Source organism: Phallusia mammillata, chromosome 6 (genome assembly GCF_965637545.1).
Source record: "Phallusia mammillata chromosome 6, kaPhaMamm4.hap1.1, whole genome shotgun sequence".
Lineage (NCBI taxonomy): Eukaryota > Metazoa > Chordata > Ascidiacea > Phlebobranchia > Ascidiidae > Phallusia > Phallusia mammillata.
In genome coordinates, this window is record NC_137257.1 from 8273073 (window position 1) to 8402054 (window position 128982).

At 36.8% G+C, this 128982-nt stretch overlaps 9 protein-coding genes across 14 annotated transcripts; 5 read left to right on the forward strand and 4 right to left on the reverse strand.

Moving 5' to 3' along the window:
• Positions 1-437: 437 nt before the first annotated feature.
• Positions 438-17405, reverse strand: LOC145233513 (uncharacterized). Of its 3 annotated transcripts, none has more exons than XM_080098259.1 (24): positions 17370-17405; positions 14778-14831; positions 12584-12644; positions 12489-12521; positions 11578-11739; positions 11187-11309; positions 10581-10613; positions 9981-10139; positions 9573-9695; positions 8147-8179; positions 7112-7270; positions 6555-6677; positions 6409-6441; positions 5332-5496; positions 4682-4804; positions 3513-3545; positions 3101-3247; positions 2833-2970; positions 2736-2768; positions 2175-2327; positions 1671-1796; positions 1568-1600; positions 1177-1335; positions 438-795 (listed from the first exon to the last, which is right to left on the reverse strand). In XM_080098259.1, exons 1-24 carry the CDS (start codon positions 17403-17405, stop codon positions 671-673), a joined length of 2367 nt encoding a protein of 788 aa, XP_079954385.1. In that variant the 3' UTR covers positions 438-670. The 3 variants fall into 3 exon arrangements, with proteins under 3 accessions (XP_079954385.1, XP_079954384.1, XP_079954386.1); XM_080098258.1 differs by lacking the exon at positions 17370-17405 and adding an exon at positions 14894-16272; XM_080098260.1 differs by lacking the exons at positions 14778-14831; positions 17370-17405 and adding an exon at positions 13023-13883.
• Positions 16581-19305, forward strand: LOC145233521 (carbohydrate sulfotransferase 5-like). Its single transcript, XM_080098271.1, has 3 exons — positions 16581-17092; positions 17372-17707; positions 18595-19305. Exons 1-3 carry the CDS (start codon positions 16581-16583, stop codon positions 19043-19045), a joined length of 1299 nt encoding a protein of 432 aa, XP_079954397.1. The 3' UTR covers positions 19046-19305.
• Positions 19306-19705: 400 nt separating this feature from the next.
• LOC145233512 (dual 3',5'-cyclic-AMP and -GMP phosphodiesterase 11-like) lies at positions 19706-75646 on the reverse strand. Of its 3 annotated transcripts, none has more exons than XM_080098256.1 (21): positions 75579-75643; positions 47677-47920; positions 46308-46451; positions 45539-45930; positions 43164-43265; positions 42789-42908; positions 42348-42437; positions 40010-40162; positions 38631-38772; positions 38056-38198; positions 36893-36940; positions 35381-35456; positions 34716-34882; positions 33733-33783; positions 33521-33667; positions 32875-33092; positions 31822-31910; positions 23564-23744; positions 21685-21748; positions 20385-20543; positions 19706-19968 (listed from the first exon to the last, which is right to left on the reverse strand). In XM_080098256.1, the coding sequence occupies exons 2-21, from the start codon at positions 47699-47701 to the stop codon at positions 19858-19860; spliced, it is 2622 nt and encodes an 873-aa protein (XP_079954382.1). In that variant the 5' UTR covers positions 47702-47920; positions 75579-75643; the 3' UTR covers positions 19706-19857. The 3 variants fall into 3 exon arrangements, with proteins under 3 accessions (XP_079954382.1, XP_079954381.1, XP_079954383.1); XM_080098255.1 differs by lacking the exon at positions 21685-21748 and adding an exon at positions 23161-23224; XM_080098257.1 differs by lacking the exons at positions 21685-21748; positions 47677-47920 and adding an exon at positions 23161-23224 and having other exon boundaries at positions 75579-75646.
• On the forward strand, positions 24621-31850 carry LOC145233514 (alpha-1,6-mannosylglycoprotein 6-beta-N-acetylglucosaminyltransferase A-like). The gene is made up of 11 exons (XM_080098261.1): positions 24621-24851; positions 25122-25266; positions 25405-25589; positions 26029-26427; positions 26746-26875; positions 29181-29295; positions 29358-29484; positions 30032-30284; positions 30602-30732; positions 30797-30919; positions 31071-31850. Exons 1-11 carry the CDS (start codon positions 24726-24728, stop codon positions 31440-31442), a joined length of 2106 nt encoding a protein of 701 aa, XP_079954387.1. The 5' UTR covers positions 24621-24725; the 3' UTR covers positions 31443-31850.
• Positions 61531-86934, forward strand: LOC145233509 (cGMP-dependent protein kinase 1-like). 2 transcript variants are annotated; one of them, XM_080098248.1, is made up of 18 exons: positions 61531-61794; positions 62061-62215; positions 72976-73142; positions 74484-74597; positions 75596-75701; positions 76734-76797; positions 79041-79118; positions 79293-79387; positions 82434-82505; positions 82628-82699; positions 83365-83461; positions 83523-83662; positions 83731-83820; positions 84874-85015; positions 85196-85359; positions 85496-85618; positions 85839-85968; positions 86408-86934. In XM_080098248.1, exons 1-18 carry the CDS (start codon positions 61666-61668, stop codon positions 86504-86506), a joined length of 2037 nt encoding a protein of 678 aa, XP_079954374.1. In that variant the 5' UTR covers positions 61531-61665; the 3' UTR covers positions 86507-86934. The 2 variants fall into 2 exon arrangements, with proteins under 2 accessions (XP_079954374.1, XP_079954373.1); XM_080098247.1 differs by lacking the exon at positions 61531-61794 and adding an exon at positions 68613-69777 and having other exon boundaries at positions 62152-62215.
• Positions 86935-88685: 1751 nt separating this feature from the next.
• LOC145233524 (ras-related and estrogen-regulated growth inhibitor-like protein) lies at positions 88686-91202 on the reverse strand. The gene is made up of 5 exons (XM_080098274.1): positions 90949-91202; positions 90770-90870; positions 89850-89983; positions 89233-89496; positions 88686-89054 (listed from the first exon to the last, which is right to left on the reverse strand). Exons 1-5 carry the CDS (start codon positions 91134-91136, stop codon positions 88881-88883), a joined length of 861 nt encoding a protein of 286 aa, XP_079954400.1. The 5' UTR covers positions 91137-91202; the 3' UTR covers positions 88686-88880.
• A 7842-nt stretch (positions 91203-99044) lies between these two features.
• On the forward strand, positions 99045-104656 carry LOC145233517 (carboxylesterase 1C-like). Its single transcript, XM_080098264.1, has 9 exons — positions 99045-99258; positions 99613-99808; positions 100326-100522; positions 100819-100982; positions 101730-101869; positions 102021-102257; positions 102551-102707; positions 103188-103434; positions 103739-104656. The coding sequence occupies exons 1-9, from the start codon at positions 99101-99103 to the stop codon at positions 103896-103898; spliced, it is 1656 nt and encodes a 551-aa protein (XP_079954390.1). The 5' UTR covers positions 99045-99100; the 3' UTR covers positions 103899-104656.
• A 1413-nt stretch (positions 104657-106069) lies between these two features.
• On the forward strand, positions 106070-113543 carry LOC145233515 (fatty acyl-CoA hydrolase precursor, medium chain-like). The gene is made up of 9 exons (XM_080098262.1): positions 106070-106424; positions 107870-108065; positions 109059-109255; positions 109563-109726; positions 110073-110212; positions 110711-110947; positions 111685-111841; positions 112557-112803; positions 113161-113543. Exons 1-9 carry the CDS (start codon positions 106267-106269, stop codon positions 113333-113335), a joined length of 1671 nt encoding a protein of 556 aa, XP_079954388.1. The 5' UTR covers positions 106070-106266; the 3' UTR covers positions 113336-113543.
• Positions 113544-116025: 2482 nt separating this feature from the next.
• On the reverse strand, positions 116026-127723 carry LOC145233520 (carboxypeptidase E-like). The gene is made up of 10 exons (XM_080098270.1): positions 127526-127723; positions 127264-127356; positions 127007-127110; positions 126558-126653; positions 125579-125737; positions 124367-124505; positions 123199-123345; positions 121704-121843; positions 118961-119180; positions 116026-118490 (listed from the first exon to the last, which is right to left on the reverse strand). The coding sequence occupies exons 1-10, from the start codon at positions 127668-127670 to the stop codon at positions 118372-118374; spliced, it is 1362 nt and encodes a 453-aa protein (XP_079954396.1). The 5' UTR covers positions 127671-127723; the 3' UTR covers positions 116026-118371.
• Positions 127724-128982: the final 1259 nt, after the last annotated feature.

Consider the following 128982-nt stretch of genomic DNA (forward strand, 5'->3'; position numbering starts at 1 on the left):
AGTTCACAAAAGCAACTAATTGAGTCCAATTTAAATTTGCCCTCTGAGAATAAGAAAATTATAAGCTAAATTTAATAAAACATCACGTTCAAATCTCGACAAGCTAAATGTACACGCTACAAACTCAACAATCAGCACGGATTATTAGCCTTAGTGCAGGGATTGGCAACCCCGTGCCACGCGAGGTGATTTTTCATAGCCGCCAACATATATGGTAAATCAGTTTCACGTACTTTTAAAATAGTTTAAACTAATACATTGCTGGTTTTCAGTTTTTGTTTGTTTGGCAGCCGGTTACTGGTCCCTACCGAACCTCGAAACCAGTTGAGACTAGAATCTTTTTGAGCTGAATTTAAAAAATGAAAAAGTTTTTGAGATGAATTTAAAAAAATAAACAGCTGCAGCTTCTCTGATTGTTCAGGTTTGCAGACTCCAAAATTGTGGATAGTTTCAGATTTTTATTGGGTTTCACGAGTGTATTCCACTTTTATGTTTTGTTTGCGAATGGAACAAAGATCCCAATAAAGCGCTAAGCGATTTCAATACACAACCTAAAACCGAACAAACAGACAGATATATAAATAGTGTGTAAATAATTGCGGAAATCATACAGCAGCTGTTTGATCGTTTAAAACCACGAAAATTATGACAAACGAAGGATGATATGAATTCATTCAAATTCCAACGACATTTCTCCCGAGCCCTTGTAGCTCATTGAATAAATTCCGTTGCTGAAATTGCCGATGTAGAAGCGCTTTGGTTCGGACTTTTTTACTTTTACTGGACCACCCTGGTCTGTAGATACAAAAAGCAAGTTTTAAACAAAATAAATTAACCCGGTAACACCTTAATTATTTTTAATGCATCTATGTTTTCAAACGAGGTATGGTGTTTGGTTAAAATTGCCCTTTAGGTTAAACACCTGTTTAAGGTTTTTTTAGTTACCAATTGCGCCATACTTAGGCTGAGAAATGCTGTACTGAAGTTGACGAAAAATCAAACAACTAATTAAAACTAATTAAGAAGAACTAACATGGTTAAACAAATTACAAAAATAAATGCAGGTAATGATTTCGGCAAAGTTTGATCTGTTTTTATTTAGTTACCGAGTTACCCATCAAAAAGGTTAGGAAGCTTTATCAACTAAATGTTTGTTAATCCGTAAAACATTCGTACTTGAAATTTTTCCCGAGTGAATTGCAGCTGTACAAATATGAGAGAACTCGGAATACTCGGTGCTTCCCCAAATCATGTCCTGTGACGTTTGACACCCGGCTGGGCAGACGACAGAAAAGTATTCGCTATCGATATTGTTTCCCGTCACTTCACAAGTTACTGCACAACAAAATATATTAGTACAATATAATCCCCTTACAATTTTCTCAAGACCTATGTATTTTAGCTTCCCAATAGATTTGTTTCCCAACAATCAATTTTTTGTTTAATATTTTTACTGGTTGTTGCGATATTTTTTTATATATTATTTTTTTACGATCTTTACCAGCAAATCTGAATTTCCGTTTTTTAAGTTAGTTTCACAAAGTTGTATGATATAATTAATACTTACTTGTAAACACTGAGGCCTTGTGGGAAAGAATATCTAAAACAACAGATAAAATTGTCATTAATCAAGTCGCATTTTGTTAATACATTAGTACATTAAAACTTACTTTGAAAGATAAATGACGAAATCCAATTGCTATTTCGCGTCATGCTGATGACGTCACTGCTCTCGCTACCGACGTATGAATCCAATCCGGCCACTTTCCGAACGGTGACACTTCCACCTTGTGATTCTGCAATCATAAATTCAAGAACCTTGTATCGTTTTAAGATGATTCTTGGGAGTACGATTATCTACAGTTGTTTTACTGAAAACAATTTCAAGACATCTCTAGCTACATGGTCTGGTAAAATAAAATCGTAACGTCTTCTTGTAGGCTTTTTTTGTTCGTGCTTTATCAGTAGGATAGCGGTTTCTACTTTTTCAATTTATCTCGTTGAAGGCAGATTGCAAAGACACAAATTACCCTCAATATGACTTTGATGTTGCAAATATTTTTTAACGCTTCAGCGTCATTTATACCCTATTATTTATCTCATAGCAAAATATAGTATAGCTCCAGCATTAACAAATAGGATTACCAGTTATAATTTGTGTTAACTTCACTTACGTTCGATCCGCTCGTCGTGAACTGCAGCGCTACACAAGAACGAGTCATCCGCATATGTCCCGGTGCCCCAAACCATACTGCCATTGCATCCCGGAGGACAGATCGCCGTGAACACGGCACTGTTGACCTCACTAACTTTGACGTCACATCCCACTGTAATTATTAAAATATCGTGATGTGGAAATTGTTTTTGGTGTTATGGCCTTCATATTATACTGCCATAAAATATCGATTTGTGTGATCTTTCCATACACTTTTGTTCTGATTACGTATTCCAGCACAACTAAATGAAAATCATTAAGTATACAAGAGATTTTTTTGAAAAGGATTTACAGATTTAGTTAAAAAACACCTAAGTATGTCTAGCTTGCTGCAATGAAATAAAATTTTTGTTACGACGCAACCAAGTATGTAAATCTGGGACTAGTTTTTTTTGTGACAAAGCATTGCTTTCTAAATCTTGGGTATAAAGGTCATTAAAAATGTTAACAAAAAAAAAACAGCAACAAAAAAGAAACAAACAATGTGTTTTACAGATAATACAGAAAAAACTGGTCTAACCTGCAATCGCATTTCCTTCTCTGAATAAAGGCACTATAAAAAGAGAAATCCATTAATTGAGTCAGTAGAAAACAGGTAAAAATGGAAAATTATGTACGTTGGGTAGTAAAATGTCCCTGGCTTGACCATCTGACCATTCCGTCGTCGCTGTCCATATACTGGTCAAAAGTACCGACAAATTTAATTCCTTCTGAGGTTCTTCTAATTCCAATAGTCTTTCCAGCAAGATTAGGATCTAAGAAAGAAAAATACCACATAAACCACAAAAGTGCCACTAGAAACTGTTTTACTTTACCATTAGGATATTTTGTTCCGAAAAAAGTTGATTTTATTTGAAAATATTTTTATTCGCCATTACACCTTACCTGTTGAGCAAATACTCGTGGTGGCGGTAAAAAGTCCCTCTGAAGCAGTTTCGAAAAGCTCAACCGGTTGCTCTGTAGCGCAACCATGCGGACACACCACCGAAAATTCGGTTGAAATCACGTTGGAGGCCGAAAAGTCGCATGAAACTGTAAACGTTATAAAACTTGTCAAATCTTAGGAATCTTAGTGTATCTCATTTTTGAGTGTGCTGGAAAGCGTATCACATAGATATTTTCTTGTTGCTATTAAGGTATAAAACTATACGTTTCAATTTGACCAAAAATCTGATAAAAATGAAAATCAAAGTATGTGTTCGTTTACGATACCATAGGCTAACAGCATAAACCGGTTAAAAATTATCGATGACTTGATTGTGCTTTAAATAAATCGTCATGCCAATGGTCATAGTACCTGTCAAAGCCGTTTTGACGTCATCCAAATAACCTACAAAACAGGAGAAAGGTCAGTCATTGAGAATGGGCTTTTATGTTAAGCAATGACTCATCTAAGGTAAACACTCCGTTTGTACCAGACCTGCAGGCCTACCGTTAGGGTGTTGTGCGTGGGTTAGGCATTTAAACAATACATAATAAAACAGGGTTTAAGTGAGAGCTTTCAGGTGAACAAGCTTCACTAAACATTGATAGTAAAATCATTAAACCATTTGTTTATATTTTCCGAAAAATACGTCTGCGTAGTGTAGCGTTTTTGTAGAAAAATGTATCCTATCCAATGCCTTGCCATAAGTGGGAATGCTTGGTGACCGGCTGATCCGATAAAAAGTCTCAGGCCTGACCTAGTGTAATTTTTATATGAGTGTGCCGTGATCGCTGGTCCGCATAGACCAGGGGTTCCCAACCTGTGGTACGCGTACCACCAGTGGTACGCGAAGGTCTTTCAGGTGGTACGCGATTAGATTCCGTTCTTTTCACAAAAACTTTCGCAACTTCATATTTTGTTTATCTGGTTTTGTTTAAAAAAAATATTCCCCCAAGCCTATTCTTATTGTTACGTAACTACTTCTGTTGTGTCGTATCATTACGGTCTTCAAAATATCAAGAAACACAGTTGCTTTGAAAAACCGTACAACGCTGTGGCACAGCGGGCGTTAATCATGTCAAGCAGCGAAAATGCATGAAACAAAAATCTCATAAAATTTAGTTGTGGTGCTTTTGTGTTATTTTAGTAGGCCAAATTCTTCTCCATAAAATATGATTCGATCAAATTAGTTGTTTTGCAAGAAGTGGTACGCGTGGCAGTACAGAGCGTCCAAGTGGTATGAGGTCGTAAAAAGGTTGGGAACCCCTGCCATAGACGATTCAGGGCCGATCTCAGTAATGGAATTATGTTCATCTTAACTTGCAATTTGTATTTACGTTTTCATACAATTACTCACTGCCAAAATAAGCCTTAAAGATGTTTAGTATTTCACCATTTAATAAATTCTGCTTTTCCCTATGAACGTAACCGATCCAAGTGCATTAAGGTCACAATAAATGGTTTGGCGGCGAGACACATGTACGTATTGCGTGTTTCTCAACCTGTGTGAAAACAATCATATGCAACTTTCTTTCGAATACCTCCAAATGTGAAAGCGCTTTGTTCAGATATAGACGTCAAGCTTTGAATTCCGTTTTGCAGTGACGCAAGCCAGGATGATCGACTTCCCAACTTTCGCACAGTGACTGGACCTCCGTTTTCATCTGCATGCAAAAATTTATTTGGGTTACAAAACGCATACTATGTAGGCCATTCGAAAGCAATCAGGTAATACTGCTTTTCGTCATTAGATTTTTTAAGAACTATTTTATTTGAAAGGTTTCGTCGTCATAACTATGCCAGAGATTTCACTTAAAGATTGGTTATAAATGATTTTCTTCCCAACCCTTTTTTTGTTAATAATCCAGGTAGGTGAGGTAAGTCTTTTTTTTTGCGAAGAGAAACACAAAAAAATGCAAATTGCGTGCTAGCGACAATGTTTAGTGGAGTGTTGTTGTGAAAATACCATGGATATTTGGGACAAGCAATTTCAAATAAATTTAAGGCAAATTTAGTTACATGCCTGGCGTACTGAAATTTATATTACTTTGGTGTCATTGTCGTGGCGTGAATACACATATTTTACACAGGTTTATTTGTAACATGTAACAAGCAACGTTGCTCAAATGCCATTGTTTTACAGACCTTTGTAATGCAATAAGCTATTCGCAATAAATTTGTCCTCCATTACCTGTTATAAAGCCGGCATGAATAGCAGCAATACACAAGCGACTAGTTGTGGCATATGTTGTAGTTCCTGTGACCACTCCATCAGTTGGATGAAATAGACAACCGCGTGGACATTGGACAGCAAAGGTGTTCTCCAAAATGTGGTCAACCGTCGTTTCGCAAGATACTAATACAACATTGTAAAAAGGTTATTTTTGAACAGCTGGCCAACCTCTTACTGCATCTGAACCGGACATCTTCTTTCTTTCTTATTGATTTGTTACCTTAAGATTTGCTAATATAGCAGTTTTGTGCATGATAAGCCGACGTTTCTGTACAAAGAGTGGTAATGCCATATGTTTACAAACATGGAATCCGAATATACGTTTCCGAGTGCATAATATCTTTTTCATTTTGCTTTTCAGATCAATGTTTCAAAAATGTAAAGGTTAACTCACAAATCTAAATATGCAAATTGCATTTTGTAAAGACTTCCAGTTGTCAACCGAATAGGTCAAAACAAACGCATATGGGTTTCGGCTTGATTCGCTCAAAATGACGACAGTTCATTGTCAAAATGCCAAGCGGAGGTGGCATTTATGTCTAAGTGGTTCCAATGACCAAAATAGCCAACCTAGATTTGTGGTTCTGTTCATTCACTCCCAACTGACATTTATAGATGATCTGCGGTTTTTTAAGCCTAAATTGGAATTTATCTTCTGTCTGGGTAAAAGATTAAAATTTTAAAAGCGAGGAGAGTTTAAATTTAAAAAATTGCAGAACATAACAATCAAAATTTCCTTATTATATCGAACTTGTTTTTTTAAGGTGTTTCTCCAGCGGTTTCCCAAAATTTGGACTTGCAACTACAACTACAGTTTTTGGTATTTGAATGAAACACTTGCGGTCTCTTAAAACTACTTAGTGGTCACCCAAACCAAACCTTAAAAAAACCCTGCTAGCAACAATTAAATTCAAGAAAAGGCTGTTAAATTCAAAAAACAACCAGCGTGAAACTTAAAGTATTTGTATGTATATTTTTGGCACAAAAGGTCTTAAACTATAGTAAATACGAAGTACAAACTAAAACAGTTCTTACCCTTAAGCAAACTTGGCTTCTTTCGAATAGATCCTAGAAAATACAGCAACGTCATACGTTAATGCTTTTCCATCTTACGAGTCATGTAATAGGATTCCCAAACCCACGTCAACTTGAATTAAACCGTAAAATCTAAACCTGTTTACCTCCTAGCACGAATGATCTGCTTGGCACTGATCTGGATTTAGAGGTAACTCCGTTTTTTCGACTTCGAGTAAAAGACAGCAGCTTTGCTTGTTTGCGAACAGTCACAACGCCCCCAAGTGAACCTGGACGATAAAACAAAGACACTGTGTTAAGGGAACCCGACAATACTGGCAGTGAAGCATTTTTTTTGTTCAAAAAAAATTGTGGTTTGTGCATACTGAACAATAATATATCAGTTTGTACCACAAGAAATAATTGTTTATGTCTTCTAGCAGCGTCTATTCATTTCTTAATAGTTTAATAATATGGTTTGGAAGTTCCAAACTGGAAATTGTTCCAAATTGGAACAAAACAAATCGTCAAATAACTTAATTATCAACAAACATAGATCGAATGGTGCTTATCGCATTGTTAACAAGCAATGAAACAATCTACTTTTATGCAGCAATGTTTAAATAAATTTTGACAGGTCGATTAAAGGATATTTTTTTCAAATTCGCAACAAAACACCAAAAGTATTTTTGTTCAAACAAACTATTTTATTATGATAACACACCATCCAAATATCCGTTATGAACTGCGGATGCACAAACATGAGAGTCCACAGAATAAGGATCCGCTCCAACTACTTCACTGTTAGCCTCCCCACATCCAGGAGGACAATAGACTGTGAAAAACTCTTCCATGATCTGGTTTGCTCGAAAACTGCATCCAACTGCACAAACAACATCGGGTTGAACAACGGTAAAATTCATGATACTCACATGATTTGTACATGTTAAATCATTGTTGTGGATAAGAGTTTAGCGATTGGCTTTGGTAAGTCTCACAACAGTCGTTTAATAATTTTATGTATTACGCCCATGAGCTAAGGCAGTGGTTCTCAACTCATTTCAGGCCATGGACCACCGACCCAGTAAAAATAATATCGTGGACCATTTCTTTTTGAGCAAGATTGAAGTCTGCATACGAAACAACCATTTGGGCTTGAAACATAATTCTTTAAAACCGATTTTTAAGAAGTGATAAACCATTATTAACAGCTAACATTTTAATACTCTTTTAACATGAAATATGCAATCATCTCTAGTTTATCAACAAATTTAGGGGACATCCTGCGGACCACGCAAAAAGTCATTATGGACCACTAGTGGTCCATGGACCACCAGTTGAGAACCACTGAGCTAAGGTTTAACGAGCACGTAACGACGATGTTTTGTTTAAACTCTATTGAACAAAGTAGAACAAATATTAAAATTGCTTTTAAATCAACAAAAAAACGCAAATTGATGAATTGCCTAAATGGCTGGTAATAAATGGACCCTGAAAGAATACTGCAAGTGCAAAAAATTGCGGCATCCTTAAACTCATTTAATTCTGCAGCAACGTGAGCCGATCTTTTTGTTGAAACGTTGTGCAAAGTCGTGTCAAAAACAAATTACGCAAACCAAATACCGCCAGGAACCATTATGTGTCGCATTACATCATTTGCATTTTCTTAATATTGTTGAAAGGCTTTAATTTTCGCTAAATTGCAAACAACATTGCAATTTAATTTAATTTAAATACAAACTATGTAATTGTATCTCACCTTCTAGTACAGATGACAACTGCTGGGGACAAGCTGAAATTAAAAGAAGTCTTGTTTTAGCAGCTTAAAGATTAAAGCATTATTAACGTTAAATGAAGTAACCAAAAATGTAATAAAAAAATTAATTATTTGGCTACCAATAACTTTATTAAACAAAGAATCAATGTGGTTCCATTGGATAAAAGTTTACTCTACAATAAGTTACTGAAGAACATATTGATTAGGACAAAAACAAAAACATTTTACACTATAGAGTAAAAAATTTGTATCAACCGGTGTTTAAAATTATTCCCTTTCAAGATGAGCATTGGTCTGTTCTAATATCATAAAATGCTTTGTGAATGTTCAGTCACATAAAAAATATGTTTTTCTTCGTGATGTCATACAATAATACTAATGAATTTTTGCGGTTATATACAACATTTCTGTTTTTATAAGATCATTATGCACACTTCACTTATGATCCTATTTGGATTCTACAAGATTTAAAACAATTCGTTTTAATGCAAGTAGGCTGTTAATCAACCAAACGGACGAAAACACTCGCCCACCAATGGCTTGTGCGTCATCAAAGTTGATCTTTAAAAGTTGATGATTCAGCTAACGCAATAAACAAATCCTGTTTCGCCTTCGGTGGAAACGAGATTTTCGTGATAATTTCGTGTTCACCTGGTTAACTGTTTGTTTTGCATGTCGACAATGACTAGTTGGAAAAGTTAGAAAACTGAAGTATTGATTATTGAATTCATGCCAGCCTCTCCGAGAACTTTAAAATTTGAGAAATTTAATGTGGGACAAAAATTGACATTAAAAATTTAAATTTTTTCCACGGAAATGAACAATGACATTTCATTCGAATTCTTAAAGGGATTTTCTGATTTTGTAATTTGGACAGTAATTATTGCAAAAGATCACTAACATCAACCAACGTGAACGACATTTTGCAGTCGTGATATTCTTTTTTTAAAACGACGTCATTATTAATTTCCGTGATCAGATTTTGCACGCGTCTGTCATTAAATGTTGAACAAGACCGCTAAGATCTGGCCTGAAAAAAGAGTTTTGACAGTGGAAACTAACCCAGAATGTCAGTTTTGACAGTGGAAACTGAACCAGATAACTCAATGAAGTGTACGAGAAACTGTTGTTTGATGGTTTTTCGAATACCCTGTCCAACCGTTTCTTAAACATACGGCGATAAACACTGTATTAGATGCTGTTTGTTTAGCTTGAAAAAAGCTGACTTGTGCTTGTCAGCAAGTGAGACGTAACTCTATGCCAGGGTGGGTTTTCTTTGTGCACTGCTTCGTATTTGGCCAATACGATGGGTTGTAATAAAGAAACAAGTCAATATTTTTTTGTTTATCGTTTTGAAACCATTGTTTCATGCAGCACAGCATTCACTTGGTTGATTTTTTAATCTTACCGTGAACTGTAAAGGCAGTTGCAGATTGATCAAGTGACTGTGATTCAATGCCGTTTTGAGAAGTGCCATTCAAACTTTTCAATCCCGGCTTCTTTTTAATCACAACCCGTCCACCTTGGGAAGCTAAAACAAAGTAGTCAAAGTTTTGTAAAAAAGGAAAAGTGAAAAGCTGCGCAAAGTTATAACGTTATTGGCAGAAGCGAAATTGAAAAACACAATAGGTAGACAATTAGTAACGAGCTGCAGCTACACTGTCGGAACAAGGCGCCAGAAAAACAGGGTCTCACATTAGCGCAAATTTATATTGTAAGTGAAAACTGCTGATAAACAATGCGGTTGGACTAAACTAGACTACCACAAACACCCATTCAGATAGGAAAACTTTAGAAACACTATTACGGTGCCTACCAATAATCTGTCCGCTGTGAATAGCAGCAGCGCAAATGTACGAGTTGCCAGCATATACGTCAGTGCCCCAAAGTTGCTCAGACAGAGCATCGCAGCCGCTTGGGCAAATTGCCTGGTACGTTGCCTCACTGGTAAAATCGGCCTCCGCGAGACAAGAAACTGGAAAGTTACAACTTGTTAAAACTCAAAAATTTTGAAATTTATTGTTTTTAATTCACCGTTACATCAGCGGTGCTTTGAACGTATCTAAGTAAGCCTAAAAGCAAGTATACAAAATAAAATAAAATTTAAAATTTGGCTTGAGACATTATTAAAAAAGCTGTTTTAATCCTTTTTATAACACCAAAAAAAATTGCACCCGGTTGTATATGGTCGTATTTTTATCAAGGTGGTAGATCGAATAATTCGATTTTCTGTTTATGCCCAGGGGTGTTTTCGGTTCCATTCACGAATATGGCATATTGACACCCACAACAAACATATAAACAAAAATTCGTAAAGGACACTGGTGAACATTACCTAAAATTTTAATTTGGAAATAAACATTTATAAATGAACCAATAAATATTTTCATGAAACACCAAGGACAACAAAGTTTACCCGAGTACAGCTTTTCCTGGGCATCGGCGGCATCTGGAAAAGAAAGATCACTTGAGATGCTTGTAATCTAGGTCGACTATCGGGTTATTTGTCTACCAAGCAATGTAACAACAAGTTTTTGAGCCAGCAATTGCCGGCAGCAAGCACTTGTCATCTCACAAAAACCATCAAAGGCGTATTTTAATTACAACTTTAAGTGTGAAACGGCAGTGGTTGAAGTGGCAACTCATAAATTGCTATTAATGCATGACTGGCCTGGCCTTTGTTAAATCACCTGAAAATGAGATTACAATTACATGTGTTTGAACATAGTTGCAACAAGTTTTAAGCATTTAATCGAGTCATTACCCCTAAAATTTTATCACTTTTTATTTTTGATTGGCTGTAATAGGACTAAAGCTGTTTCACGTATAAATGTTAATTAAAGCTATAGCTGAAGTATTTCAAATATCTACTGTTAAGACAGACCTTGTTGCTATTTTCTGAATGCGTTTATATTGCAGACTCGGTGTTCTGTCTGAGATACGAGCATAGATAGACGCTAAACTGGGAAAACCGGTTTTGGTTTAGCCTTTGCGGTAATTCACTTCACATGCGTTAGTATACCTTGGAAAACAAACGACTCGTTTGTTTGTGAATGAGACTGACTTGTGACGTCATTCAGAGAGCTTCCTACGTAAGATGAGAGTCCCCCGATCTTGCGGATGGTCACCGTACCACCTTTGACGGCTGAAAAATATAATGAACTTTTTTATATCAAACCTTCAAAAAAATTACACCCTTTTTTATGCCAAACCTTTATTTAACAGTAAAATTCGACCTATTGAGCGATTGTTATCAACTTTTTACCCCGGTTTATCACATTTTACACTTATGATCTCTTTTGTGTGCAGTACGTTGTTAAGTGTGCCATTTCGGCTGACGACTTTAATAGTTGGATAATGTTACACAATAAGCAAGGTTAGTTAGGTTTGCTCATAACAACTTTTAATTAAACCTTCGATCCTTCCGTCATGAATCGCTGCAGCACACACGTGACTTTCAATTGTGTAACGTCCAGTTCCCCACAACAGGCTACCGGAAACAGCCTGACACCCAGCAGGACACGTCAAAGTTAGAACGGAACCCTCAATATCTTTGGCTGCCACAAAGCATGATACTAAACACAAAAAATTGAAAATGATGTTGAGTTAAGTACAGATCATGTCGCGCATTGAAAATGTATAGTTGTATTTTGAGGCATTTCGTTTAAAGGTCAACGTAGACATTTTTGGACCGCCTGGAAAACTGGTAATAATGAAATAGGAAGAATGTCCACAAAAGCCAGCAATATTTGATGTTTGTTTGACTCAGTTAAATCACATCTCCGTTTATTCTTTGTTGATGGTTCAAACAAAGATCAAAACTTGCTGATGGTGTAAGTTCTGTTTCAGAGGACATTAAGAAAACCGTCTTTTTATTTCGACACGGCTTTGTTGTATTTGTATACAACACGTTGCACATCAAGAGTACAATGAATCAGGTTTGAATTTTATCAGCAAGAAAAATCCGATTTCGATTTAAAACCGAAACGGGAATTTCCGGCAAAACCTTGGGCACCATGTTTAAATTATGACACTAACAAAGTATCTTATGTCTGCTGCTTCTTGTGTGATCTAGTTTTGCAATACTAGGTTCTATTACACCAAATAAAATTGGAATTTGCGCGGTAGCACAGGCAAAACCAAAATTTCTGTTGATATTCAATATGATTTAAGTTACTGTATGAAGAATACTGACAAAATACTACGATTACAAAGCCGTTGTTATGAAAATAATATTACGACCCCAGTTGAACACAAAACAGTTTTAAACAAATGTATGAAAGTATTAAGACAATAAAAGGAAAAAACGTAACACAAAACTCACCCGCAGTCGTTGTTACGATTTCGCTGACCACATCTGGAAATAAAACATAAGTATTAAAAATAGGATCCAATAATTAAAGTTTAATTTCCACTTACAAGGATTAAATTCGTCAACCGATGTTAGAAGTTTCAGATCATCGAGTTTAGATGCCGAAGCCTGTAACAAAACCGTATCATTTGAAAACAAATAAGTAGTTTTTTTGAATGTGGTTTTAGAGAGTTGAAATGTTTTTAATATGGTTTTATTTTAATGTTCAACTCAAGTCAAGAAGACATTTAAAATTTGACAGATTTTTAATTACTTCGTGACCCTTTTAAGTTAAATTATCACGTTCTCTTCGAAATGCAGCACCACTAAATAACTATAATACCATCTATTCAAATCGGTAAATAAACCAACCGTGATATATATATATTTTTTAAATAGTAGGTAGCATGAATAATATAAAAAAAAAAACTAATGTATCTTCGACAAGATTTAAAGCGACTACGTCTATTTAACCGCAAATAAATAAAAGTTTTGCTGTTAACTTACCGTTTGCAAAACCAACAGACAAAAAATAGAAACCGATAAATATAATACTGCCATTGCACCTGGTTTAAATAATTACACAAAAGAATGCAATAAGAAGATACCTAACCCCCAAACCACATACACTGCAAGAAAAAAATTCCAGAAAACGGTTTTCGTGACTAACTTTCTCCCACAAACGAGGATGAACTACGCCACATGCGCACGGCACAAATGTATTAGTGCATCACGCACAAATGCGGCGCTTCTTCTACGTCGGTTGTTCCTAATTGCCCTGCGGCCCACTGCCAATTTGAACGCTTTTGCCTTTAAGTAAAAAGTGCCAAATTTGAGACAAAATTTCGTGGAATATCGCGAAAAAATAAAACATAGATTACAATTATAACTTAACGTGCCTGTTGCAAATCGACAACTTTCAACGGAAGGTATAGGATAAATTAAAAAAAGTGCGCAAACTGTTAGTCAAACAACATTTTGAAACTCTTTTTTATGTTGCATTGAACTATTTGAATCTGAGAACTGTTTATGTTTTTAATCTCAGGGTAACTGGAGTCAAGTCGGTTGAAATTTTCCCCGCCACGTTGACCCTTGACATTTAAACAACACCTTCATATGAGCGATAATCGGTTAAACAGACGTTGACCTCTGTTAGCACGAACGATATAGAAGCCGTTTCATCCGGAGTCTTTTCACAGTATCGTTTTAAAATATAGTTTTTAACCATGTATTGTTTTCTTAGTATTAGGCGATGAGAAACTGTTGTTCAAATTGCCGGTTTTGAAGTTTAATCCCACCTAAAAGAGGGAAAAAATATTGCTGCATCAAGAGTTTATGGAAAACCCTAAAACGGTATAAAAATTTATAAGTTAGCATACAGAAAAGTTTCAAACAAGGCTAAAATACAATACCGATAACGCACTATTCTGGTATATGTATTTTCACGATTTTTATTAAACACCGAAAACTTCCTCAAAAAATCAACCAACAACAGTTTATTGGGCAAGACCATATTAAACCAATAAAGAAATGTGTGTGAACATTGGCAAATCTGGCATGGGCATGACGTAGACGTTTGTACAGCACTACGTCGCAATGACGCAAATTTGTATCAAATCCAGCACAGCATGCGTTGAACAAGTTCCTGTTGCAATTAGGTTACCGGTTTGTCACTAACGATTTAATATTCGTGCGCATGTTTCATTTCCCATCGCGTTTCAATAATTGGCAAATCTAATTACTGTCGAAATTTTAAACCAGTGGTAATGTCAATCCTAAACCTTATTTAATGCAGTAAAACAGTATATTTAGGAATATAAACCAAAATTATCGTATCGTAACTAAACCAAACTATCTGAAAGTAAGTTATTTGCACAACAGTTGTGTAACTCGATAAGAGAATAATTAACCTAAAGCAACACTTTAATTGTCCCTTACGAACATCACCAAGAAAAAAATCATGCAAACCGGGATAATGCCACCTCCAAAACGTATGTAAATCAGTAAAACAATAGGTATATTTAAACTCATGACAAAATATCAGATCACAGATGTAAAATAGTTACGAGCGCTAACATTTTGATGTTCCTTAGGAATATCAATGCGGCAATTTAGAACATGTTTAAGCCACAGATTGTGTGATGCAATTTTGTCAATGTCTTTACATTTCGGTAACTTTAATTAAGGACTTCATCACGTTTCTGGCAGCTAACAATTTCTTCTCACATACAAAAACTTTTAAATGGCGACAGAAAACATTACCTTTGACCAGAAAACATTCGCTTCATTCCAAGTAGAAGATTTCGCTTCTGCGATCTGAAAAAAACAGTCAACGATCAAAAAATAGAGTATTTAAACATTTAATTTGTGTTGTTTACCTGCAAATATGTTGCTAATAATAGCACTGGTTTCCACACGTGTAAAAATGTAGTCAACATTATGCTTATATGATTTTTTTAAATCGAAATAACTAAGACAAATTTAAGTTGTATACACCTGAGTAAGTTTTTTTTTTAAGGTGTTCAAATTTCTCCAGCGGTTTCCCAAAATTTGCAACTACAACTACAGTTTTTGGTATTTAAATGAAACACTTGCGGTCTCTTAAAACTACTTAGCGGTCACCCAAACCAAACCTTAAAAAAAACCTGCACCTGACGACACTGATAATAGAATAAGTTTTTGACAAATCACGTTAAAAGTAACATTTTCAGGTCTAAGACGTAACACTGCAAGAAGCAACGTGAAAACAACGCCTTTAGTTAATCGAAACGTTCTTCAACAGTTAAGTCTAGTGTAATCTCACAAAATCGTTATGATAACTTCAAAACCCTGCCGGCGCTTTTATATGCAAGGGGAATTTACGGAAAACGCGTGTTGATGACACACACACACACGGTTTTTGCGGTCAGTGCTAAAGTTTTTCCGCACAGAAACCACTAAAATTACGCAATAAGTATTAGGAAATTAATCATCCGTATGCCGCATGTGGCCGGCGTGATAACAGTAAAATGCAAATCCATGACTTCAATTGAAAGAGAACAAGGTTACTGCCGGACAATGATATGGCGACTCATCACAGTTTGGACAAACATTCGTTTACAACAAAAATTCTTGTCAATTTTTGTAATAACAAAATATCATAAACAGTGATTATATACACAGGCCATGAAAAGGCTGCATATGGTTTGGATCTCTAAAACTTAGGTCAATACTTCTCTAGGGAAAAACCATTAGCATTTGTCACAAACAGAAACAAAAATATTCGACTAGCTACAATAAAAATCGAAGCTAGCCACCAACGCCACCTACTGACAAAACTTTTGTTAAATCAATGCAAGGCATATGCACAAAAATGAACACAATGCAAAACACATATTATAATATTTTACAAGGGTATTTCTGTGTAAAAAAAAAAAAAAAGAATCGAAGCAAATGACTTCGGTGTTGGGTACAAAATGTGGCAATACATTAACCTGAAAATTAAACGCAATCATGTCTTTAACCTCTAGTAAAAAGGAAACTACACTTTTGTAGATCTAATTTACAGCAACAAATATTGTTTCAAACTTGCGTGATATCAAAAAAAAATACAATGAATAACTAAGTTTCGATCTTAGCAGCTGAATTAAAAACGAAAAAAACGCAGATCTATTAATCTACGTTAACTTGAATACGTAACAAAGCTAGTTAACGTTTTGGCCAATTTAACAACACAAAGAAGTACGCGGTTCTAATGGTCATCCATTAGTAGCCTTCAGTGTCAGAAAGGAAAAAGGTGATTATTGGAAGGACTCGTGTAGTAAAGCAAATAGGCCCGACACGTCATATATGTCAATTGGCACAAGGCAATTGCTTTTGTTGCAAGATATGGATGTTTTCTACTTCTGTCAGTTACAAATGTAAGTCGGTTAAGCACAGTGAGATTTTGCGATAGAAAAATTGTATGAAGCATTTCTCAAACGCAAAAGGCATTAAAAAAGCGGTTTAAATTTGCTAGCTTAGTTTTCTGCAACTTCAGTGTAATGTCTCAAAAGCATTATTTTTTAGACGTCAGGTCAGGTTAAAATGCAAACGTTTCTCGTCTGTAAAACACGCATTCTGGTGCTGGTGATTCTACTGTGCTTGTTGTACATTGCCTTGATGGTAAAGTTTGACTTTTCCATGTGGATGGCCGAAAAGGACAAAAATGCACTTCTGAAATTTGTGCATTTGAAGGAATCGAAAAGAGACCACATCACTTCAAAAACAACAAAGAATCATGTAATAACAAAACAATATAGTGGATTGAAAGACCCGAATGAACAGAAAGATTCAGTGGGACTGAATCGTCGAACTGATGCTGTAATATTGCTGTCGCAAATGAGATCAGGGTCCAGTGTTTTAGGCGAACTTTTCAACCAACGAGTCAATGTGAGTTTTTTCTACGAGCCTCTTTACCCTTTTGGTGATGAAACTTGCCCACAGATGGACAAAGAAAGAGTAGCAGTTTTGGAAAAGATGAGCAAATGTCAGTTTGACCTTCAGGGGCATTATAAGAAGGCTTACTTGGCAAGTCAACTGACGGATAGCTTTGCAACGTACGTATGTCTTGTATTGACACGGCAATTTGGTTTAGTCATAAACCGTGGTCTTTCTGTGTGCTATGATCAAGGTTTCTGCGTAGATCATAAGTTAAAAAACTTATGATAAGGAAATAGTATAATTTTCCCCCCAAAATTAAGCAAGCATCGTAGACAAGAAAGTTTGTTGCACCTAAACTATCTTAACACACCATATTAAACTCAAAGTGAATATATTTCACGTTTCATAAAGTTTGGTAAAGTGCAAAACAATAAAAATTAACTCGATACTTACAGATGCATGAAGACTAAAATCTGCTTCACTAAACATCCAAAGTGCAGTCGCTTTCTCAGCCGAGACACAAACATATGTAAAATAAACAAACAAGGTCAACAAATATGCCCAGAACCAATAAACACGGAGACATTATCAAGTTATTGCAACACTAGCTTGTTACGAGCAATGAAAGTGATCTACCTTTGCGAATTGGAATCTTTATTGCCCCTGCTGAAAGATCCTACGGTCAACGTGAAAGTACTGCATCTTGTGCGTGATCCCCGCGCCACCGTCAATTCACGAGTTAATGAGTTAAAGAGTTACAAATCGGGAGTGAACAATGTTCAAACTGTCAGGTAAATTGTAATGATTTTTTTCAGCTTTGCTTATAATGCTTTTCTCGCGGTCAAACGTCATTAACATGTGGCTCTTTCAAGACAATTGTGTGGCTCCAAATATTGAACAACATCCCTGTTATTAAGCAAAATATGTTGTTTTTAAGTCTTTTTAAAGTATGTTACAGCACAGCTGAAATATATTTAGAAAACTATGTGGTAATGGTGACAACCACAGTGATATATTTTTTTTCCCCAAACGACAATTATAAACAACCCATCCGACGTTTCGACGTCTCATTCGGGGCGTCTACTTTCGGGTTATGGCAGACTAGATATTTACTAGCAATGCAATGGTTTTATACAAAACAGGAGGAAACTGGCATAAATCGGTGTCAAAGCGCTAATAAAAATACTTTAGAGGTGTAAAAGCGACCAATAGCAAATCGGCTTTAGAACATCAGTTTCAACGTTCATCGTGTTAGGGCGCAAGTGGTTTTTGCACCATTACAAAAATCCATTTCCTTGTAATCAGTTTCTTTCGCAATCACAGCAGCAGCCGCAAAATCGACTATAATGTATGTCTATGATACCTTAAATAGATTGTTCAGCCTACTTTCAAAGTTTGATATAATGTATAGAAAGTCAGTTTTTTAACAAAACTTTTATTACAAACAACTTAGATTTCTAAGCCACGTAATGCACCCAGACATGTATCGGTGTCCCAACGCGCCTACCTCACCTTCTAAAGTGAGTCCCGCCTTCTAACACTTTGTATAGTAACGACTAATGTAGCGCACATGTTCATACTGCGTACTCTAAATGCAGGTACAAAGTAATAACTCTAATATACATGTTTTGTGTACCACATTGAACTAACACTTCCAAACTACTTTTTCACTGCGCAGAAAAATGGCGACATCAATCTGCAAACGCCTCTCAAATAGCGTCAATTTTGCTGACGTAATAGTGGATGACGTTGCGCTTCGACAAAAGTACATGCGCATCAGACACGAAGACTTTGCACTGGAGGCCATGGAAGCCACCCAAGCGATCTATAACTTTGTGGGCATCAACATGACTAATAAAATGCGAAAATGGATCATGGAAGCAACCTCGCCACAAAACAGCCAAGGTTTATCGGCAAAGGACACACAGAGCACCTCGAGGAATCCAAATTATGTGGTTTCGGCCTGGAGACAGAATCTGTCATTTTGGAAGGTTAAAATAATACAACAAGTGTGCAAAGGCGCACTATCTCGACTCAACTATTGGACTTTTAAAAACGAGAAAGAATTAAGAGACCTTAAAACCTACAACTCGTTTGCTCCGAAGGGGTTCCCTTACAAACCGTTGTAACCAGCCTGAAAGTTTTTCATCTTTGAACCTGTGCTTCACATTTACCTTGTTAGTTGTTTGCAGCATGCATGGTTACCAATTACAAAACTTTTCTATAAAATTGCAATAATACAGGGAAACGAAACTTAAGTCGAAAATGCCTTAAACGTGTCTCGATTTTGTACCTTAAATAGTTTAAATTGATTGCGACTTCTATATTTTTGTGTTCCTCGTGGACAATACCATTATACCGATTCAAAAAATATTGTGTTAAACTTTAAGTGCTGTTGTTTGTTTAGATTTTTATGTACTGTTTTTTGACACTGTGGCCTACAGAGTAATATGTTTTCAGTTTCCTCTAAATAATTGGCTCCGTTGTCCTTAAAATCGGAGGGAAATAGTTTAGCATGACCGGCAACTATGTTGCCAAAATGTGAAGCTTCTGTGCTTACATCCGATGACAGGTAATTTCGAGTACGTTAAGTTACAATTTTAGCAAAACATGTCTTTTAAAATGTGATTAAATAGGTTCTTCTCAGCGCCATGTACTGCTTCTCATTGGGATGTTAATTTTTACATTCCGTTGAATATCCTGCTCGGCAGGCATGTTCATAATTTCCGGTTGCAGTTAGCATTTTAGAAAGTTACTGCAAACCTTGTCTAAGAACACTTTCACTTCGGTACAATTAAATCTTTTATAATTGATTCGTATGAGGGAAAGGAGGATAAGGAACGCAACCGTCGAGCGAATAAAAACGACAAATATTATCGGGAACGGAATATAAAAAGCTTGAAGAAGAAACGTGAAGTGAAGTAAGCAGCTTGTAGACGTCTCACATGGACGTACCGGCCTCATTCTTTTGTGACATCTCTTTCCAGTGCCTTCGGTTGTCGAGGCAACCGTCCAGCATCGGTTTAAGCCCTTTTGAGGTTTTAGATAACGCCTAAGTAAAACAAGTAACGTTTAGTGTTTGTTACAGGAACTTTCCCGCCAATAGTAGACATCATATGTTGCCAATAGTAGACATCATCATTGAATAAACGTGTTTTTGTAAGAATAATTGTCGAAGCTTCATCAGTCAACAATATAGTGAAATGGAAAATACAAATAGAATCTATTTGAATAAGGACGACTGATGATGCCCACCTGTGCGAAATATATACTCGTTTACGAAGCACTGTTGGTTTATCAATTATTCTAAGCAAATAAATCAGTTTTAGCGGGCCTTGAACACATAAGCTTGTGGTAAGTTATAAAACATATAAGTTTACATCAGAAACTATTTTAGTTTTTTGAAACGGTATTAGTTTTTACGTGTTTAACTTATTGTAGCTTGAAATTACGCAGTAGATTGTTTACCTCGTACAAGGGCAAACATATGCTGTCGATAAAACCGACTTGCATATTGGGAAGTTTATGTTTCAGTTTTCGGTTCATCATGTCAATTGGTTCCTGCATCAACTTGTTTTTCTCGATGTCGCCTTGTTCAAAAAATTCTTCAGCCACTTGTTCTGCCACCTGAAGTAAGAACAGAAGGTGAGCTGAAAGGCCTGTTTACGTTTGTGGATAATAAAATCTATTACCATCTGTAACGTAAACACAAATTGGATTTTATGCAAAATTTTATATTGATTTGAGACAATGCGCATAGACTTGAAAACACCGAAAATGTTATCTATGTCCCCAAAATTTGGAAACAAATAGCACGCGATAAAACTTTAACGTTTGCAAGTGTAATCTGCGCAGTTACTTCATTATGTGTTTAGTCACTTTAAACAAAACAAAAAAATTCTCAAGCATTTTGAACCACCGAATATCATTGACGGATTCATTAGTGGGCTGATAGCTGTGATGGTCGGCAAGCATAACATGCACAGTGGGACGCCCGTATTACATGCATATCGCAAGCTCAAAGCACATGCAGTGGTAGTTAGGAAAAAAGAAGAATTAAAATAGTCTGCTGTACCGCCATTAGCTAATGCTGACCTCAAGCGGTTGTGATTTAACTACATGCAAATATTTTAGTCGTTGTAAGCTAGGAAACTGAACGTGGGACTAAATAATTCAAGACATAGCAGGATTTTGCATGCTATTACAGATGAGGTAAAGCAAGCGCTTCTCAAAACGATTACCATTAAGGCCTCACCAAAAACGATTATAGAATAAATTGCTGTATGTGAACGCCTGTCAGCAACGTTTGTTAACAATGATTTTACTGCCAGAAGGGCTCCTTTGCAAGTTGACATAGCATTTTACAGTGTGTTAAAATAAGTCGGTAGGATTTGGCAATTTACTGATAGTTCGTAAACCGACTGCGAGAAACATTTAGCAGTTTATAATTCCTAATTGAAGGTCAAGGTATAGTACAGCTCATCAAAGCGGTCAACGAAATAAGTCCAGATGAATGGTGCTGGTGCAACCATCGTGCAAATTACGTATTTTTGTATTGCCGAGTTTAACAAACCACAGTGACGCCTTGGCTAAGATCGAAGCCAATTGCTATTGTATGTACTTCTTCAAGCTGCATTTTTTTAGTATTCTACATTAGCAGCTCTTCACGTGCAATGCGTCTGCATGGCCTCGACGCAGTGCGTTTGGTCAGCAAGCTTAATAAACGATGATGCAAATTATGGAACAAAATTAGAGAAATATCGTGTACCTTGAGTTCGATCAGCCAAGGCTTTGTGATAGCTGAAACGTCGGTGGCGGTCATGACCATGCCCCTGTGTATAAAGTGGCCAAAAGCAAGGTGAATAATTGCAATAAAGAAAATCTGCTCCGGGCGCCAGGAGGTTTGAACGGTGTTTAGGTGTGCACTTGCTAATGGCGATACTATAGGCAGTGATTACTTGCTTTCAATGGCTTTACAATTAGAGAATCGATAATTATAGAATATGTTGTTGCGTTTTGTGTGTACAAACGCGGGGGCAGGTAGTGTACGAAGGAAATTTATGTGATTGGACAGATTTTTGCTGTGGGCTGTCACGTTAGTAAAGCATGACAATTTACCTATGTTATTTGATTTTGCAGTAGATATTACAAATAGAACGATGCTAGTTATCAATGATGGTGTCGAAACCGATTTAATAAAAAAAAATTTGCCGACGAAGGATCACCAACGCATAACTGCGGAAGTTCAAACTTAAATTGAAATATTTTATTTTATTTTTCAGTTAAGTAGACGGTGGCCAAAGGTACTGTGTCCTGGCAGGGACGTTCGATAAAGACTTAAGTCTTGCGGCATTTTAGTTAAACGTGATCAGGGTAATAGAATTTAAAAATGCAAAGTTATGTAGGTTATTATTTTGTGGTATATGTTCCTTGTTTGTTTCGCATATTAGTGCACCAGTTTTCTACTATAGTTGAAACCAAACAAACACCAGTTGCACAAAACCCACAAGTTGCACAAAACCCATTCAATCGACTCGCAACAAAACAAAACATCACCAGAAAAGCATAGGCTTTATACCAGTGGTTCTCAACCTTCTGTGGACCGTGCCCCCCTAGAAGTAACTTTTGGGCCTCGTGGCCCCCTTAAAAATGTAAATGGCAACTCGTGTTGGAATTCGGTACTAATTTCGGCTTTAAACTGGTCGAATAGATTAAATGGGCCCTGGTTGAGAACCACTGCTTTACACAATAGATTCCGGCTTTAAGGCGGTCGCCTGAAAAGCGTGCTGTGCGCATGCGCAAAACTCATCGGTGCATGGCAAAGGTACTAGTATGCAAAATATAGAAACCGCAAACAAGTAAATTTTAAGTCGCCAAGTATTTAAATTCAAATGTAAGTTTACTACATATGGGTTATACTGTTAGTTCATACATGATTAACGAAAAGAGATGGAAAAAAAAATATTCGGATATATTCTAGAATATCATTCGAGTATCCGAATACAAACTACGTCTTGTCGGATTAATTTTAAAGTGCAACATTAAAGTTCTTGCAAAAGTACTTGGGAAAATGTTTAGAATATTCTAGAATAGTTTGCTATTCTATACTGTGCATATGTGATTTGGGGGATGATGTGAGCGCCTAAAACAGCCGCGTGGTGATGCAGAAACGGATGAAAATGCATGAACAGGGTGTGGGTGATCGTGGAACGAAGAGCGATGCTTTGGCGGTGAATTTATCTACCTTTTTCTGGACGCTCCACGGCCTTGTGATGCCAGCAATGTCGCAGCCCGTTATAACAACGCTCCTGGTGTCCGGACACAGAGTTACAGGGTTAGAGATAGAAAACATATAATAATTTTGGAATATGATTTTTATGCGTGTTATAGGAAGTATTCTTAACGTATAAAAGGTTAAAAAAGTGGGTTGTTGTTCTGTTTAGTGCCGTATAAAGTATTGTCATTTAGTTTAATTTATATTTGAAATTTATTAATTTAAAAAAAAACTACTGTATCATCTCGATTTTGAATGTAAAAAGGATATTTATTGGCTATTAAACTTTTTCCAGCATACCAGCAAACTTAATCTGGACATATCTAATCATAATAAAACAACAACCAAACGAGCAAATGGGTTTAATTCTTACCGTAAGACGTCCCGTTGAATTTCGTTGTTTGCCCAATCTCTGGCACCAGATTTGACAATGTTGAAGAAGGCGGTTCGATTTTTGAAGTAAACAGCGAGATCGGTGCTGATGATTGCATGCTGAACGAGCTTTATCACTCTCGCGTATTCGGTGGAGCTTAGGTGTGACAAAATTTCACAACCTGTAAGTTTGAAAGAAAGTCGTTAAGTTTGATGTACAAGTACTCAGTAGATCACAAAAACTGCAATTCAGACACATAAACAACCGTCGGTATTATCATCAGTACTGTTTTCATCAAGGACATTTTTCAAATAATTATACGGATGATTAATATTGAATTCTTTGAGCCTTTAAACGCATTTTGAAAGTTGCAAAACTGTTTATCTCCTCAATTATTTGAAAGCAAATAATAAAAACCAAACTACAACAGGGCACGTCAGGCAGTTATGTATCATTTCAAAAACACAATTGTTCAATTCATGAGAAGCTAAACATATTTATCGCAATCGCGCGTTTTACAAGGTAAATTTTTGACAAAACGCAAACTTGCTGATGGATAAAAGGTTTTGTCATTTTGAAATGAAAGGTTGCGGTTGTTATGACTGGTAACTTCAAGATTAAAACCAGCTCTAAATCGTAAACGCCTCAGGCGAAAAACAACTACGATAACTATACGTTTGCTGTTGCTGCTATGCATAGTAGACAAGTTTGGGGACTTAGATTGCAAGTTATTAAATATGAGAGTAAGTGTATGTACTGAAGCAGTGCATAGCGTCAAACTGCTGTGTATTTTTATTGTGTGTATTTGTATCAAGCGAAAAATATTAACGTTGTTTCTGAGGTGTTGTCTTTAAGTCAGTCTTCATTTGAACTAAAAGTGTTTGGGCTTGTACAGTGTCATGTGTAAATGTGTTTGGGATTGTGCAGTGCAAAACTGGAACATTTCTGGCATAATCTGATTAAAAAAACTGAAATAAAATTGTATTTCGGTTTGTTCGGCTATTAATATTTAATTTAAGTTTAGCATATGTAATAATATTAAACTAATCTTCAGGATTTGTGATTTTTATGTTTGTAAAATTTGCATTAAAAACTTGATATAGTGCTGTGAGATAGCTGATGTGGTTGAAGCAGAACGATGCCTCCGTAAACATGAAACGATATGCGCTGCTCTTACTCAAGATTGCGCTTACTACTTTTGGTCATTGGTTCGTGCTGGTTTGCTACGCTCATTGGACTGCATAAACGTATTCTTACGCAAAATGTGCAAAGCAACATTGATATTAGGGTGAGTAATTTCACAATGTAATAAATGAGTTTTTAAATGTCTTTTAGTGTTGTATGTCATTTACAATGTATTTCCAAGTTGCAAAATAAGACGTTGTGACAAACGTTCTACTTATTGTCAACACATATCCCAAAAGTATATTGTTTCAATCACACCTTTTTATATCGTACTAAACAATCGTCACCTCTACCATACAGAAAGTATATGGTAGGCTAATTTTAGAATAGGGCAAACCCTTCTTATTTGAAACAATCTCAAACTTTTGGTTAGAAAAATGTTGCCAGAAAATTTGTTCATATCACGTGTGGGAAGACGCAGATTGAATTAGAAGGAAGCAGAAAGTGCTTGCGGAGATATCACGAGTTGAAAAAGGATTGGAAAAATAATAATTGCTTTGATAAATCTGACGGAAAAGGTAAGATATATTTCCATGTATGTATGTATGTAAAGCCATACATGAATTTCACTTAATTTACCTTTTCTGACATTTTAATTTTTTTAATTTTCGCATTTTTCTAATTTTGTATTTTACATTTTTTTTTGTAATTTCTAGATATAGATTGTCACATATACAAACATGTTGTTTATGTTGACCGAATTTGTCCCGAGCCAGAAAAATTTTCCGATTTCTTATCAACTGTATTCGAAACACGCGATGGCGCACTAGAGCACATTCCAACAGCTGCCATGAGAGTGAACTTTGATAATCTTTATCTTGAGTTGGAAAATTGTGGCAAGGTAACGAGCGTCTAAATTTGCATTTTACTCGTTGGTTAAAACTGTAAATAACTCGTACACAGCAGCAAGCAAACCTATCATCAGGAAAAAAAATAATGCATTTCTTCAACGAGATTTCGCATTTTCAGTACTCATGTTCAAAACATTTTTCTCAAGGCTTTTTAATAACCTTAAAGTCTATAGCTGAAGAGCCTTCCGGGTTCATGACAAAATACGATTACGACAATATAGGGTTGAATAACAGTGATGAAATGGGTTTTCTGTAAATTAAACAAGAATGTTAAAGTTTAACTTTAAAGAACAGTGATTTTCTTCCGAGGGGCAAAACTAAGTCCAAGCTCGAAACCAGCACAACCTTACCTACGCTCTGTAGCATGTTTTGTGAAAAACTCATGCAGATTTGACATGTCGCCTACTAAATTGCCACCCTACTATATAGGTTTGCAACTGGATACAAAATCGAATACGACGGCTGCAACACAACTGGGCCGCCACGTCCCGTAAACTAGCCGAGCAACGAAACTTTGAGAATGACTTTGGGGATCCACCTACAGGAAAATCCCCAAATTTACGAGCCAAGTTACGTATCCTTTTGCATATGGGACTGTTGACCAAAGAAGTGGGTTTAAATTTCGGGGAAGCGGCCATGTTTGGTGGTCCCCTTGGTGAACTGGTCCAATGGTCTGACCTGGCCGCTACCTTGCACGTTCTTGGCCATGACGTCGTGTTGTCCTGGTCACCTGACCGACTCTCTGGCGTAATGATGACAAAGTTGCCCGGTTGTTCAGGCGCGAGGAAGTTCGATGTGGTCTTTACTGATATAGTTGGTTTAATGCAGGTACAGTAAAGTCGCCATAACTTATTTAAGTATTTTGGATCCTCTTTGGAAGAATCAGGCCCTATAACAATATTATTGAATGTAATGTATTTGTGGTGTAACGAGTGGGTGCGTGGGATAAAGAAGTAGTAGGTCGTTGTTTCAGCTAAACCTCTTATTTACAGTGGGTTTATTTCTGCTTTCGGTACACTATTGGCGTCCAAACAACCCATTAAAACAGTAGCGATCATCAAAACGTCCCTACAGTTCAGTTGAAACGGATTTCACTGTATGTCAAAGTATTGAAATTGCCTAAAATATATTTAATTCTTGGTGCAGCTAAACCAGCAGCTTGGGTCACTCTACCACTACAGATGTTTAATTCGAGTACTTGATGTTTACGGAACTGAACCGGAATTCAACCATCCGTTATTCAACCCACAGAAGAGAAACATCAGGACTTGGGGTGGTAAGAATCACAATAAAACGCATAACTGTAGGACCAAACGTTCATGCATGGTTTGAAGTTATGTCCACATTAAGACCTGGTAGCGAATTAATTAGAATAATTTTTTAAACCCGTGAGGCAAGATCCATTGCATGGTCAACGCCCTTAAATACAGACTGCAGTGACTGATAATTTTAGATATCCCGCTTTTCAAATAAGTGGGTTTTTTTGTTCAACAACATTATGAAAAGAATGTCAACAGAAAATTTGCATTGCATTGCCTTCGACCCAAGCCTTTGCAAAGGGAGTTGCGAAGACGCAACCCAACTCGCAAAGATTATATGCACACTTTCCCCGTGAAATATATACTTTCATGATTGTGTTTTTGGTTTTTTGATACAAAAAGCACGGAATATTGAACAGTTTTATGGTGACATATGCCACAACCACAATTTAAAAAGTTTTCTGTACAGCAAAACCCTAACTGTTACCGTAATGTTTGATAGTAAATGTATGATGAACACATTATGACAGTAATACTTCTTTAATGTTTTTATTAACGCGTCGTATGTGTGAGTAAACCTCTAAGCCTTCTAAGGGGTCGAATGTGTGAGAAAACCTCTAAGGCAGTGGTTCTCAAAGTATGGGTCGCGACCCAAACATGGGTCGCGCAGGGTCAAAAAATGGGTCGCGCTGCAGTGATTCAATTCTGCCCAAACGAACTATTACTGTATCAAGTAAACACAAACGAAATTTCTTAATGTAGTAGTAAAGTCACCTCACTCGACACGTTGTATAGTAAATGAACCAATCATTACAACATACCGACAATAGCCTTCCAATTTTACTGTTACGCACATAGCGATTGTAACGTCATAGCACGGGGAATAATAGGACAAGGTAATCTTGCGAAACTAGACGTGGAGATGAAACAGTTAGCGTTTAAGGATTAATAAGTATTCATACAAGGAAACTTCTTAGATTTGGGATTCACTTCTATCAATGAATATGGTGCTGCAAAGCCACAATGTGTGTTTTGTAATGCAGTGTTGTCAAACGAATCGACCTCGTTAAGCCTGCAACCATTTAGACATGGGCAGACTCCTATGCGGCGACGACGTGGCCTCGAAATTGCAGTTCGTCTCGTTAATAATAATAACTTATTTAAATTTTTTGATGTTTGAGGCTTGGGTCGTGAGATATTCATAAAACTCAGATTTGGGTCGCGATCAAAAAAGTTTGAGAACCACTGCTCTAAGGGGTCGCAAAGGAAAAAAAGGTTGCGAACTATACCTTAAAGCAGGGGTTCTTAAACTTTTTTGATCGCGACCCAAATCTGAGTTTTATGAATATCTCACGACCGTCGTGCCCCACTTGACACTATTTATTTATTCTCACGCCCCCCTAAAAAATATTAGCACTGATGATGCTTGTCTTGTTTTTTAAAAACAACATACATCGTAGGTCCGCCTTAAGCTACTGTCAAATTAGTTCCAATCGTTAGAAAAAGCACATTCAACACTGATAAGTTGCGAAAAAAAAGTTTTTTTGCGCGCGCACAGAGCCACGTTGCCAGTATTCTTGTAAATTCGCATGTGCTGCCCAGAAATTGTTGATTCACTCAAACTCAATCGCCAATGCGAAATTGCGAACAAATAAAGAATGTACAGCCGACTATATAGTACAGGGGTCACCAAACTACGAATTGATAACTTTGTTACTGTCAAACATTAATCTACTCCTTACGAAAGTTTACTGTTACGACATAGAAAATTAATATTACCGACTTTCATAGGATTGCAACGCCCAGGATTGATCCAAATCCAGTTTATTTACGTCACAGACAAAACAAAAAGTGTTAATTGTGCACAAACAATTGCCTTATTGTGTTACTAGTGACGTAATATACAAGCTTTCTTTGCAATATGAGACTAACCATACAATTTAACAGATTTCAAATGGGTTTTTAAAATGACCATATCTTGGCGCCCATATAAAAATCGGCTCATGGGCTAAGTTTGAGAAGATGACACTAGGGTATGTAGGGTATGTAACATGCGGCAAGCGGATTGGTATTAAACGTATCCGGCCCGCAGTGGAAAAAGTTTGGTTAGTACAACTGCATGGACATCCATTTCAGAGTAATGAAGCGTTTACTTTAAACAATAAGTTCGAAATGAGTGCCGACATAATTCCAATGCATTCATTTACAATTGTTTGTAAGTGAAAACTTTGCTGCCATAATGTGCTGCGCCCCCCTTGCGAACCCTTCACGCCCCAGTTTAAGAACCCCTGCCTTAAAGCAACATCTTGCGTATTCTTATAGGACGTGGACTGGATACCGAACAGTTCTTTACACATTTTCCGCATTCGGCAGACAATTCGTTTCTCGGTTTTGTAGTAGAAGAACATCTTTTTCAAAACACATCCAACACCAACATGTAAGTTCACCATTTTGACAGTAACAGTTTGTGTTGCTCACAATCCTTTATTGTCGTATTAGAAGCCGTGCATTGTTGTACGGAAAGAAAATGAAAGTTTTTAAAGGCAAGGAACGGTTTTTAGAGGTTTTAAACAAGAATTTTGATGAGATACACGCTACTGTCTTCTTAAAAGATGACAAACCAACGGTAGGTTATTTAAAGCTAACTGATGATTTATTCGTAAATTACATCTACTTTGTAAAAGCATCAAACCAATACACGATAAGCTGCAGACAGTGCACATTGTTTCGACCTGTGCAGCAGTTGCTTGGCCATTGTTAACCGGTTTACTCTGTGGTCTATGTCCAGTTGTGGCAGTGAGCAGAATAGGCGAGGCATGGCTTTTTAGCGCGCCGTTGGATGGCTACATTAGCCAATACGCCTCTCGCCACCAGCTGCACTGATACTCACGATTTATGTTGATTTTGAGGGCTATAGGAATGTTCCTTCAAAAACACTTCCTTCAGAAACAAAAAAAACTTTAGAAATTAAAAAGTAAAGAGAAGATTTGGAACACTAAGTCAGCAGTAGCAGGTCTTCATATAAAGCTTATACACCTTACATTCAAGCGTGGTTTCAAATCAAATAAAAAACGTTTACTAGCCCGCAGCACATACGCCAGGAGATTGATTTAGAAAACCATTGCCTGTTTAAATGAGACATCATCCTCGTCTTAATTCAAATTTAATCATAGGACGACTTAACGTTACCGGATTACGTCATCAACCACCAGAATATGAAGCAAGGTGAATTTCTTAAACTGCTGCGCAGTTCGAATGTGTTCGTGGGTGTGGGTCAACCAGTGGAGGGTCCAGCAGCATTGGAAGCCGCATCGAATGGGGTTCCATTTTTCAACCCTCGATTTATGCCCCAGCGAAAAGTTTCAGAAGGAAAACCGACAAGAAGAAGCTTGACGTCACAAAACCCATACGCGGAAGAAAGTATTGGTACGACAAATTTGGCATGTTTGTTTTTAGACAAACAGATCTGTATGGGCACGCAAAAACATCCATTTATGACTTGCGTCTACCAGTAAAGGGTACATACACAAGTTTGAATTCCTTGAATGAAGTATTAGGGAAATCACAAATCATAGTACGCCAGACCCATTAAAGGAGGAATACCGGATCAGCTAGTCACCAAGCATTCGCGCAAACACTTCAAGGCTGATCCCAGTGTTGAGTTGATGCAAGTTGCAAATTCATGATAAAAGAGTAAAAACTTTCTGAGAAACTTGCCTAATTTACACGTGTTTTGCTTACAGGTGAACCACTGGTTTACACTGTGGATATCAAAAATCAAAGCGAAGTAACCCGTGTGCTAAAGAAAATCCGGAAATCACCTAAACCGAAACCTTACGTCCCGTTTGAATTTACATTTCACGGGTTTCTGGAGGTAGGGAAAGTGAACTAAGTTCAGAAAAATAAAAGTTACCTTTATCATAAAACTGTGATATCAGAGACTAAACGCCTACGTAGAGAACCAGGATTTTTGCAAAGAACTAGTACGCACCACTGTGGGATCCAACAAAGTTTTCTGGAAAAAGGGTGAAAAAGCGTGGCCCCCAGAAGAACATTTGCAGGTAAAACAGTTTTAAGATTAGAAGTCGTGATCGTAGGAGGAGTTTAACAGTATTTTGACACTTTAGTGCATACTTTCACATTCCAATGAACTCAGCAAAACCCCACGTTAACCAGTTCATCGCACTTTTTACAATTTTGTTCATTCCAAAGGTCAAGCTATCCGACCAAGGCGAATCTTGTTCCGATGCGTGTAGTCGCTACAAGATGGTGTGCCAGCGCACTTTTTTCAAAAGCATCAACTCCAGTTGGATATTCACCAACCAAGATCTTAAATGCAAGTCCACAAAAGTATCTGACCCCAGAGAGGAAGCTCAACTAACAAACAGGATCCTTGAAAATGAAGATGACGTCACGGTGACGTGTCACTATCCAAGTTACGTCACCGACTTAGGAGAATGCGTCATGCAAAGCGATGCCATGTTGTTTTCTTGCGCATGCAAACCACCTCAAGGAATAGTAAGGTTATGTCCATGCAGAAGGTACAGAAATGAACAGAGGTCACTGTGTTTAGATTGCGCTTAGTATTGTTTTTTTTTTATATACTGCTTGTGTTTTCATGCAGTTTTTTCGTAGTTGCCGCAATGAGATTGTACTTGTTATACAATTTGTAGTTATTTATTTGTACTCAATTTTGTATTTACAAGTTAAATATTTGTCTTGAAAATGTTTCGTTTTTGATCAAGTTGTTTTACTTTGTACTTCCAGAAAATATATTCCCAAAGACTATTTTAGAAACCAATAATTTAAAAACAATTATTAAATACTGGTGTACTATTGGAAACTAAATCTGATTATTATCTGTTGTTTTCAAGTATTTCAAAATTGATATAACAACAGGCAGTCATTTGTTTGCCATTGAAACGTAAAAAGGAACATAAATATTGCATATTGTGAGTATTACCGTCGCTCTGAAGAAGCATAAGACATTGATTGTAGTGATGATGTTCCATGGTGGATGTGGAGTAAAGTCTGGCGAGGGGATGCTCGATTCTTTGAAAGCAAGTAACATAATATTGAGTTTAACTTTCAACACACAGTTTGAGACTGAGTAAAATCATTAGGCCTATGCGAAATAATACGACGAAGGGACGTAAAATATAAACAGTATTTCCCATGAAACATTAATGGGATAGCCATGAAAACTTCTTTTCCAGATTTTGTTTTTATTCCTTTTTACCACTGGTTGCTCGAAATTATGTTAAAGCACTGGAGCTAATCAGGATCACTTATTAAATTGAAGATTTGGATTATTCATTAACACAAACAAGGGACATAACAGTATGTGTAATTATATGTATTGTTTTTTTTTTAAATGGCATTAGATTTACACGATCAATAACTTTAATAAAAAGTTTAGTTAAATATCTTTATTTGCCATGGTTACATCATTACATGTGTGGCGAACAGTTTTAACTAGTGATGTACCGAATCGGCGAAATTTCGATTCGGCCGAAACCGAATATTCGGTGGTTTTGCCGAATAAATTCGGCCGAATCAACCGAATCTTTTATGACGTCACACGAAGTCGTACGCTACGCATTTGACATGAAAACATAAGTTTTTCTAACTGGCAATTAGTGCAGAATGGCTGTATTTCGTCCTAAATGTAGTTCTGTGGGGTTTAACATTGCCTCAAGCATGATTTCCAACCCGACAATAAATTACTGATTTTTTGCCTGCAATGGCAAAAACGATACTGTGTTAAAAATATAATAATTGAGGCAATTTTCGTTGGTAATAAGCAGAAAAGACACGTTTACCGCTTTAAATGTGGGTTCGTAAAAGATTCGGTTTCGGCCGAATCGCAACAAATTATTCGGCCGAAACCGAATCTTTGAAAAAGTGGCCGATTCGGCCGAATAAATTCGGCAAACCGAATATTCGGTACATCTCTAGTTTTAACCAAGTACTTCGGTTATAGCAAATCCAACCACATTAGGCATTGGAAACTTACTTGGCCTGAAAAGCGTTATTAGTCCCTCTGTGGTCCAAGTCGTGCGATAGGCAGGAGATAAGCAAAGCCAGTTGTTCGTAGTCGTTGAAAACGTTCAGCAACCCTCCAATTTTGATCATGCAAAATGCACTTTGACAAACATTGAATGCGTGCCTCCAGTTATGGTATCTCACTGGTCTGTAGTTACGCTTGACGCTCGCCACCCATCGGCTAAGAGTCTGTGGACACATCATTAAACTTTTTTTCACGGATTTCGAATTCAGTAGCCTCCCGGCAGGAAAACTTTTTATGTCCGGACATTGTGTAGACGCGATGAAACATGCACTTACGTTTAAATCAAACTAGCAACTTTTATACGTTTAAACAAACTAGCAAGGTTTCTTCAGGGGGTTCGAACCCTAGCCGCTCCCAGGGACGAATCCCTATCCGGATTTTTTATGTCTGTGTATGGGACATGCGTGCCGCACTATTCGGCCTAGTCACCAATTTATATTCACGTGATTCGAACCCACGATGTTGCCGGGTACGAACCCAATCAAACTTTTTTATGTCTGAATATGAGTCAGGCGGAGGTTTATTTAAACGCAGCTGGCACCCTACTAATTTTATTGTAGAGAAATCATGATACAAAGGAGTTTCTACTCACGCCAATGTTTATGTGAAACTTCTCTGGAATATTCATGTCAATGAACATTCGTACAGTGGCTCGCATGGTGTCATAGTCAGATAAGAGCGAGTCGTCGAAGCCGTAACTCAACAGGTCAAACGACTTGGCTGAAGGGATCTCACTTTGCTAGATAGGGAAAATGAAAAAATGGTTAAAAAGAAAATTAAAACAAAACATGACAAACTTCTTACCGTTAGTTGTAAAGACTCTGTTGGTGGAGCAACAGCATGATATGATAGCACCTAAAATATATAAAAAACAATCTTAGATCCTGGTCTAAAGACAAAACAAGCATATTTTTGGCGAACAAAAGACTAGAATTTAGTCTTGAGAGCAGATGAACTGTGATTAAACATATAGGTTTAAACACATAGTCTTAATCAAAACATCATTCAAACACAGTTTAAAACGTGTATATCTAATACGAAATCTACATAGCTTTATATAAAAAAAGAATCATAGCCCTATTAGTGAATCCCAAAAGCAGGTGGGGCAGCTGTTCCCTGTGATCTTCAGACATACGAGCATATGAACTAATAAGGAATAAATTAACTCTTATCATAAATCGGCTTTATGTAAAAGCAATCAAGATAAGACACCTTACGAAGAAACACAATTACTCTGATCAGTAAATCCATGTGATACAAACAAACTAATCTGTTCTCCAATCTAATCAGAAACGTTTGGATCAAAGCAGTATTGGCTGATAAATAGTCAGGGAGCCTTTCCTGTCTGGGCTCCATATGGGATTATTTACATGAAGCAGAAGGTCACTGATTGACTCTCAAAATAGCGAACAAAATATTACATTTCAAACCGCTGAAAATATTCTAAAAAATGCAATCTATTTTAATGGCGAGCAGCTATTTTGTCTAATTACTTTTCGCCCGCTGGAATAAAATAATAATAATTTTGGTTTTGCTTGAAAAGGAGAGTTAACATGTTTTAAATATTAAGTTAAGTGTTGGTAAGTGTTAGAAAGAAGCAAAGTCATCGAAAATGCTATAATTTCCCTTTCGGTATAACAAGGACAGTAAATTAAGCATATATGTTTTGAAACTCCAAACAACGGGTCTGTAATATTCCAGAAAACTATGTGTTATTTTTGTTGTGCACCTTACCAAAAAAGACACGCACAGCCTAATTTACATTTGTTGTTTAACTGAGTACTCACCTCGAGTATAACTTGTTGCTTGGCAGCGAGCCTTGCAGTCTCTTCGTACATTCGAGTGTTTGAAATGCCAAGACCACAAAATATGGCGAAAGCTTCAAGAATTTGTACGTCGCTTTGCGTGAAGTAAGGACCGGCTTTCGGCATTTTGTTTACCAGCTGAATAACACCTGAATTTAAGACAAACCGTTTAAAAAATTGAAATTTATCACACAAAAAGTACTTGGCACCAATTTCCAATCGAAATGGTCTTTACGCATAAAACATGAGGAAGCATTGATAAAAGTCATTTTCTGCTAAATTTTCACACAAAACTTGTGTTTGAAATAAGTTTTGCATGCAATAACTACACGTATTTCAAATAGTTGTGTTTGTAGCAAAACATACGAAACCTTTTGAAAGCACGTTGTATAACTTATATATGTAGCCAAAATTAACATTAGGTCGAGGTGGGTTTACACGACTGCAGTTTTTGTGGAATTGATAGCACAAGGCCTGCTCATCAGAATAAATCCTACAGCTGATACTTTAGTTTTTTAACAAAATCCCAAAACATTTTTGTGCTGATAATAACAGCGTTTGTACTATATTTTAATCTACATTCACAGTACATATTTTCTCCCTTTTCTCTCACAGTTTTTAATGAAACTTTCACTTTAAAAACTCACCTAAAACTTGTCTTAGGCTGTCGCGAATTGGAATGCAAAGTAACGAACGAGTTGTAAATCCCAGCTCTTCGTCTTCCTAAAAGAAAATGTTATTTTACTAGTTTTGCTACCGATATGTTCACTGAAATGCAATTGAAAGCTCCACGAAAAAATATTTGTATTGACGCAATTAAGTTTTTGTTGAAAACTAATTTCATCCTGGTTTTGGTTAAAATTTATTTTACAATGCAAATGTGTGAATCAATTTGTTGTTGTGGGGAATAGATGTAACTACTCATGGTTGAATGAGCCTGAACTTGTTTGGAGATTTTTGCTTATAACCTTAACACCATTTCCTCAATTGCTTGACAAGTGACACATCGAACGGCAAACCTGATTTGTTATTGTATGTCGCTATTGGTGACGTCATAATTCTTGTCCGGACGTTACCAAACGTCAATTAAGCTTTGAACCTCAAGCGTAAAATTAAATTCCCACTATCGCACTTTGTGTTAATTAAATTCCCTCAATCGATCCCACGTCCACTTCTAGCGACACCTTAAAATTCCTGCGGCGAAAACGCTGACGAAATGCGTTGAGACAAAAACAGGAGTGATGTCATAACGGCAATTAACGCGTCACAATGCTCGGAATGCGACGCCTGAGAAGGTCAAACAAACTTTAAGCTCGTGGTCATCTAACTGACACAAGCTAATTAGCAGGTGACCACGACATGTAGTCAAGTGCTACACAACTATTATAATAATGTCGCAAACAACACGGCTTTTGAATGAGCACTGAGAATTTTGTCGCAAGCCAACATGAGCTGCATGCTCTGTACATAAATATGGCCTGTTGCATGAATAAATTTTGATGGTTTCTGTTTGTGCCACCAGGTGGGGCTGTCTTATGGTATTGGGTCGAACGTGAAGGAATGTAGGTTATTTTACGTATCGTAAACAATAGAATACTTTTAAAATCTGACGATCTGGTCTTATTTTCTTTCTCGTTATACTGGATGACACAGTCGTTTAAAGTTAAGTATACTCTATTATTCCACAACATACGTTACAAAAAGTAAAAAAGCATTTTGCTTTAAACAATTGTATCAAAACCCAAGGGTCCATATATTGTAATTGTTAATGATGAGAAACGAGTTTCAAGGCTAAATTTTGTTTTTAGATAATAATGCGAATGTAATATCCTGCAATGACGTACAAGGAAATTACGTTTTATTTCGCAAGGACTAGTGCTGGGCCACTAAAGATACAAAAACAGCTATGTCAATTACACGTTAATATTAATTAATAAATCTAGTACATCAAGGCTAAAATAACAGAAAAAAATTTATGACATCCTACGAATTGCCTGCATTGGTTTCGGGAAAAATTAAAGAAGCAAAAATTTGTTTTGTGTCAGCTCATAATTCTGTCAAAACAAATTAAACATGTTTTCGTGGTTGCATTGCAACTTTAACACGTGCAAACAGTCACGTTGGTGTTATAATTACAACCTTGGGCACGCAACACTTACCACAAATTGGAATTTGGTCTCTTTTTCTGCATCCCGTACGTTAACAATCTGCAAGAAGCAGGTAAACAACATGAGTCGGTTTAACGTGGAAACAGTTATCAAACTAACGACAGATAAGTTTGAAGGAGCAGTAAAGCACACAAGACAATCACGAGTTGACAAACATACCTCGCCACTGCTTATCAACAGTTTGCGTACAATGCAAACATAAATGTCCTGCTTCATGCAAAGGTTAAAGTGGGTACGAAACAATATGTCATAGTTAGCAACTGTGCAGTTTTGTTTCAATCTTTAGTCACCCCTGTTGCGCGTAGGTACTTGTTTAGAAGTTGCAACATAACGTGTTGATATTAGCTTTTTTGAAACAGAACACGATTTTGAGATTTCAATCAAAGAGAACAAACACTAAACTCTGTCACCCTCTTTATGTGGGTCTTCAACAATGCCAGTAAATTAGGTGAAAACAATCAAACGCATTTGCCATCGTTAAAAAACAATTTATTAATAGTTCAACGTCATCTAAAAGTTAGTCGTAGTTTAAATGTCAAACACGCAAAAAAAACATAACTTCCCAATAGACGCATAATATTTGCATAGAATATAACGGAGCAACGCTACATTGACTGTAATTGACTTGTCACGACGAACAATTATTTTAAAGAAACATTTCTGATATCAGTTTATTGTAAAAAATAGACGTTCGATGTCAGTTTTGATGTCAGTGAAATGTTTAAATGTGTATTCAGGGAGGGGTGGTCGTTGTTCTCTCACGTCAGACTTGAACACACATAGACGAACAAATATTAGCTTTAAAGGTTTTCGTAATATTCAAGGACAATTAACAAATGTTATAGAGAGATGTATGATCCTATGTAACTTTAGTTAATAAAATGTCATTTAAACAAAAATGCAAAGTATTACTAGAAATCGCAAATGTTATACGGTGTTATAAACCACTTTTTACAGATTTTTTTACAGTAATATGACATGCTTTTTTCTGCCTTCCATTATGTACGAATAAAGAATGAAAAAGGGTTTAAAGAGGTTTGGTCGCATGAACATATATGAAGACCAATTTACTTTTAACTGGGTTTTGAAACCATAACGGTTTGCTGCACATAGCTGATTGGATAAACTGGGTGCATTCATTAAAATAACCTTACCTGTCCAGTTTGTTGAACAAATGAAGTAATAGCGATATTGAATGGGACTTTACGTTTGTTGCTGTTCCCGTTTTGAAGGTTTTCCAGTTTGCTCTCCAAGGCTACTTGATCGGAAACATGCTCAAACGTTTTCTTGAAGAGATCTACAGAACAAAAGAATCTTCTTATTATTACATTTGGAAAGTCAAAAGTATTAATTTTAATAATTTATCTCGTTTTGTTAGAACAACCAACCGCAATTTTCAAAAACTTCGTCATCAGTTACTGGTTAAATATATAGTTAAAAATATTTGCAATAAAGTATGCATTAGTAACATTACCCTATTGGTGAAAAAGTGGTAAAAACAAGCTAATGAACCATTGATCAAATGAAACAAAAAAGCTGGACGTAAGGGGCACAATATCTAACTTCTTGATAGGCATATATGTAGAATTATATTTTGTCTCAAAAAGCATATACAATTAACTGCTTGTTTTTTGAATGGTAGCTGCTCAATATTTCGTTTACAGTAACGTTTTAACAAAACATACATTTTGATCCGGTAGTATTACGCAAAAATACAAATAACTCTCACTCTCTGGATGAGCAGGATCAGCGAGGAGCACCGACGCTCTCTCACAGCTAAGAAGAGAAGTGGAATGGGTTAATATGGTTTCCATGACGATCGATAGAGAGCTCTGTTCCTCAAAAAGACAACGCGCCAAATCAAGGAGGATCTGCAACGAAAAATGACGGTTAAAGTGACTTCAACTAATGTCATTTGTTCATGAGTTAGGTTGAAGCTAATAGAAGTTGGCTTATAAAGGCATAATGCAGTTTATGTTCTTGCATGGATGTAATTGATCTAGAGCTAAAAAAAATCTGCAATGAGTTCAAAGCACGAAAAGCTTAACAATTAGTTGCTGAAGGAAAAAAATCACCAAATACCCGATTTTCGAAAATTATTATGATAACACAACGCTTTTACAGCATAAATAGGTCTTCCAACAAAACCAGCCAATATAACCTATCAATATCATTGTGCAATTTGTCTATTTTATCACGCATTTGACGAAAATGTTGGCGCTACATTGTGGAGATGAATCAATTAAACCACAAATTAACAAAAACAAAATGCGAACTTCAGGATGATAGTTTCAACAACCAAAAATTGCTGAATCAGAGATTAGAAACTGATGGAATTTTCAGGAAGATTTTGTAAAGTTCATAAAGATTATCCATACTTTGGAATAAAAATACAATCACTTCGGCACTGTACCGCCTCTCAATTGATTGCCAAATACACTTGTTAACTTTGTGGTTAGGACCTCTCCAAACATTTCCATCGGGTTTGGTATAAAAGGCTTAAAATTTAACCTTGACCCTAACATGGCGAAGGTAAACATATGGATGTACATCAAAATAAGATTCGTAATAATTCAACGACAAAGGCGCCATAAATTTTCGCTGGAAATCATTGACCTGGAAACCCTAAACATCTGAGAGCTATAAACTAAGTAAACCAATGACGTAAATACGATATTTGCTGGGGGTGGGCTGAGCTAGTGCCCGAGCATTTGGTGCCTGTAATCGCCATTTTGTGCTTCACTTCTTCAGTAGCGAAGCCCCCAAAAAACTTTTCATGACGGATAACGGATTTTCACTCAAAGTTACTGAATAGTAGTTAAACTTAATTGTTGTCACGTCAAAAATGCATGGTGTTGCAATACCAAGGAGCTTACTAGGTTTAGCATCGAGTAAAATACACGTAAAAATAGAACACTACTTGACTTATTTTACCATTAACCTTAAAAGAGCTGTTAAGATGCGATTTTTCTAATCATTGCAATTTAGTTAGCAATCTGTATTATATTTTTCTGAATAATTGACTAATCGTTGGTGCACTACCATTTTGTCCAAGGAAACCGGTTGTACAAAATATATCAAAGTAAACAATAAAGTATGAATACATACTTCGTTTCTTCGGTTTTCAAGTTGAATTTTCTCGAATATTTGTGCGTTGTGGATGGCAATGCCGCAGAATCCCAGGTATGAAGCAAATATTTTTTCGTCTTTTAAGGTAAAGACGCCCTGGTTTTTGTTGATTACTTGCGCAACACCGACGATCTGCAAAATAAAAGAAATCCCAATCACTTACTGCCGAAAAAAAACATGTTGACGAAAAGATCCACTATCAAACTTAAACGGAGAACACAAACAATTCAATATCGTAAGTTGAGCTAAATGTGCATGTTTAATTAATGTAGAGTTTGGAAATTTATATAGGTGGCCACAATTACCAACTGTGGGATATGCTAACAATCTTTATTCAATTAACAGAGTAATGAGGGATTGATACTTCTCGTTACAGTCTTTTTCAACTTATTATTTACTTTTTCAACTTATATGCATATAAAGTATTACCAAACTTTTCAACATAAAATATCTATTCTAAACAAAATGCGCTTGAAAACTAATAGGTTGTTGGAAAGCGTCTACCACAACACAACGGTGAACACCAATAATTGATCCAATGCAGCAATAATTATTACAACTGGATCTCTATATTTACGCACGTCCAACTGCGTATAGTTAATTGTGCAGGCTGCTGTGAACTGCCCTTTTCATTATGTCAATACATCGATCGTTTGTGAAGCGGTTGTTTTTAGAGCCCAAAACAGGACGCGCTCCCAGCTACAATCGATACTTATTTAACCAAAGAGTACAAGCACCTATTGGTTCATTAAATGTAGCGACTATGGTTAACCACATCATAATGTAATTAGAAAGCCTAGAATATTGTGTCAAATATTGGGAATGTGTCGTTTTTTTCTTTTTCCAACATTGGGGAACAGTTTTCCTGGTATGGTGACCATTGTTAGACAAACAAGAACCAGGAATTGATGTTGGGATTTTTGTTTTATAACACGCGAAATCAATAAACTGAATGGTAACGATACAAAAACAAAGGTAACGATTTGTCCGATTTTTATTTGTAATATGCCTATAGGCCTAAAATGTAAGTTTGCAAGCGTTTATTCAAACATGCTGGCCAAAGTGCAGGTTGATTTTCTGACCACAACTGACAGCAAAAATCCCGTCAAAGACGTTGAACACAGAATTCGATGAATTTGTTCAACCAGAAGAAAATTACAGGTTGTCGACCGATTTAAGTCGTAGCGAGTTTAATGAGCCGTGAAACGGTATGACGTCAGAGATTGAAGATAACATCGCGAAATTGCTGTGTGCATAGGCCTTATGTTAAAAACGGCATAGAAAGAAGGATTCGTTTGCTGCAAAGCGTAATTTGTGAAAACGGTGGTCATGGCTGTCAATATCATGAATGTTTGGCAAAGTAGGACATACACACATATACGGCCTAAATAAAAGATAGACTAAAATGCATAGGTAATAAATAAATTGCATGCCTGTTAGAAATATTAAGCAATGGGCGTTAGAAGTCAAAGTTAAAGCAAGGCCCTGTACAACAGATGATATATTAACCAAACTCATACAACTCAGATCAATATGACAAGTACTTCAAAATTCCTTGAAACCCTTTGAAGAAAGACGGATGCTTGGGCGTTTAACCCAACATTCCACATACAAACCACCTGGTACGAGTTACTTTTTAATTCAGAACCACGAAGAACGATTTATCGAGAATGTTATTTGTGGAACCAATCTTTATGAACGGACATAAAAGTCACGTGACAAAAGTGTCGATAAATCAACGTCGCCCGCAGATGATGAATGACGTTTTGACGCAGAAACTACGTCAATGCAAAGCAAACAAATCTTTACGTTGTGGAATTTGTATAAAAAAAAGGTACAAGGAAGCTTTGTTTTACTAGGTGGGAACATTGTATGAATACTGAATAGAGGATTCCTTTTCGATTTTTGTGGGAGAACAGCTTAGGCCAATTCTTTCTAATGTGATTTGAATTGATTCAGGTTGATAAGACGTTATTTTGCTTTTCAGTAAGTTGAAACAAAATATAATTTTGCAACAAAAAATATGTGAATACTACTCTATGTTGCAAAGTTAGGTGGGACCTACATTACACAAAAGAACTGAAACTTTTGCTTCAATCCACAGAAACGCATTTATGTCACATAAAATACATGACCAGCAGTGTAGCGAATACGCTGTCTTATTTTTCCTTGTTTAAATACTTTCGTTTTCAAAAGACCTAATTTTTGAATGCTGTTGGAGATTTGTACGAAAACTGAACTTGTTTTGCACAGCATATTAACAGAAGGACAACTAATTTGACCAATCAAAATATTTAAACGTGTTCATAGCACTTACGCGTTTGCCTTGGTCTTTGATTGGCATACATAGAATGCATTTTGTTTTGTAGCCAGTCTTCTGGTCCACGTTTTGGTTAAATCGTTTGTCCTGTAAGGCAAAGAACAAGCATAAGTTAAATGATGAACGAAAAGTAACAAAGAATGTTGCACTAATGTCAGTTACAACTTGAGCTAAATCTTTTTAATCGAAATAAATTTGAAGAAATTACATGTTACGATGTAGGGAAAATTGTCTTATGTATAACACGTCTTACGCAAATTCGTACAGTTCTGCACTTTGTGTTGCAAAACACAGTAATAATAAACTAAGTTACTTAAAAAGTGTTTGATTTCACTTTTTAAAAGTGTAGATGCATTTTGTACATTTTTAAAAGTAGCACAGCATATACTAAGTATTTAAAAATATACTTTACCGTTATACCTAATACTTTGTTTGTACCTTATATGCGTCCGGAATATTTAGGGTATTCCCCGTTAGTGCGACCAGACCGGCAATGCCTTGACCGAACTTGATTCGAATTTCATTCTGTTTTACCACGTTGTCTTCAAGAGTTGATTCCTGCAAATGATGGCAAATCTTAACTTAAACAGCACGAAAACCAAAAAAATGTACAATAAAGACGAACCATTACTGAGTACAGAATTTGTTGACAAAATAGTTTAGTACAAACATACAAAAATTTACCAATTCAAAGAACAAAATGACCAAGAATGTCTTAAATTATGAGACAAAAACTGAATGTAAACTAGAGCAACCAAATTAACTCAAAACCAAATCACAAACAAAACGGAGATATAGGTATAGCGGGCAAACCTTGTTGACGTCAAACAATCGACTGACGAGAAATTTTTCTCCAGCTTTTTCTCGCACGAGAAACAAGGAGCATCTGTCGGCCTCTAAGAGAATACTGACGTTCTGAAACAAAAAGTAGCGGAGTAAAGATCTGGCTGGGTAAAAAGTAGGGATAATCATAGTTAAACAATATTTTGAAATCAAACAACGAGGCATGGTACGCCAGGTCCATTGGAGGTCCAATCAGCTGGTAACCTAGCATTTTAAAATAAAAAGGCGTAGGCTACAAAAAAAACTAGCCTACGGTAGGATACGAGCGCACGACAGGAGCCTTCTACGGGAATCGCATTTTGCCTACTGAGCTGCACAGACTTATCACCGTGGTTATTAACGACAAATATTAATAGTAATACCCAAAGTGCGTTAGGCAGCTGCTAAATAGCATATTATTATAACCAAGCTACTTGTAAAACTTGTGATGTGAAACCAAGTTTGAGAAAAAAGAAACAACAACAAAACGCAACAGATAACCGCTTGTTGTGGAAATAACTCTGCTGTGGGAGAAACTAACCGCTAAATGGGTTAGTTTACAAACAGCAAACCTGAGGCGAATAAAGCCTCCATTGACTGCAAGATGGTGTTTACAATCGCATCACTACAACCATGAACCACAAGACTTGAAAACGTTGTCGGCGCCCAGGGTCATGTAAAAATAGCATAGCATGTGTTGTACATTGGAGGTCTACCACGTGGCCCAGTGAGACCAGGCTGCACGCCCTGCAATGCCAGACTAAACAAACCAAACAGGTATAAGTTAAGCGTGCCGCCGCGAGCTAGCTGGTAATGATCATTTGGCGTGTCAGCAACAAGGAGATTTGGCCGGACGCAGCTGGAACTTTGGAGTGGAAATCGTTGCGTTCTACCGCAGGGCGTACGGAATTTATGCGAGCGCGCAAAAAATGCGACGTTTGAGATTCGGAATTTCGTGATGGTTTTGTGGAACTTTCACCAGATCCGTAATAAAACACGTATATCTGAGTGGTTCTTGGATATTTGGGGGTTCCTGTGGGAATTTTGTTTATCCTGTGTGTTGTTTCGAATGCTTCGGACTGAAAAACTTATATTTTATCCAAACAGTAATCACGTTGTAAGTATATTACCTAGTAACGCATCGAAACCTCAGATCGGGTGGAAACAAACCATAGTATTTGAAACTTTAAAAGCTAATTTGTATTTGCTGTATTCAGCATTCATAAAAACGAATTAGAACGTGCCTACCTACAGATAATTTATAAATTGGCAATCGTTAACCGTAGTGCAATACTCATAAAATTACATTTATGTTTTGAGCAAAAAATGTTTCCATATTTTCAGATTTTGAATGCTGCGCCTATTTCTTTCCGGAACATACAATATGGACAAAAACAGTAAATGTTGGGCAAAAAACCTTTAAAAAATATCCGAAACTGTAGAAGAAACTCACTTTAAGATTTCAAATGGCATCGAAACAATTCGTGCCCACTTTTGTGTGTACCGTGCATATGTGTAACCAAAATCCAAATCTCTCTTCTCATTTTTCATCATCGCTAAATCTCAACTGCGTCAAATTACCGTAATTCAACACGTAAATGCCGTCATTGTGGTAGATAAAAAAATTGTAAAATATTCGAGAGAAGAAAAGCATAACCATTATAGTGCCAATGATATACAAAGGGCTTGTGTCACTCAGAGTTAGTTTTATACTTTGAAATTAAACTTGAGACAATATTGACGGATATACTCAGTGGTGACTTATCATGCAAGTGTTGACCTAAGTAGGACACCGTTAAGGCACACAGTGACTTAATGGGCCATAGCAATGAACATTCGATGCTAAGAAACGGTTCAGCAAAGTTTGTATGAGTTGCAAGCCTTGGCAACGATATGAAATGCTACACATACCCCCATTTTAAGGAGATGTGCTTTGAAACAGTTATACAAATATATGGATGCTGTTGTTGGATAAATTTGCTGCATCTTTGCCACTGACTTAGCAAACATTGTAATGTAACTATCCAAAAATGTTTTCATAAATTAAACCATTTTAAGCTGCAGACAGTGCACACTGTTTCGATCTATAAGGTCTCATCAGTGCAGCTGGTGACGAGAGATCGGCCGCATTGGCTAGTGTAGCCATCAAACGGCACTCCAGTTTGTGGTGAGCAACAGGGTACAACCCCATACATCACCCAGTCTGTGCGATGCCACAACTGGGCATACAGCACAAATGAAACTGGCTCACAGTGGCCAAACCATTTTAAATTTACAGATTAGACATTATCGTATCTAGGTCATTTAAAAGATTACAAAGCCAGTGCATTTAATAATCAATTTTGGGAATGTGTATTGTATCTTACCTGCAAGATCCGATGGCTGACAGATGTCACATCAAGGTCCATGGCAATGTCCATTACCAATTCCATAATCATATCTCGTTCGTCAATCACCGCCGTGCTGTTACCATCACCCTCTTCCACCTCGACGTCGGTGCCATTTTTGATTTGCGGCGGGTTATGCCAGTGCGAGATTCGGCGCGCTTTTAGTTTTCTCCCCAAGTTGTTGTTGCGTCGTGGTGTGGGAGGTGACTGATTTTCAGGGGCGTAAAAACTTAGGGACCCTTGTTCATTAGTAGACACCATAGGCTTTAATGGGAGATAGTTGGGATTGATATCTTCGTGACTGATCTTTCGAATTGGAGTTTTTCGTCCGGCGCTAGCTTCACTCGCAGAACTTGGAGGGCGGTCGTCCCCTGCAAGTTGAAGTAAATTAGATATACTGGGCCACCTACAGTTCAGTTCTGTGTTAGTTAGAGTCAGTTACGTAATTTTCAACTGGAGGTTAATTTGTAACATACGTTTTGTGATTTAAATATTATTCATATAAATTGTATTGGATGGAATGTTCTCTGTCATTTCTGTCATTAAAGTAATGTTCGTCTACTATCGAAGAAAGTCAATTGCAACCCGTCAAAGGAAGAACAAACCTATTGTCTCCACACAAGTAAAATCAATAAAACGACCCGAACCACAGATACTATTAGTTCTTCATTTTCCGGATTGACGTTGACCAATTTAACATGCAATGGAACTGAGCAATTCCCCAACAAAGTAGAACTTAAAAGTATACCTGTGGTAAAAGCATCCGATATTTTGCGTTCATCTGCGGCGATTCGTATAACTCTGTCAGCCAGCCATGTGTTGATCATTGATTGAGTCGCTTTCCGAAGGAAATAGTCAAATGTAAAGTCGGGATGGTCATCCAACCAGGCCTCTGTTATAATAATGATAGCAATTTTGTAGATTTACAGATAAGTCGTTACGTTTGACTAGAGATTTTTAATTAAAAAGTTTTACCCCTTTTTGATTGGAAAAAGAGGAAATTCGATTGTCGATGCTGTGGAACGTTTACTGGAAGCAGTAAAACATCCCATTTACCTCATTGAAGTTATATATGGTGCTATGTAATTGGGATAATATAGAGATATTTTGGACTAGCGAACTAATAGGCGTTAGTGTCATGGCAGACTAAAAATTGTTGTTATTCTTTGCAACTGGATTTGCCCCATCATAACCACCCAGAAATTTCAAAAAAATACACACAATGTGGTATGTAGGAAATACTAATGTTTAAGATTAACGCAAATCATACAACCATGAAACAGTTTTATTACAGTCTTGTCGCGCCGAATATATCTACATATTTTAACGTTTAAAATATTAAGAAATTTTCTCTTTTATTTTTTTCACGGGGTTCGAATCCACGACGCTCCCAGGGACGAAACCCGATCAGGCTTTTTTTCTTTTCGCCTACATATGGGTCAGGTGCGCCGGACCATTCGGCCAAGTTCCTGCCCTCTGCTCTTTTATAATACCTTAATCGTTTATTCCCAAAATTGAAGCACCATCTGGCTATATCCTATTGAACAGCACCTGTTTTATAGTTGAAAACAAGAAAACGACATTTTGAATCATTGTGCAGTGAAAGCGAATTTGCTGTTAATTGACAGGTGTATTATATTTGTCACAAATCTCTACGACAAATTGCAGTGAAAAACATCTGTCACCACGCAATGCAGCAGCAGCCGCCAGTGTAGATTTTTCCTATTCCAACCATTGGGAAGATTTTTTTCCTCGGCGCGGAAATCGTTTAAAATCGAATTCAATTTAAACGAAAGATTGCCTTGCAAAATTAAAGATCTATGAGGCACTGTAGTGTGCGACCATTCTTCAAGACATCAAAGATTTGTAATCATTAGCAAAAGCAATTTGACACAATACAACTCAACAGCATAATTATGCTTGAAGAAAAGAGAAGTTGAAGCAATAATAAGGGAGGCAATGTAAAATTATTACTATGACTTTTGTCAAACAAAATGTTGCACATCAAATTCATAAAACAAGTCATTGACCATCGGATTGATTCATTATTCCAAAGCCACTGTGTCGCTACCTAATTCAAACCACTGATTTGATCATCCTGTAACTGTAACACTTACCAATCTGGTGTTCATCAAGAACCATGTTGACGGCAAAGACGAAGTCCAGGGGGAATCTGGCGACTTGTCCAGTTAGAAATCAGTTTTTTTCCTCAGCGTCAGATCAGTTTACAGCGTCAATGCTTTTGCAGATCAACATGGCAGAGTGGAAGGCAAAATGCTAGCAGCAAAGTTACGATTTTTTCATACAGGTACACTGTTGTATCGATTTCAATTAAACGACTGCCTGCACGGAAGGGTTGCCCTGCAAGAAATACATGTACGGTTGTTTAATTAGAAAGTCAACACCTGGCGGCGATTAGCTATCTTTGTCGTTCATTTAAGGCAATAAGTTACATGTTCAAATCAGAAGTTTTGTTTTGCAAAATCACCCAACTGTGGCCCATAAAAATACGTATACCATCCATTAAGTAAAGTAAGCAAGCTCTACAGTAGGGTTGGCCCGATAACACTGTATCGGCGTCGATACCCAATGCTATATGCAGTATCGGTACTCTTCGGAAGTATCGGCCGATACCTTAAAAACGAGTAAACCTACTCCTGTAGTTTTTGAACAATGCTTTTTTAAATGTACTCACTGAAGTATCGGGTATCACATCGTGATACTTGTTGTCAAAAATATCGGGTACTGGTATCGGATTGAAAATTAGGAATCGAGCCAACCCTACTCCACAGTTCTTTTGTTAACAAAGTAATATATAGAAAACACATACAACGTAAAAGTCTCACAATAATTATTTTATCAAAGTCACGACAGCAAAACCAAAATTTCAACTCGAATGCATAAATAACAATTAAAGGCTAAGCCGCAAGTTTAAAAACATTAAAACATTTAGTCGTTCATCGGTGCCTTCGCAATTTATCATTTGAGAAGACTGTAAACCTTGTGACGTAACATCGCATAGACGCGCTATCTCGGTCGGAATTTTGTATCAACTGTCGTTAAACAAACGTCAGTCAAGTGTTGCGAATTGAGATATGCTCCCAGACTTGTTAGCGCTCTGTATTTACAGTAGATGCCGTTCTAACTGTAAGGACACTTGAAATTTAGACTGTAAAACCACACACCAAAAAATGTAACGGCTGTCAAATACCTTTTCAACAATAGGGCAAAATAGTTTTAAATAACTGTGAGAGACGGTTCTATTTAAATAAGGAACTGAAGGTGCCAGTTGAGACGAAATATACATATATTCCGTGTGTATTGATTGACTGATTACGTTACTGGGAAAAATTATTTTCCATTTTCGGTTAGTTTAAAAGATCTGTTAGTTTTTCTGAAAGCAAGACAAAAACAGTTTATTTCGGACGCAAAAATAGTAGAATAAGGTTTCTACTCATAGCCATCGACAGCTGAACTCAATATACACTATTCCATGTACGGAACAACTGTGTCGTCTTGTCTATCAGGAATGATATTGCACGTGTCTCTGCGAAAAAAACAGTAGCAAAATCCCCCACAAACAGCTTGAGGTGGTTTTTGACTAACGTAAGACTCATATGATATTTCGTTCAACAACAAAAAATTCAGTTATAGAACACAAAGCAAAACCACTGCACCCTTTCAACTAGTTTGTGTGTATAGTGCGGTTGCAATGCCCTTTACTTTATGTACCCGCTGCAGACGTATAAGTGATTAGCGGTATAATCTCTTGTTAAGTGCGGTTTATAAGTCGCCGGTGGCATGGTATAATCCACACAGCGTCGGTTATAGCTCAATTGCACTGGCACCGGGCTTACAACTTCGCCCTTTCAAACAGCTGAGAATAAAGCTGTGTTTACCACAAAGCAATATAACTCAGAAAAATACATTGTGAAGCAACTCGTGCAGCGAGTCCCTTTGAGTCGGTATATTTAGCTGTTTTTACACAAATAAATTCGTCTCACATACAAACGACTAGAGAGTTACTGTAACGTTGTGACATTTCAACGAGAAACGGTGTGTTTTGCGCTGGGAGCAAATTTTATTAAATGTAAGAAACGAAATGAAAACTCCAACAAATCTGCTTTGAGCAACCACAAGGAAGACATTTTCACCTTGCATTCAAAACGTCTTAATCTTGCAAACAAGTATTATCAACAACTTTCTCTTTTCGCTAAGCAACAAATCACGCCGAACCAAAGGCAAAACTAACAATCATGACTGCATTGCGCTGTTTTTTCGCTTCTCTCCAGGACCACAGTTGCTGAGCAAACAGAACAACAACCAATCGTGCACTTGCCAGCGAAAACGCAACACGTGCGTTACATGGTCCACAATTAAAATCTATCCATTAAGGCGGGAGGACTCTGCGTAATCAGTGATCAACTGGTGACGTAGACCAATCGATGACCACACCTGCTAGGCAAGACCAATGGCGTTCTAATCCATACCACGACGTGTGATGTCACACAACGCCTGCAGTTGAATTATGACGTCATGTTCTGGAAGAGTTTGGATGAAGAAACAGTTACATAACTTCCGGAGTCACTGGGCGTAAACAATTCCAATCTGTATTATGTAAGTTCCCTTCACTGTATTGAAGTAATATTGCCAGTTTAGTGGGTGAGCCTTAGTCGACAGGCAAGTTATCTCAACGTGTAGAATATGCCTCCACTGAATGATTATGTTTGTAACAAGCGCAATGAGGAAGCATTTAATATTTGCGAAGTCGCGCTTTGGTCAGTTGCATAAAATTGACTGAAAAACCCTCTCCCAATTTACTTGTTGCATTAGTACTGTGATTTTACTACGCATTTTTCACCAATAGCAAGATAAATACACCATGATCTAAAGCCTAAGAATATTTAAAATAATCTGTACACACGAGAGAACAATTGGACGGAATTTGACGTCTCTTGAAGGACGGTCTTGTTGTCAAACCAAACTTATCTAACCCTGAGAAGTTGCTAGCGAAGTTTCCACTTAACTGAACGTAGCAAGCGATTGCGTTGGGGTTTTTCGGCGCCTCGGAGGCTTAAACTTGCCTCAGCAATGTTTGCAAATCGTCAATCTTCATTGCGAAAATTGCACCGATGAAAACGATGTGTTGATGGGCGCTGTTGAATGCCGAGCACCAAGGCTAAAACCGAAATAAGATCTTGCCAACGTTAAAATGAACTGCTTACCATTACCACATGAGATGCTATGGATAAACATTTAAGAGAAACAATAGATTTGAGCTTCACCTACACATTCTTGCAAAAGCCCTAATAAACACTGATATAACCTTTAAATCGCAAACTACACCAAAACCTAACTACTCGTAACTCGTAAACAGCACCAAAACTAACGTTCAAATTATATCTCAGAAATATGTTGTTCTTGTGTAGGCAGAGCTAAGGACTCAACAAACAACCTATTTGCTATATGCCTACGACCTTTACATAGTTGTTCTCAAAATTTCACGTTCTCGGACCAAGCCAACAACCTCATACTGCGCTCTTAAAATCTCAATCATCGCACGACAGCAAAGGCTTTATACCCGCGAGACCGCAACGCAGTTCCATGTCACGCTCACAAAGTAACGCAATACTGCGGAACTTATGTGTTGCATCGTAAACACGAGTACAAAGCACTAGTTCACATTCCTTCTAAGAGGTGAGGCATGCGAATTTGCAACAAGCTGTGGTTTAGTTGTCTGCAAAGATTTATGGTAACTTTGATTGATGACGGCGTGTATATCCAAGGGGTAACCTGTTGATGTAATATTGCACAGTTTTGCAATTGTTTCAAAGTTTAATCAGTTCTAACAAGTTTCAGACAATTCCCAAATTAGGAATTAGGAATTAGGAATCCTAATGTTTTTTGGTAAAGTGTATCTAACAAGCGACGCGTCTTGTTAGCGTAATCTGGCTGCACATTTCCTTTTCTTACTTTTTCTCACCTAAATGCTACATTAATTTTATGGACCAAATTTATACTTTCCTTGATGGACCTCAGTGTCACTATACCGATACTGTCAGTTAACCTACTTTGAAGTGCAGTAAAAATAACACGGAGTAACTATCATTGACGGACAGAAAGCATAGCACGCCCTTCGCCAAACGTTCTGCCACACGTATTCCATTCTCAGCCTGCCCTTCACATACCGAGCAAATGAAGCCTTCTCGTAAGTAAAGATGATGTCAGTTTACGGTAATACTTGGGCTGGTGCACCATCACAGCAGTACAATACACAGTTGATAAATGATTAACCCGAGTTGGGCGGAGAAAGAGCATAACGAGTCAAGAGGGCTGTCATATGGCAACATAGGCAGACGAGGTGGACACACCGCTGTTTGTGTACAGGTTTCTTCTTGTATTGATTCACACAACACAGCGTGGGACCAGTTTATACATCGTGTTGTACCAACCCACGGACTTGTTTACATGCATTTTTTAACACAAAAGCGTTTGCTTCACTTTTCTTTGTTCTTTGCAGGGACATTTTTGCACGATATCGGTGAAAAAACGTCAAAAAAACTAACGAAAGTGCTAATATTTTCAAATATTGCATTTTACGTTGTTGTAACAAATTTCAATTCTGGGCCTATAGTTGATCTCTTGGTATCAACCTAGTGAAACAGAATCAGAAATCAAGAAAGCATGAATAATAACGGTATATAGAGAGATAGTTAACTGAATCAGGGCATTTGACAGTACAGCAGACCTGTGTAGAAGTGTTATTGACTGGTTAAACTGTACCTTAATGCGCAGACAAGAGCAGTACATATAATAGCATACTGTCCAAAACTACTTTACTGGTTTTTCAGGCGCCTGCAAAGTGGACTTACATCGTTTGATTTCCTCACTAGGTTGTGAGTTCGAGTCCCTCCTTCCTGCCTTGTGTTATTGTAAACATTGCTGCGACCCGGCTAAACATGGCTAGTGGATAGTTACTTAAGCGGGAAAGTTTAACGAAGCTGCATTTAGGCAGGTGACTCGGGGCTCATGCGTTATAACCAGGGTTAGTTCGCCAACCTCACATCCAATTTAACAAACTATCGGGTGCAGCAACATTACCTCGCATATACAACAAAACGAATGCTTAGAAGAAAAATAGCTGACTGAAACATAAGACGTGATTTCGTTGGTGGAACGCTGATTTAGCAATATTTTGTTTCATGCACCAGACCAACGTAGACAACGCAAAGCCTCAAGGTCTTTTTGCACAAACTTAGACTTTGCCAAACAACTACTTTCAACTAATAAAACCAATCTTTACAATTAAAGGAAACCAAATTTACATCAAATACATTTGATTAGCTCAACAAATGTTTGTTCGTCGTTTTCACATTGCTTTCGCAAGTCCAAACTTGCTCAAAATCGATCAAAATTTAACTCAATAATACACAAACATTATAAATATTTGCACAACGGCTAAATCCTGATTCTTATCTTGGATAGGAGTTTACATGTATTTACTAAACTAACAACATATGACTTGTAGCCTACACGATTGTACAACAAAACTTGTTGTTGATAGTTTTTACCCAAAACACCAACATTTTTTCGCACTATCCTGTCAAATCCATACTTGCTAAATCAATCATAAAACATTCTTCATAAATAAGCAAATCTCTCTTACTGGTCAGTTACATCAGAGAGGGGCAGTTGACTGCTGACCGTGATGCAAATGAGTTGAACTAGATTAGTCACATCAAAGGATCGTGGTTAGGCGCTAAGCTGTTTCACACCCGCTATGTCTGTACTATAAAACAATCTCTTAGTCCAGTTTATAGAACTCTTCTAGCAATTGTATTTTATTTCGTTTCGACGTCCTATACAGGTCGCCTTCATCAGGGTAAAATCTTAGTAACGAGCTATATGCAGTTGTTTGTGATGTTAAGATTAAAAATTGAAATATGCAACAAAATGATTTAAATGTTGAAGGGTCACAATCTGCTAAACATTTTATAACCACTGCAACATCTATTTACTGATTTGAAAATTGAAATGTCACATAACTTGAATTTATCACTATATAACTAATGTTTACCGACGACAAAATGGATGAAAATCACTGTCCATGTACGCAAACCTTGACTGATCGCAAGCTTTCCTTCACACAGTGCTTGGACCTTTGTCTTTCAAGGACACTATTCAACCACAAGGACAGGAACTTTCCACTAACTATGTCGTCAAAATCAATATTCTTATCTGATCAATTTGTGGTACCCATCAGTGACCTCGCCGTACAGCGAACAATTATCGACTTTCTGGAATGCAAGCAAAGCGCTCTTTCAAACCGCACTTTGAGATTTTAGTGAGTATATAGACTAGTTCACTTAAACGATTGTGCTAATGTTTTTCAGTGGTTCCCAACCTTTTGTGACAAATCTCTCAACTCACAAACAATTACAACATTCTCCTCAGCGGAAACAATTCTTTACTGAGAGGAGTTACTTTCAGGTTCTGACCGAACGATCCAACTCATGAATACGGAATAACGTTTTAACGTTGTGCAACTATTTCCGGCTTGGTGATTGTTTTAGTGCCTATTGTGTCGCTATGATTTCTTTCACCAAGCGAAATAAACTTCACTTAAATAACAACAACAAATACAGACATAGATGTTTTGTAAATAGCGATTTGTTTCAGGTTTCATTTGTCCAATGGAGTTTTAGTGAGATACGTTTTATCGTTTTTTAGGCGGTAAATACGAAACCGCACACACAAACGTTACAAATTCTTTTCAAAGCGTAAGAGGTAGTTTTTTTAAAGGCATTTTTTTAGTTTAATCCGTCATTTGCAATAAACATATTTCGTTCAGTGAGTTTATAAAGTATGTATTAAGCGAAACTTTGTAAATCCAAATCGCTCATGTTCAGTTTTGTCTCAATCGACGTTTTGTATAGGCTCTATTTACACTTATTGATACACTTTTAATACAGATCAGCTATAACCATTTTTTGTTGAAATATCTTATCTGGTTGTCGCGCACTTATGATTTGAGTGCTTCGATCAACAGATCTAATGAGTTTTGGCTGCCGGCCAAGTTATACTACCTTTTAAGGCGCGCTTAAATATTTAAGGGGACTGTAGCAATCGAAAATTGGAGAAGACATAACGTCAAGCATGAACTTGTACAAATGTTCATAGAACCAACTGTTTAACATATGTGGTGCTATTAGCAAAAATTATTTAAAATTCTTGTTGCCCAATGTTTGTCGTTTAATTACAGTAAGTCATTATTGCCTATCCACAAGCAACTGTTAACATTGACGTAGCGGTTACCGGGCTAGTACGCACAGACTACTAGTTTTGGTCTAAAAATGTGACGACCATGAGTTGTATTTTTATGGATAATGTTTTTTGTGGTAAATGCAAACAAACATTCCCCGCGATTAAATGTAATTAGGTCTTTTATGCCTGGTCTGAGCTGATTAAATAGTTCATTTAAGTGCACATGTGCTGTTACCTAGCGCCAGCTTGCGGAATTTTTTTTGTTCACAGTAAAAGTAGGCTACTAAACAAAATAATTTAAATACTGTTGAAATATGTCATGAACATTAAATGTAGGATGGCAAAATTAGCTCACACGGCTAGTTTCATTTTCGCAGCTGCATCGATATTATACCTTATACATCAAAACAGTATGCACTGTCTGCAGCGCTTAATAATAGTTTTTCAGTACACATATCTTATGTGAACAACGGTCATTTTCAGACATTCCAACTGAAACAAGGTTTTAAAAATTATAAAAAAGAAACAAGTTGATTTTTTGTTTAATCAGTACAACAATAATAACTCGCATGCACCTTGTAATATGTTTCTCACAGAATTTAGGCTCCAACACTTATCTAATTCAAAAAATAACATTATGAACAGGGCTATTAAAGATGTTTTGTCATTTATGAAGTACAAAAGTTAGTATTACCGAAGCTTCGGACACTCCTGTCAGTAATTCAATGCAACATGTCGTAGCTAACCATAACGGGGAGAATTGCAGTGTATGATGAATAACTTGTTAAACCTGAATATTTACATCAGCGAAACAAGAGGTTAAACTACCTATTAAACTTTAATTTACTCCTTAAATATAGGACTATTGGCACAACGACATGAACAATATACTTTTAACGTAGTTTTGCAGGATTACCTCGTGTGGTAATGATCCTAATGGCACTAAATTACGTCAGTAAACACAAACAATCTCCCTTATAGTCAATTGTAGTGGAATGAATAACCATTTTCTTGTCACTTTTTTAAAATCTGCCTATAGATCTTAGAAATTTTGCAGCCGATGTTTTTTGCAGCCGTTTCCCAGGTCTTTGGTACATTTTTATTTCCGAGCAAAAAAATCAGAGCCAATATATTTGTGTAGAGCATAGCTACGTTTCGACAAGTACTATTGTCATCGTCAGGAATAGTATACTTGTCGAAACGTAGTTATGCTCTACACAAATATATTGGCTCAGATTTTTTTGCTCAGATTATTCAAAACCGTGAATAGTGTACCTATTTTTATTTCCGGTTTCAAAAAACTGCAGCTATATGGCAATTATTAAACATTTTTACATAAATATACACAAACACAACATCGTAAATAAGCCATAATCAAAACACTTTTAAGGTCCACATCTTATGCCCCAAAGTTATGAAAGCAGACCGCTGCCTCCTATTTGAGCAGTTATGATATAAATGTAAAAGGTCACAACACTAAAAATTTGGTTATTTTCAGTGAATCTTCCTGTACTGAAAATAAAAATATTATGTTCTAAAGATCAAAAATGCATTCAGGCTACAATTAAGGCATTGGTGTTAAAACTTGAGTCAGTTTTTGCTCAAATAGGACATGATATGGACATATCTTGGGCATATTCAACTCCACGGTCATAACAGACAGATCAACACTTAACTGTCAATGTGACGATGACAGTTGCTGGGGGAAGTCACAAACTGACGTCAGCAAAGGTGTAAAGCGTTTTATGTGTAAAGAAGGGAGTTCGTAAACAAAGAATGAATAACAGCAACATACTTGGTAAGCTGAAAAGGAAAGATATCATGTGAATTGACTGATACAAAGTATGTAGGATGCACATGCTGATCAATGAGGTTATGGATTGCGATGAAAAGATAAAGGAGTGTTAAAAAACCGTTGTAGGAGTTTAGTTTTTGTTTTAGATAAAGACCAGATATGCCGCTTCTAGTTGCTTTACCTATAAAAGTATAAATCCGTTCGTGCAAAGCAAATCTACTTTCAGCGTACAAAACCAAGCTTTATAGATATGTATTTTTTACAAATTGACGAAAAAGATTGTCATACACACGTCTTGCAAAGCCATTGCCGCGTAGAGTCAATGCTAAAATACGCAGCAAGCTAATAAGCCAGCAATAAGTAAACGATTAACGTACAAACAATTTCAGCAATATAAACTTGACAGTAGTTAGTATTCACCAGCCAGGTTTGTAGTTTTCGCTGGTAGTTGCAGTTAAATGTAATTGAGGCTGTATACTAAAAATGCACACGAGCCCGCACAGGAGTATAATCGTCCTAACAATCAAAAGTAAAATCGTATATAATGTAAACTCGAAAAAGCGTATTTTGTTGCAGACTGTTTTTTTAGCAGTTTCATTCCGAACCAAATAGACGCATAAAGTCGCATAGGTCGATCTGATGTCTCACATCAAGCCCTGTTAATGGGATCAGTGCATTGATTTACTGCTTGCAAGACTCGTGTAGGTTTTGCTTTAACTTAAATACAGCCTGTCGAGTGTACTAGATAAAATAGGGCCAGCAAATGATTTGTACCTAATAAGTTTTAAATTGAAGTACAGTGCTCTTCTTACCAAACTGTAACGAAGGAAAAAAAATTATACGACAATTTCTATGCAAGTTACCGACATTTACAAATACACTTCGATCTTTAATTCTACTTTTGTTGTCTATTTAACATTGCAGGGAGGGTACAAAATATTGAAAAAGGTAAAATATAAAAACAAGAAAAAAAGATCGAGAAAATTAATGACACGCCATACTCATTTTTTTAACCTGCAACTTCGAAAAGGTTTGCGACATCTTAAATTAAAATTAGCGTACCCCATTGGACGTATCTTATTGTCAAGGGATTTTTCCGGACGTCTGGTGCGTAGAGTTTTCAACTGCTGATTGGATGCCAAGACAAGGGACCTCATTAAATGTCATCGCAAAGCGATAGACGCAGTATTGATTAAATGCTTTAGTTACTGCAGACGTCTCAATTAAATGGCCAAAGTCATTTTATTTAGGGCGCGCGTTGGACGCGAAACGATCTGACCCAACCAAGGTATAGCAAAAGTGTAAACAAAGACATCCGCTGTTAGTGAACAAAGTAGAAATTGTTTTTTTTAATCTAGCTACATATCTTGTCCAATATCCTTGAGCAATTACAAAGAAGTATGTTAGCTCAGAATAGGCGCATGAAGAGGAGGTTTTATTGAGGTAATTGGCCAATGAGTATCACTGTTTTTACAAACTACCGTCTCTTTGGTCTTTACGATTGTATGGGCAAAAAAAATTAACGACCGAGAACAAGAAAGCAAGGCGCCGTTCCGCAAACTAGTAATATGGGTCATTAATCTTACAAGCTTCACGCTCCGTCCGTTGCGTCGTTTTACGAGCATCATTTTGTGTTTGCTGAACGGAGAATTGAATATATGCGTAATACCTGTACGTTACTCGCCATAGGTCGTTTGTTATCAAAGGTTATGGGTACAGTTACTGCCGTAGAAAATAGGTATCGTTTGTCATAGTTTTGTCTGTCAGTCGATTTACAAAACCATCAAGGGCCACCGACAACGCAAGCTTCACCAGGAATCATTTTGAACGTGTGTACTTTGCCAGAAAAGTGAGATCTTAGATTTAACAGTACAGTTGAATTAAAGTTTGTGCAGTCTTGAATGATAAAAATTAGACGGTGTGACAAATGTAACCTTTTGAATGTAACTTTTCATCCCGTAGCGGTTTTCGCTTTTAAAATCTTTTAAATTGGATTGCAACATAGTTTTAAATAGCGATCTCACATAAAGAATGTGTGAGTAAAAAGAGGACAAATTAGGGTGATTCATTTTACTCAATGGAGCTTAAGTTGTCGGAGAAAAAAGGCTCGATCGGCAAGAGTGGAATAATTACGCATTTAGGGTTGTGGGAATTGTTTAGAATTGAGGCGATTATGGGAAATTCGAACCCATGAAAACGATGTTTTGTTCAACAGTTTGAAGGTGCGTTTGAAGTGGCTAAACTAACTATAGGTAGTAACATTTTTTCAGGGAATGACGCAAAGGCATGAGAATAAATAAAAGAACAAGGTTCCGGCAAGACAAACAAACCGGCTTTACGACCTGCACACATTGTAAAATTGTGTGAAGCAAAGAGTGTTAAAGCTTAATATTTCAGAATAGGTGTATCAGAAATAAAAAACGTGCTAAATATTTAATGATTACCTCGTTTAGCAACAGCACAGGAAATGATAAGGTAGATTTTGAGAAAAACGACTTGACTTAGGATGTAAGAAATTTCACAATACAAGTAAACGAAAAAGTTTTAATGTACGAAACCAAAGTTTGAAATTTAAAGTCATTTATGTTCAAGAAGCATAGGTAAATCCAAAACACGGTCAAATCTGTTTTTAAGATAATCTTCTATTTAAGTTCAAAGTTTCTTGACTTATGTGGATTAGAAGCAAAGTTTTACAATGTTGATTGAGTGGGTAGAGCTCTGCGTCTCGTTAACTTTATCACGTCGTGTCTAATGTATGGTGATGTACAACCGAGGGGCAAAAGAGCGCAATAAAGTATGGCAGAAGTACGAGTGGGTTGCGATGTATAAGACAAAGTGTATTGGACTATCACAAAGTACAAGAAGTGATTTTTATTGTTTGTCAAAATGAACCAAACTGAACCGACATTTTTGATCGAATACCTCAATACAAAGGTGGCTAGTTCTGTTTAGTCTTTAGTCTCGGCAAACGTTTTATGTGACTGTAAGTACAATGTTACGTGCAAGCGAGTGCTTAGAACCGTTTTTATTTGCATTAGCGCCAATACTAGGCAACTAATAATAGTAAATACATGAAAAAAGCATTGTTGTTTGATTGACACTACATTTGGAGAAAACTGTTTTTTTTGCACTGTAAAGAGTGCTTTCCTGTACTGTTTGTTTTTTGTTTCTTTTACCTCGAATGGTCACAAAAGGTTTCAACGCCAGAGCGTGTTTAGAGGGTCAAATTAAAACAGTTATTCAATTTCAACAACATTGAGCAATGGAATCTCATCGACATCGTAAACCGTAAATCAGCAGCAGTTAAATAGGTCATATAATGCCGTTGACAGATGTAACCTGTGTTGAGTCAAAGGTTGACCAGCACGCTTTGTTGATTCAGCAAGCACTTTCCAAATAAAAGTTTGTCAGGTAGAATTCTTTTTTGATTGTTTACTGAGTGTTGTTTTGTAACGTTTAACAATGGAAATCCTTTGGTTACGATTATGACTAAGTATTATTTCTATTTATAGCGCAAGCTTAGCGTATCTCAATACTTGTTGCCTATATGAAGGAGTTGACAGCATCGTGTGGTACAGTTTGTTGTGTGAAATATTAAGTACTGAAACACAGGTAACATGAGATAAAAGATCACAACAAGAGAGTACTTGCAATAAATAGGTTCGAACAGAAACTTAGTTTAAACAAGATGTCGCAAAGCAAGTTTAGGACAACTACAACGTTGTGCAGAATTTTATTTGTAATTAAAAACCGTTTGTTAGTGGTTCAGGATCAATCCGGAATGTTGGTTAAGGACAGTAAAGGAAATATGATTTAGCCTATTGGGCAAAGGTCGGAGTATACGGGATGAAATAAATAATTAATATTTGTACGGAACTAAGTAGATTTACAACGGCAATTCCCAAACTGAGTTCGCGACCCTTTAATGATATTCAATCGTACAAGAACCTGCTTTGTATGCGAGGTATTCGAAACTTGATGAAATTCTATGTTCCTGTTTTTGTGGCAATACTTACAATAAGTAGACAATATTTTAGTTGCAGTTTTAGTAGTAATGGTATTTTGCCAGGCTTCAAATGCCGTAGTTGCAAAACTACAAAAATTTGTCCTTTTTAGCGTCGTTATCACACATTTCAAGTGGTGTCGGTTTTCCAATAAGCTTCCACGATCGATTTCAATTAATTTTTATGACATTGCACCGCAACCACGCAATTCTAATGTTTACCTGTGGTGTCAAAATACACTTGACATTTTACCTTACAGCGAATACTCTACTCCCCAGTTGCACAATTTAGTTTCTCCAGTCAAGCTCACATTTAACATTAGAGGAGACCTGCCTTACCTGCTTAAGTGAATTTGCCATAATAAATAATACTTCAAAAAAGCTATGTAATTACCGAGCTGGAAATAGTTTACACAATTAAAGGTTTTGGGAATACTATAGACAAGATCTTAAAATATTACTTTTCCCAAAACATTACAGCATAAATCATGCATACATTTTATTGAAAACAATCGTTGTATTTATCATGTGTCCCCATAAACAGGTAGCCTACTTTGGTAGTTTTGTTTTTAAAACAATTGTTTTCATCTCAAAAGCAGAATTAGGAGTTCGTGTAATAGTAGAACTATTGTTATGTTTCTAAAAACTTTTAATCCAAAAATTTAGCCCTGAACGAACTTAAGTAGTACAAAAGAGGTGAAACACCTCTCTAGCTTTGTGGTTTAAAAACTTTAGCCTACTTTGGTTAAACTGACTTTTTGTTTCGAAAAAATGTATGGAAAATTGTTTATGTAAGTACTGGGCCAAAAAAAACATTTTAAAAAGGTTAAAATGGTTAGGATAAAAAACACCCTTGTATTTTAAAATTAATCTGTGGTTAAAACCGTTTAGTGCATCTTATGACAATGCATTATTTTTCTGTAATTTTCACAGCTGCAAAGAACACTTTAAAATGGATCGAATATAGTTTACCGGTAGTCTGGCATATCGATTAGACGTAGGCAATAGGCGTGTCACACACACGTAATTGGATTTCGAGATAAAATGGATTATCACTATGACATGAGACACCAACTGTTGCTCAAGGATGAAAAGATACGAGAGCTTGAAGGATTAATTGCAGAAAAAGACGCAAAGATTGAAGATCTCAAAGCCAAATTGGACAAATTTCAGGTAACTGCTTTGAAAATTCGAAGTTTAAATGCAAAAAGATAAAGAAACGTAAAATAGCCTACAGCCGAAATAATTGATAACCTTATTTGATTTTACAACCAACTATAAAAGCCAACGATTAACCATATACAAGTGCGTGCAAATTGTAGTAAAAACACACCAAAGTTACAGGCATTTCAGACACAAGGTAAATATGTAGTTTTGGTTATGTCACTTTATCTCCCAAGTATTTATGTCTAGTGTTTCAACACCTTTTTTTTGTTTAGTCCATTTTTCCGTCTGCAACTCAACAGAGCCCTCTAGGGACGTACTTGAAAACACGCAAACGAACTCAGAGGGCGCAAGGTATCAGTGCTGAACCCAACGCTGCTTTGGCCAATGACATTCAAGTTCCTTTAAAGTCCTTCAAGAAGCCATTAGCGTAAGTTTGAGTGTTTTTTTATGAAAAGGAATAGATAAGCAACGAATAGAAAATAAAACTTGCCTAATACTTCGCATGAGAACAATGTTTTTTTTTGTAAAAAGTTCAAAGATTACGAACTCAGTAAAGGTAAAACCATCAGGATCTAGTTATCGTATGTGTACAATTATTTAGTTGAATCGGGAAAATGGTTTAGAACTTTGGTGATCCAAACCAAGAATTAACATGTTATTCTGCTCACACAAAAAGCCTTGTTCGCACAACCACAGGTCATCACACATGCGCCTGTCTGAATCAAATTTCCTTTTAACACTCTTGTCGTGATGCATAAATATCATCACATAAAATGAGCCTCGTTTCAAGTCCAGTTGCCTAAAACAATGTGATTAATAAGCACTAGCAACAACACTAGGGACACAACAAAACGTAAAATGCTTAGCAGCCGTAATATTTTTTTTAACATGATACAGTTCGGAAGGGTGTAATCCTGTTTTAAATCATTGACTCAAGAACCTCATTTACCGCTTGTCAGAAGGAAGTTGCATCGACGTATTTAACAACGGAACGATTGCAGCAAAGCTTCAAATTGATTTGCGTCCAATACATGTAAAGCGACAAAAGCAAGTTTGTTAAAATCGATTGACGAAGGAGTCAATAGACTTGTAAAGTTGATTTGTCCCGACTGTTACAAAAAGTGCTAAATTGTACAGTTGAGTTTTAAAATGCGCTACCTTGGTGTTGTCTGCCATTGTACCATTAAACTCATAAAACGTTTCAACTTTACAGCAATCGATACTTGGTTTCAAAGGTACTGTTGAAATTCTTAAAGGTGTTCGAATTCTTAAAGAACATACTTTTCTTGTACAAGTAAAAGTTCCCGACAACTTTACAGAAAGCATTTAGTTTACGGTATCAAGAGCAAGGAACCCACAAAAATGTTTCAATGTAGGTCATAAGTCAAAAAAAGTTAAATTGCATTTGCATTACATCACCCTTTACACATTACGCACATGTAAAATTAGATCAATTTTCATTCGCCACCGCATAGTCAATAATTTTAATTCATCCACTTGCCAACGGACCGGATTTATTATACAGCGCCAGCTGAAAATATGTTGTCGTATCATCGTGTTGATCCATTGTAAGCTCACAAACGATAGAATTCTGTTTTATTATTCGTTTGTGGCCCAAAACTTTTGCCATCGTCGTTAAATGAAAAAGGAAGATCGGTGTAAGGTGCCTGACTTCTTCAAAATCTCTTCCGGAAGTTTTTGAACTTTTGATCCCAAGTAAATTTTGACAAACATATTTAAAAAATACGTATTTTTGTTTCCCGTTACCTAATTACAATCTACCATCAAGCGTGCCACCATTCTTCTTATCCTATAGATCTCAGGCAATGAATTGGGCCAGCTTTAGAAACTAATAAAAACTCAATTTAGAAAACCAATAAAAACAGATTGAACATGGGGATTATAAGCAGATGCATACCATCAATTACAAAATGGTAGAATAAAAATATACATGCTGCAGACAGTGCACACTGTTTCGACCTATAAGGTCTCATCAGTGCAGCTGGTGACGAGAGATCGGCCGCATTGGCTAGTGTAGCCATCAAACGGTACAGTGTGCACTGTCTGCAGCTTATCATTTATTGGCTCATATGCTTTTACATTGATACTGTGACACTGAGCCGACTTCACTGTGGTTCCCAAGCAGTTGCTTGGCCACTGTGAGCCAGTTTCATTTGTGCTGTATGCCCAGTTGTGGCATCGCACAGACTGGGTGATGTATGGGGTTGTACCCTGTTGCTCACCACAAACTGGAGTGCCGTTTGATGGCTACACTAGCCAATGCGGCCGATCTCTCGTCACCAGCTGCACTGATGAGACCTTATAGGTCGAAACAGTGTGCACTGTCTGCAGCTTATCATTTATTGGCTCATATGCTTTTACAAAAATATACATTTTTTGAAACAAACAGATGTTTTAATAATTGCACCCAAACGACCCATCACCAATATTCTTCTTAATATAACTTATATCTCTAGTCGTTCGAAATCTGAAATTTATGTCGAAGCACCATTGCAGACAGTTTTGTTTTTGAAACCATGGTTTTATAAGCAACATGATACTTTTAAAACAGTTAAGTTATTGGTTAGAGCGGTCATGACATATGTAACAAATACACCAATGTGCAGACCGCGTTTCTTGCTAGGCCTTGTCCCCTGATGGAATATTGATTTTCTGACGTCGGCAATTAAAGCGCTGTTCTAAAACGGCTTGTGGATACCGGTAACTTGGCATTCGACCATTGCATTCAATAGCGTATTAACGTCAAGGCCGTTCTTAAATTTTTGTTTTAAACCTGGCTGTTGATTTGAAAAGCCAGTAGGCTATATGATTGCTTTTTTGTCTTTTAACATTACTTGATGAGGATTTAGAAGGTTGAAATAGGCAAGAGGTATTTGGTAGTCGCCTTTATCTGGTACGTGGAATATATTGGCGCATGTTTTTAATTTAGTTTCAGTATGCATGATAAATGTTGCTCTTAATGACAGTAGACGTTAGAGAATTGCTATTTTTCCAATATCAAATAATAAGAGCAGTAAAAAGTTTATTATCTTGAATTATAGCATTTTAAAAATCTTAACTTAAAACTTTAAAGCAGTGTATATATGCCAGGGGTTTGCGGACCCAGTAGGGGTCTGTGCGAAGACTTCAGAGTGTTTGTTAGTAAGACAGTACCGAGATACACGCCCTAAAATGTTTCAGTAGGAAACAAAATACATTTTTTAATCATTCCAAATGTATTTTGAGTTATTAAATTAAAAAAGTTATGTTCATGTTGATATCACCGGCTGTTAAAGGTACATTTTCCCGCCGTTTTAGTGTTACACAGTTGGTAAATTATCACATAAAAACGCCAAATGATGTAATCTTCGATAGCGTTCAACACAGTGCTTTTCAACCTTTAACATACCGCGACACATTCTAGCAATCAAATGTAACTTGCGATCCCCTTTCAAAAATTTTCATATTTTTTCATGTCCACTGCAATAAACTCACTTTGGACAAAAAGAATAGGTCTCAGCTTGCTGGTTCGTTCGGTTTTATACACAAAGAATCCTGCTGCAAGACACGCTTCACCTTCCATAAGCCATCATGTATAGTCCAACTCTAATGTTTTAAACGGTGCGTAAAAGCAATTTTTTTGGAAAAGGTGCATTCGTAACCTATAAGCAGGGTTGCCATCGGCATAAAAATAAGGACAACCGAAAAATTAAATTTTCATACGAAACAAAACAAAAGTTTTGAACAAATCTTTGCATTTACGCGAGCCATGACACAACACATGCCATGTTTTTGCCAGAAACAATATGTTTCAACAACTCTCTGCTCGTAGAAAAAACTTAGTGCATCTCACGACTGCTTAGGTCCAGGCTTACTTTTACTTGTAGCAGGAATTTGACATGTAATGTTGAAAATAGGATAAAATAAGGACCCAGTCAAAAACAAGGACATTCTTAGAAATAATGACCATAAATTTTTCTAAGACATTGCCCTGATACAAATAAGGACAAATCTTAGAAATAAGGACGGTATGGCAATCCTGCATATAAGGTACATTTTTCACAAACATTTCTTGATTCAATAAGAGTAATGTAAATCTTGAATGGTTAAATTATTTATTTGTAAAAAAATTAAAATATGCCACAATTTTCGTTATGTAAAAAAGAAGCTTGTTACATGTGAAGTTGGGTGTGTTTGATAGAATGTGTCCCAAATATTTTAGGCAACCCCTAATCTGTATTTGTAATTGGTTTAACAGAGCAATACATAAACGTTAGTAGACACTAAAACATGGGTCTTCAACTCAAAAGTTGTCCTGGGCCAATTTTCGAACTTATACCTATAGAAACCGCGGGCCACATGCAGTCTTAGCTTTTAAAATGTTCTTAAAGACCTTGATACTGAACGCTCCAATCATAGAAAAATATGTGGTTACATTACTGTGGAATACTAGAATTCATGGTCCGATAGTGGTTAACGGCGATATTTTTGTTGAACTCGAAGAGCTCATGGCTTTACAATCTTATTTGCGTGTTGATCGATGCTTTTTTATTTTATAGCGAGCAATTGTTTGCGCATAATTTCATAGTTTTGTCTATAATGTCACAAATCTCTCCTGGATCATTGATATGCGTAACGAAGTGATAATATTTAGGTAAAATGAACCCTAAAGCTGTAGTTACTACAGCTACAGTGTAGTAGTACTTTAGCAGCTTATGATGTTTAATTGTTTTTTTTAATTGAATTTACCTCGACTGCGCAAAAAATACGAAACGTCTGTTATGTAAATATTATGGTTTGGAAACCACCGGACTTTAGACCGCTGAAAGTCAATGCGGCCTACATAAGTGTCAATAAAATGTTGGTTGGCCTTCATCTTAAACGTTCCTTATCCCTAAGCTAAGGAAAAATAGTCTACACAAAAAACTTAACGGATTTTGAACTTTACGCTTTAATGATCAGACTAAGTTCGCATTATTTCATCACATATAATAATAATGTAGCACAAAGGTTAAGTTTGGTATTTTCAACTTAGTGATATACGTTTGTAGGTTAATGTTTCATTAATTTTGAATTATGAAAACTTGGAGGACGTATAAGACAAATAACTTTTTGTTTCAAAAATTATTAATTATTTTTTTCATTTTCTAATAACGCCGTGGGCCACGAAACAATTGCCTCATGTGACCCACGGACCGGGTGTTGGAGACCCCTGCACTAAAACATGTCAAAAACCTCTGCTAAAGACTCAACTTGGTTCCGTGGTAACCGCTCAAGTTGTTTGAAATAACGATGTGTCACTTCGTTGCGTTGCTACCATTTGTTTACAAACAAGCAAACCAAAAGAATGAACTGTCACTGTGACAAAAACGTGCAAAGTACGCCGAAGTCCCCTTTGTCACAACATGGGAGGTAACGAGTGCTTACAAAAGTTCAAGTGTCCACTACCTCTTCAAGTCGCAAGTTAAGGCATGGCAAGTCGGAAAGCCCATTAGACACGGTGCAATGTTTATTTTGTGGGAGCATAATCTTGCCCTTAGCCTGCCAGAGTGAAGTTGTTTTGGTAAAATGTACACACACCTATGCGTATTTTGTTGAAAAGTGGCAAAACAAAAACCCAACAAGCTTTTGTACTTTCGAAATCAAGTGTTTGTTCGGCCTTTTTCCTTTTACTATAGTTAAAAACAAGGTGTTTTGTAATTGATATGATGTTTAAGGAAACATTTCCAATCTTTTCTTTGGACAATATGTCTTCGTAATTTCAATCTCAAATTTTTATGTGCAACCAACCCCTTTGTTTTGCGGGCTTGTTTAGGTTCTGTGTCTGCAAAAAGAAGTGTTTGTAGTCTAGACACCCATTAACAACCTACTAATCACTTACTAGAATCATCCCACTTGTTACAGCAAATGTTTTCTCGTTGATCAACTATAGGAACCAGTGACTTTGTACAATTGCCGACGCGAGATATGGGACTGATTAGCCGACAAGCTTTAAAACAGTGCTGCTTTTTCGCGCGAATCGTGCCTAAACTGCATTAGAACTGCGGCAAAACGTGCCGGCCTTTCAGGCTTATTGTTCGTGGCTTTCGGAGCCCAAGGCGGTCAATCAGCCTGCCGCTCAAGCGCACAGGAGCAAAAAGTGAGAGTAAGAGTGGGAGGCACGAGAAGGATGTGTAGCTTTCGCGAACTTCAGAGGGCCGTGCGGCATTACCTCACCGAACTTGAGAAGAAGGACGATATGATCAAGTCGCTCGAAGCAGAATTGTTCGAAAAAGTGGAAAACATTAAGCGCCTGCACTGCGAGATCGATAAGTACAAGTCTGTGTTTGTGGCGTCAAATGCCCACCGAAGATGTTACAGTTCGGAGAAAACTGAACGCGTTGCCCGTTTGCCACTGAATTTAATCCACAGCCGTAGTTATAGCCCTAGCGTAACGCGGACAGAAAAACACAGCACTGTGGTTCGGGTATCCAGTGAAGGTGCGAAACGTAATGATAAGACCCCATCAAAGGCATTGACTAGCGGTGACGTATCGTCCAAAGGCATACAGCCACGCCGAGGAAGTCTAGATTTACTGAAAGTGCCAGACAATCGACAACCAGCGACTGTCAAAGGGAAAGGAAAAAACGAACTTAACAAAAAGTGTTGTTTAAGCGAGCCGAAAGTCGACAGGAAAACAAGTCAGAAAGACGTAGCCCTGTGTTTTAACTGTGGACTACATCCCGAAGGAACGCCGCCGCCTGTTTTTAAAGAAGAGGAAATGAACCAAATTGAAAGGCCGCGAAAAAGCACGAGTTCAAGTTCAATCCGCGTTTCTGTTTCAGGACTAATGCGCGCATTTAGTTCTAGAAGATCATCAGGATCGTCTGCGAACAGCATGCTAACTGCAACAAAAACTGAAGAGCCGCGTAAAAAATCATCAGTACACAACTGGTTCCGAAAACACGCCAAACTGCGAAGTAAGGCACATCAGCAGACCGCCCGCGCAGTCAACAACGTTGGAATGCACTACAACGACGACGATGCATGTTCGAGCGATATGAAACCCGAAAAACGCCGCATCAGTATCTGGAAACGCGGACTGTCTTACGTTAAGACGCCCAAGGCGCCGTCGTCTAAAGCAAATGGGTCCCATAGAATACACCCACACATGAACGGCTTTGCAACACCATTTGTACCGTTTGTGCAGCAACCGAACCTGGTACATGTGGCCGTCCAAACCCCGGCGATATTTGGAAATGAGTTTGCTTACCAACCTAACAAGTGTTATGACCCGAGGGTGCTTGAACAGATTTACTTCCAGAGATGGCGGGAACGCACAGCATTTCTACAAAGCATAAATGTCCAACAAGTGATGCTGGCCAACTTGCAGCATGCCGCGCTGTACGCCGAGCAGCAAAAGGCGAATTCCCGCGCACGTTACGCGTCCAAAACTCCACAACAACCTGCGATTCAGGAAGACATGGATTGCGAACAATCACATCAGCAGAAACAACAATCAGACATGGAGGTAGACATCAGCAAAAATCAACCAGAAAGCCAAAATTCAATGAACATTGCATTGCACACCACAGCGCCAAACCGGTGCATACAACCAGAACTTATCGGAGGTGTGCCTATGATGACAAACGGCATGGCACCTCTGCTCGCACTGCAGCAACAACAACCACAGAAACAACAATGTGAAGCAAGTTTCAGTGGGTTTGGTGCGCCTACTAACATCCACTCAACGAAATTTGCTGCGCCTGAGTGTAGCCGCAAAGGCCCAGCCACGGTTGAACAATTCTTCTCTCCAGAACGACTGCATTCGTCGTTTGCCAACTTATGTGCCACTGTGAGTCCTTCGACTTCGCCCAAACGGTCACCGACCACACCGACGGCGTCCATACGCCAGGAATCGCCACCCAAGCGACTGAAACGCCATGCGATCTCGGCTGAACCAAGCAACGATAAGAGTCTGAAGCTACGTTTTATACCGAAACCAATCCAGTAAGGCTTATGCTCATTTGGTTAGAGGTGAAATTGTGCTGGTAGGAATCTTAGGTAATCAATCTCGACAATAATTATGAATTGTGGATGTCGGAAAATACAGTTTTGTTTTCACAAAAACATCATGTAGTAGGATTTCACATTAATCCGCCTTTAAGAATTATTTTTATTTTTACAAATTGCACTTCTTTGGGAAGTCCCAGCCCTAATGTTTATTTTGCACAACCGAGAGACAGACAAGTGTGTGCAATCAAACATTACCAACTATAGTAAATTTAACAAACAAACGTATTTTATCCCTCATGTACAAAACTGGTAACTTTCGAATTTATGGTCTTAGATACAGGATTGGTGAATTGGTACAAAAAAATCGTACATGCCTCCGCCGAAGGCTATTGTTTCGTTGCAGTGGCCTGCTGTGTGTTGGAACAAATGTAATTTGCACATAAACAGGCTTTACAGGTCGCACGTAATGTGAAATGCGTGTTGAAGATTTTTTCGAAGATAAGAAATGTCTCGGTACGAGCTCTAAGCGCTTAGTCCTTGTAAAAGTTGATGACTGGTCTAAAACTTGTTTGAGAAAACGCATTTTATTGGTGTTTTATGTCAATTTAAATCAAAAGTAAATGACATCTGGTTGACGCTGAAATTTTAAAAACGCCCTGGCTAAACACACTGGTAGTACCACTTAGCTAAAAACACCTTTTAGAGAACACCACGCAACAATGCTTGTACTAAATTAAATCAGAGCAATGCAATAAAAAGGTTAAAAGATGTGCTTTAATTTTTTGACAATTGAAATGTTTTGTCTGCGCAAAGTGGTTCCCACCCCTTAAGACCATACCTAATGAGACCACAAGATCGGTAAAGTAGCTGTCACGCAAAAGCGGTGAGTTCACTTGAAACTTGCTGTTTTTCGTGCTTATCTCACTTTGTGGTCGTGCGGGCCACGCACAAGCAACGACAAGACGAGATTCTGATTAGTTTAGGCGGATCAAACACCGCACTAAAAGTCACACATTCCACTGGAGCGTTTCTCCAACATCTCTGCCTTTGTTATTGATCAGTCAAAAATCCATTACTACGCATGCTTTACGACCGCTGAAACATCAAATAATTCCTTCGAATAGTGTGACTTGGCGCTTGTTTCCTATCAAATTATTTTTCCTAGCAACAACCATGTAATACTTCCGAAATAGACCACTAACATATTTTATTTTTACTTTCTATCTTAAAAAAAAATATTGTTTTTTTTCTGACGATTTGAAAAAATGCAATTAATAGAAAGACAGTTATGTTGGTTTAAAAATGCCATAAGACCTGCTCTTCGTTAACAGAAAAAGCTGACAAATCGTACCATACAGGCCAAACAACTTTTTTAAGACCTTCCTGTGCCCTCGGAATCCAGAGTTCATGTGTCTGGTTGCAGGACACTCAATATCAGTAATTTTCTGGCTTACGGTTAGGATAATGCTGTGCGGGGGAATGTAGTTTTAGAGGATTGCGGTCAGAGATTTCGTTGCGGTTTGTCGCGCAAGAAAAGAGTCCTGTATAATATGTGTAACAGAACGCGCTGGATGGCAAGGCCTTGCTTTAATAGCAGACTTTTTTGTTGAAATATTGGATATTTTCGCCTTGTGTATTTATTAAAAGCAAATTAATAACGCTATGGGAGTTAAAATCAAGACTTTTAAGGAATTGTTATGGTTATATAATAATAATGCCAAGGTTTTCTTAAACGTGCCTGACTTACTGTTAGGTTTAATATAGAATTGGTTTATTATCACGTTTGGTTTAAAAAAACGCCAATTTTAAGCACAAGATGCCGTGTAATTTGATCAAGGTGGCAAAAGTCAAAAACTGTTGCTCATCTATCAGTTATTCACTGTCGCGGCATCGCAGCTCTACCCATATTACCGATTTCATGTACTCATTGAAGAAGTGGGTAATTCGAGACACCATATAGTTATCAATTGCTAAACATTTTTTTTAATACCAAAAACGAGTGACTCAGCATCTTACTCAAGTTTCCTCTCGTCAATCAAAAAGCTCAGCTCACCGTTTAAGTCGACGTTCAGCCGCCTGACGACCGTCTCGAAATTCACACTCATCATAAACGCGCCAAACCAGAAAAAGAGCATTGACAGTAGCTATAATTTGATACTGTCTTTTCTGAACGTTTACCTTGACATAACACAATTGGTTGTCACAAATTTTGATAGATCGTTTTTGAGTCAAAATGTTGCCTGAAAATTGATGCAAAAGAGATGTTTGTTTTGTGCAAACAAAATTCGAATGTTGGTCGACAGCACGAGACGTTTGTTGTGAAAATAAATGTTGAATCCCGACATTCTACGTCCAAAACGTCGTTGAGTTAACTTAACTGGTGCAACTACATGGAAAAGCGGTTCGCTGATGTATAGAAATCACAAACAGGTTTTCATAAAATAGGTTTGCGAAAATCATGTTTTATATATGGTTTATTTTCTATCCAGTAGCAGATAGTAGTTCACATGAAATATTCCTTAACAAGCGGTAATTACTCGTAATTGGCCACACAAATTGCCTAATGTACGTCACAGCCATAATGGAAAACAATACAAGGCTAATCAAGAATCAATGTTGCAAAATAAAGGCCACCTATCAGCAATTTAGGTCCACCGGCAAAAACAAGACACATCCTTGCTACACTTTTACTTTTTAACTAAAATGGAGTTGGTAGAACATGTGCTGTGACTAGATTGTGCGATAAGTTCAATTTGGGGACGAGGTACATTACAACGCCGCAAGGACATGTATGTGCCGGTTTTAGTCAGCGAACAAACAAACAGTGACTGACACATTCTCCCTCCTGTTGGGTTTGGAGGACAGTGACAATGTCATCAACAGATATGATTTGACAAAATACCCGACGCCAACAAAATGACTCCAACACATTAAAAGTCATGGATATGAAAGTCAAAAAGCTGACGATTCAATACTGGAGTCAATTATTTTTGTGATACACACAGAGACACAAACTCCTTCGAAAACTTTAACAATAACTTACGCGAGCATCACAAACTAAAATAAGAGTTGTTGGAACAACGTACAAAAAAATTCGTGTAATCAAAATAAGTTTGTGATTTAGTTTTCTCAAGCTTTCGCAGGTGAAAAAGTATTAACAGCAGAATTTTAAACCACGGTTTTTATTTGCAGAACTAAGAAGCTGATTCGAGAAGCAATATTAGAAAATGACTTCATGCAACACCTGGAAGATCCACAGATTGAGGAAATCGTTGAATGCATGTATCCAGTCGAATATACCAATGGTAGTTGCATAATCAAAGAGGGTGACGTTGGATCACTGGTTTACGTAATGGAAGGTGAGTGGTGATATAAGCAACATCATGGGTTTGACATCCCGTTGGTTAATAACATTCAGTATTCAATACAAAATGTACTAAATCAGACATGCTGTGCAACGATTCGCATATCATAGAATTGTAATGTATACCGTTTGAAAACGAATGATTGCACAACATAAAGTGTTGTTTTATTAGCTGGGAAATAAAGTTAACTATTCTTGTGAAAAAGTTTACACGTGTTTCGAAAACCTTTAGCTTTCATCAGTGCGGTTTTAGATATTTTAAAAGGTTTTAACAACAAAGCGCGATATGATTCTTTAGTTCTGTTTGTGTTGGTCCACTTTTCCACCCCAACCCAACCTGTTCATCATGTTTAAATAGCTCACTGTTTATTTTCCCTTTGGCGCCCGCAAAGACTGCGTTAGCTTTCTTTCCATCTGTCAAAATATTATGCTTTGCGAAACTACCAGCGGTATGTAACGTCGCCGTCAAATTTAAGGACAGGACATACGCTCAATTAAAAAAAGTTTCAATATGATAACAACGTTACTAGATATGATAACAACGTACTATTACAAAAACGTAGGACAAACGAGTACATTTTTAAACGCTTTAAAAACATGGGAATGTTGGAACGATTTATTTAAACCCCTAAACGTATCCACCCAAAATATTTGTGGTACAGCATCCTTAATAAACCGTTTCAAACAGGAATGGACAAATTATGAAAACATTAGCAGAGACAAACAAAATTTATAACTTAAGATTGAAAGATTTGGGTCCAGCACGTTAAGCTCAGAAAACAAGATTCAAGTGGTTTCCTGAGATTACTGGTACCTTATATCATTTAATGACTACTTACGTCATTTACAAATTGAACTGACGTAAATAGTGAAACACGTCATGTACGTACATGTCAACTATTACAAACACCGATTGCCAAATACATAAAAAATTTATGTCTTAGCATTAAACAAGCCTCTATGCAAAATTATTCCTTGTGCAATAATTCTGTTATATTTCTTTAAAAAATCCGCGCGCTTTGCATCGACAAACAACCTAGCAATGCATGTGACCATACGATTGGTTGTTCTGTTGTACCTCTCTATAAATCAACAGGATAAAAGCAGTTTTTACAGCGCAGGTGTTTCCAAAACATGTGAGGAAATTCCCTCTTAGCGAAACGCAAGCACGACCTTAAAGAAGCAAATCACCTTAACATACGCGCGCCGCCAGTTTGGCAGCAAGTTTCAGTATTATCCGGTCCCGAGCTTTTCGTAGAAAATCCGGCCGCAACGGGTTATATCAACACTACGTCCATCACTTAGCCATGTTTGTTTACACATTTTGTATCCACAGAGGGTAAGGTGGCCGTTACCAAGGCCGGTGCTCATCTATGCAACATGGTCGAAGGGAAGGTGTTCGGGGAACTGGCTATTCTCTACAACTGCACCCGTACGGCGACTGTCAAAGGTATGCAAGGCCAGTATATGGTGGTAACTGATATTTAAAACACATGCATTTTGCTGGTTAGTTGGATTGAAAATAACCATGGAACATAGGTATATTAGTCCGTTAGGATTCGAAACCCCAACCTCAAAAACTTGGCACCCGATGTTCCCATAAAAAGCAAGCAATTTTGTAACTTGATTGTAAAACAGGAAAAAGACAACAAAGTAATGGAACAACCTAATTCAATAAATCAGAGCACTAGGTTTAAATACTACAAACGTTTGTCATTCAAATACACCAATGGTTTTGTCCTCCTTTCTGCAATGGTTTCTTAGTTACTTAAGATATAATATTAACTTGAAAAACAGCAAGTAAATAAGCTGATATCTAAGTAAAACAAACCAAGAAAAAATGAAAAACGGAGAAAAAATGTTTGGTTTCCAGCACTTTGCACCTAACCATTCGCAAAAACGTGTTGCTGTCCCCGTTAATCCAAAACCGCGAAAAACGATTTCATTGAGCGAGCACCGGCTTATAGTAAAGCTGTATGCTATAACTATAGGGCCTATTCTCTCTACAGCATGTACTTAATGGCTTAAGTGTGTCCAGGTGTGGTGGTATTTGCTCTCTAATTTCGACAACAAGACCAGATTTGGCCGTATAAGGAAGTCAAACATAAACCACCAGTATTTGTCACTAAACAGCATTGCATTAGCTTTCATGCATGTACGTTTGACCTCATAGTTCCTGTTGAGACGGGAAATCTCAAACAATGAATGCATCAGAGTGTTGCCTCGTACCGTTTTGTCAAAAATGAGTGCAGGGTACAATTACAAATCACTAAAACAGCACGAAAAGTTCAACAAGTTTATAACAGTCACATGTTCGTTAAATATCCACAGATCGTTATTGCAAAATGTTTGTAAAAATAGGCACATGCTTTTGCGTTTTAGCGTTAAGGTTATTTGTGTAGAATAGACTAAGTCAAACATGTTCGATTACCTCTTAATTTATTTCAGCAACAACACACGTTCGGCTCTGGGCGATTGACCGTCACTGTTTCCAAGCTATTATGATGAGAAGTGGTTTGCTAAAGCATTCCGAGTACCTCGAGTTCCTGAAAAGGTATTTTAAGTTTTAAATCCTCTAGGACAGGGATGGCGAACCTTTTTGGTTGAATGGGTCATACATAAGATCATAATTCGAAAAGAAAACAAAGTGGGTCACATATTTTATTACATGTCAATGAGAAGCTTGTTGCTGCATCTTCTCTGCAAGTCTTGCAATCCTAGGTAGTTTTCAGCTTAATAAACGCAGCAGTCATATCTGAGCTGAGACAATTCCTGCACTCGATCTTAAGAAATTTATGGAAAAAAAAGGATTCGCTGAATATGTGGAACCGAACAGCGTAAGCAAAGTTACAACAAATCGTTTGAAGTTGGGCGTTTAAATAAACATACCTGTTGCCTCACAATTGACTGAACAATCTGTAATTTAGGACAATAGACAATCTGGCAAAGGGCTTTAATTTAACTTTTTAATTTTGGAAGTCTGGTCACCCTACCTATAGTAATCAGTATACATTTTTAAAACTACAACTGGGTCACTAAAATTCACGTGGCGGGTCACTTCGTGACCCGCGGGTCAGTGGTTCGCCATCCCTGCTCTAGGAAATCCCCTCTTTAAAATCCTTGCATTAAAAATCATGAAAACTGACTAAAATATGTAATGCGCTTCACTAAACCTATCATATTTCCATCGTAAAAAAAAACAGGCAAACATGCTGTACATGTCCAATATTATGGTTTTTAAGGTAGAACATGTTTTAACCGTCCAATAAGAGGACGTATGTGGTATGCCTACAGCTGACCCAATGATGATCGACATCTTTAAGCGCATGTCAGCTAAATAACTGACTTTAGCGCACTCATTGTATGCACATACCTGTGGCTATTAATCATAATATATATATATAAAATAATAATATAATAATTAGGTTTAAAGACCGGCAAGTTGTAATTGAAGCCATGGAATAGAGTATATTAGATATTCGATGATGTTAGGCAAAAATATAATACGTGTCCGAAAGGGAAAGGTATTCGATTGCAATAAACAAATATGTTTGCAGTGACTAACAAAGGTATTGCTTTTGTTTAGTGTCCCTACGTTTTCAAGCTTGAGCGAAGACATACTGCGCCGTATTGTTGACGTGATGGAAGAGGTAAATTGCAACGTATTTGATAATAATTTAAGAAATATATTTTACCGTGGTTTGGTTATAACAAAAAAAAACTTTAAATACACTTAGGAGTGATGCCATTTAAGATGTTTTTAAGAAAACCGTGTAACAATACTAAAGTTCCAAATGGCCACATCCACCATTAACATTTATCGTATGATGTGTAGGGTTTCGATGAAATGCGTAACATTGCTTCATATGAAAATACTAGGACAAAAGCGAAAGTGTATGACAATTGTCACAAAATCCAACATAGTTTAATAATAAATATCAACTGTGATTTGTTTTGGCAACACGGACAATCGATCCAAACAGTTTAAAATGCAATGTTTATTTCATCGCTCGAGTTCCAGTGCACCCAATTTGTTAACGTAACAGTGACTGCATCCATTTGGTTTCATTAACCTTTTCGATTAGCATTGTATTGGTTTTGACCTTAAACTGAAGCATCATAACAAAAGCACCTAATGAAAATTTAATGAAGAGTAAATGTTGCAGATGACCTGCACATGTAGGTTTGTTGACAAAAAAAAGAATTTGGGTTGCAATTTGTTTTCAATTGTTCACTTTATTTTAATGATATCAAGCAAGTTTTAGTTGTAATTATATAAAACAAATATTGCAAAAAAAACACTCGGGTAACAACATTGTAGGAAAGAAGTTAATGGGATTGTCAAGAAAGCAATTGCTATGGCAATAAAGCTATAGTTGAAGCTACAATCCCGTTTTAAGTTGAGTTAGAAATTAAACTCGTACAAAAGATTTAATACCTCTTTAATAACAACAAACAAACAAATCTCAACAAGTGAGTTGGTTATGGGATGAGGATCCAAATTACCACAAACAGCATCGTGGCAATTCTCACTTCCAAAAAACGATTTTAGTTGGGTATATTTCAAAGTTTTCATTAGACTTAAGGGAATTACTAAAGCGATACAAAGGCTGATTACCAGTTTTAACATATGAAAACAACAGTTCCACAAAGCCATTTTGGATCCAAACTTTTGAAACCGAACTGCGTGCAACCAACTGTCATCGCATTGCGTCAATAATGACAAATAACGAAAAACCAACACTTCGAATGAGGTGCGGTCGTTTAAACAAGAGCAACTAGTGGTAATTAAAACCCAAAGTCATTAAACCACACCGGATGTTATAAGCCCTGCAATTGTTTGATTTCAGTTTTTGTTTGCCTTCGTCGTGTGGCTTGCAGTTGAAAGGTTGCAATTTGCCAAGTGACGGATAGCTTGCGTTTTAAGAGATATTGATTTCGGTAACCAGATATTGTTAGCAGTGTTAGTGATTGAGTGGAGTTATTTGGCAGAGATACAAGAAATAAACCATTATAGTGACAGAAAGATGCAAACACTGAATGATTTGCAACAGCAAGAGGCAGTTGACTATAGAAAAATGCCAAACCAACGAAGCGCCAATAGATCATGAACCAATATTTCGTTATTTCATATTGGCTTTCCCTTCCAATCAAGGGCAGTAACAGAAAGATGTCTACGACAGATAAATCATGAATTGTCCGCCCTATGTTATCCTACACCATCGTCAATCTCGAACGTGCAGTTAAAATCAGATCAAACGTTTCCAGCAGTTTTGGTTTAATTACCAAGCCTCTTGCACAGCGAAAACGAAAGATCTGCGAGATCAGCGTTGTTTCCAATTACTTCAGTTGGTCGTGCCAGTTCGTGGAAAACGGCTGCGTCAGGTGCCTTGGTACAGACCTGCGTGAACTGGTTTAACCTTGTAGACGTTAATGTTGCTACACGACCATGTATTGATCAGGCGTCCACTTTAAAACCGCAATAATGTTTGAATCCAAGTTTGTAATGCTGTGGCACGGTGGGGCTTTCCTGGTAGTATTTACAATCGACCAGAGTTGGCTCTTTGTGTAAAGTTACACAAAAATTTGCATTTGACATTGTTTCAAGTACGAAAACAATTTACAATTTTTTTTTCTTTTTTTTTGTAAAACTTGTTTTACGAGGACGACCACAACCAGCGTGGCTGTACAGCTGATGACTATCATTTGTTGTTCAAAGACAAATAGAAAATAAGTATTTTTTTCCCTAATTCAAACTGTGGTAACTACTTAAAAAGCACGATGTATGGAAGTTGGTTTATCAACAAAATGGTAAAAAGACAGCAATTTGTTGATCTTCATTTTATACCAAAAAAATGTGCGTTCACTAAAAATACTCTTTGTTTCCACCTAGTGTCATTACGAAGACGGCGAGTACATAGTGAGACAAGGCGCGATAGGAGATACGTTCTACATTATCAGCAAAGGCAAAGTAAGTAATATGAGGTTAAAATGAGGTAAAAGGTAAATCTAAATTTAAATGTTGTTTTTTTAACTTCAAAACTTAAAATTTCATAACACTAACATACATACAAATTTAGCTTACTGTAAAACTGTAACAATAATGGGAATAACTAGTTACTAGTAACTACATATTGTTGTCCAGGTAAATGTAACTAAACGAAAAAATGCCACTGACGAACCGGCTTTCATTCGGAATCTCGCTAAAGGAGACTGGTTCGGAGAGAAAGCTTTACAAGTGTAAGTGGTATTAAGGCACAAAAAGTTTTTGGACTGCACAGTGCTTTATTGTTTTCAGATTTGCAACATTTCTTGCATAAAAGGCCTTATATTTAAAAAAGCTACATTCTCCTTATCCTGGCTTATCACGAAGGTCGTTAAATTGGCAACTTGGCCCGCTAATCGGGTGCGACCGCCAAGAGTAGGGATAAAAGATCATCGCTAAACGATACGCGATCAAAAAACGCCCACGATCGCGCCATCTTAAAAAGAGATTCAAATCTTTTCGCTAAGACCCCAGAAACATGAAAGTCCATGCCCGCTAATTACCACGCCCAACCGCGCCGAAAATTTAGATTGGAAAAGTTGACGTAAAGTATAATCGATAAAACACACGACTGTCAATCTAACACGCTTGTTGTGACGGATTACGCTATAACGACACTATCTTGACATGTTGCCAGCTCATGTTGCATTTTTGCATTTACTTATCGTGGAACTAATTTATTTTATCATCTTGGGGGTTTCAACGAAATTTGATTGTTTTACACAATTACTTGGTATTGCACAACGTTATTATTGGTCCCATACCCAAGTGGCACACATATTAGTTTCGCTATTATTTGTTTCTTTCTGGTTTACACCCGTTTGGCCAATAAAAAATGTTTTTATTATAAATTTTTACTCATGATATCTAGTTATGCAAAGTTGATCCTCCCACAAATTAACCCTGATTGACCCTGTGTTTATCGATAACCCACCTAAACGCGGAAATTTTAGTACATTAACTATGAGTTTAATATACTGTTGATTGTGGCATCGTAGCATGTTTCAAAGCATTTTGAAAAAGTAAGTCTGGTTTACTCATTTTCACTTTTTTAGATATTCATTTTTATGTTTCCAGGTCCTTTTAATAACAAACAAAAGAGTAAAATTAATTTAGGTTGTTTATTTACGTAAAATTAAAAACGTTGATGCTCTTTGCCTGCTGTTCAAAATTTCAGCCCAATTGGCTCAATGTTTACTCTTACGACCCCAAATATGTGTGAACACTTACACTTTTGTGCTCTACACTCTGTATCACACGCGGCAACATGAGAGTGATGATAAGTTTACAATGGTGATTAGGAGATTTGCGTATGAACGCGCGTTGAATCTAGGCAACGTCTAAGCGTTTAAAATCAATTTTTTCATTAGTTACACTTAGACTGCTTTGTTTTCAGTTTGTTTTGCTGCTCTGCCGCCATACACAGTTATTCAATAGCTGTACATTTTCTAACAATAGTAGGCGCATGCATTATAAGGTTGCATAACCGAAGCCGCGTTAGAAAAGATCGTGAAACAGTCGCTGTTGAAACAGTTACCGCTTTTCGGACGACGAAAGGTTACTGTAGGTCAACGTATGCACTATGCATACTGCAAAACACAGATAAGGACGAACTATTATGACTAGGGCAATTATTTTTTGACTTGTCAAAAAAAGTCAAAATTTTGTCAAAATTTTTAGAATAGGTCAAAAATTGTCAAAATTGTTTACAAAGTCAAAATTTTTTACAAAGTTAAAATTGTTTACAAACTGCATTGTCGTGGTGTTGTAGAGGTTGCACTGCCAGCAAACTATTCGTTTTACACCTTGTAGCCTACTTTATACTGTTGTAATTGGCCCATTGCCCCAATAATTGCGGATCATAAACCATCAAGTGAGTGAAACAATTAGGTTGATATGGCGTGATGCTCAACACACCTCAAAACGTGCAAAATTTTGGTAGGTCCCAAGTCATTTTACGGCAGCTGCAGGTTAGGTGCAGCTCTCGGTTTTGCTTTAGATACTTCATGTATCTTTCGTTTATACAAATGTATTGAATAATTTTCGTTGTGTCTTAGCTGCAGCTTTTTGGCAGTGATTTTTCATTAGCTCATTCTCTTTTCAGAAAAGGTTAGGTCTATGTTCAGATTTTTGCCCTTCTGTTAGACTTTTGCACATTCTTTCGCTCTAGTTAGATTAGCCTAGTCATATTTTAACTTTTTGAACGATAATGCGTAATCTAACTACTTGAATTCTTCATAGGTCAAAATTTTGTCGAAAAAAAGTTTTTTAAGGTCAAAATTTGTCAAAATTTTCAATTTGTAGGTCAAAATTTTTCGTTTTTTAGGTCAAAAAATAATTGCCCTAATTATGACCTACATAACCTGGGTTCTTATTTTGCCAGCGTCTAACATACATTCGGGGTTCTCAGGCAGAAGTTTAAACGGCTTAAAAAACAACTAGGGCATTGATATTCCGACTGTAACAACCATATTTTTCGAATGTATATAATATCCTGAGCTAATGCATTAGATTAAACTTTCAAAGTTTCAAATTAAGTAAATTTATGCATTGCCTTGTATTAAAATACATGCTTTTTCTAAAAATATTGTTGCAAATTCGTGTGTACACATGTTTGGTGACCCATTCGTTTCTGCTTTCAGAAACAATCCGGTTGTTAATACTGAGTAAGCATGGGAACCCAATTAAAATTAGGTAACAAATATATATATATACATATATAACAAAAAGTGTTTGTTGTTAATCATTATGTAGGTATACCATATATAAATTGCAAATATGTGGAAAGGCCAGCATTCTACCTCAAAAAGTTGATGCTTTCAGTTTAAGATTTAAGCAATAAAACGTTTCAAAATAGAATTGACTATTATGATTCTATTTCATCAGCAAGAAACACAAATAATGTTTTGTGTTATACAGGGTAAAAATGCAGTCAAAAATGCAATAATTCCTCACCACACAAAAATTAAATATATATATACAGTACCAACAATAGAAAAGTTATAAATTGTAAATTGTATGATATATATACATGTGTTTACATCTTCCAAGATCATATTTTCATGCATACAAAGTGTTAAACACACTTAACACAGTGAGATGATGGGTATGAATACAGTCAATCAAAATTGTATGTGTAAAAATGTCTAAAAAGTCCAATGACACAATACTAAGTAATGTTTTACCTAACAAAGACAAGTTATAGGCAAAAATATTAACAGAAAATCTTTCACATTCTAGAGAGGACATGAGAACAGCAAATGTGGTAGTGGATGATCCAGCAGGGGCAACTTGTCTAGTTATTGATCGACAGTAAGATAAACTTTCATTGATGTTGTATTTAAATTTATCATTAAAATGATATCAGTGAGAGATAATGATTTTCCTAGTTATAAAATATTATCATAAAAGCAACATAAACAACATTTTCGCAGATCATTCAATCAACTTATTGGTGACCTGGACAGCATCAGGCATAAAACTTATGATGAAATAATTTCATTCAAGTAAGTTCAGTTAAGATTAAAATATGCTAAATGTAATGATGGACATATTACCAATACTAAAAATACTAAATCAAATAGGGAAAATATATTGTAATTTACTTGGTGCATTAAGTTTGCATCCACAATACACAAAGGCTGAAAAATATCTAATTTGATTGTTGTTCCAATTTAATTGGAGCTAAAATATGCAATGATTACTTACATATTCCCTTTTTCCGTTTTTCTGTCCTTGTGTAACAACAATAATGACCAACTTAAATGGTGCTCTTCATTTTAATGAATTTATGATGAAAACTTTTCATACTTATTAGCAGAGCAATAAAAAATTAAAACATTAAAATCAACCTGAAAAAATAATTTATTTTAGTCAAAGCCAATATATCTTAAAGTAGGGTTAAACGTATTGGCTCCAACAAACGTAGCCACTAACGAAGTAGCAAAAATTTTAGTAATCAGTCAAATCAGACACACAACGCACGCCGGCGAAGGACAAATGAATTTGAAAATCAAAACACTTCACATAGAAATCGAAAAATTCTGTACATTTTTTCTTAAAGAACTAGGGTTTAAAAACTTAAAAAATTGACGATAAATTGACTAAAAATTTTCTAAAATAGTCAACAAATTAGCTCTAGTTAAAAATGTGGTATCTAAATTTTTAAAAGATCAAAAGCGGATAAATCGTTCTACGACGGCCTTCTTCTTGAAAACTTTACTGCAATTGATACGCTTGGAGTTGGCGGATTCGGTCGAGTCGAACTGGTAGGTATCATACTCGTGTTTAACTGAGGTAACTCACAACATTACAAATGTTTGTCGTTAGGTTGAGCTAAAGAGCAACACAAGCAAAACCTACGCAATGAAAGTGTTGAAAAAACGTCACATTATTGATACTAGGCAGCAGGAACACATAAAGAACGAAAAGAAAATAATGATGGAATGCAATAGTGATTTTATAGTCAAGTAAGTGTTATACCGATGAAAGCAACTGAAAAATCTGTAGCATTTCATAATGCAATGTTTTTTTACAGAATGCACCGAACTTTCAAGGACAATAAGTACATCTACATGCTTCTAGAAGCGTGTCTTGGTGGCGAGCTTTGGACCGTACTGCGCGACAGGTAAATTAACAAACATATAGCAATAACTTTGTTCAAAATTACCAAGACTATTGATGTACATATATAAAGTAAATTGGTACAAAACCTTACTGTTAGATAGTTTACCCCAGTAGTTCTCAAACTGTGCGTCGCGACGCCTTGATGCGTCGTTTCAATTTTCCAAGGGCGTCGCAAAATAGTTCCGTTTCGTAACTGTTTGGTGATGTATCAATAAAAACAACTTTAATAATGAGTTTTCTCATTAACTTTTATTTGCTGGTGCGTCGCAAGTCCAGAAAACTTTTCCAGAGGCGTCGTAACAAACAAAAGTTTGAGAACCACTGGTTTACCCGATTGACGTAAATTGTTTAATAGCAGTAAAAAATATAAAAGAACTTTATTTTCCAATGGGCAAAATTTTATATTAAGCACTCATCTTTTATTCAAGGGTGTGCAGAAGAGCGTTTGGTATTTATTTTGGTCTCTTAACCTAATCTACTCGGTGTTCAGCTATAATTATCCACATTAATTGTCATTAAAATAAATCTATGAAATTGATTTTAATCGGCTTATTGTATTCTTGTTACTCGGTCAAGTGTACACCGGTGGTCGACAACCATTTCAACGCCGCGTGCCAATATTTGTTTGTGTAATATGTTTTGTCCCAGTTTATTTGTAATAGTAACCGGAAAGTAGATAAATTCGTCTGGGTATTGGCGGGCTTTTATAAAATTACCAAGTTACATTACAAACTAATCACGAGCGAATAGGTAAGAATATATTAAAATGTAGCTTCTTTAACTAGGAAATCGTTTGGCGAGTCAAAATAAATCGCTTCATGTGCCAACAGCGCCACGCGTGACAGAGATTATAGACAACTTTAACTAAAGTTGACTCAATACCTCCACCCAACGAAAGTAATGCTTTCACTCTCACCACACAGGGCTACTATGCTATTGTGTTATCAACTACAAAAACAGGTCTCTGTAGTTGTTGACTTTCGTACCTGGTTGAAATGGTAAATTAAATTCTGTGTTAAATGTTTTGCACAAAATGTTTCACGTTTCGTTGCAGAGGATGTTTCGAAGATTCAGCTTCTCGCTTTTACACCGGCTGTGTCATTGAAGCATTTGACTATATGCACCGAAGGGGAATCATCTACCGCGACTTAAAGCCTGAAAATTTGCTGCTGGACAACAAGGGCTACGCAAAACTGGTAAGAAAAAAATATTTTGATTGATTCCCTTCCCTCTCCTTTTCTAACAATTTTTTCTGTTTTTTCCCCTCTTCTTTTATCATTAACTTTCCCTTGTCAGTTATGTTTCTGTGATCTTACTTGTAACAAGTCACAATTGCCATTTGCTAACGATTTGTAACACCCAACTTTTACTTTTAGGTTGATTTCGGTTTCGCCAAACGCATCGGTTTTAGTCGGAAGACTTGGACATTCTGTGGCACGCCTGAATACGTCGCTCCAGAAATCATTCTCAACAAAGGTCATGACCTGTCTGCTGATTATTGGTCTTTGGGAATACTCATGTTTGAGCTTCTAACAGGAAGGTATACAATTGAAGTAGCTTTGCTTTTACTAAACCATAGCCCTACAGTATTTTTTAAAAAAACGCTGCTTTGGCCAGAGTTTTAAAAATTAAGGTACACATTTAATTGGAAGGCATCTAATACTTGCTTTACGTAGCCCACCGTTCACCGGAAATGACCCAATGAAAACCTACAACCTGATTCTAAAGGGAATTGACATGGTGGAATTTCCGAAGAAAATATCGAAAAGTGCACAGAATCTTATCCGTAAACTGTGTCGGTAAGTTTAACAGCAAAAAAAATGTCATGTTAACGATGAAATCTAATTTTGTGGCCATTAAAACAGTTTTGAGGATGCAACTGACAATCATACATCCCTGTTTTATTTTACGATTAACTTTTTTTAGTTGGAAACATCAAACAAATTGTACAGTAACACAAACTAATTAAACGCCACCTACATTGCTTTTCAACAAAATAAGACGTTTTACGTGGTGCAGAGACAATCCTTCGGAACGCCTGGGAAATCAGAGAAGTGGCATCAAAGACATTCAAAAGCACAAATGGTTTGATGGTTTTCACTGGGATGGCCTTAGAAATGGAACCATGAATCCTTCAATAACACCAAAGGTATTGATCATAATAATAACTGCCATAAAACTAATGGTGCAGACTTTTTTCAGCACGCAAGGTATTTAAAACTACTTTTCTTATGCGTTGTGGGGAAGTGGGCATTTTATGTGCCAATGTAAGCGTTAGTTTTTGCCGTGTGTAAGCGTGGTTAGATTACCAAATTATACTCAAACATCTGCCGCACTTAGACAAAAAATTACTGCTTGTAATTTACACAAAGTAATTAACAGGAAAAACAAACAAGATTAAAATGGTTTTGTTCATTCGTTCATCAACGTTAAATATTTTTTCAAAATTTAGGTTCACCACTTACTACTTTTTCTTTGGAATTTGCTTACAACGCTAATAGTGACAATTAACGTTAAAAGCAATTGTGTCAAACGTAAATCGAAAGATATGTTGGTGGCAACTGTTTTATCTTCCCTTTACTTTTAAGGTCTCTGGCCCATCCGACTCATCCAACTTTGACAAATTTCCGGAGGATGAGGAGTCGCCTCCTGCGGATGACCTTTCCGGTTGGGACACAGAGTTCTAGATCTTTCATCGCGTGAACCGGATAAAGCAGACACAAGACCAAGATTGGGAATCTGGTGTAATAGTCCAAGCAAGAAGAAGAGTGAAGTTCAGACCAAACAATCAATCCATCAACTTCACATTAAATTTGTTCCCAGTCGACTTCATTGCTGTTATGATTCAACCTAAGTGCTTCATCGTGGAAATACCAAGAATTAACGAAATGAGACTTTGTAACATTTAGACTGCATAGAAATGTGGTGCTGGTGCAGGTCGTGGCAAAGAAGTGGTTTTCGCTTTGTCAAAGTGGCCTCACGTGTTTATCATTGCAACATCTGTAACCTGATACAATCTTGTTTTAATCTCCGTGTATGTTCCATCGTTGAGAATTTTCATAAACGTGTGTTACATCTTTTTGTCAAAAGTTTCATAAATTCTTTGTTAAAATGATCGTTTGTGGTTTATACAAAGATGGAAGAATGTTGTGTTCCTTATAATTACGAAAAGTCACAATGAAAATCATTACACAACCGCTTAGCTGTATTTTCATACATTTTCGGAACAATATTGGCTGTACTCTCACGGTAAGGTTATGAGAACTCTGACAGTAGTTACGTCAGCCTAGCACACCATAATACGTTAATAAAATTTTCGCATTAAGTCAGTTGACACACGACATGTGACTTCACGAGGCTGTTGAGTGACGAACAAACACTCACGAGCCAAAAGAATGTGCGGTGTAATAAAGCATACAAACAACGACAACCCGGACGCACGCAACCTCGGTAACACCACAATGTTTTAATTTGAAAATGTGTCGAAGAAAAAAGTTTAAAAAAATAACCTCTTGCTTGCAAGAACCAAATCAACAATAAAACAAAAGAAAATCGCATATATTTGTCTTTTATTCTCTTAAAGTAAACGTCAAAATTATTTTATTTGATGTTTTTAATACTTTTTTAGTCTTAAAGCAGTGATGTAGGCAGCCAAACGAACTGAGAGAGGGAAAATAATTTGTTGCCCGATACCGTTTGTTTGCTAATACTTGGCGTAAAGTCGTGTTTTTATTTAACACGTGATTTTCCTAGGGTTCGACGGGACGGCTAAATGCTTAATTCCCTTTTTTATCCAATGCCTACATAAATACAATATCTGGACTTGGGCTTCCAACTTGGTGACAATAGTCATTTTTTGGAAATTTGTATGGCCTATTGATTATATAGTGACCATGAGATATAAAACCACACTGAATTAAAGTATCATCATATACAACTTTTCTAAAGGGCCAAAGGTTTGTAAGGGGCCAAAGGGACCACGACTTGTTAGGCCAATGTCTTAAAGTTTTGAAACTGTTTTAAGCCTCTAAATAGAGAGTTTTCGCCCCCTCAAGAAAAATTCCTTGATACGAACCCAGCTTGTTTGCCTTCTGATAAGTGGATTGCGTTACAGGAAAAGTAGTTTTGCTGATCGTTGTGGCGACAAAACAATGACGAAGGGAATTTTTTGACCTCTTGTCGCAACTATCTTTCATCTGGTAATGGTTTATGGTAAAAGTTACGACGCTTTGACGTCAGTAAGCATTTTGCAGGGAATTTTACCGCCGAAAAAATTCGCATCACAAAATCTTGATTGATGTGTTACAGAAAAAACATGTATTTAGTTTTGTTTTTGTTTCACAAAAATATGTAAAATTTGGGTGCTTGAATTTAATGAACAAAAATGTAGTCTCATAACGATTGGTTCTTCAAAATGTTTTTTAGAAGAACAATCAAAAAGTTGTGCATAACAAGTTAACGTCGCAGTATAAGTTTACTTTTATAATCAAATTAGAAGCGATAAAACCTTTTATATAAGTGCTTAAGCCAGTAAGCCGATATCGTGATATCGTGGTAATATCCGTAATTGTCGAACAGCTGCTGGCGCAGTAATTTTGTCAGACTGATATAGGTAAGCGCAAATGTGTTGTGTAACAACTCACACATTAACAAAATTTGTGTTTGTTTGTTTGTTAGCTCAGCACTAGCGATATGCTGGGTAATCATACAATGCTTAGCGAAAGGCGCTTGTTTAAAAAATGATGGTAAAGTTTGGCAAAAGTGTTCAGTAGCCCTGATTTTGGATTGTTTGAAATGTTATTTAGATAAACGTCTGTTGGTGTTCTAAATCATAAATAGGGATATCACACAAATGTAGCAGTATTTTGCTGATGTTTAACAGAGTTGTATTTCACAATGTAAACAAAACGTATGATTGCACATCGAACGGTTTAAAAAGTAAAAAAGTAAATAAAATGAAGAACAATAAATAAAAAAGCACAATGATAGGAACTACTAGAAAATGAAAACGCAAAGACAAAAACAACAGTGTGTGTGTGGGCTTGAAAAATTGGAAGTTTTTCACAAAGACATTGAACGACCGTTTTTTGATTTATTAACTTTTGTGAGCAATCCATTAATGCATTTTTGTACAGCATCATAACCTTCAGCTGCTGACAATTCTTCATAGTCCAGTATATCGTGGTACTTGCATGCGATACTTTGCCCCTCTAGCACTGTGACTCGTCTATTGTGCTGCAAAAGTAAGAAGACATTAGTTTACAACATGTATTTTGCATTTTAAGTTCAAGACTTCATACGGATAAGAAGATTTTTGGGCAAAATGAAAACTTTCAAAGTTTTTGGTAATTTACATCATTAAATTTTGCAACATTCAAAAATTTATGAATCGTAAGATGGCATTGTTTCTTACCCACAAATCAGCTTTGTTTCCAATCAACAAAAGTGGTTTGTTTCGGAAGTTTTTGTAGATTTTTTGGCTGTAAACTGTTTCATTTCTTCTCGTCAATGGTAGTGAGGCCGAGTCTGAATTTTCCGAAGATTTTTTACACAAGGCTTTGATGACGCCTTGCGCGTATTCAAATGTAAGAAGATTGCCTACGTCGTAGACTACGATAATGCCGTCAGCCCAAGCCAGCTTTTTTTCATCAACGACGTTATCACTGCAAACATTGCTCTGCAAAAAATAATGCATTTTAAACGTGCATTTGGGACTTTCTTTTTCGTAAATATGTAGGTATGCATTAGAGGTTGAAAAAAAACATAACTAAACAAGATTTGAGTGATAATTGTAAAACATGTGCTTGACCACACCAGGCCTTTTCAGTATTTGCTTGGACATGTAGTCAAAACAAACACATACAGATTACTTAATACAAAAGTTTTCAACCAGGTCTTTAAGTTTATTAACTCGTCCTACTCCAACAGCGTTTGAGGGGCAAGCACGATTTTCTTTCACACTAGCACGATTTAGCTACAGCGGTTAGTAACGATTCAGTTGGAAATCTCAACGTGCTGCAATGTGCATACCTCACTGTCACTTGTGTCCAGAAACACCACATTAACGTGGTTTTTCAGATGGGTAGCAGTATGCTCGTAGCGCTGATCTTCGCCAGACATGTAGTCCCCGATGAATCGTCTGGTAAGAAACCGTACGATGAGTGCTGTAAAAATGAACTCTTGTGAGATTCTTGGGTAATTAAAAAACTGTTATCACTATGGCAACGAACAGTAAATAAGGAGAATGGTAAAAAACACATCTTAGAACGTTTATCTTAGAATCAAACCGTATTTACGTTTTGCCAAGTGCGTACCAACTTAAAAGTACATTATAACCTAGGCCACAATAATGTGTAAAGCCAACGACGTCCCATTTATCTTCATCCTAAGCTACCGGAGGTTACCAAAAGTCATTAACCCTTGATGAATAAGGGTAGCCTGCATTTTACAAATGCCTCATATAAGCCACGAACAAACAAAACGTGCAGCGACATTTAACCCATGTGGAGGTATTTCAGGAACTGCTTATCAAGGTGTGTTTCGAAGTATCGTAGGGACAACACAGCAAGCGATTAGAAACACGCATTGTCTGGTAAATCGCTGGTGACTGGGTAAATAGTTTGCGTTGGTACATAGCGGGAGGCGGTGACCTAATCTAAGTAAAGTACCTCTGTAAAACACTTGTACGTTTGGGTCTACTGAAAATCTCGATAAGGTACGCGTGTGTGTCTCGATATATTTAGATCTATGTTAACAAGTTTTCGAAGACGGAATTAACAAGTTTCGATTATGCGAAAGTTACCCAATCTTACATTTACACGCATATTGATGCCCAATTTTAGGTTATTATAAAAACAATAAAATTCATGGCAATACATTTTTTTTTTCAATTTCGATAAATACAAAAACACAATTGTATTACTTTTGCGTCAAGTATAACTTAAGCTTACCAGATTTGCCAACGTTCTTTGCACCAAGCACCAGAACATTAAGCGATTTTGATTTAGGCTTCACCAAAGAAAGTTTTTTTTTTTGCAGATGATCGACAGATCTATAATTTCAAAATCACACCATTATAAATAAGCCACCATACTCCTGCGATTAAAACAGAAAAAAAGCACAAACTTACATTTTCAAGTTCTGCATACTCTTACGCAGCATTGCAATGCATGGAAATTTCAACGCTTGAACATTTTTGCCGTCGCTCTGGTCCTCACTTTTGTTGGACTTTATAGCAAGACGAGTTGAATAAACTCTATTAGCTGATATTTCCGCTAAGCTTCCATGTACTGTACCTCGTCGCTTGTAGTTCACCATAATGAAAGAAATAGTTCGACGAATGTTATCTGGTCGTGATTAAACGGCAATGAAATTATAAACTGCACTGGTAACACAGACCCAGTATATATACAACACTGCAGTGTGTAAGGGAAAAAAGAATGTGCTATGTTTACCGCTCACAACGCTTTTCCGCTAAACCCAGGACTCCCGCCGCGGACAGCTCGCCGCGAATCCGTTCAGCAAACATTGCATGATAAGCAGAGCAATGGCCGGGCCTAATAGTGTTTTGGGCCTGAAGAGTACAAGAGTGGCGAATCGCACTAATTTGTTTACACTCTGGCGCGCGACTTGGACACACAGTTCCCGCGAAGTTTCCTTCTCAGTATGCAAATATCAGTAACAACTTGACTATGGATTTAAAAGGTAATTAGTTTCCGGACAAACTAGCGCGGCTTTCCGTTTTTGGATACATCCGTTTTGGGAGGCTACGCAATTAGACAATAAAATTAAGTTTTTCCAACAAGCCAATTTATTTGTAAGTTATAAAATACGACGTTTCGACACATCTTATTTCATTCTCAATGTCAATCGGTATACAAACATATTGGCTTGTCTGTTTAGTGTCAGTATTGTGAAAACCGTATACCTAAGAAATAGTTATGTTTGGATTGATCGGTTACTATTATTAAAAAGTGTGTTACGCAAAACTGATACTTTGATCCATCATTCATTTTTACATAATTTTTATTGATTGTTTTGTTGTTTATCAATTTTTAAAGGTGAAAATAACGACCCAAAATAGACGCAAAAAGCGACATGCTTTATTGTTCAAACGTTTCGGCAAATGCTCCTGTCATCATCAATGATATGAAGGCCACATCAGTTACACCCGTTTATATACATTTCAGTCGCATGAAGGAATGAATGCGCCGCTTGTTTCGCACCTTTTTATCATTCCATTAAACTTATGAACAGATCCGTAGATAGTGTTCAAAATTATTAATTTTTGTTTCTACAAAGCACCAGACATATTTTTGTCCCCCTTTTGTGAGATTTTGTTATCTTCCCTGTCTTACGCAACAGATATTTTCATCCTACGTCCTGCCACTAATTAGCGTAGCAAGATGGTGAAGTGAAGGCCAATTCAGCATGTCAGTGTCTGTCCATGGGTCTGTTGTGCTGATGTTGCTCAATTATGTTGAAAGCTAAACAAGTTTTAAATCACAATTAGATGGGAATTGCGTCAGAAAAATTGTCAACGGACGTCAATACTTTATAAAGCAGTTGTCGCTTGTGAAAACAGATGTCGCCTTCTTTTCCGTACTTCATTATTACATTTATCTCGTGGTTAATCAATTCCTCTTCACATCTTACAACTAATTAGGGTTTGAAAAAGTGAAAGGAATGCCCAATTAGACATGGCACTGCCTGTCCATGGTTCTATTGTGCTGGATGTTGCTCATTTGTGCTGTCGTCAAAGCTTTTGAAAGGGTACTTATAAAGCAAATTTTCGCAGTACATTTTTTTAAAGTATTTTCTGCTGAAATCAAGAAGTCATGATGACCGATATAACTTGTAAGCAAAAAATATTTCATTGAGACAAAGTTTGCCTGTCAAAATAACTACAAACAATTAAGCAAAATGTGTATTTTGTCGTGTTGCATTTCGTTTTTATTTTATTTTTTTAATCAATCGTATTGAGTAAAATTGGATGCCTTTATTGAAGATACACATTTTCAAGTGACAAACATTGTCAAACGGCAAAGACATTGGCTAGAAAAAAATCGAGCTTGCGGTGGGATTTGAACCCGCAACAGGAGACTATCAGGGGTAAAGCAATCTGTTCAGCAAACATGTCAAGGATGATAAGCAATGTTTAGGCCATCCAGGAATCGCGTTTGTATTCGCGCCTTGACGGGCGACGAATGGAAAAAATGAGTGGGGCGAATCGCACTAATTTGTTTACACTCTGGAGCGCGTCTCGGCAGTACGACTCGCTGTAAAATTTCTTTCAGTAAGCAAATATCATCAATTGTCAATAGAATGAAAAAGTATTCTGTTTCCAGGTAAATGGGCGTGGCTTTCTGTTTCTCGCCATTCACTTTTATAAGTTTTTTTTTACATTTAGAAAACTGAGACTTTCATAGTTAATACATTTTGATTTTAAATTTATCAATTGGTGTCCGTTTCATCGGTAGAAAGTGTGATGCGCAATACAGGGACGTTGTTTTTGCATTTTTGCATTTAATGTTGGAAAGTACGACTGACCGGGGGATAATACTGTCGTGTATGCATACCAGATGCCGTGTGCGGTGTCCGCAAGGTGTCGGTATACGAGCAAATACTGATACCTCTACAAACGGAAAACTGTGCGCAATGTATCTATTGCAATTTATTGTAAAAAGTCACTTGACACGGACTTCTGACACAAACGCAATTGTAAAATGCTTTTTTAATCTTTTTTGATAAGTACTATTTGCCAAATCTGCAATTTTGCCGACGTAAATGGATAGACTACGATGCAATTAACATGCATTATTTTAAATAGAAAAGTTAAAGTTAAGAGTCGCCTCGGGAGAAGTTTTGGCCATTACATCATGCTACAAACCCCAAATAAAGCGGCTTTAGGACAATTAAAGTTGTTAGGGTCCAATATGAACATGCCAACGGGACCTCACACGTTACAAACCAGAAGGTTGCGTTTGTATGCGCGTGCTTGATTGGCAAGGCAGTGCATTCCCAGCCAATCAATGCAACTCGTGTTGCTCTACAGGTAAAGGGAAGGAAATGCCACAAACGTGCCACAAATTATCAGGTACTGGTATGGGAATCAAAATTGGGTAATCGGGTGAACCATATTGTAAAGCCTCTGTTTTTTAACGTTTTTCAAAAATAAAAATAAAACACGCAAAAGACCTAGGTCCTATACTATATTATATGCGCTTCCCTGGCTTCCGCAAGAATTGTTTTTTTTAACTGTGTTATTGACTAAGGTTTAAAAAAGGTGAAAGTTAAGGCCAATTCGACACGTCAGTGCTTCACCATAGGTCTAATTCGTGCATTTTTTTTAAATTATTTTAAATTACAATTAGAAGAAAAAAAATGCAGAAAAGTGTCAATACATTGCAAAAACATACGTCACTCACGAAAGCAGATGTCGCTTTTATTTGCGAACCACCTTATTACATTCAACTCATTTATAATTGGGCAGGAAAATTGCTTTTTGCATCTTACAACTAATAGGTTTTTTTAATAAGTTAAAGGTTTGGAAAATGTACTGTTTTTATAATTTAGCAGTACATTTAAAAAAGGATTCAAATCACACGTGGATAAACATTTGGTCGAAAAAACCAGCTGTGTCGCTACAACATATCTTTCCTATTAAATGTTCCATTCACTTTCTTCTAGAGGACTTCATTACGCCTTGGTGTCGCTCTGCTTCTGTTGGTGAATGCTCTAGTGGATTTGTGCTAAGGGAGGCAACTGTGCCCGTGATTCTACTTTTGGTAGACATACCACCGAACCCATAAAGCTCGGTTTGTAGAGACCCAGTTCCTGAGGGGCTCTTGTCGTGGGTTTGAATCCCTCTCTAACCTTGCCTTTTAGGAAAACTTGAAATCAGGTTACATAGTCACAACGCCTTTGATTGGCTGGCCGCACTATGATTCATTCAAAATTTGCTAAAAATTGAATACAGAAGTTAAACTTATTTCAACACGGACTATACATATTAGTAACATGGAATTTCAGACCTATATGGACTAAAAGTGTGTAGAAATCAATCATGGGCGCCGGGGCGCCGGTAAAAAATATGCAAGAAGGTGGCAAATTTTGACAAATGCCTACGATATCAACGGCAGGGGATATGGAAATAACACCAGATACGTAAATAAGGTAGATATTGTTACACTCGCTTGTTCAGAAATTCAGCGACTATCTCTCCTTTATTTAGAGTGTGATACCTTTTTTTTTCATCAGTTTTTGCAACAAAAATGTTAAATTTGAGGTACATTTAAATTCAAAGAGGAAGAGGGCACGTGTCGCCTCTTGCACTTACATACCGGTGTCTATGGGTCAATGCCCTTACTACTAACCCTATATACCAGGGGTGGCCAACCCGCGGCTCGCGAGCCCCATGCGGCTCTTACGTTGTGGAACTTTGGGGCCACTGCGGATTTTTTAGTTATTTTGTGGCTATGACATTTTGCTTTTAAACAAACTTACTATCGGTCTGGCCACAAAGCTTGCCTTGAAACTGCAACCTTCTTAGGCAAATGGCTTGATTATGATGGCACATATTCAATTGTCGAACAATGAATGATTCCTCATTGTTTCGTACAATGCAAATGCAATATTTTTTTGACACAATGCAACAGCAATATTTACAACAACGTGTTCCAAAATTAATAATGTTTCAATCAATTGTTTTTTGGGTTATTACCAACGTTATTTTATGGGCAGTCTGTCTCTTGGTCGTGGGTTTGAGTTAAGCGATTGTTGGTGTTGAATATATTAGTGACGTCGCAATAAATTTAGTTTCACCACCTTGCGTTTTTGTAAAACTCGACGCCTACTTTGGGGCGTGCGCGTTAGATGAAAGTACCGCAAAGTTCAAAGCAGGGAAAATCTTTTAAGTAAACAATTTTTGTCAAGTTAGCCTTCAAAATGGCAGAGAAAAAAAAGATTTCAGTACCTCACCAGACATGAATCTCACCGCCCGTTACTGATAGTAAGAGAAAAAAAGGATATTTTAAATTGTATGTTTTTGTTTGTGGGATTCGTTAAAATGAGAGTTTGTGTGTAAGACAATGCAAATCATTCATTGTTAAAAATGACTGGCCGGTGGTCTGTACAAGTCAAATTGTGTCATTATTATGTTTGTGTGCGACATTTAGAATAAATCTGGTTAATGCAGGTCGCCCATGTTGGCCTATGTGTATGATGTGGCTCTTTGTGGTAACACAATAACAAATGTGGTTCTTAGGCATTGACCGGTTGGCCACCCCTGCCATATACGATCTCCTTATTGCAGTACAATCCCATGTACAGATAATAACATACAAACAAAGAATATGCATGCACCAAACGTTCTTACATTCAGAAAAGGTTGTGCTTGTGCATTGCAATTGCGACAGATTCATAGGATTACAGTTACCTATACCATGTCTTTCCTTATGGTCACAAGGGACTGCACAGTGTCGTTTTTAACACATATAACAGATGTTCTGCGTGATGCATTCCATTGGTTAAATGATAATGTAGATCAAAGGTGGGCAACCTTTTTGCATGCGCGGGCCAAAAAGTAATGATATATTGCGGAGGCGGGCCGCAACGATGGTCATGCAACATAGCACTGCTAGGCAAAGTCAAACACACAACAATTTTGTAATTGTATGTAACAATACTTATTCTTAGTAATCAACTAATAACTATCAACGTTCAATGCAACAACTCTTTGGTACAAAAATGGGATTTTACACACACATTCCGTCTGGCCGATTAAAATAAAATACGAGTCGCGGGCCGCTCCAAAGTTGCTCGCGGACCGGATGCGGCCCGCGGGCCGTAGGTTGCCCACCCCTGATGTAGATATTCATTATGCATGGATTTGTGTCATGTTCTTAATGCCTTGTGGTGGCTTCTATAAGTTGCAAACCAGTAAACGGTCACCAAACGGCTTACAATGACCACCAAATAAGTAAATCGTAAGGTGTTGCTTGTAACCGTAACCGTCTTTTCTCCCAAATGCGTCAAAAAATGTTGTACATAGCACGTGACAACCGGGACTAAATGACAGTGTGATGTAATGTATTGTTGACTACTTGTCAGTAAAATCGATAACAGATGTACAACAAAAAACTCTTTGTACTTCCATTTGGGGCATCGGCGCACTGGACTTTATTGCGAACTTAAGTTCTACTACCATTTTAGGGCATATGTTAGTGGAAAACTGTGTCAGGTGCCCTATACAGAACACTAGAGTTTCTCAAATAAGGAACTCAACTTGGCAAAAGCGTTTGGCAAACACAACGTTGGGACAATGGCTCGAAATAAGGATCTACCTGATGAAACCCGATAGCAAACATAGCGCTATTACTAAATAAGGGCCCTCACCAGCGAAATCAGTTGGCAAACAAAGAATGGGTGCTATAAAAGCTTGAAGCATTCTGTTGCATCTGAGCTTGCTGCATAAGCTACTAGAAATATTTTTAAATTGGTTTGATAAGCTGAGATTCAGGATGTGGAATATTCTAACAAATGCTAAACTATCGCAGGTTTGCGCGTTAGTGTGAAAACGACTTTGAGCTTCAGTTGGGTTTCATTTACTTCGCTGGTGAAAGAAAGCGCAATTGCACTGAAGCTGAACAACCAACAACTCGGAAATAAGATTGGATCATGGCTGTACACGCCGCAGCTACACTGTATTTAAAAAGCGTTATGTAACTGGGCCGCTAAAGACACACGGCAGCAGGTTACTAGATCCACGAAATATTTATAGCACGAGCACAAGAGGATATAAATGAGAATATGATTCGTTGCTTTAAACCTATGTATATGTGTTTTGGTCCAATATAAAGTATATAAAATGCGCACAGCAAAATTAGTCCGAAAGTGTTATAGCTTGATCACTACACTAGCACATGTAGTGAACAGTGAACACTGAGCACACGCAGTCAAGTGTTGCATAAAGAACTTTGACCTTAGCTTTTCCCGACCTACCGTTAGTAACGAAATACGAAACCAAACGGAAAGCGAGCAGCTGCGCAGCAGTAGTTGATGGTGCATCGACGGTTTAAGGCAGGGTTCTTCAACGGGGGCGATATCGCCCCCCAGGGGGCAATTTTGTCTACCGAGGGGGCAATGGTGACAATTTTGGAAGTTGGGGGGGCGATTTCAACATTAGTGATTGTATAAATATGTACAAGAACTGTGAGACTCAGCTAACTTTAACTTACAAGCAGATATAATTCGTCTTGCAAACAAACACCAGGTACAAGCTTAAGTGACGCATCAGCTTAAACTTCTATTTGAATACATTGTGTTTACTGGGGTTGTTTCTACTTTTTGTGATCTCGAAAGCAAGGTTGGGCATTTAATTAGCTACAGGGTACACTTTATTGAGGCTACGTATGGTGACGGGCCATACTTTTTAAATACAACGGTAACGAGCTACTTCAAACTTGTTTCGCTTTCACATTTTCTATAGGCCTACAGGCGCTTCCCAAACTGCGAAGTATTTGTATCATTTAGGATTCTCCTCTACCAAGTAATGCCCCATTGTTTTTGACAAACGAAGGCTATTGTTTGCGCATAATCGTGATATTGTATTATCTATGATTGAACATTTTTTTCTGAGATGCGCTAGAAGAATTGCGTGTACAACACTTGCTACTATAGTAGCAATTAAATTAGGTTTTAACTGTTTAACAAAAGCTTTCGTGTTGCTGGGTGAATCTAACCGCCCATATCTGCTCAAAAAAGGCAGAACTTTTATACAAATAACAATCTCATAGGGGGGCGATTTTGAGCCAAGTGCCTTGGAAAGGAGGCGATTCAGCCAAAAAGGTTGAAAACCCCTGGTTTAAAGTAAAGTTTTAAGCTAACAAAATGTTATGACTTACAGAGTTTAAGTTGTGAAGTGTTAACTTGTGGGGTGAAAGCCCATAAGATAGGGTGTTCGTCTATGTTATTATAGATTAATATATTGTGCTTCTGGGCCAAAGTATTGCGTCCATTGCTGATTTATAATGCCATGACATCAGATCAGACAATATTAGAAAGTATGGCTAGATTAGTTAAGCTTTTTATAAGGTATAGTAGTAAACCAGCATTCACATAAAGGAAGAAAGTTTTGTTGAGCCAATTTATTCAGATAAGTTAAGAGTTCACCTAAAATATACTATCCAAAGCAAGCGTTGCATATTTAAATTTTACAGATCGAAAACTCTTCGCCCGTTGTGGCTCAATTTTAGGAGATTAAAGCAAAGTAAACTAAAAGTATGGCGGATTGTCCAGTAGTCAACACCAGTCTCGGAAAAGCGAAGGGCCGTGTTTTGGCCAAAGCAACTTGTGATGACGCCAAACAAGTCTATGCTTACTTAGGAATTCCATTCGCCAAACCTCCAATCGGTGAACTAAGATTTGAACCACCGCAAGAGTGAGTACAAAAAAGAAACTATTCTGCAAAAACATAATTGACGTAAAACTACATTGTCCGTTACGTGCTATAATATAGTTTGATGCATGACACGTTTTAATGATGATGTGAATATTGACATACATGGTATCAAATAATTTAGCACTTAAGTTACATTTTGTAAGTTACCATTTAAAGATAAGTGTCTAACAGTCAAAGGTGCATAATTTATACACAGTTCCAAAATCAGAGCAAGGCAATGCAATCATCATGGCGCTGTTAAAGGTCTAAACCGCATACTTTTGAACTTAAAGAAAAAGAAAAAAATTCATATGGGATATTCAAATCTATTTTTTTTTCACTTGGAAATAATAGCGCTGAACCATGGGAAGGAATTCTTGATGCAACCAAGTCACCTCCTGGTCCTATGCAAAGCGCTGAATTTATTGATTCTTTGGATCCTTACGTGTTAAACATAAAAGTGGCTGACGAGGACCCGCATAATATCAGTGAAGATTGTCTCTACCTGAATGTGTACACAAACAACCCAAACAAAAACGCCAAAATGCCGGTAAATAATATCTGAGGACATTTTTATACTTGAAAAGACTGATTGCAGACATCTGTTGAACTGCCAATGTGCATACTATGCGTGTGGCGGAAAACAATTGTTGATTGAAATTTCATACTGTAAAAACACAGCCCGAAATAGAGTAAAACAGGTGTCTCATATATAATTTAGTGTGGGCAAATCCTGTTTGTGCTTGGGAAACCCTAGGTTATTTTAATCAAACAAATTGCCACGCCAAACAAGGCAATAAGAAAACCAATTTCCAAACAGGGCAAGAAACAATGAAATACAAAGCAATGATGCTATGACATAACAGTATAGTACAGACCGAATTTCAAATCAGAAATCACTAATGTTGTGTTAAAGATGCTTTGGCATCAAAAATATAAATGCCTCTTATATCTATATATGAGTCAAATTCAGTCATAGTCAAAATGAGCGTTGGTCACATTTTCAACCGTCGGAAATCTTAACACCTAACCTAACCACTACATAACTTCAACAAAATGTATACCAGGTGATGATTTGGTTTTACGGTGGTGGATTCTTTATGGGCAGCTCTGTTGGGTACCACGGTCAAGTTCTTTGTGGACTTCAAGACGTTGTACTGGTGGTGCCACATTACAGAGTGAACGTATTTGGTTTGTTCTCTATGGGCAAGGATACCAAATACCCGGGAAACATGGGACTGCTGGATCAAACAAAGGCTATGGAGTAAGTGTGTTGAAACGGAGTGGTAACTCTGAATCAATAAATGTGATAATTTGTTAATAACTCTCGATAAACGAAACTAATAAGTCCCTAATAAAAACATTTAAAAGTCAAAACAGGCAAAAAATGTCCTGGGTACACAAAGCGTAAAGGATATTTATTCATGCGAAGGAGAGTTATTGGTTTTCGTGGCCTAAAAAGTTGCGCGAAACAGGGTTTTTTTAAAATTAAATTGTGTTTTAAATTTGTTTCGCTCAAGGTTATACTTTACATAATTTAATTTAAATATTACAACGCAGATGGACCAGGGACCATATTTGCGGTTTTGGTGGTGACCCGAATAACGTGACCTTATTTGGTCAAAGTGCCGGATCAGGAGCCGTAAACGCTCACGTCCTATCACCGCTATCACGTGGCTTGTTTCACAAAGCTATCAGCCATAGCGGAATCATCACTTGCGGAGGTAAGAAGGAGATTAGAATAATGGCTTTGGTAGAGTGTCGGCTAACTTTTGCATGCCTTTGGCCAATACCTATGTAACGCAAAGTCGCATCGGTTTGTACCAAATTTTTACTATTAATGGCGTTCTCTTCAACGTTTATCAAGTTGGTAAAACGTAACATTAAACCAGACTTTAGGTCTATGTAAACTTAGATGCGAGCGCTTTGGACAATACTTTAACAGACCCACTTGCATTGACACACGTGCGGAGTTGTTTGTGAAGCGAAGGGGGAAATTGTAAAGAAACAAAAACGTTGTCTACGCACAACACACAAATAAAGCATGGTAAAAAACAAATTTGTTCCCAATAAAAATACGTTTTCGAACAGTGGACACATTTCTAAGAGAGCAGCACAAACGATTTATTTGGCGGGCAGTTAGTGGCCAACCCCTGGTCTATAAGCAACAATGGCGCGATTACCAAAAAAGTGTAGAATTACGAGTTATATAAAGATGAGATCTAGAAACGGATTTGAAAAGTAGCCCAAATACAAACTGTCTCACAGCCTGTTTTGGCAATTCATTATATCGCGGACGTTTTACCTGGCGCTGTTGTCATCATAATTTTGAATTGACGATTCAAACTCCAAAACGCAGGGTTCTTAATAAATTGGCTCTTTGGCAGTTTGTGGTTCAATGAAAGAAGTGTGTGCTTGATGTCGTTTATGGTGCTTATGTGGCTTGCTAAGGGTGTTTTGAAATCCTGCAGGTGCGACTAAGGAAAACTTCAAAGATGCTACTATTCCATTTCTAGAAGACCTTGATATTAAAGAAACAGAATCAGAAATTGTGATGAAAAAACTTAAATTACTTCCTGCCAAGGATCTTATGGAGGCAACAGAAAAAATTGTAAGGCTACTTGGTTGATCAAAGCAAATTTTTGTACAACGTTTAGTATTTAAACAAGCGCCTTGACAAAGTCCACTTGCGATGTGGTAATTTGCACCACAGCATGTACAAATGCTGTGTAACAAATTAGTAAAAGCTGGTATAATCACAGATGATGCAAATGGGATGGTTTAGTCCTGAAGTGGACGGCAATTTTTTTCCCAAAGCCCCACTGACAATTCAGACAGAAGGCAACATGGCTCCAGTGCCGTATATGATCGGACTTTGCAGCACAGAGTCTAGGGGTATATTGGCAGACAAGCATCCCCCTAGTTTTCTGGAAGGCTTCAGTGAAGACGAGGCTACCGAAATGGTGAAGGGGTTGCTTCAAATGTTGGAAGGTGTTCCGGTAAATAACTTTAAGATTTGCTAAGTTGCCTAAATTTTGATCTAAAAATATTTTGATCCTAATATAAATTTTGATCCAAAAATATAAGACTAAAACCCAACATAGTGAAAACAATTGTGTGTCAAGTTTAGTTTTTTTTATTGCATGGCAAAACGAAAAGTAACTACGTTCCTCTAGTTTCTGTTAATTTGGTGGGGAATGCATAGCGAAAAGCCGCGTGTTTTATTAAACGAGAAAGACCTATTTACCAGTGAATTATAGGTTTAAACTATCCTTTATTTTGCAACGTATAGCCTGAGAAATTGGACGCCGTGATTACAAAAGCCAAAACGGTTTACTTAAAGTGTTATGAAGAGGATGATAAGATGAAATGGAGCAAATTTGCATCTGACGTCGCAGGAGACCTCACTTTTTGCTCCAAGTCAATTGCAGCCGCCGAAGCACACGCTGGTTTGTACACATGTATTACACCATGTATAATTTAAGGATATATAATCTAAGACTATATTTATAGACGATGTTTAGTCACAATAATTCTTTGAACGTTCATATTAAACCTCTGTATTAGAGTTTGCAGCCCTTTGGTTTACTTTACACCTAATTTGTCTTGATCGGTATAAGAGTGCCTGATTCTATCAGGTCAAATTGTTAAAATAAAAATTCAACAAAGTGGAACGAAAATATTTGCAAAAGCACTGCGAGTCAACAGGGTACATTGCAAGTAAAGTCATCAGAAAAAACGGGTCCTATACCTTAACCAATATTATTTAGTTTATTTTTTATTATTTTATGTTTTTAATTGATGACCTCGTGTACGCTTTAAAAACTTCCATTTCAAAACACTGAACACAAGTGATTTGTGTACCAAGCAAAGATAATTTACCATTGAAAAAATGTAAACGAGACTAACATAGTCTTTACATTTTTCAGGAGCGGGACACCCAACTTACCTGTATTGTCTCCGGCAACAACTCAGATTATTTCATGATCCAGAAGCAGGTAAGGGAATGAAAATGAAACATGAGATTTGTGAAGGTGATCACGGCGATGACCTTTTTTTCACCTTCGGTCATCCGTTTTGTAACTGGGAGTCAGCAAACGACTACAAATTTACGGATGAAGAGAAGGATCTGTGTAGACAGTGGATGGAATATATTGTTTGCTTTGCTCGAACTGGGTAAGTTTTTCTGTTACATCTAGGTTCCATTCTCTTTCCCCAACTACTCTACTTCTTGTACCTCTTTTCAAAACAAATTTGAAAATATTTTTTCAACGTAGGTAAAAGAAATTTTAGAAGTTTCAGTATGTTTTTACTGTACGAATAAATCATGCATTTAGCCAAAGTATCAAATGTTTTTAAAGGTCTTCCATTTAGTGATAAAAAAGTTTGCCTACTGTTTTGCCTTTGCAACGTTTTTATCACAATACATTGCGTTGATTACAAAATGTAACCCCAAACCCTTACAACCCTTACACTTTAGAAACCCCAATAGTAGCAAAAACAGTAAAGAGTGGCCGAGGTACGAAAATGACACACGGCGACATCTGGTGGTAAGGATGCCATTGGAGAAAGACTGTGATTTGTTTTTGGAGAGAAGCAAATTTTGGAACGAAACAGTTCCAAAAATATTGGCATTATGAATTTAAACCTTTTATCGTTCCTTTATGCGACTAAAGTGTATAGAAACGGGTGTAACTGATGTGGCCTTCATATCACTGATGATGGCATGAGCATTTGCCGAAACGTTTGAACAATAAGGCATGTTGCTTTTTACGTCTATTTGGGCCGTTATTTTCACCATTGAATTTAAACCGTTGTAGTAGTATGTTTATGCCTTGTAGTGACCTTAAGAAATTATTATTGCGTTATTCTAGAAATAATTATATCACGTGTCATGTATACAATGCCTCTATTTGCGTACGTCTTTTGGGTTCATTGAACTTTACTTTAAATGACTTTAAACCAAACTAAGTTTCGAAATCTCTTAGGGTCCGTAAAGAAATTTCGCGGCTTTAAGTATTTCTGCAATCGTATTTGATGTGAGATCGTGCTACTGAATGAATTTAATTCAAAGTAGAATTTAAGATGGGCGGTATTCATTGTTGAACAATGCTTTTTAAGCAATCATAGTTATCATAAAATAGGCAATTGTTTGCGCACAATCCTGGTGCCTTTTTTTGTCTTGTCTGTGATGTCACAAACTGCCTTTGGATTGTTGTTGTGTGTAATTTTGCAAAACTAGCTAAAGTTTTATTGGTACAGTATTATGTATTATGGATGGCGAGTCCTCAAGATAACGGCAAGGGTCCGAATTTTGCCGTAAATTGTTTTACTAGCAGCACACTCAAGATTACTTAGTAACTTTGCATTTTATCGCAATAAATTCTCAGAAACATTGTGGTAGGTTTGTTTGAAAAAAGTATTTGGCTACACGAAACTTGACATGCTACAAGCATGGGCTTAAGCTTAAACCAAAGCTATTACTCTATTACTATTAGTTCACTTTTTGAGATACTAGTATTGTAAAGTTTGTATCGCACAAGTTGAGACAACGTTTTTAAACCTAAGTGCAGAATTTTTGGATCAGTAGTTTTTATCGTGATTCAAACTGATCCTATGAGCTACTAAATTGAAAGTTTTAAAGGAAGTATTTGGAAGCAGCAAAGTTCAATTTTGTCTAAAATTGTGGAGGGATATGGATTGATTGGTAAAATTGGGAATGCCTCAGTATCAGATCTTTGAAATTGTTCACATTATTCACTGCATGTGTTGTAGAGTAGACAATGGTGCTTATGCTAAATTTAACAAAAGTTTATAACAAAGGTATAAAACTATCCACTTTAAATTATTATTATTTTTTATTATCGGGCGTTTTTGAACAGAACAGTAAGTCAATATACACTGGTGTTACTTAAATAAATATACTACAAGATCAATGGGCAAACACCAAGAAATTTTATCTTTTGTTATGTTAATAAATTAATATTGGATTTGGCCAAACGTGATTTTTTACAGTTATAATTGTTCAATGTTAGTTCTGCTCTAATTTATGGTTTTGACTGCAAATGTTATGGTGTTTCACCATAGAAAAAAACACCAACGCCTCCACGGTAAGTTAGGAGAAACGCTCACCGTTGTAAAATTACAAATGGTATCAGCAACTTTTTTTAAAAGAAAACACTGCCTATATAAACTAGGGCAATCGCTAATTAGGTTTTATGTACATTAGTCACCAACGGTCATCAGGTTAATTGCCGGATTGCGTACCTAACAAGACCTGAAAGCAATGTAGTAAATAAATTATTTACTTTAAAATCTGTCACCGACCGAATTAGGGCAAATATTTTAGTCGTATAGCAAATCCCGAAGCCTATACGTTCATCAAATAGGTCCACGATTTGACAAAAACGATAAGCAAACAAAATATCAGGACTCTAACTAAATAAGGACCTTAACCCGGCCAATCAGTTGGCAAACAACGCTATACGAGAAAAAAGGCTTTTCACTTTTGGTTTTACCTTCGATGATTCAATGTGAACTGTACAGTAGTCAAAACCAGCAGCCTTGTAAGCCTAATGTAAAATTCATTAGAATAGACTTCTGCACTTGGGTTACGATCAACTTTATTGAACACTATTTGCAGTGTAGGCTCAAGGCAGCTTACTTTGTAGGCGTAACGTCGAAACAAAGTTAGTTTCAAGGCCTAAGCATTGTAATCTAGACAGGCTTTACCAAACGTATATGGGACTTCATTTTTGGTCTTCTGTATTGTGTTGTTTAACTTTATTCGTTTGGTAAAGCAGAAAAGTATAAAACTCTATACAACATATATGCGACAGAAAGCGACCAAACGCATCTTACCAGTTACACACTATCATTTCTAGACAACAGCTGTGTTTTTGGCCTTGCTGGTTACTAGTGCTGCATAATAAAAATTTAACAGATCAAAAACTGTTGGCCGTAAGTGACGCAGGTAGACAAATTTAGGAGATTCAACCAAACAATAGCATGACGGACTGTCCAGTGGTCGACACCAGTCTTGGAAAAGCTAAGGGTCGTGTTTTGGCCAAAGCAACTTGTGATGACGCCAAACAAGTCTTTGCTTACTTAGGAGTTCCATTCGCCAAACCTCCAATCGGTGAACTAAGATTTGAACCACCGCAAGAGTAAGTACAAAAAACAAGGGAAATAGTTGAACTAAAATTTGTCTTTAAGTACAAGATTGTGCAATACTATGTTAAACTTCTTTGTCTGGTATGTAACTGAATTTTCAACATACATAACAATAGCAGCTGAACATTAAGCTATATTTGTAGAAATACGGCAAATCATAGGTGTATTTGCAGTACTGGGTATGTTTTACGCTATCATTTCAAGTCAATACGTGCGTGAAACAGAGACATATGTAAACGACGCGTATCGAACGCAGTGGTTCACACGTTTCCGCTCGTACCTCTTGCGCTTTTGTAAAATTTCTTCCTACCCCCTGTCTATTTTATCCTACATAAGTAAACAAATGTAAACTACGTTATACAAAAATCGTCCTGAACCACGTGCGGTCAACGCAAACGATTCTAATTGCAGATAATCGTATTCAAATCAAGTTTCAGTATACTTGAATCAGTCTGCGTTCTTTTATTACATTGCATAACCAAGAACGCAGACTAAATCAAGCATTTAGCAAATTTGTCGTTTAACTAGTGTGGTGATAAACAATCTACTAGTCGTTTCTTAGGAACTTAATTTTGCTGAAGTTTCGCCCACCAGCAATTAAATAAAATAATGCGACCACACAAGCACAAATGCACAAGGGCAGCAGGGTACATGACGTGGTCGCATTATGTGTCGTGTAGTGCAGGTTAAGCGGGGAAACACGCGTGCAACGTTCCTGTATTCGTGTTCGTGAATAGTCTCATTCATCATGTGTGTATTGGCCCTATTGAAAAGCGTTTTGACGTTAGTAGTTTTTTGGTGAGCTTTTAATCTGGTTGCCTATCGACAGCCACTTTTAAAAACGCGATGGTTTCTTGTTATTTAACTTTATTGTGAATAATATTGAAGTTGGTGGTCAGGTGTGTATGTGTGTGTGAAATGTGTGTATCATGTTTTTATCGATAATGACGTAAATGTCGTCCACGTTTCTTGCGTTTCCATGCACTACACGACCAATGATGCTACCACCTCTAAACAAAGACAGTGCAAATCATTTACTTACAGTATACCATACGTCCAGGGTTTCACCTGCGCGCCTATAAGACGAAATCCTGGGTAAAAGTGGCATAAAAACCAGTAAAAACAACTGGGCACATGTGTTACCAAAACCTAAAGATACCACGATACGACAATTTACGAGGTGATATACATTGGCCCAATCAAGAGAATTTTAAATTCAAGTGCCCCCTCTTGCCCCTACGTGGCGGCGCCCATGACTGCAAGAGCAAGTGCTTAAAGTTTAACAGTATTTACAGCAAATCAAAAATCGTTTAACATGCTGGAACTTAAAATTAGGCTTAAACAGTCTGTATTTGGACACGCTACCTCAAAATCAACCGACCAAACATTTTAGACCAAGTTTTTAAATCTGAATATTCAGTATGGAAACATTTTGTAGCGCCGAACCATGGAAAGGAATCCTTGATGCAACCAAGACACCTCCTGGTCCAATCCAAAGCGCCCAGCTAGTGGATTCCCTGACTGGTTACGCCATAAACATCAAAGTAGCTGATGAGGATCTGCACAATACCAGTGAAGATTGTCTTTACTTGAATGTGTACACAAACAATCCCAACAACAAAGCCAATATGCCGGTAAAAATATATTTGAGGCAGTTCTGAATGCAGGTCGAAACGGTTTCATAAAAGAATTATGCCGAAACGGCGGGCCGCTGAAAGCAGTTTCAATCTAGGCAAGCTCACAATCGAAAACAGCTGTTAAAGTGAATATTACACGTTAGCTGTGAAATGTTGTCTCAATTGCTACCCAGTAAAGCAGCTGCTGAGATGTGGTGTTATATCATTTAGAAAAGGGTTGACACGATAATACTGTTTCGGCGCCGATACCAGTGTTGTGCGTGGTATCGGTACTCGTCCGAAACTTTGGCGGTAGTGTAACAATTACTAATAACTTACATTTGTAAACAAGTAAAACGTACTTTAGTCTGTAGATTTTGCAACAACTTTTCGCAAAAGGTCACTTCATACGGACTTTGGACTTAGTCGCCATTGCAACATAACCTATGTGTCTAGATAGGACGTTTGCTGTTCGTCTCTGAAAACATATAAGACCCGCCGAAAGAGCTTTTTACCGCATCAGCAATTTTATTGGTAAATATCGGGTACTGGCATCGAAAAATGTCTTGGTATGGGGCAAACCCTAACTTTGGAAAAAAATATTTTAAAAAATAATGATTTCTCCGATGCATGGTTTTAAACACCAAATCAAGTGTAAAACAAATGAATTCGTAGAAGGAGAAAAGACTCTTTTCTAATGTGCCCCACTATATATCAAATAAAAAAGAAAGGTCCTACAAGCCATGCCCAATAATCAAGCCCTAAGTGACAGTCGTCCGTCACTAGTTATCTGAGCGTTGTTGTGTATCACCAAGACCTTCAAAGATTGTTTTTCAGTGAAAAAAATAATTAGGCGTTGTTTTGTATTGATCAAATTTAATGGAGACGAATCTTACCTGCTAACCGTGTTACTCCAACCAAAATCGATCGACACAAACTATAACCACTAGCTGCAATTAAGATAACACATCGAAATTTCTTTACCAATCCTGACACAATTGTTTTTAAAAGGTGATGATTTGGTTTTTCGGTGGTGGATTCTTTATGGGCAGTTCAGATGGCTACCACGGACAAGTTCTTTGTGGACTGCAAGACGTAGTACTTGTGGTGCCGAATTACAGAGTCAACGTTTTCGGGTGGTTCTCTATGGGCAAGAATAGCAAATACACGGGAAATATGGGACTACTGGATCAAATCAAAGCAATGGAGTAAGTGTGTGATATAGCCGTCCAGTATCTGTGGTTTGAGGTGTGGATATGATAGAAGATAAACAAAGGTGGCGTTTAACCTACATTTAAAACCGAACTAAATTTAAAAAGTCAAATCAGGCCGAACTTGAAATATCTTTCTGGTAGATGTTTTAAACTGAACTTATGTTGGTGGTACAGGTATTAAACTCATTTATACACACTCCAATACTTCTGCAGTATAAAACAATGAAAAACACGTTCATAATATGGTTGTGGGAAATAAGGATGTTTTAAGATATTACAGTATTTTCAAATTTGAATACAGGTGGACCAGAGACCACATTCGTAGTTTCGGTGGTGACCCGAACAATGTGACCATATTTGGTGAAAGTGCAGGAGCTGCATCAGTACATTGTCACGTCTTATCTCCGATGTCACGTGGTTTGTTTCACAAAGCTATCAGCCACAGCGGCGTCATCACTTCTGGAAGTAAGTAAGCTCTCCAGCGTTTTAATAAGTATCATTTTCAAAATCTTTAAAATACTAAAAATAATTAAAACATCTTTAAAATAAGTATCATATAGTTGTTGTTTTTTTGTACCTAGCATGAGAATGATTTAGGGTAGTAACTATAGTTCGTCACAGACCAAACTAAGCTTAAAAAAAGTTACAACAGGATAATTGGTCATGGGCTCACAAAAACCTGAGTGAAAGTAACGTGACTCATGTTGCCCATGACTCAAATCGGGGTTGTACTGACTTGGAGTTCATGATTTTGGGATTTGCGGGAAGCATTAGAGCGCCTGCATCTCATTGAAATCATATTTATTTGCAGAAGCGGTAAAAGAAAACCCAGAAGATGCTTGCGCTCCTTTTCTAGAAGCTCTTGGTATCAAGGAGACAGAACCAGATATTGTGATGAAAAAACTTAAATCCCTTCCCGCCAAGGATCTTTTGGACGCAACAGATAAAATTGTAAGAGACGAAATCAGCAATTCTGGCATTTTTTCTATTCTCGAAAATCAGTCGTTAATTGTAAAAGAAATCTCTGTATTATCGGACTACCGCCAGATTTTGGGTATATCTTCTGAGTTAGAATTCTATCACTAATGTTCAACAGTGTAAAAACCATAGTTTAAACCAGGTGTCGGCAACCCCTGGCACGCGTGCCAAAGTTGGCACGTGAGGTGGTTTTTCGTGGCACGCCAATCGATTTGCGTGTTTATATTGAATTAACAATTTAACCTGTTACACTACTAGTTTATAGTTTTTATCATGCCATTGTGTTAAAATTTAGCCTTACATGCGCAAAACACTCTGCTTTCTCTTTATCATTGATATCTGCTGGCACGAACCACTATTATTTAGAAAAACGTTGGCACGCGAGGTCATTAACACATGGAAATAACACGTAAACTGGCACGCGTCGCCTAAACGGTTGCCGACCCTTGGTTTAAACATTGTCTTTTCCAGATGATGAAAATGGTGTACTTTTGGCCTGGAGTTGACGGCAAAATGTTCTCTAAGAGTCCATTGCAAATGTTAGCGGACGCTGATTTTGCTCCTGTGCCTTATATTATCGGAATTAACAGCACAGAAGGTAGAGGTGTACTGGCAAGCAGGCACCCACCTAGCTTTCAGGAAGGTTTTACTGAAAACGAGGCCACTGACATGGTGAAGATGACAGTGCAGATGATGGAAAAGCTTTCGGTAAAGAAACCTTTTTGTTTTTAACAATTTAATCAGGACTTTGTATTTGATGTATCTCGCTTAAACTTTATGATTATGTTCATTTCATTAGCTCTGAGTGCATCGACTCAATTCAAATCATGTTTTGAGCAGGTACAAACTGTTATCAGCTGATTTGTTGATCTTTGTGTTGACCCATGCGGATATTTAGACAAAAATGTTTAGTGGGCCATTCACGGGGGAACTTAAATCAAGGGCAGAAACTTGACCGAATGGTCTGCCTGACCCATATATAGACACAAAAAAAACTGATCGGGATTCGTCCCCGGGGGTGTCCTGGGTTCGAATCCCGTGAAAAAATAATAATAATAATAAATAAAAAGGGTTAGGGTTGGGAAGTTTTTTGTAGATTTTAGATTAAGAACCAAGTTTTAATTTAGTATGACAGAATTTTTTTGACACTTCCTTAGCCAAAATAGACCATCGACATTTTAAAGATATCGTTTCAAATAGCTTTTGTGCACAATTCAAAATTTAGCAAACTTTGTATGATTTAGGTTCTTCCGTTAAAATTTATAGCCTGCATAGCATACTAAGAATGTTTTAGGAGCAATGCAGCTTACCGATCATAAGAGGGGTGCGAGTTTCATAAAGATCCTTAATACCTAAATGTGTAAATTTCAGAAGGGGGAAATAAGAAGTTTCGTGTTTGGTGTGTCCAAACGTTCTCGCTTTTTATGATTATGATTTTTCTTTAGCCCGAGAAAATGGAAGAAGTTGTATCACAAGCCAAAGAGGTGTACATGAAATTTTACGAAAAGGATGATAAGATGAAATGGAGCAAGTTTGCATCTGACATTGCAGCAGACAGCGCTTTTGGTTCCAACTCAATTGCCGCTGCAACAGCACACGCGGGTTTGCAAATTTTGTTTTTACAAATTTAATTTGACGAAACTTTAAAATCAATAACGTAACATGGCGTACAAGGATTTTCATAAATGTGGCATCATCATTGTACTTCTGGGTTGATTCCTTTTACAAGTTTTTACGAATTTTTGTGATAATTACAATGACACACTTTACAAACACAAAAGCACTGTGACCAAGGTTAGTCAAATTAATCCTAATTTGTAGAAATCCTACAAACATCACGGCAGTCGCACTTTTAGCTGAGTGGCGCAAAGACCACGAACGCTTATTTAAAACTATATATCTCCAATATTTTCGGTTGGGGTAAGATATTATCATTAACAATGCAACAAAACTTGCTTTGAAACTTAGTTCCTAAGCTAAAATTTTCAAAAACTTACTTTCCAACCGTACCCCTTTGGCTGATAAACATACTTAGCTCTTTGTGCAATCTAGCTAAATTTTGTTAACTCTGGGTCTGTCGTGCGGTATGGGGGCAACAAATGACCATTAATTTGAATATCATCGGTCACAGTCGTTAGTTATCACAGTTAGCGTTGAAATACAAATGAATTAATCTGTATTAAAACCAACCGAGTAAGAATTTATGACGCGACAAAATCCGGAAAAAAATCGAAAAACAGTTGTATTACTTGGTCCAACATCAGACAACAGTGTAAAGATCCAAAACCTAATTGTATGTATTCTTCACAATATTTAGGCGCGGGTCATACAACTTACGTTTACTGTCTGGAACAACAGCTGCAAATACATCACAACCCGGAATCCAGTAAAGGTTTAAAAATGAAACATGAGTTTTGTGAAGCTGATCACGGGGATGACATCATATTCACATTCGGTAATCCTTTTTGCAACTGGGAATCAGCAAAAGACTTCAAATATACCGATGAAGAGAAGGAGCTGTGTCTTCGGTGGATGGAATATCTTGTTAGTTTTGCTCGAACTGGGTGAGTGCTTCGGTAAATCTGATACTTTAACCAGAAAGGCCTTCAGACAGCTAGTAGCCGAAAAATCCAAATCTATTTTTTTCCAGCAAAATTGTAGAAAACAAAAATGCTACTCAACTATTTGACTCCGCATAAACCCTTTCTAAACAGTTTTACTGCAAAAAAGTGGGCTAAAAATCGAAAACATGCTTTTTAAATATCGGTACTATGTTTAAACACATTTGTGACAACATTGGTTAAAGAGTGAAAATCAGCATATAAATGTAATTAAACAGCCACAAAGAAGTTTTTTAAGCTACTTACCTAAAAAAAATGGATGCTTGATCTGGCAACGACTAACAAACGTTACATTTTTAGAAACCCTAATAGCAACAGAAACAGCAAAGAGTGGCCGAGATACAAAAACGACAAACGACAACATCTGGTGGTGAAGATGCCACTTGGGGAAGGCAGTGATTTGCTCCTGGAGAAAAGCAAATTTTGGAATGAAACATTTCCCCGCATAATAGCGAAACAAATTACACGTTTGTAGTCATTTACCAATGTAATACCATATACAACGTATGTCTTACCACTTTTTTAATTTGGTGGAACAATTGCGGGTTTTTTAAATTATAAGTTAACTTACTACCTTTCTGCCATTGGATTCAAAATCATGAAAAATATTTCTGAGATTCTTGTTTCTTTACACGCTCTTCAATAAGTTTCATACAGTGTATTCAATAAAATATTGTTACTTATCATGCTCTACAAACAAAAAAAGCAACTTAACACTATAGTTTGCTTTATCAATGTAAATCATATACATTCTATAAACAAGAACTCATAAACTGGAATGCTCTTTAAAAAGTCTTCGCAGTCCGGTAAAAGCCATTAAATTTTGCGGTAAAAGCCTTTTCAGTGATTCTCAAACTATGTGCTAAATTTCCAATTTCCAATATATGCTACTTTGAAAAGCAAAATAAATGTAACTTATGATGCTTTAGGATTAGATGACGAATGCATGAAAACGTTTCAAAGCTCATTTTCCGCATTTGTTATTAACAACATGCTTACCCATGTACCACGATAAAATGTCATTTAACATTCTTTTGGCGACGTTTAGGTTGCTGGTCTGCAGACTTGAGAAGTCCGTTTCAAATGAGCTGAATACTTAAAAAGTTTGAGATCCACTGCTCTACTAGGCCAGCACACATTTAATTTAGATAAACCTGACCTTGCAGAAGCAGCAGAGATATGTTCAAACGTAACTCACCAAGAAACAATTGTCCGATGTGTGACATTACAATTTTTACTTTGTATTATAAAGCTTAATACAAAACGAATAACATATAGCCTATACCAAAATTTAACTTGGCGTTGTCAACAACAATGTAGGGTAAAATCAAGCATTTGAAAACTTACAAGTTATGTGTAACGATTAGAATCGAAATATACAATAAAAACTAAGTAACATTATAACACATGTTCTAGATCAGTGTTTCTCACAAACTTTTTGAAGCGACCGAACTATTATTATGGGTCCCCTTCCCTGAAGGGGACACATTTTGATTTTACTCGATTTCTTTTTTTTTTTTTTCTTTTTTTTTCTTTTCTTTTTTTTTCTTCCCTGAAGTTTGTCCACCCCATTTTGCCATGAAATCTTTGGTGAATTTAGATGAAACTTTCACAGATGGTAGATATGGTTGTGCAGATGTGCCATCTGCTTCGTTTGTCATGACAACCCCAGTATTTACCCCGCTAGCCCCCAAAATGTAAAATGTTGTTGGTGCGCACCACAAACGTTAGTTTTCTGCTAGCCATCAAAGTGTAAAATGTTGTTGGTGCGCACCACAAATGTTAGTTTTCTGAGGTGTTATAAAGGCAACCAGACATTTGTTACCAGTGTTTGTGGGTTTGTTCGAGGATGTTTTGCAGTTGACACTTAACAGCCTTATGACGTCAGAAGCATTGAGGAATGTTGCTAATAACACCTCTAGTGGTCAAAATGTTAAACATTGTCAGAATTGGATAAAATTTTACATGACTGTTGATTGGGTCATTGTGGTTTCATATTTTATACTTTTGGGTTTTAAACCCCATCAGTTACCCCACTAACCCCTAAAATGGGTGAGTGTTTTAAACGCTGTCGGAATTAGATGAAATTTTGACAGCTTGTATAATTTGTCATTTTTAGGTTTCAATTGTTGTGTTTAACCCTGTAGCCCCAATATTTACCCCTCTAGCCCCCTAAAAGGGTGAATTTGTTAAACATTGTCCGAATTGGATGAAATTTGGACAGCTTATAGAGTGTGCTACTTATAGTTGTTGTTTGTTATGTTCAACTTTGTCGCCCCAACATTTACCCCACTAGCCCCCCAAAATGGGTCAATTTTTTAACAATGTCAGAATTAAATGAAATTTGGACAGCTTGTAGAGTGTGCATTTATAGGTGTATAATGTTGTGTTTTACCCTGTTGGCCCAGCATTTACCCCACTATCCCCCCAAAATGGGTCAATTTTTCAAACTATGTCTGAATTAAATGAAATTTGGAGAGCTTGTACAGTGCAATATTTATAGGTGTTAATTGTTGGGTTCAACCCTGTAGCTCTATCATTTACTCCACTAGCCCCCAACAGTCATGTGCAATTCGCGCTGATTTGTGTTATAGGAGCTGATTGTTGTGTTTTAGCCTATTTTCTCACTGTTTAACACTTTTTTTCTCAGATAGACCATAAAATAGAAAAACCTTCAAAAATGTATAAATGGACTGAATTTGAATAGTTTGTTCTCCATATAGCATATTTATTCAGGCACAGTACCAATCACTGTGTTTTACCTTACAACACCCGACTTTCTCATGGTTATCTCTTGAAATGTATTATTTACAACTTTGCATGTGTGGGGGACCCATGAGTTTTTGCTTGCAGAAACAGCCAAGGTTATAAAAGACAATGGATGATATGGGACCTAATATAAAATTAGTGTAGAAAATATGTGTTATAGTGTATATGCAAGGGCAATATGTGCTAAGCCACCCTTCTAGTTAAATTTAATTCTTTAGATTTTCCACAACACATACATGTACCTTATTACTATTTTTTTTTAAATTTGCTATGTCAGTTCGGACCGAAATTATTGGTCCTTTTGATCAAGGAAAAACTTTTAGATCCCCAACTTATCTGCTGGTTATAGTAAGCTGAAAACAAATTGAAGTTTTCAACATAAAACAACATTGTCAGTTGTCATGATTTTTTTTACTCCACAGTTAAATACCAGTAGAAATGAAAAAAAGCACACACACTATCAAACAAAGTCAAAACAAAGTCAAACTGTTTTTACAAAAACAAGCAAACCAAAAGCATTTTCAGGCGAAACAACTTTAGGTCGCTAAACATACTTTGGAAAACACTGTACAATATATTACTGGTTCTTGCAGGGATTATATCAACACTACGTTTACACAAAATCAAGAATGTTACTCGATGCTACTGGTGTAGAATCAACAAAAGTCGATACTTACATAGGAATTCGAAAGGTTACATACAAAACTGTCCATCAAATATTTTATAGCAATCTAAGAGCGCCAGTGTTTTAAATTTTTACACACACATTTAAACTGTCATTTAGATGACGTATTATTAATCCGTGAGCGAAAAAAGGATAACAAAATAAATGTTAAAAAATCTCAATTCGGCTAGTTTGCTACACATATTAGGATTGTAACAGAATGGTTTTTGTCCCAATTTGGACATGAAAACACTGCAGTGCAATATATTGCACAACATCTATGATTCGGAATTTCGTATGGTAATGTAAAATATTAGGAATACAGAACATGTCGAATTATCTACATTCTACAGTAGAGAAATACAGGGCTTTAAGTCATTTACTGATAATACAACAGCATCGGGTCCTAAACGAATATAAAAACACGTTTTCTAGTTAATCTCATAACATCGATGAAATATATACAATAAGTATATTTTGCTATAGGTGATACTGTAAAGTGATTTAAAAGGATAAAGAAATATATTTTTTGACCATATTACTATTTGTGACACCAAATTAGAAAGTGATGTAGATATACAATGTACTCATTTTGAAGTGCTTCACATTTCCAATTAACTGATTCTACTAAGTATATGCAAATAATTTTTATGTGCAAGGCTATGCTGCTTGACAAATACAAGTCAAAATGACGTAACAATGGAACAAGAACGTTCGACAGATGAAACAAGCACCAATTGCGAAACGGTGGACATTGGTGCAACCATAACACAATTGCGAAAATAGCACAAAAAGTCAAACGAAATATTCAATGAATGTTAGTAAGTACTAGCGGATGGGGAGTACGTGGTGAAATAAACAACTGTTTGCAGAGTTGAATGCAGTGGTCATCAGTTAATCAATACGTCAAGATCTAAATCAGTGATTCCCCCGATTCCCGAGGTATTCCTCCCTATGAAATTTTAAAACTGCAGTGGAGGAATTAACTTTAAATCTTTACGGTTTTTAAAGCGGTTTATAAATAGACACTTTAGTTTTGAGAATGTGGCTTGTGAATCTGATAAAACAAACAAATATAAAATGATGTTTGTATGGTTTGGCATCTTTTATTTAGTATATTAGGAAAAAATGTTAAGGAACCACGGATCTAAATGCATGCTTTTACATGCAAAGTATTAAAAATGAAAACTACACTAAAAGAGGGAAATGGCGTTAAATGCGTTGAAGGTGTCTGTATGTTTTGTTATATTGTTGCGGCTATGGCTAAGGGTACCCTAACGCATACATTTTAAAAAAGGACAAGAACAGTTGACTAGAAAGGAAAAGTCTAACTGGCAGCCTATCAAAACTAACATTTTTGTTCATATTGACAAAAAGGGACATATTATTGTCTTAAAAGGGTTTTGAGGCATTTTCTGCAGGGAATTGAGGTTTGGCCACGATTTACTGCACGAAGCAAGGACGGAAACAGCTTTTCTCATGCACCAAACTTTCCACAGGAAGTTTTTACACACCAACAATGCGACACTGTTGTGCGCATTTTACTGCAATTGTAGTTTTTAAAAACATAATTGCACCAACGCTCGTGTTACTAGTCATCGAAGTCCATAAAAACATACTTTTTGTGCTGTTTAGCAAAAAATTACAAAAACAGTTGAAAAAGCACAGAACAATAACAAAATCTTTAAGCTATGGGTCTCAGTACAAAGTAAATATTTGGTACGTTCGTTTATCAAAGCATTGATTGAAAACATGAAAACAACAGTAGCACATTACTTGGTATTCTTTTTTTGTGTTGCTTGGTGAGTACAAACCAATATAAGTACAATGTTAGGAAACGACAGTCAATAAAGTACATTAGGTCCAGTAACTACATTAGATTTGATATCTCAGTATTTCTTAAACAAAAGGAGTTTTTTTACAAGAAAGACAAAAAGTGAAACGTTACATATTCAACACTATGAGGAAAAAAGTATGAAGGATTTACACAAAACGAAAACAGGAACAATGTGCAAACAGAAATTAAGTACAACTCCATACTTTAACGACTAATAAATCCATAATGATTGTAACACTTTTTAATCTTCACGAATGGCTTTAAGGGCATCACGTAAGTGCTTCATCGTTTCCTTGTAGCGTTGTGAAGTCTCATAACTTGTTTCCTTGTTTAAGTTAATGTCCAACGTTACTGCGGAATCTGTATTAAAAAAGGGATGGTTTATCGAACACCCAAGGTTTAAATAAGAATGGTACTGGTAGTGCATCGTTTTTTAAAACACCAACTTCAAAATACCCGGAAATGCTAATCAAGCGACCGTGTTACCAGGCATATGAAAAGAAAAATTTAGATACACAATCAGAAAAACGACAGACCACCAAAAGTTAGCAACAATTCATACGTGTACATTACAGGTTTTTTCAAGCCTAAAGCCAATTAGTGCTAAAAAGGCAAAATTTGGCCAGAAAATTGGTGAAGTTGCTGGACAAAAGATGCCACGTGTGAAATCAGGACTGTTTCAGTCCAACGTAAACCATTGTCATTCTGCCAGAATAAAAAACAAAAATAACCCAACAAGGCCCGAAAAAGAGGTCAAAGATCAGAGATTTTCATTTTACATACATCCGCAAGGTGGCAGCAGATGACAAATCAAGGCGCACAATACTTACACGGGGTGCATTCGGGCACGTCCACTTCATAATATACCGAGTTTTCGTAACCCTGAGCTTCGACCATAACGTGATACGTTCCAGGGGCTAAAAGTCGCCAGTAATCTCCGTGTTCTGCTGTCCACACGGCATGATGAACGTCCTTCAGCATTACAACAGCCCTTGGGATGCCTTCACCAGTTGCAGAGTCCCTGACAAAACCTTTAACTCCACAAGTTGCCTGTTATAAAGTAAGATTGTTAAATAAGGCACCACGCGTTAAAACTTTTTTGGTAATGTGTGGTTGTGTAAAGAAATGTTAGTAGTGTAGGTAGTAATGTATGGTGATGTGACGTATAGTATGTAGGTAATATAAAGTATCGTGTGTCAGTAATGTATGGTAATGTAAAGTATGGTATGAAAGTAGTGTAGCTAAGTAATGTATGGTATGTAGGTAATACAGTAATGTAAGTATGGTATATATGAAGTAATGTATGTAGGCAATGTAAAGCATAGTATGTAGGTTATGTACAGTAATGTAAGTATGGTATATATGAATGAATATAGGTAATGGAAAGTATGGTATGTAGGCAATTTTGTGGTAATGTAAAATATAGTATGTAGGCAATGTACAGTAAAGTAAAGTATGGTATAAATGTAGGTAATGTAAAGTATGGTATGTGGTAATGCAAAGCAATGAACTAGACACAGAACAGTTTTCCAAAGTAAATACATTATATATTGCAGAGGTTTTCATTTGTATCAGTTGCCATTATCATTGCAAGAAAATTCATTCAGAACATGAAAGCTCTTTAAAAGGTATTACAAAATCATTGGTCACGTGATGAAGGTCGGAATAAAAAACAAAACTGATCCCTTCGCTTTGACGAAATTATTAATGATTAATGACGCATCTATGCCGTTGACGCGGCACTTCAATTTTGACAATTATCCGTTAAAATCGAACCCCGGGCACTCGAGCTGTATTTAATCGGTCGGATCAATGAAAAACAGACAAGGGAAATATACGGCAGTACGCACAGGTCAAAACCAATCGAAATAGCACAATATTACGCACGACCCTGAATTATTCATTCTCCCTATGGCGTGGATTGTATGACCGGATGTTATATTACATTTTGCTGCCAATAAATGCTGAATTTTAAATACTAAAGCTGTTATATGCCGTAAATTAACGTAACTGGCATAGACCTTTGATGCGGAAATTACGCCCAATGGCAATTTTTACGTTTCTGATCGCACCATGAATTTGAAAATATTAAGCGTTATGTCCTTTCTATTAACCTTACTGTGATTTCTATTAACCTTACAACGCTTTTGCATTTTGGTTTTAACATGTATGGCGCTGCCATTTATAAAAAAAGTGTCAAATTATTTGGCTGATGAGCTAGCCCGGTTAAGCGAGCCTTATCGACATTTTAACAACTAAAGGACACAGTCATGCTGGAGAACATTTTAAATACAAGAAAAATACATCAGGTCGTATGTAAATGGCATTGGGAACAACAAAGGCTCGATGGTTACAGGGACGGTTTAACATATCACCGTTTAGGTTCAACACATGTCAGGTTTTCGATTTCATGGCGGTATGTGGTTAAAACACAATGGGCAGTGTACATGGGAAAGATCGATCGTTTGTCCGGTCTATAAAGGTTGCATCCGTATGGTGATGAGAAAGGCGGTTTAAAATGCCACAAGCCTTAGAATTGACTGTTTTATTTTGGTTGTTGACACAATCAAAACCACAGGCATATGTAATTTGACGTGGCAACCAACAGACAAAAAACAACGCTTTGCTTTTGTGGGAAACGGTTTTGACCAAAGCAAAGCATCACTGAAAATAACTTTCAAATGATAGCAGTTGAGTGATTTCCTTTATTTTACGAACTCAAAGAAAACCTCTCTTTAAGGTTCCATAAGACACAGGTAATTATAAGCAACCCTTTTTGAGTGTTTTATCATTTGAAGCAGTGGCTTGCATACACCGCACCACATAGATAAATTATTTGTGTCTGTAGCACATTAGGAAATAGGTTTCATTTTTATAATGCCACTAGAATTACCTACTTGAAGCTTGTTGCCTTGATACCGGAATCTATCCTTAATCTCCTACTTATTTGGGCACCTTATATATATGGTTAATTTCGAGACATAGCTTTGTTGTATTTTTTGTAGCAATAATCGTTGCTCGAAACGTTTTCGTTTTTACAATCGTGCCAGAAGAAGAAAACAAATCGTTTTGTAGCACTGATGGTGAAAATCAAGACGTGCAATGTTTCTTTTTGCGATAGTGATCCTCAGTACCATATACGTATGCGAACATTCTATCTATAAACCCGTCAAGAAAAGAGTTATAGCATATTTACCTCACAATCATAAAGCCTGCATTTTTGACAATTTTTTTACTGTTTATTTCTTTTCGAAATATGTAGATTTTTCCACATGCTATACCCGGACTGCATCCACAGTAAACCTCGGTTGAGCTGGATCTTTGTCAAATTCGAGCAAAACTTACAAATGATTTGTAATGTGACAAAGCTTTAACTAATAATAATCGACGTCGGGTAATCCGGACAAATTGTTTGGTCTGAACGGCTCCGGATCAGCCGATATGGCTTTGGAAAACCGTGTATGGAAGGCGATATTTATAACGATCCCGTTTACAGTCATATTTGTTCATTTAAATATTACGCAAAATGGTTTAAAAGAGCAGGTTCTCCAACAATTTGTCAGCTGTGTTTACCTGAAGGGCGTAGTTCATGAGCGCGTGTTTGTTTTCCCGCCAATACTCGGGCAAATCGCTCGGAGGTGGAAATTTCTCGCAGCCCATTTCAATTGTCAATTCAAAGCAGTTAGTCGCCAAATAGTTGAAGTCCTGCATGCCTGCGGAAATACAATTGTGTGAAAAACGGATCTTAATGCAGCTCACGCAAATCTACCTGAAAATGAAACAGCCTGAAACAAAATACAATGGTATATTTGGTTGTGCTAAACTTACTATTTACTATTGTGATCAGCCCTGAAGCATTTATGCAAACCAGCGATCACCACACATTATTATACAAATTATAGTACGCAATTTAAACGCTGCTAAAAACCTTGTGAAATATGTCTTCTTGTGTGACTTTTTTTGCATATGATTTCAACATGTATGTGTTAACTTCACTTCTTTTTTTGCAGAAATATAAGTTTAAAGCTAAATCAACCTCTGCTTATGATGAGACAAGTCGATCTAAGTACTTTTCATGGTAAATTTTACTGAACCCACTAAGAGTTTTTGACGTTGCCCACTTTTTAAATGTCAAATATTCTAAGCGGCATATTCAATAATCAGTACACAAAGTTGAACAAGTATATTGGACCAATACAAAACTGTTTCCGTCGCATTTAAGTATTAGTAATTTGTGCGACTTGCCTCATCTTTATTTTTAGCATGACCAATATTCTGAGTATGGCTAGAGGTTTAAGTAATGTTAGTCTTGGATTTTCGTAAGTTTTAAAACAGCCACACTTAGCTACAGACAGTGTGTAATGTTAAACGGTATAGGGTCTCAACAGCGCAAGTTAGTGAAATGACAATTACCGTGTTAACTAGTATAGCTATATTATACGACACTCTAGTCCAGTGGTGAAAAATTTCTCACAAGGGGAAATAATGAATCAAATAACGACCATTATGTTTAATGTATGGCATAAAACAGGGGTTCTTAACCAGGGGTACGTGTACCCCTTGGGGGTACGAAGCATCAAAGCAGGGGGTACGACATGCAGGGTGAAATTATATGCTATATATTTAGGCATATTTGTGAAGAATGGGTAACAAGTTACTTTGTTATATATCTAGAACGGGTTAGTTTTGTCCTACTTACAATACTGTTTTCATTCATGCATTCAACACGTTAGTTATAAATACACTGAGTTTAATTCCTATTATTACAATTTTATTTACTTCCGTCGGCCACTGTAGACAGGGGGTACGAGAAAATTTTATGAAATCTCAAAGGGTACGAGCGCAAAAAAGGTTGAGAAACACTGGCATAAAACATTGAAAAAAACAGAGAGGGGATTCTAACTTGGTGATTGACTTTAGTTTTTTGTGGGAAAACACACACTAAAAGGGTTAAGAACCACTGCTCTATAGTTCGTAACAGTGTGCACTGTCCGCAGCTACCTTAAGACGTAAAGTGTTGTAGCTTTCATAATAATATAATAAAAACGTTACTCATTTGGCAATATACCTCCAGAAACGCTGTACCACATTGCACCATTGGTGATTCCATCTTTAAAGTTATCGCCAGCTGAGCAACCGGTGGATTTTGACATGTGATCGTTTCCATTGCTGTACGCGTGGGCTAGCTGTCGGAAAATTCGGTCGTCTGGGCTTGCTGTAAAGAAACGGAAAAGTCAATAGGGGCGGGGTTGTTAAATGAAGTTCCGAAAATGTCAGAACGTGGGTTGCCGGAGCCGCCTTATGCCTTGGTTTGCGGGAACAAATTCAGCTTAGTTAAGGAATGAATTGGACATGACTGACAAGTGTTGTCACCCTTTCGATATTTTTTTGATAATATCGAAAGGGTGCGGAGGTCATCAAGAGACTTTATGATGGATATGTGTATATATATCGTAGTTCATACCTGTGATACCTTCGCACGAAGACATTCTTTTTTGTAAAACAGTGACTTTCACTACCGAATATACTCTGTTTAATTGTGTAATAAGGCATAGTACCGAGCTGTTTCGGTTGAAAACAAACCATAGTATTTTTTGTTTCTTTTGCGACATTACAATTTTTACAGAATACATTCCAGTTATCGAGGTCATATGTACTATGTCATGGCTTTTGAAATTCTTCGGTTAGATTTGGGAGTAAAATTGAAGACTTAACCAGACGTATTTTTAGCACTTTGCCCTAATCCATTTTAATGATAACCAACTATAATAGCTATTGGCATGGTCTTAAACTAGTTACGCTGATAAATCAAAATAACAGCGTAAAAACATCGATTTCAGCGGCATCTGTGTCATTTGAACATGCGATTTAAATAACAGTGCCATTTATTGTTTGTTCTACCAAACAAAACAACAGTGTCATATTAATGAACCAAGCAGGCACAGCCAATTAACTACGAAATCAGGTTAGGCATGTACAGTCATATTAGCACCTGATCAAAAACAGAATTACACAGTTGAGCCAGGAACCCGAGGGTAAAGCAGGTCACAAAACGCGCATATGTTTTGCATAAGTAAGGCCTTATTGTCGCACTGGGTTTTATTATGTACGCGTTAATCGATATATGAAGCCGTAATTAGTCAATATTTCGTGTAATTCGATATATTAACATCAGACGTCCCATCTGTTCGAAACATAAGGTCTTAATAAGTTTTAAATTAAAGTTGCCGCCCTACCGTTGTATTCTCGAGATTTTCCGTTGCACGTTGTATCGTATGGGTAATTTGCCACCATATCCCCACCATGGAAGTTGGCTGACAGCACGAAGGATTTGTCCATGATCCACTCAATTATTGCCGTCGTCTCGGGCTGAAGCTAAAATTTTAAATATTTTTTTTACATTATGAAACAGTAGCAATCGAGTTTTAGGCCACAAATAGGATTTTTTTGATGCAAAGAACTAAAGACGACAAAATTTAACAAAGAAATACTAACCATGCAATAATAATAAAAAATTACCCAGAAATAAAAATTTTAAATAAACTCTTGCATCTGGGCATATATAATATAAAAACTAAATCATGCTCTTTTGGCAATGTTTTAGTAGGACGTTGAAACGGTGGTTAAAGAAACACATTTGCCAGAAAAGCATTTAGTTTGTGTGAAAATTGTATTTAAAATGTAGTACAAATCTGCGTAAGTATGGATGAAATTTTAGATTATGCGGATATAGGAAGCGAATCTAACATGTACGTTGTATCGCTGCCCAATACGTGTAAAACGCCGTTTACCTCGATTTTCAGGCCGTGGAAAAAAGCAAACAAGCCCTTTCTGAGAAATTCACTAATTTGGAAAACCCCGTATTGAACAAATGTCAATGCTTCGTCCATGTATTGAATATATTAGACACGCCTTCGCCATTAATCACGCAAATGTGGCTACAGAACAGGTGCGCCCTGTAATGTCAATTTAAACACAGCACCAAGGGAACGCAGACCACAATTATCCAACGATGAACATTTTGTAGGGGGCCATATTTTACGCCACGACATGAAATATTGATTACCAATCGATTGTCAAAGTCTTTGAAGACCACAAATCGATTTTCTGTACAAGACAGGCTGCCGAGAGTCTACGACACAGGCAAAAGGTAGTGGGTTTGAATGTAAGTTTTGAACAATTTTGTAATACAATTTTGAATATAGTTTTGTGACCTAAAATGTTAGTTTTTGTTATAGTTTAAAACTTTTTTGTGGCGGCAATAATAAAACAAACATAAGCTTTTTAAAGGCAAATGCGTCATGTTTGTGGTACAAATACTTATTTACAAAAACTGCTCAAATCACTACCTTAAGGTAAAATACTTCAAGAAATTATATAAAACACACACAAAGCTAAACTATCACATGCTCTTAATTACAAGTCAAAAAAGAGTATATATCACTTACCACAAGCCCTTTAGTAGCTATTGCAACATACTTTCGGAAGTACCCCAAATGACTGTTTTTCTTAAACTCACACACAACCTTGTCGAAATCAGGAAAGTTTCTATTTAAATCAACACCATTCGCATTGTAGCGACCCTTGATGTAATCCTTTGGCCAATCCTAAAAACAATTTGTTTTCATGAATACCATAAACTGACCTTTTCAAATATATACACAAAGTTCAATTATCATTTCCACAAAGCTGCTGATGACAGATCAAAGGTGATAAATCACTGTTAAATATGATGTTGCAATTACACACACTGGGAAAGACATTTTAATACTAACCTTTGACTTGTTCTCAACAGTTTTATATAGCAGAACTGCTATTGAATTCTGTTTGTGCTAAGTCATTACAGTGCACAATTTTTTTTGTAATGAGGACTTTAAATGGTTAAATGGTGCAGTAACTGTTTCCAACTAATGTACTGACACATCCCAATTACCAAATGTAATAACTGGTCTCGATTCAGTTTTTGAAATGTAGAAATTTTGGCAAAGAGATAAATATGTGTTTTTATTGTAACTGGGTAAGTGTTTTGACATAGCAAGCCAGTTGATTTCCTGTTGTGTTGTGTTACATTTCCTGTTTAGGGTTTAGCCATTACAAATCAAAGGTCGTGTAAGATTTAAAAAAAGAAACATATTACTATAAGATCGAACGCCACATGCCAAAAGTATCTGTATTTTCAGTAAACAATAAGAATATCTCAATAGGAATGCTTAATTGAGGTACTGTTTTTTTACATAAATGTCCAGTCTCACTATGAAAATCTAAATGGTCTTGTTTCACAATTTGAGTTTACATGATGATTGACTGAACTGATTTATATAAAAAACTGGTAAAATATTTTGTTTTTATTCATTGCAGTATTCTTTGAGGGAAACTTGTATTCTCACAAGTCTATTTCCAAAAAATAAATTAAAGAAATAAGTTTACCTCTTGAGAGTCTGCAATCGCAAATCCATCAGGATTCATTGTAGGCATTATGTGCAGAGAAGTGTTGCCAATAAATTCCAGAATTTCTTTATTACCCTGTTTAAAATACAAAGTTAATGCAACAAGTATATATGAAACTGTTGGATTCTGGATATAAACCAAGACATTGTGGCAAAAGAAAGACAACAAAATTGATTTTTGGGGGGATAATTGCTAATATGGGAAAGGTATTACAGTGTGAAAGCAGAATGGCACTAAGTCAGTAAGTTTTTCTTGGAAAATATGAAAAAATAGGAAATCTTTTAAACATGAAAACCGAACAAATGGCAAAGTTATTTAAAATGTAGTAAGAGATATTTACTACCATTACTAACCACAGAAAAAATAAAAATATCCAACATAACTAATTGATATGTTGATTTAATAAAACAAAAACATTTTTTTAAGACCTTGAGGTATTCAATGCAGAGATATTGCACAAAATCAATAAGGACAGCTCGACCAACCACTTCATTTCCATGCATGTTTCCAATGTATTTTATTTCAGGAACACCTGTATTTAAGAATAAAACAAACTTTATGCAGTGTTTGTTTGCAAGTATGGTATAATAATAAACACATTGTTAAAAAAAATTGTGGTATGTGTACATATAGAAATAGGAAAATTTGCGGTGATTGCAGAAAACTGTTTATTCAAATAACAAACCTGGTTGATGGAATTCAGGGCTTTTCGAGAAAGCTATAACAGCTAATTCCCTTCCCTTGACACTCTTTCCAATCGAGTAAACCTTAGTTATGTCTGTAATACATAACAGAACAGCAATTTATTTACAGAAAAGGCAATAATTTTAAACAAATTACCAAGCCAGAAGCAAAGATGGAAATATCTCATTTAATATAAAACAAAGCACCTTTCTTTCAAAATTACACACTTACTTCCACTTTCATTTAAAAAACACAAAACTTACCTTTGCATTTTGCATTGGTATCATGAAGCACTTTTAACATTTGTTCATGGTTGTGATATTTGTTGAAAATAATTCCATCCTGCGACGTTTTTGTGCATAAAACTGGGCTAAGGAGCATCAACGTTGTAAAAATTAAACAATACATTTTCTGACAATCCTAATGAAGTCAAAAAATGGTACTAAACAAACACAACAATTTGGTAAATAAACTTCATATTGTACGTACGAAAAATATACCTATCCTTTTCACAAAAGTACACAGGTAAATCATACCCATTTACGTTTACTTAACTAATACAACACAAAAATTCAAGAAGCCATCCCTAACGTTTTGGTGTAAATATCGTTTCTTGATCGACTTTTCAAAAACAAGCCCGCACATAAGCTGTACATACAGTGAACACGTACAATAAAACACATACGACTGCGCAGTGCCTTGGGCTAACCACGTACTACTCAGTACTCTACTCACAGCACTCCGAAATGCGAACGTTGAATTGATGTCTTCGCCTTTTCTCAGTGTTTGCATTCACGGCTTCATCAATATGGCATTGCGTTCTGGTGCTCGAGCGCCACCTCGCTGAGTGCAAATTTGATTTAAGCTCTGTCGGCTTGGCGCTACATCGACATTGTACACGTGTTTATGACAGAGTATCCTTATGGATGAAGCTATGTTATGCAACCTGGTGACATTATCTGGAGTGTTTGCATGTTACCAATTTAACACTTTGCGTTAGGTCATATGTATTGCAGTATCGACAATCACTAAAGTCAGGCCTTATCTGCTGACGCTTTACAGAAGTGGTTCCCAACCGGGGTGCTGCGGCACACTGGGGTGCCAACTGCCAATTGCAATGCTCAGGGGTGCCGCGAGGTATTGATATTGAAATACTGCGACCCATTCTTTATTTTAATTTTAACCCCTTATTTGCGGATTTTTTTTTATTTCTAACCGTTTCAGTGTGTTTTAAGTTTCGCGTCTCGCAGTTATTCCCGACTCCATTCTGGAGAGTCGCTGGCGGTAAGTAGATATCTTCTCGACGGGTTCTGGATAAAAATTGAAAATGAATATCCTTGCGTTGGAAAGAAAGCTATTGTGCTTTTGTTGCAGTTTTTTCTCGTCATAACTATGTGAGAGTAGATTCTCCGTATTGACGAACATAAAAACTGAAAAACGAGAACGACTACTTACAGTCGAGGAAGAAATGCGGGTGGCTTTATCGAATGTGCCTTCACACATCAAGGCACTTTGTGCAAGAAGCCAAGCCCAAATTTCACACTGAATTTTGAACAAATACATTTATTTACGCGCGCTATTCTGTACAACTCATTCTGTGTTGTTTCATACAGTTATTTGAAATACAGAAACCTCATAAAATTGATCCAGTTTTGCCAGGGTGCCACAAACTATTTACCTCTTTGATAGGGTGTCACAAGGTCATAAAGGTTGGGAGCCA

What these genes read in the sequence shown, in the direction of transcription:
- LOC145233513 (XM_080098258.1), bottom strand. Translation starts at nt 14,953, where the DNA reads ATGTTGACTACATTTTTACACGTGTGGAAACCAGTGCTATTATTAGCA. An exon ending in CCAGGAAAAGCTGTACTCGG is followed by an intron (nt 10,140 to 10,580) that starts GTAAACTTTGTT and finishes GTAACTTTCCAG; the next exon opens with TTTCTTGTCTCGCGGAGGCC. An exon ending in TCATGCCGGCTTTATAACAG is followed by an intron (nt 4,805 to 5,331) that starts GTAATGGAGGAC and finishes TTTTGCATGCAG; the next exon opens with ATGAAAACGGAGGTCCAGTC.
- LOC145233521 (XM_080098271.1), top strand. Translation starts at nt 16,581, where the DNA reads ATGCAAACGTTTCTCGTCTGTAAAACACGCATTCTGGTGCTGGTGATT. An exon ending in CTGACGGATAGCTTTGCAAC is followed by an intron (nt 17,093 to 17,371) that starts GTACGTATGTCT and finishes CGATACTTACAG; the next exon opens with ATGCATGAAGACTAAAATCT. An exon ending in AACAATGTTCAAACTGTCAG is followed by an intron (nt 17,708 to 18,594) that starts GTAAATTGTAAT and finishes TTCACTGCGCAG; the next exon opens with AAAAATGGCGACATCAATCT.
- LOC145233514 (XM_080098261.1), top strand. Translation starts at nt 24,726, where the DNA reads ATGCGCTGCTCTTACTCAAGATTGCGCTTACTACTTTTGGTCATTGGT. An exon ending in AAAGCAACATTGATATTAGG is followed by an intron (nt 24,852 to 25,121) that starts GTGAGTAATTTC and finishes ACTTTTGGTTAG; the next exon opens with AAAAATGTTGCCAGAAAATT. An exon ending in ATATAGTTGGTTTAATGCAG is followed by an intron (nt 26,428 to 26,745) that starts GTACAGTAAAGT and finishes TTCTTGGTGCAG; the next exon opens with CTAAACCAGCAGCTTGGGTC.
- LOC145233512 (XM_080098256.1), bottom strand. Translation starts at nt 47,701, where the DNA reads ATGGTTCTTGATGAACACCAGATTG. An exon ending in AGACCAAATTCCAATTTGTG is followed by an intron (nt 35,457 to 36,892) that starts GTAAGTGTTGCG and finishes ATTTTCTTTTAG; the next exon opens with GAAGACGAAGAGCTGGGATT. An exon ending in AGCAACAAGTTATACTCGAG is followed by an intron (nt 33,784 to 34,715) that starts GTGAGTACTCAG and finishes TATATATTTTAG; the next exon opens with GTGCTATCATATCATGCTGT.
- LOC145233509 (XM_080098247.1), top strand. Translation starts at nt 68,618, where the DNA reads ATGCGCGCATTTAGTTCTAGAAGATCATCAGGATCGTCTGCGAACAGC. An exon ending in TTTGAGCTTCTAACAGGAAG is followed by an intron (nt 85,360 to 85,495) that starts GTATACAATTGA and finishes TGCTTTACGTAG; the next exon opens with CCCACCGTTCACCGGAAATG. An exon ending in CTTATCCGTAAACTGTGTCG is followed by an intron (nt 85,619 to 85,838) that starts GTAAGTTTAACA and finishes TACGTGGTGCAG; the next exon opens with AGACAATCCTTCGGAACGCC.
- LOC145233524 (XM_080098274.1), bottom strand. Translation starts at nt 91,136, where the DNA reads ATGGTGAACTACAAGCGACGAGGTACAGTACATGGAAGCTTAGCGGAA. An exon ending in TGGACACAAGTGACAGTGAG is followed by an intron (nt 89,497 to 89,849) that starts GTATGCACATTG and finishes TATTTTTTGCAG; the next exon opens with AGCAATGTTTGCAGTGATAA. An exon ending in GAAACAAAGCTGATTTGTGG is followed by an intron (nt 89,055 to 89,232) that starts GTAAGAAACAAT and finishes TTACTTTTGCAG; the next exon opens with CACAATAGACGAGTCACAGT.
- LOC145233517 (XM_080098264.1), top strand. Translation starts at nt 99,101, where the DNA reads ATGGCGGATTGTCCAGTAGTCAACACCAGTCTCGGAAAAGCGAAGGGC. An exon ending in GATCAAACAAAGGCTATGGA is followed by an intron (nt 100,523 to 100,818) that starts GTAAGTGTGTTG and finishes ATTACAACGCAG; the next exon opens with ATGGACCAGGGACCATATTT. An exon ending in AAATGTTGGAAGGTGTTCCG is followed by an intron (nt 102,258 to 102,550) that starts GTAAATAACTTT and finishes TGCAACGTATAG; the next exon opens with CCTGAGAAATTGGACGCCGT.
- LOC145233515 (XM_080098262.1), top strand. Translation starts at nt 106,267, where the DNA reads ATGACGGACTGTCCAGTGGTCGACACCAGTCTTGGAAAAGCTAAGGGT. An exon ending in TGGACGCAACAGATAAAATT is followed by an intron (nt 110,213 to 110,710) that starts GTAAGAGACGAA and finishes TGTCTTTTCCAG; the next exon opens with ATGATGAAAATGGTGTACTT. An exon ending in CGCTGCAACAGCACACGCGG is followed by an intron (nt 111,842 to 112,556) that starts GTTTGCAAATTT and finishes CACAATATTTAG; the next exon opens with GCGCGGGTCATACAACTTAC.
- LOC145233520 (XM_080098270.1), bottom strand. Translation starts at nt 127,670, where the DNA reads ATGTATTGTTTAATTTTTACAACGTTGATGCTCCTTAGCCCAGTTTTA. An exon ending in TCTGCATTGAATACCTCAAG is followed by an intron (nt 126,654 to 127,006) that starts GTCTTAAAAAAA and finishes TATTTTAAACAG; the next exon opens with GGTAATAAAGAAATTCTGGA. An exon ending in TAGCTACTAAAGGGCTTGTG is followed by an intron (nt 124,506 to 125,578) that starts GTAAGTGATATA and finishes TTAAAATTTTAG; the next exon opens with CTTCAGCCCGAGACGACGGC.